At 43.2% G+C, this 121896-nt stretch overlaps 2 protein-coding genes across 2 annotated transcripts; one reads left to right on the top strand and one right to left on the bottom strand.

The window, feature by feature from the left end:
* The first annotated feature begins 23911 nt into the window (after positions 1-23911).
* LOC139914174 (nuclear factor of activated T-cells, cytoplasmic 1-like) lies at positions 23912-86009 on the top strand. The gene is made up of 10 exons (XM_071902414.2): positions 23912-24134; positions 27733-28840; positions 31059-31218; positions 41041-41243; positions 45271-45443; positions 46536-46676; positions 55711-55766; positions 57994-58126; positions 65437-66099; positions 84133-86009. Exons 1-10 carry the CDS (start codon positions 24014-24016, stop codon positions 84186-84188), a joined length of 2814 nt encoding a protein of 937 aa, XP_071758515.1. The 5' UTR covers positions 23912-24013; the 3' UTR covers positions 84189-86009.
* A 7057-nt stretch (positions 86010-93066) lies between these two features.
* Positions 93067-99292, bottom strand: LOC139914179 (riboflavin transporter 2). Its single transcript, XM_071902421.2, has 4 exons — positions 99111-99292; positions 96342-97425; positions 95638-95761; positions 93067-93852 (listed from the first exon to the last, which is right to left on the bottom strand). The coding sequence occupies exons 2-4, from the start codon at positions 97376-97378 to the stop codon at positions 93640-93642; spliced, it is 1374 nt and encodes a 457-aa protein (XP_071758522.2). The 5' UTR covers positions 97379-97425; positions 99111-99292; the 3' UTR covers positions 93067-93639.
* Positions 99293-121896: the final 22604 nt, after the last annotated feature.

Here is a 121896-nt window from a genome sequence, read left to right on the forward strand (position 1 = left end):
TCGATCGGCGAGGAAGATCCCCTGTCATAATTTGTTTAAGGACCTATATCCAATAGCTGTTTTGGGGATTGTCGATGGCCATTGAGTGTGTGTGTGTGTGTGTGTGTGTGTGTGTGTGTGTGTGGGGGGGGGGGGGGTGTAATGCAAACAGTTCATTATTCAGTGAAGTGAAATGGGCTTCTGTGCAGATCAGTCACAGCCACAGGAGCTCCCAGTATAACTGCCATATAAACTGGGATAAAAAAATATTCACTGGGAGCACCTCTGCTGTGATGATTGGTATTGTGTATAGTGTACTCCATTAGTACATGACTTACTGTAAGTAGTGAGTACCAGGAATGTAGTGGAGGGCCTGATGTAAATCTTTATAACGTAAATTCATAGTATACATCATAGTAAGTAGCATCAAACTGATTACATACGAATGAGGACAGGGGAAAAGCATAAATTAACACATGTGGTGGATGTTTACCTTATGATCGCTGACTGGAGGTCAGGGTTTACACACTTTTTTTATTTACCACTACATCACCATGAGTCCACTCCTTACTTTTCACACTGGGATTGTATTTCAGAAGTGGCACATTGTATTAATTGACAAATATAATACTGGCACAATTAATCAATACTTCCTTCACACCAGAACCACCAGCATCTACAAAGAATATGAAGAAAGTGACTTATGTGTGATAGGATTACTTTTTCTGTCATTTGTGATTTTTGGCCAATGAAAACTTTTCCCCTGTTTTTTTGTTTTACTGATATCAGATACTGTCAACACAATAATAACTATTCCCATCCATATCTTATATATTAGAGTTTGATGTTGTGTATTTCATTTGTAATGCATTTGTTGTGATATAGGATAATGTTCCTGGGCAGAAGTAATGACTGAAGCCGCATGGTTATTAAAGCCTGTTGTTTACGCCCTGCTTCCTGGGGGAGAAAGGCAGCTCTGATGCTTGCAGGAGATGCATATCCCTCATCAGGAGAGCTATAGAAATGTACGCCTTGTTAATTATTTAAAAGGCCGCGCAGGCTCAGAAGCTTTACCGATAAAATGGATGGGAGATGAGGGGTTGTTTGCTCACTGTCAGGCCAGAAATGCGATAAAGAGACCCTGGCCTTGTGTCTGCCAGCCTTTAGACTTTCTCAGCCAAACCTTCTCTCCGTTCAGGGTGTGGCTGATGGATGGTCCCGCATTTCCCAAGCTTGAGAGTCGCCCTCCACCTCTACCCCCGACCCCTCCCTGCCGCACCTCTCCCAACCCCCCACCTCCCCGCTCCCTGGACAGGTGGTACAAGTGTATATTTATTTATTTCCTTTAATACTCTTCTTTATCTCCCTCGTTGTTAGCAGGGCTGTGAGATTGATCAATATTTAATTTTCTGGGAGAGGGAGTGGGGAGGAATCGGGGCTGCAGTGACAGTCAGGAAACCTCTCTCCATAGAGCGGCTTCCTCATCCTTCCCTCCCTCATTTCTTGTCTCTTCCCGCTCCTCTATCTCCCCGACAACCTCTTTTTCACACCAGCTTCCTCTGTTAACCATTTTTTCCTCCTATGTTGAACTAAAGTACCCGTTAGTTTCGTCTGTTCCTCCCCCTAATAGAAAAAAAGGGCTGATGCTAACCTCTAATGTAATGAAGGATCATAAAGGGAGTTGCTGTGCCCTCCTGCAGGCCGGCCTTGCTGTGAACAGGGCCCTTTGATGACCTTTGACCCCATATGGTCGCAGCCCAGCGCTTGGATATGGCCTTTAATGACTGAGGAGTCTCATGAATGGATCATTTTTCACTCCGGAGACTGGGAGGTCTAGCCATTGGTATAAGCAGAGGAGAAGAGCACAGTAATGTATACAAGGGAGGAGGAAGGAAGACGGAGGAAAAAGAAAACAGTTTATGCGTCATTGTGTTTGTCTGTGTGTGTGTCTGTCTGCCGGCAGTCTTGGAGGATGCTGACACCTCCAAGTGCTAAAGCCACTCTGCACAACCCTAAAGTCGAAGTTGCATCGGTCAAAATAAAGGATGGGTGGAAGTGGAGCAAAAATACTGCATTGCTGTGGATGAAAATGAGCAAGGTGAGGCCTGGCTTTGCCGATAAAGCCCTGAGACAACTGCTTAGTCAGGTCCAACTAATCATGTCCCTTTGTCAATGTATTTGAAACGAGCGAATTGTTGTCAATGACATAAGCCATTACTGTCTTGACCCTAGAGCCCTCCTCAGGATAAATAACCCATAGATTTCATTTAAAACTGACAAGCATTTATATGTCAAATTCCCCGCTTTCCCTTTCTTTCTTTTTTTTTTTTTTCCCACAGAGAAGTTACACACTGGAAAGACTTGAAACCACACGCTATGTTTTATGTCAAATGGTTTTAAATGTTTTGATACAATCAGATTTGAAGCTCACTTTAGGCATCAAACGAGGCAAACACGTGTTGTGGAAAAGGAGGGCATTTTTTCCTCTCAGATGCCATTTTATTGAGGAATGTTAAATGGCTCTCCGCGGACTGAACACGCTCTCGCAGTTACTTAAAAAAAGATGAAGCATCCCCATTTTGCTTCTAGCTTTATCGGTGGCGTTGTACAGTAGATGATCATGAAAGGGAGCTGATAGTTTTGACTGCAGGCCATCCAGTCTCTCTCTCTCTCTCTCTCTCTCTCTCTCTCTCTCTAGATAGAGGGCAGTGCCACCACAGCTCTCATTATACCCCCCTTCCTGATAATCGCCACCAGAAGGAGCAGGAATTTCTCTCCACATGCTGGTGGTTTCTGGCTCGTTTCAACCTCTGCTTCCCATTGAGGGCAGAGGAATTTAAATTTTCATACACAGCGACGAGAAATTACTCTCACAAAGTTGTTCCTGTCTCAGAACGTCTGGCTCGCTTTGAAATATCCCCTCTAAAGACTTTGAAATCGCAGTGATAAAATGTTATCGGGAGAGCAAAAAAAAAAGAGAGAGCTATTCTTTTATAGGTCTCTCACTCTCTCTCTCTGTGAAGTGGCAGCAGCCAGTTTTAGCTCTTTCTATCTGTGATCCACATAGCTGACTAATAGTGTTGTGCAGCATGTGGTCTCTGGGGCTTCAGGCCAGGTGTTGGTGTTAATGCGGGAGCCCTCACAGCACCTGTTAGGGCCAGCCTCAGTCTAACAGCATCCACATAGACGTCTGGTCTGCTTGCCCTGCTTAACCAACATAAGTCACTCTAACTGAGGTAAAAATTTGCCGATTGTTACAGGAGAAGTTGCCGTTTGAAAACATTTTTTATTGAATCTGGTGGGAAGGTATTGACATTCTGTCATAATTACCATCACATGGTTTAATTTCCTCTCACAACATGAGCAACTAATTTAATTTCTCTCCGCCTGGAACAAAGTCAAGCGCTATGATATTCGGTGATATTATCATAGGCAGCAGGAAGGCCTAGTGGTTAGGGAGGTTGTGGTTCGATCCCCTATGCTGCCATACCTGCTGAAGTGTCCTTGAGCAAGACACTTACCTGCTGAAACATGGCTGCCCTAACCCGACCAGAGCGAACAAAGAGAATTTCCCCCTTGAGAGACAAATAAAGTATATCAAATAAAATCCAACTCAAGGCTTGACAACTTTCCCTCCGTCTCCTCTCTCAGGTGTCATTATGTAACCGTCAGCAGCCGCCACACACAGCTTTATAAGATGTTATGACCTCTTATTAAACAGTGGCACTTTAAAGTAGCCCTCTCCTCCTCGCCCCCTCACTCAGTGGTCCACAGAGGCCACGTTCTTGCCAGAGATTATCAAAGTTAACAGGATTTTAATGGGTCCAGGGAGACTGGTAAAGACCCTACCAGGGCCAGGTAATGCCGTTCCCCTGCTACCCCACTCGCTCCCTAATGCAGACAGGCTGCATATCCAAGCACCAGCTAAATAATAAACAGATGGCCGCTACCAAATATAGCCAGCTCCAGTCCGAACTACAAAGGGACCCCAAAATGAAATGATAGGGTATTAAAGGGGAGATACAATTTGCAGGTCAAAATGTAATGGTAACCTTTCGCTGTGCAAATTGAAAATTAACCTTTGGGGGTACTGAATCATTCACAGCTGATGTCGTACACGCACGGCAGGCGTCTCGCCGTGGCAGAAAAAGCTGTAGGGGGAAAGGGGAAAATCGGCGGTGATGAAGCCGGATCATATTTATGACTCTGGGGTTTTTCTCTCATTTGTCTCCCCTCTTCAAGACCTATCGCAGCCAAGAAAATCAGGCATGAGACGGAGCGCTGAGAGAGCGGAGAGCGTACACTGCCTCCGACTTCTCCGTCTGTCTCGTTCTCACATTTTATTTCCACCACATATTATTCTGGAGCAGTCGCTTTTCTGCCCCCTGACCGTAAATCAAGTCCCCTCTGTGTGGGCATCATATATGAACTAAATTTCCAGATGATTGTGTTTGCAAAAGGGTGTTTCAAAGAAAAACAAAATGCCACTCATTTTTCATAGAATTATGATTTCTGAAAAAAATGAGCCAAGGTCCACTGTATTTTTCCCCTGGATGAATGCATTTATACAAATAGGCTGGCCTCTTTTCAGTGTTCCTGGGGAATTAATCCACGCTCTAAACCCCCTCTGCAAGAAAAGGCTTATAATGCTAACCTTGTCATATTCAGCAGCTGTCAGCGAAATGGCCACTGTACCGGGCCAAGCTGGTAAAGTGGCCTATTCATTATCCTAATCTCATTAGTTAAGATCTGTTAAGTAGAGACCGGTTTTAATGCATGCTTTTCCCTTTTAATTATTGACCATAAATACATTGGAGTGCATTAGGGTCCTGGGGCGAAGAGCAGAGCGGCTCCTAATAGATTTGGGGACAAACACATTATCTAAATGTACATATCTACTAATCATGCATCAGCCATAGCCATGTGAGCGTCGTGACATCAATTGCAGTTTGACATTTGACCCCGGCTGTGGCCTCTCAGAGGTCCAGGCACACAGGGGTCTCAAATGCTGGCTGAAACAGAAAGGAAAAAAAAAAAACCTGACGTCATGATTGCAGTAAACCCAGGAACCCCCCTCCCCATTCCCTTCCCATAATGATTAAGACCGTATTGTTATTTCTGAATGCTAACAGATTATTTCTAAATTGCTCCACGGTTAATCATGTTACAGATTAAATCATTTGGGGATTAGTATTGAATACATGAATAAGCACTGTATGTCAGCCAGCATGCTGGTGATCTCATGTCGAGGAGAAACTGGTTCAGGGAAATGAGGGGAGAGAGAGAGAGAGAGAGAGAGAGAGAGAGAGAGAGAGAGAGAGAGAGAAAGGGGGGGGCTCTCACTCTCCTCTTTCTCTTTTTTGCTGTTTCTCTCTTGTTTTTACTTTTGCTTTTTCCTCTGTCTTGCACAAGCATCTCTCTCTCTCTCTCTCTCTCTCTCTCTCTCTCTCTCTCTCTCTCTCTCTCTAACACACACACAGACACACACACACTCATTCTCTCAGTGATGAGGGATAGAAGTGTGCTGTTTGCCACATAGAAGGGCTCTTTTACCGTTGTGAGAGGCTATTGTGTTAAACAAGAGCGAGGGCATGCCCCATGGAAGTATCATCCTGCCTGAGGCTCATCATAGCTTTGTGTTTGTGTGTGTGTGTGTGTGTGTGTGTGTGTGTGTGTGCATGTGTGTGTATGTTCACTTCAAATGTTGCAAACTGGCCTGATTGGAAGGATTTTAGAAATATAAATATTATAGAAATATAAATGCAATAACTGAAAATGTAACCACTCAAATATAATAACAATTTAGCAATGTCTTCATAAAACATATTTGATCATATATGTATATAAATAGAGGGATATTTGAATCCAATAATAGGGCCCCTTTAACTTCCAATCTTCAGGTGGTTGTGTGTTGAGTGTATCCCACCTACACTTGCCTGGTTAACCCTTTACCAACCGTTTTTTACAGTTTACACTTTAGACTGACATAAAACGTAAGGACATAAAGTCCTAGTATACTTCATAGTAAGTAGTATCCAACTGGTGTGCATTATGTGAGGATAGAGTATTTTAAGGAGAAAAAAAATAGCATAAATTGATGCTTTTCTGAAAATATAATTGAATTTTGTCCATATTGGTGGTTGTTACTGGAGATCAGAGTTTACCCACCTTTTTATTCACCACTACACCACTGCAGCATCAGGCTATACAGCAGCTGTTGAACCCCACAGGACAAGCCTCCTCTGTCTCCATATCCTGTTAGAGAAACACAGAATAAGGACTATTGTCTTGCCCAACAACTATCCACAATAGCACACAGTGTGTTTGTGTGTGAAATAAGAGCCTCAGGGTTACTTAGCATAAACGACTGGCTATGGCAAAGTCACCAGCAGAGTGAGAGCTTGTGTGTGTGTGTGTGTGTGTGTGTGTGTGTGTGTGTGTGTAGTAGTAGTAGTGCACGTGTACAATGCATGCAATGTGTATTTCTGTGCGTGCGTAATTGTAGGTCCATATCAGTATTATTCTCCATATGAGGTATATTTGCATGTTTGTTTGCAAGCATTGACAATGACATTGTAATATTCATGTATAATTAACTGAGGCAGAAACTGTCATAACATCTACTTGCCTTAATGGGAGCCGATCGTAACAGCCATCATAGCTCTGTGACAGCTTCTCCAACATGCCACTGGTGTTGGGTGAAACACTTGTATCTCCAAAATGTCAACATTTTAGTAACTAAGAAAGCAGCCTTGTTTTTAGCTTGATGATCATTGCTGTTTTTTAGTTTATCTAATGGTTTATGAAGGGGTTCAATAAGCCCAAGGCATGACAAATTTTCTCAACCCGTAGAAAAGCTTGTATTCCTTCAGTTGAAGTTAAAACATGAAAATCGCCAAAATTGGAAGTTACAGTACAAGGCGTTCACGTGTCAACAGCAATATGCTTCTGCAGTCTGGTTTAATAACACACTTCCAGTATATGTGTCTGTGTTTGATAAGCTGCTAAAAGGATTATGAGTTTTCAACATCATTGTACATGGAGGTCTCTCATTGAAATTACGCACTGTGCATGCAAAAATAATTACCACCTTTGTCTGGAGCTAAATACAGGTGATGCATTCGCAGGTTTTACTTTTAATCTGCTTAATTACTGTATTACAATGTGTGTGTGTGTGTGTGTGTGTGTGTGATGTGTCTAATTCCCTTCTTCTCCAGTCTAACAACCTACAGTGTCTCCCTGCTTCATCATTATCAGGCCGCTCCATACATTAGGGTCTAATTCAGCTCAGGCAATTATTGCAGGGCTAACATGTATGAGAGGCAGGTCATAACAGTCATACTGTATCGGCCATATTAGTGAGTCAATAAGAGCCCAGGGCAAGTTTATTTAATTACAGGAGTAGCCTGATTAGACTGCTTTCCCTGGAGTAAATATGGGCTAGATGTCATAATCATAACAATGGTGTTAATGATGAACAGGTCAAGGTAATATCCTCTGCTCTGTGTGTATGTGTGTGTGTGTGTGTGTGTGTGTGTATTGCAGCTTGTCAATGTTAATTACTGTGCTGAATTATTGTGTTTTGATGTGTGTTCATGCTCTGTGCCAGAGGTGTTGATTTCAGTAGTGCAAAGTGCAAAAGAAATTGTTTTTTGTAAGCAGTAAAAACAACTGCGGTGTACTCTAAATTTGTGGATAGGATAACACAGTTGTTTTTGAATGGAAAATATGTGTCAGTTATGTTGCGGTTGACAGGTGACAGTAGACACACGCATGGTTAAATAGCGGCCTGGAGCTCAGATATTCATATCTCCAGAAAGCATGCTGGGAAAAAAAAATGAAATGACTTGTCCTCTGTCATGTCCATAGACTTAATGAACTAACACAATCAAAGCAAACTTGACATTTAGTCATTTTCTTAAAATAAATAAATTAAAAAAAGGTTAATGTTTGTGTTGTCTTTTTTTAAATTAAGGAATACACCCCAAACCTAGCATCTATCTCAAAGGAAGATAATTAATTTGGACATGTTATTTAGATATAATTTACATATAAATGTGTTTTGTGTTAAAAATAAATAAATAACACAAATACACCATGGTGATAAATGACACCCTCAAGACTACAATTTACAATTAAAATGTTAAAGGTACTGATTATATTCAAGAACAATTTCTTCTTGACCTTTTTAGCTCAGAGAGCATTTTGACAACGCTTGCCTCCGCTGGCTGCTGCTCTGACTTTGTCATAGTTCACATGCACCTACAGTACAATTTACTAGACTTTTAGGTAACACTTCACTTGAAGCGGAGTTCAAAAGGCCACATAAGGCATCATAAGCACATTATAAGCACATTGTGAGTGATAATTATAATAATTAGAGCATGGTATAATAAACACAATGTGCAAAAAATGTAGGGAATTGAACATTTTATGAGGCAATTGCATAGTTAATGACATGCTGTTAAACTGAATGTAATTTTCTTATGTTTGTCTGATGATTGTATTGTAACAAAGGTTTATCTATGCTTCTAATGGGAATATAATCACAAGGCACTTCAAGTAATATGTTTGCAACTTCCTTGTTTTTATATTAAATCATCCCATGTGTATACTGTAAAACCAAAGGACTAATTCCAGCATGAATGTTCTTTTTAATGATTTTCCACATTATATATAAGCCAAACTCCTATATAACTCACTTTGGTCGGTCCAAGCATGAGTTGCCTGCACATGCGAGTGTGGATATGGACTGCTGCCATCATGATCCTGTTGCAAACACACTGTAGCTTAGAGAGGAAGATATGTCATCCCTTATCCACATGGTGGCAGCAAAGTGATAGACGTGTGTGAGTCTGCATGTGCTCACATACTCTGTGAGTGTGTGTGTGTGTGTGTGTGTACGTGTGCATGCACATGTGTATGCCATCACATGTTTGACAGCGTTGATCTGACCCGTGCTAATGAACGCCGCCGACGTCGCTGACACAGACTGACACCAGGACAAGAAAAAGACCCTCTTCTCTCCAACGCCTCCATTTATGGGCCTTTAAATAGCCCCACGTAGCCTGCTGCATGTTTATTAGTCATGTATCAGACCAGCGGCTGATGGACACGGATGCTCATTACCAGTTAGTGTTGCTTCAGAAGAGACCAATCTGCGCCCTGTGAGGGTCGTCACTCAGGAGCAAACAGGCCTGATAAAGATGGAACATGAACTTGAATAGGAAATGTTGCACCGTATAGGGAACTAAAAGAAAAGGGAGCTTTCAGTGAAAAAAAAAAAAAATCCCCAAATGTTCCTCATCAGATCATTCTGCATGCAGCATAATAGGTATATTGTGCTAACAGTACAGAATGTTCCCTTGAGAGTTTTGACTGTCAAATAATAATGTCCCTGTCCTTTCTTTTACCCTCTTCTCCAGGTATTTTCTCAGTAGGTTGGGTTACCTTACATCTGCATAAGTACCACACATCTTTTTTTTTTTTTTTTTTCATATATTGAGTTATCTGATATTTTGGCAATTGCGCAACGTGACACACGCAGGCCTGAGAGGCAGACCTGCACCCCCTCTTCCCTTCCATGCATGACATCACCATGTCTGCTTTTAATTAAAAGACACGAAATGGCAGTACGGGAAATATGAGCAAAATATTTGAATTTCAATCACTATCACGTTTCCCTTATTTCACACAGACTGCATCCGTGGAATGTGCCATACTCCCGCATACCCAACGATGGGATCAGTCACTGAGCATTAGGAGCAGGAGCAGAGGGGAGAGGAGAGGGCTGTGGAGTTAATGCAGGGACTGAGGAAATACAGTACGGTCTTTCTATACCAGGTGCTTTTTATATAGGAGGGTTTGGTGCGGAGTAATGGTGACGCTTTCACTTGACGGACCTCATGAGCCTCTACGGCGTCTGTATCATCCGCAGTACATCAGTAAAGCTTTGAGGTGAAGAGTGGAAATACAGGCACAGAGAAAGAAAGTGACATAGAGACAGAGCAAATCCTGCAGAAACTAAATATGTACAGCTAAAAGTCAATACACTGAAAAATAATTGTGGCTCAGTAAATGCTTCTTCAAAATAAACTCGCTCACTCAACAGATAATGTTGTGTGCTGTCCACCAGATGGTGCAAGTCTCCATAACTAAAATTCACTGCTTCTTTTTGTACTTGTTGTCATCCTTGGGCACAAATTGGGTCATTCCTTTCTATGTGACTGGTATGCAACATATATTTATGAGACTAACCAAGTAAAGTTAGATCAAAGTCACCTTTATTCACCTTTCAGCCCTAACAAGAAATCACTTCAATACTGCTATAATACTCCTATAGGGACTTAAAATGTGTTTGTAGTACTCAATAGTAAGTTAATTGTCATCTTGTCATATTTTATGGTATTTTTGTATCTCTGATATTCCTATAATATTCCTATTGGGAATTTCTATATGTATAGTTTTGCTGTGATGTAACACATCCATCTAAATTAATCATTGGATTAGTTCTTTTTCCATAAGGGAATGCTTTACATATTTATAGGAAATAGAATTATGAGAGGTTTTTTATTGGGTTTATTTCACTAGTCTGGTTACTTTGCTCACAGTAGTGCAGTAACGTCTGTGTGTAGAAAGTTTTAGTAGTAGTCAGTCTTCATGCAATACATTATTGGACCAGCAGATGGCAGCAATGACACGTGAACCAGGGACACCATTTCATATTTTCAAGATAGGAGTTTTCTAATTCACTATCAATCATGAGTAATTTTTTCTTGGTGTTAAAACTTACCACAAGAGGATATTGTTCATCCAGGAAAAAAAAATGTGTCTGTCTATAAAGGTCATTTTGTCAGATTTGGCAAGCGGGAGCAAGCCAGGCACACTGCCTCACTGCATTTCTTCCTTTCTCAAGTTGTCTGCTGTTTGGAGTGTCAATGACTCGTGGTCCATGTGTTTTGCAGCTGAAGAGAGACATTATGCTCCCCTAATACCCCCATCCAGTCCCTGCACCCCCTTCTGTAAAGCAGAGGCCAGGGTGGGTTATATCAACCAGTGCCCCGAACTGACTGAGGGAACTTTAATTAGCCTTGTTTGATTTCAGTCAGCCATCCAGACTCCCAGTACTTTCCATCTGCTCACATCTGACCTGCTTTTCTTTACAGCTCTCTTCTGGTTGCTTCACACTCTCCTAACCATGCCAGGATGGTGTATTGTCACGTTGCTTCCTCAGATTAAAAGTCTGAGACCACGGCATCTGTAAAGTGATACCCTTGACTCGCAGATATAATAGCACATCTTGAGTCTTATCATCTGCTATTTCTAGAGTTTATCACCTTGGTCCAGACTATAGGCCTATAGATAGCTCCTTTGACTTTGCAAACATACCATTTTCAATTTGTCATAATACTCTATGACAGTCTGGTCAATGGGAAAATATGATGATTTTCAATGGCAGAGGAACTGATGAATGTAGAAGCCATTCATTGTCTATGAGAAGTGAGTAACAGCGTGCACACAGAATGGCGGGATCGGTGGCGATGCGAACCAGGCCTGTGATGCGACGAGCAAAAGTTAAAAAGGATAATATTATGCAAATGAACATGATGGTCGTTGTGTAAGAGCCAATCACATATGGGCAAAAATCATCTCAAATTCTCCCGGTCGTAAAATTTTTGTTCCTTTACATAGCCCATCTCTGTCAGCTTAAAAAGATCTTGACAAACGCAGTAATGGTGCGTAACATTATTGGAAGTAGCATAACACATTTTAGCTGCTAACTGTAGCTCCGGTACGCTAAACAAGTAATATTAGCTTGCTAGCTAACTAGTTTACACCCACAAGCAACAACATTTGATAGAGCAAAGCAACGCAAAGCGAAGTGGTCACGCTTTGTCTGCATATACAGGTGGGACAAGGAGGAACTCTCTGTCTAACATGGGACTATAGGAGCCAGCTCCCTCTGAAACCACATCATGGAGCCATATCCAGTATAATAACCTATTTGCTGAGGGAGTTTCATAGCTGTCTGGACACTCTGAAAAAGCCACCATGGCAGTCAGTCTGCCCTCGGTACCTAATATGAGGCTAGGACACAGATCTGGTTCATGTGATGATATGTAAATACTTTCAGGGATATTTTTCCACCTTAAGGGTCTTGGGGCCCTGAAAAGCACACAAGGAGGCACACACACACACACACACACCGACACACGCAGACACAGTACTAATGTGTTCCGACGAGAGACCGATCTAGAGCCCGACTAATGCGAAAGTGGGAAATCTCATTCGTCTGGAGGTCTCCTCCTCACTCATGGCCTGGCATGGCTTTCTGGGAAGTGTGGAAAGCCGAAGCATTGAGTCACTGTAGACGCTGGGTCAGGGTGGTTTGAGACTGTTGGAGGAGAATTATGTCGGAGGGGCCAGTATGGAGCGTGTGTCTATTCTCAGTCTGGCTATCAGGGATTCCCTCTGACAAGACCTGAGCCTTATTTTCTTATGGTGGGGGGGATGCACGGGGAGGAAAGCGGCGTGCGTGAAGGTGACGATGTGTGGAATTATATTGTCCAGACGTATTTACACATACAACCACAATTGCATGAGTAGAGAGCACCATAAAAGTTGGCAAGAAACCCTTTCTCGACATGTGTGTGCTGTGCACGCGTTTTCGGGTGCACACGTGTGTATTTCTCGGCATGCCTGTGTATTTTTCTTTGGCAGCGTTGCGGCTCCTGATCTCCCTTTACTGGAGGATGATTATGGGCCCAGGCGGTTTCCCAGAAGCCCTCGCAGTTACGTAGGTAGTGGCAAGGTTGTGACACATGGGAGCTGCTGAGTAACACTGCCTCCTGCTGCCAGGACTGACAAGCTAACAAACCATGAAGGCATGCAGACTTTCACAACCTCTTACCCAACCTGATTTTTCACTGGGGGGAGATGTGTCATAATCCCAAATGCATGCATGTAGGTCGAGTATACAGTATGGCATTGTAACACCAGATGCTCCTGTAAAAATGATACCATATGTGACGTCAGCACTGTTAGTTAATGTTGAGTAATCCACCATACTGCACATGTGCGGAGATGGTGAATAGAGTGGTGTTATTTCAGATTAAACTAAACTTTGTATTGGTTTAGGGATGTTATGAATGTATCAAGTAACGCAATGCTTTGGCTAAATCAAACAAGTGTCATACTGTATAGCGCTATTATTAATCTTTGTGTACACACAAATGGCTTCAATTTCAGCCAAGCCCTGTTGGGAAACACCACAGGATGCTTTGTGTTACCAGCACTAAAACACACAACTTCTGGATGTCATGTCAATAAAAACGCCCAGTGCCAAGCAGATGGGCACGCAATTCCTCCCTGCCCATTGAAGGCCAGTGCGGCTGGGGCTAATCCTTGATACACTCGCTTGCTTGTACAGGAGAGAAGGGGAGTATCCTGTTTATTCTCTGAATACACAGATATGTGTGTGCTATGCTTCACCGCAGCTCTTTCCTGGCCGTTTCTGCAGCACAATCCACATCAGACTCTTGATTTTCAGACATTGTTCAGTGTTTACTTATTGGAGAAGAACTGGAGTTCATGAATCATCACATTTGGAGTCACTCTGCAAGAAAATATGACAATGTTTTACTGAAAATGCTGATTTGCACTGCGGGTAGCAAATATGACTGTAACATTGGCAGTCTCATTCAACTTAGAAAAACCCAAAAATGAATCCCAGAGCCCAACAGTCGTTCGCTGTTGAATACTAAATGGTAATTTGTAAATTGAGACTATTACTTATTGAATTTGTGCTATTACAATATGCCATGCTCACTAAGAGACGCAGGCTAAGAGAGTTGCTGCTAACTTATCAGCAGGGGCAGCAGCCAATTTTCCTACTTCAGTATGTTTCCTGGAGAGGGGTCCCTCATTACACGATTATACTATTTGGTTTCAGTGTAGTGGGTCCAAACTGCAGCATCAGGGTATTCCTCCTGATTGGGATCACTGTCTGAGGTCGGGAACACCGCTGTCGGATTCTAGTGAAAAACACACTAACAGATCAGGTTTCCAGAGGCTGGGTAGAAGCTCCTGGCTGCAGGGTGGAAGGGAAAGACTTCAGATGGATCCACAGCCGGGCAGGACGCTCTCTCCCTGTGGACGGATATCTTTCAGCAGCACTTGATTATGTCTGGTTGGATCTCACAGTGTTTTAATCGCATAGGTTGGACTGAGAGAAAAGGAACACGGTTTTTCTTGATTCAATGTTAAACTCTGTGTGTGTGTGTGTGTGTGTGTGTGTGTGTGTGTGTGTGTGTGTGTGTGCGAAAATATAATACACACATGTTTGTGAGTCTGAGTTAATGGAATTCAGCAACCTGTGAGTCACACTGACCTGGTGAGAAGCTCATCCGGACACAGACATCTCAGTGTGTGTACATATATGTGGAATTATACTTTGTGTGTGTGTGTGTGTGTTTGCGCACATCTGTGTCTCCTGTACTTATAACCTTACATGTGTTTTAAATATGTGTGTGTGGCTGCTGTTAAATCTTGTAGAGGCCTTAAAAAGCAGAACACAACTTGATGTAAACCTGACATTGGTGCTATCAGTAATGTGAAGGAGACCAGGTCAAGCCTCGGTCTCAGCAGAGCTGTCCAACACTTGAGGATCACACTATGCGGCTTATGCCTCATGTGATACATGCTCGCCCTAGTCGTATCAGAGCCAGATGGGGGGGGCTGACTAACAACACAGTGTGAATCAGAGTGCGTTTTGCCATCGTTTTCATGAGTTGGCCAACAGAGCTTCAACCAAACCATGTTAATAATACAAATAATAGTCATGACTTTATTTATATAGCGCTTTTTAGGACAACTTGTTTCACAAATCAAGACAAACCAAAGGTTATGGTGAGGGCAATATGGGCAATGATGTAGTGGTAAATAAAAAGGTGGGTAAAGCAGACAGTGATCATCATAAGGAAGGCAACCACATATATGAACTGATTAAAAATGTATTCTATTTTCACAAATTCCTTAAAAGACCATATCCTCTTTTGACTTGCACCAGTTTGACACAATGTCGATTTGTTTACATTCATAATTTCCCTTGTACAGACATAGAGCATGTTGTTAGGCCCTAATGACTATGTTGAATAAATGTATTACTTTCAAAGACATTCAGAAAATCATTTCATTTGATTGACGGCTTAAATTGCAGGCCATTCAGGTAACCACCAGCTACTTCACCCATCAGCACATCATTTACTAGAATTTCCAGCTCAATATAAAAAACATAGCTAGACTAGCTAGCAAGCTAATGTACCAGTTGAGTAAGAAGAATGCTACATCCGCATTGGTGCAAAATTCCCTCCCTCTCCAGACAATATTGTGTAGTATGTCACCTCTGTGCTCGTGGCGTGCTCGTACGTCCTTGTGCGTGTGCTTGAAAACCATGTGATGTGTTTATGTTGTTGTACGGGGATCTACTTTGCTCACTAGCGCCAATAGTGGCCAAAAACTCTGCTGTTCATCTTTAAGGAGAGGAGGTGGTTAAACTGAGTTAATCGGTTGTACCCTGGGCTTGTCCCTGGGATAAGATTATACCAACAAGTCAATATAGTGGAACAATAATAATATTTTTATTTGTGTAGCATGTTTCTAAGACACAGTTCACAAAATGATTCAGTTTCATGGCACTAATCACTTTTCTCTATCATCTAAGCTTAGAGGGGGCATTACTTTTGCCCACACGTCAAAAACATGTACTGCAAACATGAAAGCATAAAGCATCCCACCCATATGCTGACCCGGTAACCTTGCAACCCCCCGAGTCACACCAGTAAAAAAAAAAAAATCCCTCCCTACTGGACGGCTGCCATGGTTTCCAAGCAACTCACACAAACAGCAGGAAACAGATGAGGGGATCCCGTCACAGGGGCCGTGAAAAAGGAAGGCATTGACTAGAGACAGGAAAACGAGAGAAAAAAAAAAAAAGAAGAAGAAGGAGGGGGTCGGTCCTCCAATTCACCAGGCTTGCCCCCTCCTTCCCTCACCACCCCTTCCTCCACATAAATGTCTAGCCTGTGCTGCTTCTCTTTAAAATATTTTCTCATCCAGATCGACTCTATCTTAAACCACTGTGTGACTTGCTGTTGTACTGTAAAGCCAGGATCAAGCTATTTTTAATCGTTTTATGACATGCCAATACCAACACAAGGGCAGGTCATGGAATCACAACACCAACAGTGGAAGTGACCTGCCTGACGTTCGCTCTGCGTCTGTCAATGAAAGGCCCGGTAAATTATACCATTGCAGCAGCAGTGAAGGGCGCTAACTTGAATTGACATCTTCCTCCCCGTCTGTCAGTTGTCACACTTGTAGATTCCACGAAGGATATACTTATATTGCTTATGTTGGACTTGAACTATAGCCGTAAAGAATGCAACACAATAACTTGACAGATGGGATCCTGTTTCAACTTGTCCCTGAAAATATTGTGCTGTACGAGTGCCCTACTTTGCCTCCTGCTCGTCTACTCTGTCTGCTATATGACAAAGTTACAGAGGGTGCAAACACAAGCTGCCCCTATGATATTTGAAACAACACATTGGCATTTTTAGGGGATCTAAAACTGATCAGACAGATGCATCATTTTGTGGGACAGTGCATCCAATCTCTAGTTCAGCATTGGAGACAACCCAGCCAGGAAATTTCAGGATGAAACAAGGCAACAGTGAACATGTCGTACCCCATGAATGATGCAGTCTGCAGTCCCCCTCTGGGCCAATCAGGAACAAATATGTCACCTTGTGGAACAGGAATAATTGAAATGGAGCTGTCACTCAGAGGACTGGACCACTATGTATTTATTCATGCAATCATTCACAGATTACAAGAAAATACAAAAGAATTTGATACTACACGTTTCTACAAGTGTTCTGGGAAAACTAAGGAAATGCAGGATAGCTTATCGTGTGGTTTACATCTGTCTTCAAATAAATCAGATTTATCAAATCTGCAAGATAACCAAAAAAAAAGCCCTCAGGGAAAAAGTTTTTCAGGAAAGTCAAAATTGGAAAATCCAATATGGTGTACGATGATGTCCTGGATTATGTCCTGGAATATGTCTTGGAGACATATTTGTAGAGCAAGGACGGCTGGATATGTGCACCAAATATCATGTCATTCCAACTTTCAGACAGGGAGATATGACTGGTCATTAAAGTGTTTTATTTTGACCTGCAATTGTAGCGCCACCCTTGGACTAATCAGTGTAATTTTTGAAAAAGGCAAAACGCAGCGGTGAGATGCATCATTTCTGCAAGTTTCATCAAAATACAATCAGCAGTGTCTGAGATATTGCACATGTTAAACAGATGACAGAATGAATGAATGAATGAATGACTGAATGAACAAATGAATGAATGAATGATGTAGCGCCCCCCTTGTGCCGATCAGAGTCATTTTAAAAAAGCTGTAATGCAGTAGTGAGATGCATCATTCCCCCAAGATTTCATTGTGGATGACAATCATGGCTCGATATTAGAGACCATAATCTCTGTGCATTTAGGATTTAGGCTAAATGTCTTGTGTTATTTTGGTAAAATACAATACAATATAAAAATAAAATACAATACAAATAGCCTACAATACAATACAAATCTCCTTTCCTGTCATCTCCCAGTTAGAGAAAATAGCTATGGAAACCTGGCTGCATGTGACAAATGGAGCCGAGTGTCAAAGAGGAAAATCATCTTTCAATATTTAGTCTCCAATATGCTTCAAGACACAGAGAGATTGAGCTTGGATTTGTGAGTGACCCTTTCACATCCGCATAACCAGGACCCTGGCTGTGCTGGACCATATAAAGGCGTTTTAATGTACTGCAGCCAAGCTGGAGAGCCCTGCAGTAAAAATGGCCTTGGCATATATGCCTGGGTTTAAATCATTGTAATGGACCTGGATGTGACAGTCATAGGCTAGAAAAATGAAACCATCCACCCTTATAATCCCATAACCATTACTGGGATTTGCAACAAAACTGAACGAATACACATTTCAGTAGAGGAGAAAAAACAGCGCTTATATAATATCGCTTTGTCTGAAACTGACATTATGGTCTTCCTCGGATATCTCGCCTGAATAATTGTCTGTGTTAGAAGTGATGTTGGAAAATTGTCTCATAGGCCATATGTCTTTGACCTTAAAGACTGTTATTGGCCACAAGTTTTGGATTAGATACACATGTGGATAAGATACAGCACCCATGTTGGAGCTCTTATCACAACTTTAGTGCGCACTGTCAGCAAAACCAGTTGCAGAGAAAACAATAATGCCAGAGTGTAGCAAAAGGCCATTAGGAGAAAATCATAATGTGCAAATGATTTAACCCCGTGGAGTTGCACTTATTGTATATGATAATAAACAACCTACTATCATATTTTTTATGAATATTGTTTCCCTCATACATCCATAGAAACAAATGAAAAATCTCTTTGTTGATAAGTTGACATGTTGACATTATTCTGGGTGGTATTTTTAATAGCTTTCTGTGAATTTCTAAGTGAGTTTTGTCTTTTTTTTATCTTTAGGGCTTCTGAGCACCTATTCAGTCACTTTATAAGATACACTTGTAGCTGAGTTTGTACTGAACAAAAAGGTATCAGCATTAAGGGGTTAGCAATAGTTTTTACGTGTTAAAGTGCCAGTATGTACACCTAAATCACATTTTAGCCCATTTAGGACTAATCTTGTATAACAATAATTTCTATCTCTAGCATATCATGTAAACAACTGTGACAATGTACCAGCCCATCCAGTGTTTCTTCCCTATTTTATAACAGCGCTGCAGAGTCAATCTTAGTCAATGGCCGTGTGACGATGACAACCCCGCTCCTTCAGTTTACGAGCCAGACGTGCACATTACTTCCTATTCATAAGAGGAATCTCTGAAAAAAGCCAGTAGCTAAACATACAGCAGTGTCCAGACATGCCTAAGATAGCTCCAAGCAGTTCTCCATTGCGAGCGGTGAAGTATAGTATGCACCTCCGTGGGCCTACATACTAACACGGGAAAAGGAGAAGTGGGGAAATGTGTACAATCCTGGTCGTGCGTGAGCGCCACAGTCATGTTGACGGACGGAACTGGCCGCAGCCATTCACAACTTAATTGTATTAACCACAGACTTCTCCATTTAGCACCGTCACCAGTCATTTCAGACACAAATCCAGAGAGAGGGCTGGCAGTCGGCGCTGCAGCTGCAGTAACTGCTGCTGATGCCGCAGGGTTAAACACACGGTGTAGCTGAGTAATAAACTTCTACTTGTATCAACAGCATGCACGCAGATGAGTGTTTACAGCTATTAAAAGTTGTCTGATTCAAGCTACGGTGCACAGCAAGTCTACTATAAGTCTTCGGAGAAAATAGATAATAATAGTGCAGGGAGTGCAGGGTGCCACTGTATACGTTTCCCCGGATATGTCAAACACGAATTATATGTTGTAAAAGGAGAGGATTAACTGTGCAGCTTTGAGGGGAGAGCTTGGGTTTGCAGCCTTGAATTTTATGTATCGCACTGATTCACCCAGAGTTAGTTACCCTTCTCTGGGTGTACATGTCTTGTTAGAGTCCCTGTCCATTTTAATATCTGCCTCAAGCAATTTTTCCCCTATTGGTAGCATTCCTGATGTCTAGACAAACAAATATGACAGGACTAAGCCCACTGCTCTCTCAGTTGGGCAACCTTAGATGTGATTATTTATACCTGTCAACTTTTAGTCCATGTTTTATGCGCAGATTTTTTATGGAGAGTTCTAAGAAACGGTCTCTCCCCATGCCAAGACGTAGCCCGACTCCCGGGCCAAACCACTGGTAGTAAACATGATAGAAACTGTGGCAGTACTCATACTGCAATACCCACTCTTATCATTTATACATATCGTCAGCACCCTTGGCAAAGATTTCCAATTCTTTGACAGTGATGCACCACAGTAAAGTTGTGTACTAAGAGCAGAAAAACTCTTAGTTTCATAAAACCGGAGTGTTGAAATCTGCACCAGACACTCCTGATGTAGAAGTTGACACTTATTGATGTGTGTGTGTGTGTGTGTGTGTGTGTGTGTGTGTGTGTGTGTGTGTGTGTGTGTGTGTGCCTATCAGCATTCAAAATGAATAGCCTTGCTTTCAGGAATGACCAAATAAAGAGATAGAGCAAAAGAAGCCGCAGCAGCATCAATCCCGTCCCCGTAAATGTTGAAGCAGCGAGCGTCTGTTTACAAGACACAAGCAATAATCGTTTTCTATGAAACACACAAGCGAAGAGCAGGCCAATCGTAAATCTGAGCGCAAGACACACTGCGTCGCTAATGCTCTCCGCAGACGTGTTGTGGCTGCTCAGTGTGTGCGGTGTCATTGGGCCAGATGTAGTAGCGCCATAAATTACATCTTCTCTGGAAATGTATCATTATAGTGAAATGAAGCCGGCGACCTATGAATTGTGAATTGACTCTGTTTACACCCTGTTTAGAGCGTAAACTCTACTGAGGATATGAACATAATTACACAAAGTCAGAAAAACCCAAAGCCAGACATAAACATTGATGCTGAAATTAGATGCTGTAAAAGAAAATGATACAATGCCAAATGATGAGATGGCTTGTTACTACTAATAGCATGAGTACACTAAGACTAGTGTAAGTTAAAGCTGCAACTTTGCACATTAGCGGCTCCAATGGGCAGCGAGAGGTAACTGTTGGAAAACATTAAATACCCAGAAATCCTGTAAGGTGACATCAGTAAACTGCACACAGCATGCTCATGTTTATCTACCTGGCTGGTCTGTGACACTTTATACCAAACGTTCCCAAAGGGACAAGAGAGGCAAACATCTAATGTTGGTGAGTCCAGCTTTCTTTGGACGGAGCGCTGCTCACTGCTGTTTAGGAGAGTTTGTATTTTGCTCTTAAGTTGTAGGTGGAGAAGTGACCATGACGCAAATAGGACAAATATACAGGGTCTTTAGAGGGGGGCGCATGCTCTTCTCTGTTGCAGCCCAACTTTATGATTTAGGCTTTTAAGACAGCTGTATTTTTACGTAAAAAAATTGCCTAGCGCAGCTTTAAACGTGTCTGAGGATATGAACCTAATCACACTGCTGAACCAAGTCAGAAAGACCCCAAAGCCAGACACAAACATCAGTGCTGAAAGTGAATGCCGTAAAGAAAAATGATACAATGCCCACTGATGAGAGATGGTATGGTTACTAAATGCATGAGTACATTATGAGTAGCATAAGTTAACACCATCAGGTTTTGAGATTCGGCAGATCTTCTCTCGTGAAGCACGGACTGCTTAATGACCTGACGGCTATAATGTCAGTCGCTGTAGAGAGTTGGTATGAAATGCTCTGACTATTGTTGACAGACACTGACCTAATGGTACTTTACTCAATAACACAGAATCCATCAAGATAAGCCTTCAGACTCCCATTGAACAAGACCATGCCACACCGCAGGGTTTTAAGTTGTTCACAAGTAGTGAGGGCCCATCCCATTGAGACTGCCAATCAGTTATGCAGCTACTTTTTTCCTACCACTGGTTTGTACCATAATTCATCTTCTAAAGTATGTGATGCTGCTTTTTCATCTCTGAGCTCACAGACGTACATCAGCCAAGCCGCAGCCGACGCCAGAGAGCTACTGTAGGCAAAGAAAACACAGCGTACTATTACTTTCCCCCATGCAGTCTGCTTACGCTTGCCCCACTGCCTGCCCCCGAAAAGGCAGTCTGCTTCTGATTATGTGTGATCATCCTCGATGCTTAGACTTGCCAGCTACATTTCAGACTCACGGGAGCACTTTTTTTTGCTTGAAATCTGGCCCTCATTCAAAAGGAATTACACTGTAGATTATCTAAACTGTCACTAATTGTGCTCTCCATGGGAGCCACCAGCATACAGCAATATTTCTGCTTTCCCAAAATACTGGCTATATTGAAATTTTCACTCATCTCTTTCATTTCCATACTATATATAACCCCCCATGATTGTATTTTCAGTACACTGCATGTGCCATAAAATATACAAATATTCAAAGTTTACCTCTACTGCTCATAGAACCCTGTTAAATTTAAAAGCACCATCAAATGCCTTAATGACAGATATCCAAATGCAAATTAGAACTTATAATATATCAATGTAATAGTTTCTATTATTGCACCAATTGCTTCAATGCTCCTATTCGGCAGTTATTTTGATAATTGGAAGCGAATTGCTGGATAAGTTATGAGCAATGAGCATGAGCAATGCAGTTTGGGTAATATATCAACGCTATAACAAGTGTCAGCTGCTGTTTTTCAACTGTAAACTGCTCAGCTAGAAACACTCCACTGGTTTTTACCTCTCTGTGTCAGTATATGACACTAAAATATAACAACAAAGTCATGCAATGGGAACTAGCGTGGATAAATGATAATAGAAGTGCAATTAAGGAAATCAGCTAAAAAGTGAACCTCAGTATTTTCCTTTAACGTAGGCAAAGCATAAGGCATAGTGCCCACAGATTCATTGGGGATTGAGTTTATACAAAACAGTGGAAAGCAAAGATGAGGAACATGGTCTGTTGGTGCTGTCAGTGGTTCAGGGTAGTTATTTTGGGCGAAGCTGTGAAACCATATTTCCCTCAAACATGAGGAAAACACATTTGGAAATGAAATTTAATAGCATTTGAGCTTTGATTTTAATCATGGGGATAGGCTGAATGTTTTGAATAATGTTGATGATCAAATAATAGTATGATTGCCAACATTGAGAAGATTTACCAGTATAGCAATATAGATATACTGTAAAGTGATACTTTGTTGATCCCTGCAGAGAGTAAACTCTGACCTCTAGGCAGTGATCGTGATAAGGCAAACAACCACCAATATAAACAAACAATCAATTATGTTTTCAGAAGATCATTAAATTAATTTATTTTCTTAAAAAGACCCTATTCTCGTATAAGTTACATCAGTTTGATACTACTATGGATTTACGTCATAAAAATGTAAAGGTGGATAAAATCAGTTTAGAGGTTTACCTTCCAGTAGGCTATACTGTTAGATTAGCAATCACCTGACTTGTTTCAAGAATTTTCAAGAGATTTGGGATTTTGAAGATTTTCAAGACTTTGTGGATTTAGCTACAATCCAATATCAATATCAATATCTTGAAACAAGGCAAAGATCACTCCACCAGTATCAAGAAAGTGACTTTTGATTCAAGAGAAGACAAGTTGATTTGCATTGGAAACAATCATCTCACCCTATTGGCAGATTTTAAGACTGCATATGAGACTAAAAGCCATTTTTAAGAGCACTAAGGCTGTATACTATGAATTTATGCCATTGAGATTTATGTTAGGTGAACACGGTGGATAAACTCTAACTCTATTAAAAGGTGGGTTTTCTGAGGTAAAACTACATTTTTGGTGGGATTTATCCTCCACTATATCCTTGGTAACATCCAGACCGGGGACTGGGGATTACCTTACCCCCCCTCAACCCCCCTACCAGCCCCCTCCCACCTCCTCCGATGGGATCCCAGGGTGGAAGACATCATCAGGCTGTCCAGGAGGCTGCATGAGCCGGCAGCGTCATCCCTGAATGGGCGGCGCACTGACGGAGGACGGAGGGTGTTTTCCAGCTTTAAAAGCGCCGGAGCCGGCCCCTCTGACAAACCGCGCTGCGTCACCGACCTGGGGAGCCTCTTGGAAACCTTAATTAGGCTAGAGAGAGCCAAACTCACCTTAACCACCATCCACTTCCCAGCCCCGTCTACTCCGCTCCCCAAATCCAGATTCTTTTTCAGAGCAAGCTTATTCATTCGGTGCGCATACTCCATCGCGCATGGGTGCCAAGTGATACACTCGCCTTGGTTTAATTGCATTGCGAATTATGCTTTTCTTTAACGGTGTATGAAGTGAACTAGCACTTGCATACTGTCCTCGGTTAAAATATTATTATTATCTCATAGAGAGTTGCGCGCCGCTTGTTGAATGCAGGATACCTTCTGCCTGAGTGTCGATTCCAAGTTCAGCTTTGGAGCAGCAGCGGGGAAGGACCGGGGACTCCAGTTTCTCACCTCTCTCGCCGCCGATATGAAGTCTGCAGAAGAAGGTATAACGCATGTATACTGTTTTTTTGCTTGTTTTTTTTCATGTGCCATCAAACGTTAACCTATGAAGTTGCGCTCTTCGCCGCAGCCGCCTGTTTTTAAAATGTGTTGACATCACCTATGGTTGCAACTTATGGAAAATGATTGAAGGTTGAAGTTGAAATTACTATTAGGCAGGAGGACGAACCTGAGCAAAGTGACAAAGTGGAGCAATGACTGACAACATATTATTATTTTGTCAATGTGATAAATTATTAGACGTCCTGTAGGTCAACATTGTTGTCCTGAATGCTTCTCTGATGTGATTTTTTTTTGTATATAGGCTATGGCTCCAAAAAAAAAAAAAAAAATTCTGGCAATTCTTGTTTTGCCCTGCATTCTAATGATAAAAACTACAAGATCAATATGCACTCACCCAGGCTGAGGTATGGTGCCCATACTTTGCAATAGACCCATTTTATGTCCATTAGGTGTCTCTAAGTGTCTTTGCAGGAGCTGCTCAACAGCATGTGCAATGAACCATGAGGGGGTTAGTGTTGCTCTCACCTGCATGGCATATTTGAGCACTTTGATAGGAGAAGGCGAACTGAATAGTTTTGAATATTAAGCGCAGACCCACTTCAGATAATAATAATGCTAATGATAATAGGGAAAGTCCTCTTTTCTCTCCCCCCCCTCTCTACAGTGAGGGCAGAGGTCAGGCTCAGCTACAGAGCAGCATCACTGGAGCTGGCAGGGGTTCAGTGTCTTGCTCAAGGACACTTCAGCAGGGCAGATGCTTTCCCCAGGTTGATAGGCAGTCTCTTTAAAAACTGAGCAATCATACTCCATACATATAACAGTACGATTTTTTGTTTTTGTTTTTGTTCTGATCCTAACCTTAACCGTTTATTTTAGCTCATTCTTGATACGACTCTATGATTTACCATGTGTGGATACAAACTTTGGTCCATCAAGTCTCATTGATGCTCTGTCTCACTTAATTCATAAAGTCTTCCAGTGCTGATGTCATTGACTTTTTGTGGATTTGGGATTTTCATTTTGTCTTTGAGGTTTCAGAAGGACGGGTGCGGGCAGTATTATTATTCATTTCAGTCCTTCACTCCTAAGCCTCATAATTGGTAACAGACATGTGCGAGAGAGAGTGAGAGAGAGAGAGGGAGAGAGAGAGAGGGAGAGGGAGCTGTGATCTGTGTGTTCAGGGACGCTGGGTAGCTTGCTTGACAAGGAGATGCGCTTAACCACACTCAGCTTCAACAGTCTGCCGGTGGCTGCTTTACTATCACACACATACATAAACACACACGCACACACACACACACTGTACTGGTGACTTTGCCATAGCCCATAGGCAGCCATCTGCGATAAGTGGCCTTGGGGCTCTTAGTTCCAGAGGCTGCAGATGACTTCTATGTGCGACCACCTAGCTCTCCCTGAGGTCCCGTCTGTCTGAGCCCAGCCTAGACCACAATCCCCATGGATAAACCCATCCAATCTTTAGTCACGCTGGTTTGGTTGTGGGGAGAGAGTGTTTTGATCGTGATAGAATAATTGAGAAAAATTGTGGAGGAGAGAGAGAGCGCACTATAATCTGTGTGATAGTCAATGTTTTCAAACGCACTCTGCTTACACCACATTTTGAATGCGCTGCACTGCTCGGAAAACCGTTGCAGGAGCAGTGACACTGAGAGCATGAGTGAGTCATTTTATTTTTCTTTCATTTGTTTCACGCCACAATTTGCAATCCGGTATTTTTGTTAGTTCAGCAGACAAGATGCGTGTGACCCGGAAAAAGCGAAGTTCAAGATCATGCAGTGCAAGAGAGTGAAAGCCCCAGTGTGTTGGAGTGGGTGTTAGAAAGAAGCTAAGGATGTTGCAGCATAGTCCGCTGAACACACACACACATAGAAATACTCAAAGGGGGGGAAAAAAAAACAGCTGCATCTCAGTAAAGTCAGTCAGGCCTGTAGTCAGGAGGTGTGTCACACCGAGTGGAGTGGGCAGGAGATTATCATCTGTTCAGCAGTAGAAGAGGGAAAACCAGAAGAGAGGAGCGTCAGAGGAGACAGCATACTAGTGTTTTTGTTGAAAGTTGCTCTAATCGCTAAGGCAGAGATGAGTTTCCAGCATGAAGAGCAAGAGTTTGATTTCAACTATCTGTTTGAGTACAGCCAAGGTGTGCAGCCCAGGACTGAGAGAGGTGGGTGTTGAAGGGCTACGGACGATTTCTTTCCCATACTGTTACTGTATGTATATTGTATAGTGCACAGGCACTGGTGTATTCTGGGATCATGATGAACATTTTCTAATGTGTATATGTATATGTGTGTGTGTGTATGTGTGTGTGTGTGTGTGTGTGTGTGCATGTGAACTTGCGCAGGAGCTGTGATAATGGGGAATAGGGTTTGACAGATAGCCTAACTGTGAATGTCTCATTTTGTTCTGATTTTATAATTATTTTCTTTATATTGTCACTTTGTAAATTATATGCTTCATGTTCAAAAGAGGAGATGAGATAATTTTGATGGTGTAAAAAAGAGCATGGAACATTTTCAGGCTGGATTTGCTATGATATGCTAGGATGTCAGGCTTTGTGATTGGTCACTGTCTGCTTTTCTGTTAGACAGCAAACTGGCTTCATCGGACTAGTTGCACATTGAACTATTTGCCCAATGCACATAGCATAATCACCTCTGAAAATAGACTGTCATACACTAATTTTAGCCAGCCAACCCACGTATTCTGTGGTGCGTGACAGATTCATCATTTCATGTGATGCAGAGCATTGTGGTTAACAAATATAGCACACTGCATTGAGGGGAATGCCCCTAACTGCTTTGTAGAGTGTGAATTTTGTGACTTTTATCCTCATTGAAATTATCAAGGAATGGATGTTTACAGTTATTGGCAGAGCAGCCAGCCACAAAGCAAAACAAAGAAGCTCACCTGCTACAGTATGTGTTTTTTTCCATTAAAGTAGAGTTTTTGTATTATTGTGTTAGTTCGTCTGTGATTTCGTTGTGTGCATGCATGTGCGTGCTTTTGTGTGTGTGTGTGTGTGTGTGTGTGTGTGTGTGTGTGTGTGTGTATCATGGTGCATCTGTGTGTAATGCTTCAGCAAACTCTCTTTGACTTAATCACAAGCTCAGAGCGATGCGAGAGTGCTGTCAGTTTTCCACAGGGGAGGGCCTAATTCACTCTGTGAGTGATGCAATCAATCAAATAAAGCATCCATCAGCGCTGTTGGAGGAGCTCCTGTAGAGTACACATGACAGTAGAGACTGCCAAATAGAGCTTCAGATGAACTGATCAAACAAACAGCATGGCTGTGCAACTTGTGACAACACATCAACTATGTATAGCAACTGTGCTTTGATATGACTGCTAAGCTTCTCCAGACGTTTTTAACATTAAAGAAGGGAGGCAGTTGCTACAACTGTGGGATTTTTGTAGGATTTGTGTAGGGATGTGGTTTAAAATGTAATCACAATTTAAGTTGTTATAATTGTAATGGAATGGGTCTGAAGGCTTTGTGGAGCCACAGTCTTACTGTATAGTTCCATCCATTTAAAATATACTTCTTCCTCTGTGTTTTTTCAGATGCATACAGCTACACACCAAATGTCAGCCTGTCCCTTCCACTGGGCATGGGAAACCCCTGTCTGGCCACCCAGTACCACACCTTACAGTCCAGCCCTATCATCTCAGTATCCTCTTGCCACCAGGCAGGCTACGGCCTCCAAAACGACAACCACGTAGCGTCAGGCTATTACCTGCCCCAAGGCCTGAGACCCAACGGGGCTCCAGCCCTGGAGAGCCCCCGCATCGAGATCACTGCCTACAGCCAGTTTCCCGAGGAGGAGGTGGAAGAGAGCAGCAGCGTGGACCATATTATCAAACGAGGGGTTAACTCCATCGTGACGCTGACGCTACCCAACGCGGACGGCTACCGCGATCCCAGCTGCCTCAGCCCGGCGAGCAGCATCTCCTCCCGCAGCTGTAACTCCGAGGCCTCCTCCTACGAGTCCAGCTTCTACAACTACGACAACTCCCCCCAGAACTCCCCCTGGCAGTCTCCCTGCGTCTCTCCCAAAGGCTCGTCCTCGCTCCTGTCCTGCCCGCACGCCGGCGGCCCGGCCGCTTCCCCCCGCCACTCGCCCTCCACCTCCCCCCAGATTGGGGCGGTGGCCGAAGAAGGCTGGCCCGCTCAGCCTCGTGGCTCCAGGCCTAACTCCCCTTCCTGCAGTGGAGGTGGAGTTGGAGTTGGAGGCGGCGGCGGCGGCATGGGGAAGAGGAAGTACAGTTTCAACGGCGCCCCCTACCGCCAGACATCCTGCTCGCCCAACCAGTCTCCCACCCCCTCGCCACACGGCTCCCCCAGGGTCAGCGTCACAGACGATAGCTGGCTGGTCAACACCAACCAGTACACCAACTCCGCCATTGTGGCCGCCATCAACGCCCTGACCACCGACGGAGTGGTAGACATGGGGGAGGGAATCCCGGTCAAGGCCCGTAAGACCATGCTGGACCACTCCCCCACCATGAGCCTGAAGGTGGAGCCCGGCGGTGAGGAGCTGGGTCCCGAGGGCGAGCTCTGCCACGAGGACTACGCTTCCCGCCTGGCCTTCAAGAAGGAGAACTACTGCGGAGGTTTCCTGGATGTGCCCCAGCACCCCTACTCCTGGTCTAAGCCCAAGCCTTACCTCAGGTAGGTGGAGCCCCTCTAGCTGCTGCTGTGTTAGAAACTGAACTGTGTACTGTGCAAAAGTTAAACACAAGAATCCGCAAGTTGAAACAGTGTGACTTCAAAGTTGATTGAACCAGTCACTCTGAAAGCAACCCCGTAGTCTTGCCTCTAAATTGCCTGGAGAAGACAATGAAGCACATCAAGGTGTTTACTTATTTAGACAGATTTATGGTCTCTAGCATACAGCCCAAGGACTAGTTCTAAGTTTTCCAGACGGTACAAAAGGAAAACAATTCTTCCAATAGCGCCACTACCTTACCCCGCTGTTGTCTTTTCTATTCCAAATTTAGTGTTGTATATTTATTGCAAGGACAACATTGTTTTAGTTTTTAATCTTCAAAGGCCATATCAAAAGGCAGAAATCCAAAAGTTGTATGCTCTTCACATCCAAAAGGGCTTCTCTTTGAAGATCAAAAATATTTCATAAATCATATTGCACAGGGAGGAGTTGCCCGGCATGTGTGTATGTGCCCCTGTTGCCATACCAACCCCCACACAAACATAGACACACACGCACACACACACACACACTCAGCTGTATCATTGATTTCTGACTTTTGAGCGAGGTAAGCTTTTACAATTCGGTGTGTCCCTCGTGGCACTTTTTTTTTCCACGCCAATAACAGACTTTCCTGTCGGAAATCAAGTGTTTGATTAAGATAGTGAGCAGCAGGAAGTAATGGTGACAGGCCTGGCTGAGGGGGAAGCAGTCTGTGGGTTAATCAGCCGGCCTGCCGCTCTGCTCTGTCGCGCCGCCAGCCCATCTCCTTCTCTGCTGCTAACGTGATGTCATGCTCTGACTGGGCAGATAAAGCCCTGCGGGGGGAAATCAGTTCGTTTTGGGTCAACAAACAGCCTGCAAGTTCCAAGAAGATGCCAGAGATTGGTTTCAGGCGACCCCCCCTTCAGGTCAGGGGTTCTGTGCTTAACAGGCATCCGGCATAGAGAAATATTGTCTTGCACATGTTTGTTTTGGTTTAGATATCTCCACGGTCTTCACATGGGAAGCCCTGGCTCTCTGGCCCAGAACAATGATGTTAAGGGAGGCCAGCTGTGGCTCTGAGAAAGAGATACCACGCTCCAAGGCAGGGCGTGCTGCTGACCCCGTTCCATTGTAACTCCATTGTTTTAAATACTTATGTGGCTGCGCTTTATGATTCTACAATTATCTTTCTTTGGAATGGATAGTTTGAGTTGAACGGATCTTATCGAAGCCCAGGCTCATCTTTAACGCCCATGTGTGTGAGATTTGTTATTGTGCCCCAGAACTGTCTTTCCTCCCACTGTCTATCACTTTCTTCACTCCCCGCGTCTGTCACCACCTGTCGCACCATAATACAAAACATACTGCACTCTAACCAGGACACATTCGTCTCTCATTTATTTTTCATAAAAAGGGCCACTAATTATTACCCAGGCCTAAGGAATTACCCACGTCAGAGAATGACTTCAATTGATTAGATTATAGGCCATGATGAAATGGAGAAGGATCAAGCCAGTTGGATTACACTTAAGTGTCCTAATTTGAGACTGATTTAAAGCAAGTTTAGACCTTTTTGATTTAGATTTCCTTGGCAAGGATGCACCCATGGAAAAAAATGCGACCTCAAAGCTCCTAGTTTCGCAAATCAAATGCACCTTCAGCTTTGACTGAAAGAATAGACTAGAATAGAATAGAATAGAATAGAATAGAAAAAAAACAAAATAAAAAATAAGAGAAGACACAAAAAGATATTGATTTTAGCAACATCTTTGGTGCTAAGCGCTCATTGCTGTGGTGTTTCTGAACTGCACTTCCAACAGATGACCTGGCAATCAACTGTCCAGAACTGTGACGTCTTTTTCCTTGGATTTTCTGTTGGTGAAGTTTGAGTTTCTGTAGGTGGCGCTCTTTTATTTGTCTGTTCAGCCATGGTGGCTATCACTGCTCATGCTAACTACCCAGTTCTTCTTCTATTTATCCCAAACAAACTGGCAATATAAAACACATCACTTCCTGTGTACCAGAGGATTTTTCCCAGGAAAAACCTACCAGACACCAAGTGTTTTAAAAGCTTTCATGAACTAGGTTGAATCACTGTTGTGCTATATCAATCAGTGATAGAGAGTAAAGAAAATTATATGAAAATATCGAGGTTTATTACTTTAACCTAATACAACCATTGTCTTGTTATTGCAGCCCGTCTTTGCCAGCTCTCGACTGGCAGCTTCCATCCTGCTCTGGCCCATACAGCCTGCAGATCGAGGTGCAGCCGAAGTCCCACCACAGGGCCCACTATGAGACCGAGGGCAGCCGAGGGGCGGTGAAGGCTTTGTCTGGAGGCCACCCTGTAGTACAGGTATGTCCCTAACACTGTGTTCAGACAGCAGGCAGATCCAGCTTGTTTTTCAAATCTGATCTTTAAGGCAGACTGTCAACAAGGTAATTTACAAGTGACCAGATATGATTTGTATGTTTAGACAGTATAATCATTTGCTGTCACTATAACATTGGTTGTCATAGTAACAATGCAGATGTGCACATGGTGATTAAGGACACATTTTCAAAGTTTGGCCGTTACTTATTCTGAAGTTTTATGACGGCAACTTCTAGTGACAGTGCATGGTGAGAGGAGCCACAAAACCTCTACATTTGTCACCGCTGTTCTCTGGCTGGCTCTTCTCCATGCTTGCTGTTCTCTGCTCTTGTTGTCAAAACGTGACGTCAAATATGTCAAAAAACACTTGAAATACCATCTGAGTGGAGAGATTGAGATGCACTCTGAGGGATGTGATTTTAACCTAATTTCAAACCACGTACGAATATGGACTAAATCTCATTTGAAAAGATCAGATTCCATGTGTAAATATATCAGACAGAAAAAAAAGATTTCACCCTGTCAGGGATTGCACCAAAAAGATTGGACTGCACATAGGTACTGTTATTGCAATGTAATTACAAGTTAATTACTTTAACTTGATTAAAAGGCAATGCCGTGTTAACATGATCATTAGAGAATTGTCTAGTTTACTGAAACAAAAAACATTGAGCTGTCTCCTAACTCCCTGCAGCAGGTGTGTGTATATGCACCACAGTCTGTGTGCATGTGTGTGTGTGTGTGTGCATGTGTGTGTGTTATGTTATTAATGGCCCCTGAAGCCGGGAGTCAATCTACTGCAGCAAAAGGTCGCTCTGACCAGCAGCAGTGCATATTGACTCAATTAGTATGGAGCAGGACCATCACCTCTCAGTATTGTGCTTGGCGAACGCATAAAGAGCATACGTCAGTCTCGCCAGCAGCACAGCACAGAGCTCCTTTCTCTGCTGCGCTGTCATCACGCTACGATGACATCTTGGTTTACTCAAGGCGGGGAACTAGCAGTCTGTGTGTGTGTGTGTGTGTGTGTGTGTGTGCGTGTGCGTGTGTGTCTCCAATGTTGGGAGTCAATTCACTATAAATTCACTCAATTCAAAATGTAAATGAAACTGCATTTAACATCATAATGATATAGCATTTTATAGTTTGCAGACAATGTTCAGTTCCTAATTTGATTCAATTTAAAGTGCATTGATCACAACCTTGGTGCATATTTGCACGTGTGTGTGCATACAGTGACAACAAACCCCTGAACAACCATTTATCATGCAAAGCAGCAGGCAAAGCAAACACTGAATCTGGAGCAAAAAAATGTTTGGACCAATGCAGTGTAAAGCTGGTGGTCCATCCCTCCCACACACTTAGCATCAGGCGTCGTTAGCACCACAGCTGTTTTGTAAATAGATGTTGTCAGCACATCCTGGGCCTGCTCAATGTCAAACCCCCTCGACAGCTGTTGGCTAACAAGGTGTTATAAACACACGCCTGTCAGCCTTCAGGTTCTCTCTGTAAATACAGGTAATTATTCCCCTTCATTACGAACCTTTGTATATCAACATGCTGGTGAGCTAACATTTTAAGCTCACGCCTCCCCATGCTATAGTTAGAGACTTTTACCAGCGTGAGCCTGCTATGCACTGGCAGGTGAGACTGGTCTTGATTTAGTTCACACCACTGTTACTCATACTGGGGGCCAGAGGAAAGACTAATGACTAAGCATCCTGTGTGTCTACATATTTACAATGTTTCCCAGATTTAAGATGAGTTGGCTTGTTTATGTCCTGCTACACAGGCGCCATGGTGAATTGATGTAGTTATTAACATCTGTAATCAAATAAAATGTATTGCCAACTTTGAGAGGATGTTTTCAAGTCTTACTGTGTATGTCAATCATGATTACAAAGTAACAGTCATATAGAAAATATGATGACAGCTGCTTTACTGACGCACAGTCACCTCCCCCACTCACATAGCGCACATTTTACTCTTATTTTTTATTGAGGAATGATTTCATGCGCCTGATATCACATGTGCAATGGATTGGCATAACTTGGGGGTTTCGTAAGACTGTGGAAGCCACTGGAAGCATGGCTGCTGGCAGAAAGATAAATCTGTGGAGATTAGGCAATAACCTGTACACAGTAGAAGTATATATAGTATATACAGAAGTGAAAGTTTAGAATTTATAATGTAGCCTATCTTCAGGGAATTTTTGCATCATTGGGGCTACAAAATCTCTTACTCAGTCTCTCTCTCTCTCTCTCTCTCTCTCTCTCTCTCTCTCTCTCTCTCTCTCTCAATGTTTCTCTCTCTTTCTCTTCATTGCTCTGTTCATCCTCTAATCTCAGAGGATAGGGCATGTTGTAGTCCCCAGTGCCCTGTGGTAATGAGTGGCAGGCGCTGGATGGGTGAGGTGCAGTCAAGGAGAATGAGTCAATAATGACACGGGGGCATGGGTGTAGGAAGCAGCTAAGGAAGTGTGTGTGTGTGTGTGTGTGTGTGTGTGTCGGTGTGTCGGTGTGTCTTTGTGCTTGAGACGAGAGAGAGAGAGTTAGAGAGAGAGAGAAGGCAGAGGGAGTCACCAGGCAGCTGGGGCTTGGCTTGGCTGCCCCTGGAGATGCTCTGCTTCCTGCTGATTAGGGCCTGGGTGGCCCTGAGGTTGGCTGAGGATGGGGAGGGTGGGGGGCGGAGACAAGTCAGAATCCCAGAGCCCGTCGGATGCCACCTCCCCTCCCCGTGCACCACTACCTCCCTCCCACCCCAGGGGGCCTCCGCTTCACTGAGGATGTCGCTCCATGTGAATCGCTCATCCTTCAACCATCTCCCAAACCCACACCAGCAGGCCTCCCTCCTTTAAACCCAGTCACCCACAGCCACGTTGTTTTTTTAGCTCATGGATGGGCAGACACACGCCTTATGAGTGATGGTGACATGTGTGTTGGAAAGCAACAATGGATGAAAAACACAAGCAAGGTGAAAAACATGAAGGGACACAGTGTCGACAGCCTGCGATGCGCCACATGACTCCCAGAGGGGCAGCGACTGACAAATAGTCAGCACATCAGAAAACCAAAAACCATCTTACCTTCCTCTGCTCCTGGTTTGTTTCATATACGCTCAGCTGCTTATTTGCTGTAGCAGAAGTCATAATGAGCGGAGGTGTTTTCTCATCTGCTGACAAATACACAGGCTGCTCTTTGTTTAGGAAAGTTCAACGTCTGTTAGGGCTGACATCATGCTGAGCTGCAGTAGGTCGTCCACACCGCATTCACATCACTACCATCCTCCCCGCAGGCTGGAGATGTACTGATGGTGGTGGTGGTCGGTGGGTGGGTGGGTGGGGGGGTCTACGCTCCAGCGGCACACTGATGGAAACCTCTAGATTATGGGTTACCTCGACTCATTACCCCTCTGCTGCCTGCACCGGCCCTCTGCGCTCCCCGTTCCCAATCTCCATCATTTATTCTGGACTCCTTCTCCTCCTCCTTCTCCTCCTCTTCCTCCTCCGCAGCCTCTTAACCTCCCCCCTTGCGATTGGTCCACGTCGTGACCCCCGCGGCTGCTTTTCCACTTTATTTACTGCAGCAGACCACAGCACCATTAAGGGGATCTAGGCTACTCCACTGGCTCCTCTCTCACTGTTCACTGAGGCTCCCCTCTCTTACCACAGTTATGTCAAACGTCTACAGGATGGTTTTCAAAGCCGTGCTCAGGAAAAACCAACAACCTGGTCTACCTTCACACAGAATACCGCCGTGACGGTGATTGATGGGTTTTTCCTTAGGAGAAACGATAGGCAGAGTTGAAAAACAAAGTGGAATTACGCAGAAAATTATTTTCATTCAGAGTAGAGACCAAGGACGTGACCCTGCTCTGATCTACTTTGTGGTTCAGCTGAAGACGTTGCAAAGGTTTATAGGTTTAAATCCAGTCCGGGAACATAGATCTCCGCTGGGCCCTTAGTAACAGCAGAAAACAACACCTGTGGAGTATTAGACCTATCGCACACAGCACAGTCATGCACATGGCTTGTGCATATAGGATAATGACTGGCCTATAGGACTTTCTCTCTTTCTCTCCCTCTCTCTCTCTCTCTCTCTCTCTCATTAAGTCTAAAGCAGCAACAGACATGGTGTAATTTCAGCAGGATGTGGCCATCATCCCTATTAAAGTGTGCGTGACTTAATACCCATCTCCCTTCCCCTGCAACTGCATGAAATGCACATCAAATTTGCTGTATGTTTCCACCACTACAACATGAAAGACCTTGGCAAACATGTGCTTGGTTCTTTACATGTGCGGTTTCACCTTGGGATCGGGCGCTCGCCGGTTGTGTAATGTCTCCAAGAAAACCCCTGATCTACAGCAACCTATACTGTAGCTGCTAATTTGTTGCTCATTAAATGTACTGCCACCTCTTGTTTGACATTCAAAAGGCTCCGTGTGCCCTGCAGTGCTGTTAGAGTTTAGTCAGGGCTGTTATTCTTTGCCCAGAGGGGTATTTATGCCACTCTTTAATTCTGTGGTTCTCCATCTGCGGGGCTTCCCTTACACTGGTATTGGGCTACCACTAATTACCAATGAATAACAACTGGAAAAAATGGAACTAACTGGGCATCATTTTCACTGGTTTGAGGTGATGACCAGGGAGCCCACAGATTTATGAGGCAAGACACTGGTGGGTAGTCATGCTATCACAGGGCACAGCAGTCCTCCCTACATCACCCTGCCCAGATTCTCTGTAGGTTAGGGAGGGTTTTTCTTATGGCAGGCTGTGCTGGTAACAAAGCCATTCTTTTTATACGGAATTTGGACCCTCGCTGGTCTAGACATGGGCTAGCGTTTGAAACGTTGCCCTCAATGACATAACACCGCAGTATTCAGTTCAACACAAACTTTGAGGGATATGGCTGTTTAGTTGCTTATAAAATGGAGTACCGCTTGGAACTATGGAAAACTGACACATTAAAGGATTGCATATGTTTTCTTATGCATTCAGTATGAGGCGCTGGAGACATTGGGAGAGGGGGAGGATGATGGAGTAAAGTCTGGAAGGAGAGACAACTTGGATGAGTGTAGATTTAATTGGGTACAGCAAAGGCTGGCTGTGTGACTGTCAGCACTCGAGAGAGAGAGAGAGAGAGAGAGAGAGAGAGAGAGAGAGAGAGAGAGAGAGGGAGGGAGAGAGAGAGAGAGAGAGAGAGAGAGAGAGAGAGAGAGGAGGGAGAGAGAGAGAGAGAGAGAGAGGGAGGGAGCGCGATAATGGGAAAAAGCCTGGATCTGCTGTTGCAGTTCTCCTCCCCTGCCTCAGTGTCTCCCCTCCTCTCCTGCTTCCAGTCGTCCTCTCCTTCTCTCCCCATTTCTCTGCGCCACGTGGACTTCTACGAGTCATGACATTTCTCCAGGCAGTGATGAAATCACTGTGGAGAGATAGAAGGCAGCCCAGTGCAGGCTTGTACAGTACATTCACACTCACTTTCTAGCCAGGCCAGACACATCTACTTTACCAGCAAGTCATCATTAAACATTACATGTTCTATCCTTTAACTTTTGGATCCAGGTGTAAGCAGTGTTGAGTGTGTCACTATCACTAAAGAAATTGAGGGATACAGTATGCAATGAAAATGCTGAAAAAGTATTGTTAATTAGATGAAAAAAACATCCTCATTATTCTATCACATATGATTTTCATTGAGTGAAGCGAAGGAGCAAACAAAAAAAGCCTTTTGGAAAATGACTTCAGACGATTTCAAAGACGGGGCTGTATCCCGGGGGCTGAAACTTGCAGTAGTTATGATGGATCTGCGATGGTCCAAAGGCGACTGGGAGATGAATGGTGGAAAGTGGACGGGTTGCGCTCTGCTCTCGCTTTTTAGCTCGACACCCCTCCACATCATCACAAGTGACCCAGACAACACAGCTGCATACAATTACACAATTAATGCATCAGCTGCCATATCCACAATGTTTTATTTGAGCCTGAGCTATCGAGAATGGCACGTGCAACGGTGGCTTGTGGTAGGAGGTGTAAATGGATATAGCTGACACAGTGGCAGAAGTTGGCACGCTCAAACAGCTGCAAATCAAGCCTTGATTCAAATTTGGTTTAGATTATCGCAAAGATAAATATACGTGCGCCAGATAGACTGTAGTTACAGCTAGGAAAGCTCATCTGGTCAAAATTAGGCACTCCCTCGTCCAACCTCACAGGCAGCAAGAGACACAAATACGAAGCTGAGGTCACAGGTGTGAGTGAAGCCTCTGTCATCGGCCCACACTTAAAGTTTATGACAGTATCTCAGCTTTTTTTCCCCATCTTATTACCCCTATGAGGATAAAATGAAGAAGTAAGTTTTGCGCTCTGCTTGTGGTGCGCACTTGAGTAAGCGTCACAGGGGTTCAGTAGGAGAGAAGGGGGGGTGCGTAGGGAGAGGGTCAGGGGAGCACATATGGTAAAGGGATCGGGGGAGGTCGCCCAGGGGGGACTAGACCGCCTTCCTTTGCTGCTGGGAAGGCCAGCGTCACCGAGAGGACTGCCTGACCTCATTAATCACTTCCTCTCCTCCATGAGGTCACCGCGGCTCTGAGTGAGGACGCCACCGTCGGTGCGCGGCTACCGCAAGACGAGTGAAGGGATAAAGACCACCCTTCCCGCCTGTCTCTCTTGTGGCCCTCCACTCGGCCACGTGGAGGCTGAGGTAATGGTTGGAGGTCACAGAGAGATTCAAAGAAGAAGTCTGCGGAGGCAAATGTGCAAAAGCGACAGACGACACGGCTTTGTAACGCGACTGCCTGCCGTTTTATTAAATCACAAAGGAATGTTGTGCAATTTTTTGCAGATTTGTACCTCATGCTCTGCCGTAGCACACTCACTGGTCTATACGTAAGTAACTGGTAGCATGTGCGGCTATGGATAATTACCTCTGGTGACACCATAAGTAAAATATAACAAGCAGAGCGGGGTCTGCCGGTGAGATCACCACATGGATGAAGTGGTCCCCTGGGATGCCAAGACTTCAAGAAGCTCCTGACCCCGGCCTAACTCACTGATGACTAGCATGTGTGACTAGCTCACTGGTCAAGACAGCTGCTAGAGACACTATGCGGAGTTGAAGAGAAAAATAGGACCGTTGGAACTGGAGATGTATGACAGCCCGGCTTTACCACTCCCCATGCACTGCCTTGATATCTGAATCAAAGAGTAAGGGAGATCTTGTCATTACATCCGAGCCAGATAACCACTGGTATTTAGATTATTGAGACATATGGATATATGCTGTACCTCAATGAACAGTCATATCTTCCCTTTATTCAAGGTAATTAATATTGAAAAAGGTATAACTGGGGAAAAGAACCACCATCCTCTCCCTTATTCCGTTATCCAAAGGTTATTTCGTCAAATATAGGCCAAGGATAGTTAAGCTCCACTGTTTGTTATCAGGCCAGAAAAGTTTTAATACAGTATCCAGACAAATTTGTTTTCAAACCAAAGACATTAGGTGTCCGTGACACTGCAGCACTAATTTCCACAGACCTTCAATGACGTAGTTCCCCAGTCCTCCACCAACCTTCCTCTTCCTCACACCCCCATCCCTGACCCCCCTCGCAAAGGTAATTATAAACCCATTAATCAGATTATGTCATAGGTTACATGTGGTCTGCATTTTGTTATATGACTCAATCTGTTAGATAAACAACAGGGGTCTTTTATTCCATTCGACGGATCCACTGTTTTCTCTCGGACGGGGCTCAAAGAAAATTGGTCTGAAACGATGCGCTCGTGTGTGCTGAGATAATTGACCAATTTGTGGGATTTTTCAGATGGCCATGGTTTGGTGAGACCTGTCTTGAGTAAGTGATCTCTTGCGGTAAATCTCCCATGTGGTCAAGCACCTAGTTGGGTGGATCCACGGAGGTCCAGCACCTCTCAACGAGAGGTTAGCCCTCTCTTGTTTCTGTGTACCAAATTGATTCTCCAGTTTTCTGAAAGTTTCTAGGTTGGAGAGACTTCCAAGCCCACACTGACATGCCCACGTCCTCAAACACTCATGTGGATTTTTTTAACTGAAAAGAGCAAGCATATCCTGGGAGGTCTGCAGTGCAAGACTTGGTTTCACCCGAAATGATCCACATTTGGTTGGCAAATTATTTTGGTCAGAAATCACACACACAAAGTATCGGTTGTCCTTTACCACACTGTGGAATCTGCAACCCTGCCTGTGTGTTCATATTTTTGACCCATTAAATCATCCATTTATGTTACTTTAGACACTATTAGAAAACGATCCAGGGATGCTAAATGTAAAGAAAATTGCCACTTACAGGTCACATTTGAAGTGCTGTTGACCCCAAAGTCAACAGTACTTTTCAAACTATGCACAGCTATGCAGGTTTTTTCTTTTTCTTTTTTTAAGATTTGATCTTTTTATTGGTGAGCAGTGGCAGCTAATAGAGGCCTGCTAGAGGAAGTGGTACTTGTTTGAAGTGGTGGTTCTGATACAGGAGTCTCTTTCATCACAGTGGGACACCGTCTCTGAGCTTTAATGAAAATCATAATGCATGTTCATAACTGCCCAGAAGCAAAGGGGCTGGATCCTGTCTGCATGCTAAGCACCATGAAGTCTTTTGGCCTTCTTAACTACCACATTTGGGTGTCGCGTTTGCTGAAGTTGACCTTGTTTGACAGTTAATGTAAACTTTTTTGCTTTAATATAATTTGTGTAGTAACTAGTTGCTGAGGTAACAACATTGTAATAACACACTTTACAGTGGTAACTGCCATGTAGTCATTACCTTCTGACTCAAGTTAAATGACTGGTGATACAAAAGTGAATGAATGATTTGACGAACAACTATTTATAAATGTGCATATTGCATATTGCTCAAATGTGCATATTGCTCATAGAAATACACAAAGATAGGACAAATTGTAAGTTCTTTTTTTCATTGTTCATGTATTATTGAAATGTATTCAATGCACTGTGTGTGAGTCACATTTGACCAGAAGATTGGAATTTGGACACTGTGTGTACCAGCAGTTTATTGAACACGTGCATGCAATGATGTCAATGCTATTGTGTTAAGATATATATTCAGGAGCACAGTATTAAGAAAATCTAGAAATTATTTAAGATATTCCAGCTTATTGACAGTAACGGCAGAGTAGAATTTTAAGGTGAGGTTTACCAATATCCCACTTTTGATTTAATCCGAGATGCAACTTTATAACTTTATATGCGGAAATAGGTGTTAGCCCAATCAACAGTTACGTAAAGCTCATAAACCGTGAGCATCACCCCTTGAGGCAGACCTGAGATTGTCCTGGTTTCTTATTTTGTCCCTGAAAGGGTCACTTTCCATTGAGTCACTGTCGACTGCTTGCCTCTCCGTAGGCACTTTTTTTTATAGCAGCAGTGAGATTTTAATGAACAGTGAAGTGATGGGAAGCCAACCTCTCCATCAGCCTCGACGTCTCTCTACCCAGGAGATCTCTACCCCAGACAGTCTGAGAGACATCAAAAACTTTTTTTTTTTTACCCTCCCCTAAAGGGACCTACGACTAACTCAAAAAAGGAAAAAAAAAAAGACTCTGAAAAAGGGGTCTCCAACCCAACCAGAAAACAAACACAAAGAAAAGGGGCTTATTTTCGCAACCCCTCCACCATGTCAGAGCTATCATTAAAGGTCCCTTTAACTATCAGTAGCTGTTGTGCATTCAATGTCTATTTCCCAAACGAGGGGTTGTATGAGATGTCTTAAAACCTGATGTTGGCTCTCACCTGGCTCTCTTTGTTCTCCCGCCAGCTTTACGGCTACATGGAAAGCGAGCCGCTCACCCTGCAGCTGTTCATAGGGACCGCAGACGACCGCCTCCTGCGACCGCATGCCTTCTATCAGGTTCACCGCATCACCGGCAAGACCGTCTCCACTGCCAGCCATGAGGTCATGCAATCCAACACCAAGGTTTTGGAGATTCCCCTGCTGCCCGAAAACAACATGAGAGCCATGTGAGTGCTCTTAGACCTCCACAAGTCCACTATCCATCTCTTTTTCCTCGTTTCCCCTTCTTTCCTATGCACACACAAAAACACACACTTTTCTCTCTTTCGGCACCTTTGTCTTTGCGTTAGCTCTACAAACATAATACCTGATGACAGGTACTATACAGCACAGGCTTCTAAATAGCCTTGGAACTTGAGGCCTTTCTACACCAAGAGAGAAGCATGATTTCTAAGGAAGTGCAGTAAGTACCTTTACCCTGCGTTGACACTGCAAGCAACTAGTTTGATGAGTTACTCTATTCTTACCAATTGTGGCCAGTGTGAGAGGCTCCAACAGAGGCTTTGTAGTTGTGTCACAAATCTCATAGTAACCACGGCTAAAGCTATCATCGAGGATTGGAGAACTGGCTGTATGCAAATAATGGCTAATAATCAGGGTAGAAAAAGACTGAACTGTGGTGGTGTGAGTGTGTCATAAGTAAAAGTGAATAGTCTGATAAGGTAGATTTATTTCCAAATGAATATTTATTTCCAAATCTTCAGCTCACTTAACCCAAACAAGCAGCTGCTTTTCAGTATTGTTAGCTAGCCAACTAGCCAGCAGGCTAATTTAGCAAAGCAATGTTAAAGTCGAGATGCAATGAAAAATGCCTTTTTAACCCTTTTAGATCACATCCCCGGTCATATTGTGCACCTATATACCAATATATGCCAAAAAAAATACAAAAAATCAATTTCTTTGTATTCTTATATCAAAATTCAATCATGTTTTCTTCCTGTAAAACAAAATATGCCGTGTGCTTACGTAAGCATGCCCATAACCAATTTCAACCAATAATATCATGACATCCACCCATCAATCAATCTTCAACTTTTAGCGCACAGAGCTAAGATTCATTAGTTAGCTAGCTAGCAACAGCATGGTACTTCGGTGTGTCTTCGGGTGTTATGACACGCCCACTTTTCAATGTTCAAATCAAATTCCTCCCAACGTTATGTCCCACCTGTCTTTCCTGTTTCACTCGGAAATACGTCACGATACGGAAGTTAGATACTCTCGAAATGCCGTTTCATCTCGACTTTAACATGCTACAACTAGCCACTGAAATTTGCTACTAGCTAGCGTACAAATCAGATATGTTTACAAAAAGACAATGATGCTAGCTAACAAGCTGAGATTACTTAAACACAAATGTGGAAATGACAAGTTAATTTAACCAAGTCTTCCCAGTCCTTTTAAGCAGGCCAGGTTGCAGAAAAAATGCAACCAGCTGTTCACATTGTTGTTCAAAAACTGAGAACCAGATTAATACAGATTGAGTGTTCATGAAACTAGTGTTCATGAAACAAAATGTGTGACCGCGGGGTTAGCCAGTATCACATAATCTTCTAAATATACTCTCGGCTTACCTTTGCAAACATTAGCATTATTAGCTCCCCTACTTCTGTAAACGGTCTTGTCCTCTGCCACACTCCCTCCAGACTTGCAGTAGGCTAATCCAAGGGGCTGTGCTCTGCAGTGTGTCCAGGCAGTAGCTGCTGTCCTGGGGCTCCATTCAGACTACAGAGGGCCTTCTGGATTGGGGCCCAGAACTCTGTGTTATGGATAAAGACACTATCTGAACCCAGGTTACATAAGGCCGTTACCTCTCGCTGCACCTCAGGTTTATTCTCCACCGTTTCAAATTGTGAAATATATACTTCTTTGTAAAGAATCGATAAAGATTTAATGGGTCTGTGTTATGTTAGGAAGTATTTTAATGTTTGTTTAAATATTGTGGGAGGTTATGAAGATATTTAGCCAAAGTTATGGGACATAAGAGCCTCTTGACTTGGAACTGGCCTTTTCTGGTTGGGCATGGATGATTTTAACATGCATACTGCCTCAAAGTACCTTTTCCAACAATACCACTATATTCCTCATATTGTATCATATTTAGTGGCGCCCCTCACCCATTTGACTTTATATGTCACAGGGGATAAATCTGATATAAAAAAATATTCAAGAGGAAGTTTCTTTTCCCCTTTGTCATCAGCCTCCATGCTAAAGGAAGAGGAGTGAAAGTCCTCCGTCTCTCTTTCCTGACTAGCTGAAAGGTCAGAGTCGAAGGAAAGCCTTTGACTGTCTCTTTCCACTGAGCTGTTAAACAGTCGTCTTGATAACACAGCATCCATCTCTCTGCTCTCGTGCCAGCACTCATTTGCTCACTGTGTGGGATGCAGACAGTCGAGGGCTGCAGTCAAACTACAGACGGTTCCAATCTGTCTTTCTCTCCTCTTTTCTAGGAAAGTTTATCCCATACACATAAGGTAGCTTAATTTCCACTTTAGTAGTACATCCGCTTCTGCACGTACTATTAAGTAAAATATTTGTCATAAATAAATGTCCAATCAGCAAGGCTTCCTCTAAAATACATTTTTAACTGTTATCGCTACAGTTACTATGCAAGAGTTGTTGTTTTTCTTAACTCACATTACTTCACATGCCTTATTTCTTTGCTGTCACAGAACACTATCATTTTCATCTAATCTAAACATCTCCTTGCTGAAGATTTAACTGTCCCACATCTCATACTATATAGGCCGTGAAGACTGACTGTAAAATAATGCATGACAATGTCCATCATCCTGTGTTTGTTTTAAAACTATAACTGTGTGACAGAACACTTACATCATGCATGGCTGGAGGAGCTTGTAGTAAGCGTTGTGTGTGTTATTTTTCTTATTTATTCAAATTCTGCAAACCAAAGTCAAGGGGAAAAATAGATTTGTATAAAACCTGACATTTACCATGTTCCAGGAATACTGCCCAAAAAGCTACAATGTAAAATAATTGAAATGCCAAACCATATCCCATATGTATTCCCTCACTTTTTTACCAGCCACTATTTGGTTTTATTTCATTTCATGAAAGGCCAGTCTGAAAATTAATGTTTTTTTTCCGCTAAGAAAAGGGGGAAGAAAATCCACCCCCTTACCCCCCAAATTATGAAATGAAATAAAATAAATAAAGACAGACACCTTGAAAAAAAAAAAATGGCTCTACTGTTAGCAATGTGGCATTGGTTAGTGGAGGTTTAAACCCTAAATGTTTGAAATGTTAAAAGTGTGAGGCTCGGGTGGTGTGAAGGGAGCGGACAGGCTTGGTGCAGTCAGACAGCAATAAAGTGACTGTGAGAATGCTGACTGCAGCCAGTGGGTTTTTGCCACTGGAAAGAGCTTCTCGAAAGTGTCTGGGAGGTGGTAATGAGGGTGGTAGTAGGACGTCTACTCAGTCCTGAGGATTCCTCCAGAGAACCACTAATTCTTGGACTACCAGGACCTTTTAAAACTGTGATGTGTAGTAATTAATGTCCAAATCTGTCTTTGAAGAAGCCCTGGATTAGGGATGACGCAGTTGTGCACCATTGGACTTCCGATGCGGAGACTTCGCTGCTGGCCACGTTGTGTAGAAACTCTGCTCAGTGTCTCAGTTTAAACAGCCAGCCAGTCAAGGAATCGACCCGCTCCCACCTCAGCCTTTCTCCGCTCTGTAGAGAATAACCTGTGCTCTGCAATGTGAGAGATCAGTTCAGAGCAGAGACGAAGTTCAGGCAAAACCCACCCAAACCCAGTCTACCCAACTTTTTAGACCGACATACAATCTTTTTGATAGTTTGATCATGGTATATATCCTAATAAGTAGTATCAAAGTGATGTAAGTTAAGTGAGGATAGGGTCTTTTATGGCAGAAAAAACGTAGATTGATGCTTTTCTGAAGCTATAATTGATTTTTGATTATATTGGTGGTGGTTTGCCGACTGGATGTCATAGTTTACCCTCCTCTTCATTTACCACTACTGCACTGGTGAAGAGGAATAGATGCGTTCTTCATATGCTCATAATCTTACATTAGACTTTTCACTTGAAAATAGGACAAAAAAAAAAAGACTAAACTTCCCCTTTCCATTATCTTGTGTGTCACCATCGATTCTTCATGTCTCCCTTCAAACCAAGTATTAAATCTTGCCCTTTGCATGCTTCTGTGTGTCAGAATTGACTGCGCAGGGATCCTCAAGCTGCGCAACTCGGACATTGAGCTTCGCAAAGGGGAAACGGACATCGGGCGTAAGAACACACGCGTGAGGATGGTGTTCCGCGTGCACATCAACCAGCCCAACGGCAGGACGGTGTCCCTACAGGCTTCCTCCAACCCCATCGAGTGCTGTAAGTCAGTATGAATAGGCACCAAGCATGCACACACACAGAGAGAGACACACACACATGCACACATAAATAAACACACAAGCTGGCATGCCTCTCTCTCTGGGCTTCGCACATAAGCACGAGGTGGCATCTATTGTTGTAATCCAATAAACTGAGCTACTATTTTATTACCTGCTGGACCAGATTCAGTGCCTCTGCACCTAATAAGGTTTATATGATCAAAGCAATTTGCCAAGGCAATAGATGCATTGTACATGATGCCAGACACATGTGTTATCTATCTCAATACGCACTTTATGACTGCATGCATAAGTTATTGTGGTAAGACTACCCCATTAGCACAGGTTCTGCAAAGGTCATTTGCCAGCCCCAGTTTTGGCACGGTTGACAGACTGCATTGAAAGAAACCTCTGTTTCTTTGTCATTCATTTGTGTATATAGGTGTGATGTTATGTGCACCCGAGGAAGCCAATTAAGGTTAGATGGTAAGAAGGAGCTGGCACTGTAGTTTATGATCCAGAGTGGATCATGTGAAGCTGAGCTGGTTCATCATTACAGAGACGTTTTATTTAACAAACTTAAGATTTCCTCAAGGTTTGAGCACCACATTTTAGCTGTTATGATATTATGCAATCTCAGAGAATAGGGGATTACAGACAAATGCATAGCAATGTGATAATTACTGTATAGTGTGTCTCTGTCTGTCAATCTGGACAGAGGCCAGAGATGACTAGCTAGCCACAATTATAAAAAGCAGAGACAGGTGGTTACCCATAGCCTTCTTTATGGAAAATAATGACTCTAAATCTCAGCCACCATAGAAATATTGTTTTGATCAATTGTCCTCTTTTTATATTTTATTCAAATAGCAGCTGTTGGCTGAAAACCTCTTAGCTAGAAGTCATGAAATCGTCATTATAAAGTTGATAATCCTGTTTTTCTAACCAAGAACTGCTGTTTTATTGGCTGTGTGCTGTGCGTGTGCTACCCGGAGGTAGCGCTGGAGGTCTTGGGGTGGATGGGGATCAGGCAGCGACTTTATGTGGGCTCACAAATCCGTCTTGAAATGTGTCTGTGTGTCCCGTTCAACAGCCCAGCGCTCGGCGCAGGAGCTTCCCTTGGTGGAGAAGCAGAGTCTGGACAGCTACCCCGCCACCGGAGGCAAAAAGATGCTCCTCAGCGGTCTCAACTTCCTCCCTGACTCCAAGGTGGTGTTCGTGGAGAAGGCCCAGGGTAAGCTGCAGTCACTAGACCACGTTTACTGCCTCTCATTTTCCCTCTTAATATCTCTTTCAAATGTCTCTCTCTCTCTCTCTCTCTCTCTCTCTCTCCCTCCGTTGCGTTTCCTCAGTCTCTCCTCCCGTCAAAATAGAGCAGGCCTTGCCAGCGAGCCACATGTGGTGTGCATTAAGGAACTATATTTTTAACCAAAGCGTATTTACATTTGCTGAAGTTTCCATTGCCTGTTCACTGACGCTCGCCACAAGTTAAGGAATGAATCACAACCAGGGCATGTGCAATGTCTCTCTCTCACTCACTCTCTCTCCTTCACTGTCTCTCGCTCCCTGTCTCTCTCTCTTCTGACACTTAACCCTTGCTCACTTTCACTAGCTCCCTTTTCCATCCATTCTACCACTTTCCTCCCTTTTCTTTCTCTTTCTAGTTGAGCCTCTCGCACACGGAGACGCTCATACTGGCTCTCTATCATTGAATCATGGTTATTATTCCTTTTTTCAGATTTCGGCCATGCATTTCCTCCCTGCGTGGGAGGGAGCAATGCTGAAAACACTGCTGATCAAGTTTGCACGTTAACGGCCATTTCCTTGATTGCACCCACTAAATCAAAGCAAAGGTCAAAGGGAACGGTACCTCTGAAGTCTTAGCTATGTAAAAACATAATGATGCTGCTGCTGCTGGTGATGATGAGCAAGAATAAAGGAGGTATGAGGAAGAAAGGGAAAGGATTTTTTTCACATCTCTGACAAGACAGGGAATATCCACCAGTTAATGAATCATAGATAAATGCTGTGTGTTTTCTTTAGGCTTTCCAGCAGAGATCAGTCAAATTCAGCACTGCTCTGATAAACATGCGAGTAGGTTTCAAGATTTCAGCATAATTATAAGGCTGCAGTGTGTGCTTCATCCAGTGTTACTCTTGATTTTGGAAAACAGGTGTTTCGCAATACCTGGTGTTGGTCTTAGTCTCAGCAGTAAATCTTTGCAGAAACCCCCTGCTATTGAATCACCCCCCACCCACCCTTTCCCTTTTTTTCCTCCCTCTACAACTCCGGGCAAAAATGTCCTTGAAAGTTCATAATATTCTGGGGAAATTAAATTACGGGGGGAAAATGCCCCCAGTAATAGGATAATAGTACCCTTTTTTGCATGTCACCCTGTTCACATTTTATGCGTTGGGTTGTCAACTATTCACGCATGAATGTGACTACTGTCCCCCGCGGGCCACTGTAGGTTATTTGTGGGAGTATATGACCGAGGGATTCTTTCTGTGAGTGGGAAAAATGGAGCAGTTCTTGATCAGAAAACAACCTGAAGCAGCCTGAAGCAGTAGAAAATGTTGGCACCACACAGCCAGCAGTGGAAGAAAACGCCGACCAACACAAACCACTGCAACAACAAAAACTAAAACAACCAATATAAAAAAACATCCTCTTCTGTATGGCCTGCCGCCAGTTTCCAACAGTGGGAAAGAAGTAAAAACAAATCTTAGTGGTACAAATTGAATGTCTATTTGCCAATATGCAATAGAAATGTCGTATTTCATAGTTCAATAAAATTGCCCCTGAAAAGGGCCAAAATGCTCCTAAAAATCACATCAAGGAGGCAAAAAAATGCCCCCTGAAACTAAAAAAGTGAATTTCTTGCCCTGCTGTACACCCGTGTCACCCTACCCTACCTCTCCCTCACCGCGAAACAGCACCCCTCAGCCCCTTAGAGCCCGCCGGGGTCAAGGGTGAGGCAGGGAAGCGGGTGAGGAGGGGTGAGTGTACTTGTTAATGTGCGATGGGGTCTCCCTCTTCCTGGCTTTACTTAGTCATGGAGGGGGATCCCCCCGGAGAGGAAAGCCCATACATGCAACACACCTTCGCCGCTCCACCCCTCCCTGCTTCTTGCCTTCCCCTTGACCCCTACTGGGTTGTATTTCCTCTCTCTCTCTCTCTCTCTCTCTTTCTTTCCATTTACCTCCGGCACTCTGCTTCCTTCCCATTCTCTCTCTTTGCTCTCCCAAGCCTCTGCCTCATCCTCCGCTCTTCTCACCTCTCTCCTCGATACCCGTTAAAGACATTAGCCGGTGTGGAGCTGTGCGCTAGTGGGATCCCCACACTCGTGCCTGCCATCGACATTTCAGTGGTTTGTTTTTCGTCTCTGTGGTGTCGAGAGAGCGAAAGAGAGACCCTGAGAGAGAGAGATATAGAATGAGAGAAAGAGAGAGAGAGCGAGGTTGTCTGTCTACTATTTTGTCTGCTCTTATGTAAACTTTAATGACCCACCACTTCCAGGGTCTCCTAAGTCAAAAGCCCATTACAGACAGACCTACACACTCTACACACAGATGCACACACACACACACACACACACACACACACACAAGCATGCACGTACACACACACCATCCACTAATGGTCACTAACTATGAGCAAATACGAGTGTGGAAAAGTACTTATGTCCTAAATATACTGCAGAATATTGTCTTTTGGCATTTTAATCAGAGAATCCTGCTGTTTCACGAAGGTTTTCAGCCTCAGAATTTCTCTGATTGTTGATTTAGAAGGACGGAACTGGGATACAGAAAAAAGGAACCAATAAAATTATAATTATATTACAGATTCATTCTATAACTTTGGTTTTATTTTCCCTCGGAAAAGTTCATGACTAAATGCACCCATGAAATACGGAGCACCGCAGCGCAATAATTACCACTCACAGACACGTGCTCGCATACACACACACACACACACACACACACACATACTGGGACACACACATGCACATACACAACTTGACTCTACAACACAACACCAATCACTGCTTTTGCTACAGTGGTGACAGCCATTACTGTTGCTGCCATCAAAGGTCAGGACGGCTGCTCACTTTCCAACATTGACTCCAATAAACACCTTCCAGAAAATTCCACAAATCCTAAGGAGCAACAGACGGGTTTTGAGCATCCGAATCCAACTTATGTGAATAATTATACACAGTCGAAATCATCCAAGTCGGACGGAGATCACAGACAGTACAAAAGCCTATTAGCACAAATGAGGCAGTCATAAATCATAAATATATGTATTTCTCTAACTGTTGCCTTCACACATTGGAGGGCATAGCTAAGTTTTGAGCACAAATATATATGGTTATTGCATGCTTTCAAAATAAAATGAGTGATGATAATGATTCATCAGCTGAACCAAGTTTTTGGGAGATTGGCCTGTCGGCCGTTTTCATTTACGAGGTAGAAATGTTAAATCAGACTTTTCCCCCAGCTGTCTTTCACTGCCACTTTACTCTCCCTCTCCTCTGTCCCTCTGTGTTGTTTTGCTTGCCTCTATCCCCCCTGAGACGGCCCCAGTATCAAATGAGCAGAGCTCATAGATGATGCCACTGCGGGAGACCTTAATGCGCCTTGAAAAATAATTACTTCTACTTTTCAAATGCCACGGCCATCCCCACTGCTCCACACCGGCACCTGCAGGATAACTGATGCAAACTCTGGGCCTTTAGTACATGTGTGTGTGTGTGTGGGGGGGGGGGGGGGGGGGTTTGTGTATGTGTGTGTGTGTGTGTGTGCCTACTGTAGTTCTTATCCCGCGGGCCTGTTTTCGTGTTCAGTAGGAAGTGTTTTCAGTGAGTCATTGGTGAGGGATTCCCTGTAGAGGGGTGAAACGGAAAAGACAAGACCCTCAGAGGCTGGATAGAGAGACGAGGAAGAGGAGAGGAAGAGGAGATAGAGAGTTTCTATGGAAACCCTGCCTGTGACCACTTTTACTATTTCTGAGACATCAGAGCATAAAAATGATCATATCCAACCCTGACATCGCGTCTTGCTTAGTGAATGAATGCCAAGCATAGCGTTAAAAAGGTTTTATATATTCATGTACCTTCCATAGATCTCTTTCTTTATTCCATCAATGGATTGATCAGTATGTTGTTGCTCCTAGGTCGTTCCAGACCACACATAGCAGGGAAAGTAAGGTAATCAGGCTGTAGCAAGATAATGATAGACTGTTACAGCTCTCAACTCTGCATTTTTTGTTTTTGCTGCAGTATAAACAGTCTTTGTAACAGTAATTATTGTTTGACACGCTTTTAAGTAATTATTTTTTCTCTGGGCATTTATGAGACTTTCCAGCTTCTTTTGCGTTGTTGTGCTTGGTTTGATTTTCTGTTATTTTTTTGTGGTGTGTGTGTGTGCGTGTGTGTGTGTGTGTGTGCATGTGCTCATGTCAGTTTGTGGGGTTATGTGTGTGTATGTGAGTGTTTTGGTTTGCCTAAACCGCTCTTTTGGCACTGGAGAAGGAAGGCATACCTGACGCACCTATTGCAGTGTGTGTTCTGGCTTGCCTTGCTTTCCGTGGATGGAAGGAGTGCTGGAGGCAGGGTGAAAATAGAGAGAGAGAGAGAGAGAGAGAGAGACAGAGAGAGCTGGGGAAAGCCTACGCTCTGACTCAGAGGGGAGGTGAGGGAATTCCCTGGTGAGCTGGATAGTTTTTACATCTGGTCGGATTGGAGCGTTGCCTGGAGCTCGGCAGCACCACACAGCCGGGGCAGCAGCAGGGAGAAGTCTAGTCCTCTCCACCTCTGCTTCAGGCTATTCTAGCACACAGCCAGGGAAGAGAGAAGGCTGAGCTACAGTACTCTGTAACATTAGGACAGCATAGTCCACAACAAGACCCTCAGGCTCATTAAAACATGTTACTCTTGTCGTGTGGAAATCTGTCAGCAATGGGCCAGTGAACTATTTTGGGTCTTCATAGCCTCATAGTTTAAGAAACCAAAGTCTACAGACTTGGATCTGCGCTGCTAGAGTTCATAGACAGTCTGTTTATACTTCATTGTACGCCTCTGCCTTGGGCAAGTCTAAACATCATACGAATCAGTCGATGTATTGTAGCAGTAAGATGTCTAGACTGTCCTCCAGCTCTAGGCTAGGATAGCCCAAATAATCTATAGCACTGTAGCAGTGTGAGGTCAACCTCCACCTCTGCTTCAGGCTAGTCTAGCGCACAGCCAGGGATTAGAAAAGCCTGAGCTACTATCCCATAAAAGTTTGCCTGTCACCATCAGACCCTCAAGCTCATTAAAATGCATTATTCTTGTCATGTGGAGACTCGTCAGCAACAGCAACAACACTATTTTCAGTCCTCATAGCGTCATAGTTTAAGAACCCGAGGTGAACAGTGATCTACCAAGCTCATAGAAGTGTGGTTATACTTCAATCTACACCTCTGCTGTGGGCAAGTCTACACATCATAGGAATTGCTTGATGTATTATAACAGTAAGATGTCTAGACTGTCCTCTAGCCTCAACCCCTTCTTCAGGCTAGTCTGCACAGCACATAGCCAGATAAGGGATGCAAATCAGTGTTTCTTTCTATGGCATTTCTTCAGATAGGGGCCGCCCACCTGGTAAGAGTAGTGATATGTCTTAATAAGGCTCTGACCCAAGGCAGGGGACTCTGTTTCCCATTTGGATCCCTCGCTGAAAACAGTTTGAGTTGAGGCTTTACAGCACCACTTCCATAAAGAGGTCTACCTCCACTCCTGCTCCACCGTACAGTCATAGTAGGGGTCTGCATCAAGGAATCCTCATTTACCTAGGCTAAAATATACACTGTGCAACACACCATGGAGAGCATCTTCTTCGATCTGCACCCACAAGTCAAGTCTGCTTATGCTTTCCCTCTTACACACCAAGACTAACCAAGACCATAAAGCCCTCACAAATCTACTGTCAGGCCATCATTTCCAGTAAAGCCTCTCAATTTGGAGCAGACCTACATTTGTCAGATTTTGTCAGTCCTCAGATTGGCAGAAGCCAGGTGTTTCAGAGAGAAAAGCAGCTTTACCCCTGGGCCGGGTCATGGGGGAACCCCTTTGGCCTTTTTGGCTTTGCTCTTCCCTGGACCCCAAATTAACTGCCTTGAAAATATGTGTGTAAAAGTAGTGCAGTATTTTTAATCCAGGCACTGTAGCAACAGCAAAGCTGGCACTGAAATGGAAATTAAGCACAATGTACATAAACAGGACGGAGAAAAAAAAAAAAACTCAATGAAAATCATCTCTGGAAAAGAGACAAAGCTGCAAAATAAGGCTGGATTGTTTCACGAGAGAACCTCCACAATTAAGCCCGTGAATCATATTTTCCATTCCCAGAACCACTAAAGTGCACATTCTTTGGCCAGTGGAAGTTGTTGTGCTGTAAGAAATGCACAACACTTTTTGTAGAGGGAGAAAGCTCATCTGGCTGTTGGTGTAAAAAAACAACAAAAAATGCAAGGTTACTGTAAGGACAAGGATGTCTCACATTGGGCTGTGAGCAGGGATGTAGTGGAGGGTGAACCCAACTCAGTTCTTCTGTCATAAATCTTTATGATGTAAATTCATAGTCTACATCATCTAAGTAGTAAGAAACTAATCCAAGTTATATGTGGGTGCTTTTCTAAAATAGAATTGATTTTGTTTATAGTGGTAAATGTTTGCCTTATGATGATCACCAACTTGCGGCAGTCATAGTTTACCCTCCTTTCTATTTACCACTTGGCTTTGAGGTTCTACTGTATGTTTCCACACTAACCAAAGTTCCATCAATCAGTGAAATTAAGACGAGAGGATGTGTTTGTGTGATATTTATTTGGAGAGCAACACTGTTGCTGTGATATCACTACATACACAACATTATTTGTTGTCACAAAATGGAATAATATTCGGTCTTGGGGAGTGTATCTAATTGTGGTTAAATTGTAGAAGCCTCACCCTGCATGCTGTCTAATTGGCAGATGAATGAGTGTGTTGTCCTGGTTGTCTTTGTTGGTGTTAGACTTTGTGGATTTCTTTGCACAAGTGAGTCATGTACAGCAATAGACAGATGGTTGGTTTGCCCTAGAGCACATAGCCTCAAACAATGGATACGTGTGTGTGTTTGTGTGTGTGTGTGTATGTGTCTTTCCGTCTGTCTGACTGTCTGTCGGTCTGTGTGCATGCATGCCTGGTGCATTCACACATGCATGTATTGATGCATGTGTGTGTGTCACTGATTGTATTATATGGGGAGTTCCCTGCACACGGCTCCTACTCCACCTTTTGTTTTGCGATTTCACCTCTTTATCAGTCAAACTGAAGACCAAAACAAAGATAGAGGATACTGTGCCTGTTGTGTGTGTGCATGTGTCTGCATCTGTGTGTGTGTGCATTATGCGTGGGCGGAGGCTGCGTGAAGGAGGAGGTGTTGTCGGGAACAGAAGCATTTTGCAGATGTTGCAGGGAAGGAGTGAATGGAAAGTTCTGTGGTTATCAGTCCTACAGCACTCTCTGACTCGCAAAGGTATGCCACATGTGGCACCGTCCCAGCTCAGCCTGAAGTTTAGTTTTGCTAAATCTGACAGAGCAATCATCGAACGTTTGGAGAAACAGAGCGATTGAGAGGGATAGAAGGCGAGAGAAAAGATTAAGAGGACGGTAAGAGAGAGGAAAAGAGAAAGAAAAGCTTGAAAAACATGTTTACTAGTGGAGGGTTGCTGTCGTAGTCTTAGGTTTCCCTCTTGGAGTGTCTCCCAGAGCGGAGGCGGGTGAGATTCCCTTCCGATTCCCCTAGACGTAACATGAGGAACGCTCATCTCTTTCTCTCTCTCTCTCTCTCTCTCTCTCTTTCTGACCTTCTCACTTTCTTTGCTCGCTCTAATTGCCCTTCCATACTCTCTGTCACCTCCCTGCTTCATGTGTACCTCATTGCTTTGGTACATCCCTGTCACCTGCCCCATACATACAGTATCATGGCTGTGGCCCATGGCGGCCCTATGGGCAAATCGCCCTACTGCGATTTCCCAGTCATCCACATTCTCTCCACCATAGCAATGCACATTTCTCCATATGCACAGATCCTTTCCCTGGGTTCAAATAGAAAGCCCTTATCTGATCTTTTTTCCCCCGTCTGTTTTTCTCTTTCCCTGTGTTTTAATATGGCCATTTTGGAAAGAGATATCTGCTGATGTTCACTCTCTGAATAATAAAGCTGACCACCCGCCCCCACTCACTAACACAGCTCACCAGTAATAGGCCATCCGTGACTGGGATCCTTTATTCTTTCACGTGCTGCGTGATGTGAAAAACATAATGCGATGGAAAAAAAAAAACATGGGTTTAACATCTTCCAGAGCTCCGGACTTTGCTATCAGTTCTTTGGATACCGACTCTTATTATCTTATCTGATGGCTTCCTGTCCCTCAAGCACAGTGCAATGTGTTGCAGCGATTGTATTGCTGTATCCATAAAGGCACAGCTGCTGCGTACCCTGTCGGCGTAGCAGTGCCGCGATGCCCATGCCATCACTTCGCAAACTTACCCAGCCATAGTGTGCCACCGACACAAAGGCTGTTCTGTGTCACTTCTATTTCTGACAGCCCTAATGAGTCATTGGCCCCGAAAAAAAAAATGGCACTGTGGTTGGTGCTGATTGCCCTAGCAGAGCCCAGAGCGTCTGTTCGCTAAGGTGTGGCATGAAATCACAGAGAAACCCAAAGAATGTGAGCTGAGCTTCTACAGGCTCCCAACAGCTGCAGTAGCTCACAGGCCTTTTATTGCATGGGAGCAAGGGAAGCCTGCTCACCACAACAAGCTCGGGATGAGAAAAAAAGAGAGAACAAATGAAATCTGCTTTTTTTTTTAAGTTAAGAATAGAAACGAGAGGAAAAAATAGGAAAAAATGTTAACTTAAAGAGGATTTAAAGAAGGGACAAAAATAGGGCAGAACTTAATTGAAAGAAAGAGAGGGGGCAGTCCCCAGTTATGTTAGAGATAAAACAGATCCAAAGCAAAGCAAGTGTCACCGTCACTGAATGGAAAGATAAACCCCCTAACACCTTAACCCAAATACACACCTTCTCATCCAGCAGCTATAACACCCTATAACAATATTATGGGTGTCAGTTGCAAACGTGTGCCACACTCCATCTGAGGTCCATCTTATTCTTATAATGATGCAGCTGATAATGAGCCATAATAATTGTTGTATTTTACCCTGTTGTCAATATAGATGGGCATCACCTGTGGGAGACAGAGGCCAAAGTTGACAAGGACTCCGTCAAATCTGTAAGTACACCTCAGTAACATGACACTTTGGAAATGCTATTGCTCTCTCCAATCCCACCCTCCCCCCACTCCCTCCTTACCTCTCTCCATCTCCTCTCTCACCTGTCCCTTGTAATGATGTAACCTTTGCTAAGCTATTACAAGTGCCGACATAGACGATGATGATTAGCCCATGCAATCCTGAATGGAATTTTCACAAAATCTCTCTACCCACAAGGAGTAAACACTGATTGCCATATTGTTTTTCCCACTAATACGCACAAACACACGCAAAGCATAAGAAAATGCAAGCGTGCGCACACACAAAAACACACCGAGACACTTAGACGAACACACACACACACACACACACACACACACGCCATAGCCCTCCCAGCATAGCCAGACGTTTAGTTCACAGTGAAGTGTTGTGGTGTGTGCTGAATTTGGACTGAAACACCTCGTCTGAGCCGTGCGCTGCGCACATGCATCAGCCAAGAGTGGATTAGGGCCTCAGCTTTTTACCTGCTGTTTTCATGAGAGCCGTAATGAGAAAATAAACCAGTGCACCCATTTCACTGACGCCCAGTCACACATTTAGATTGTGTTAATAAAAAAAAGGGGGGGGGGGGAGGCGAAAGGGAATCGTCAAGAGAGGAACGGCGAATGTTGTTCTACGTGTCACAGAAAGCTGCTTGTGCTCTGGAGTTAATTAACATTTCATGGAGGTTCGTTAGGTCTGCTTTCAATGTGGAGCTACTACAGTGCATTTGTCAAGTACAGGGATCTGTGACAACTTGTTTGCTTGTGTGTGTGTGTGTGTGTGTGTGTGTATGTGTGTGAGTGTGATGACAGTATGTTTTGAATTGCTGATGCCTTTCATCAGCGCCGTCTCATCCTCTTTCCACCTCCCCTTTTTTGTGTAATCTGACTGAGGCAATTTACACTTGCATGAGGTCTAAAATAAACCGCACGTGTCTAAATGCTGCAATGTAAAGGTGTTTTTTCTCCTTGTTGTTGCTGTTATTTCACTCAGGTGAATGACTTTGTTGCATCAGGAGGGCTAAATGTGGACTCTCTGATGCTTAATTGGCCTGTAGGGCTGGCTGATGCACTATGGCTGGAGTCCCAGATGCTGGAAAATTAGTGGGGGTGCAGGGCTCGGCCGGGGGTGGCGGTGCGGGGAGGTGGGGTCGATGAAAGACAAATAGTACAGTGTGCTTATGTGGAGCTCCGGCAAACAAGCGGAGAGAGACATCAAGAGAGCACTGGCCTTTTTCTCCTGCCAGCCGCCACCAGGTCACCTTACACTACTCCGGCCCGCCTGCCTGCCTGTGTTTTTATTGCTGCTCAGAGCGTGCTAACTTTCCCTGGGCGGAGATGGAGAGAGAAAGGGAGAGTCAAGCCATGTGCACACTCTCTTACACACACACACCTGCGTGTTTTCTTTGCCGTCATCTGGAGGACAGACCGGGTCTATGGACGCAGACCCCCTCACCCGCCCACCCACCCACCTTTCTCCACGTGTAGCGCCGACCGACAAAAACCTGCTTCCTGTCACAGTGCCCCGTTCTGGCCTGTTCCGACCCCCGACAGAGAGACAGCCATCCCAGGAATTAGGCGTTCAGACAGACACAAACGCTCAGACAAATCCTCTTCGTGTCCTGTTGGCCCCTCGTCAGAAAGAAAGCAGTTTAAAGTTCACGTCCGTCCAGACTTGCCGAGGTCTGGCCCCGGGGAGGGCGGGGGGTGCCGGGCGAGCCTCTCCACAGGGAGACATGGCTGTGCAAACAAATAAGCCGGCTACCTCTCTCGCCTCTGTAGTCCGTGCTGTACGGGGACCGAGGCTAAACCCCTGGGGTTTTCCTCCGAGACAAACAGGGGCACTGGACCAACCTCATGGGCTCTACTGCTGCGTATACACAGTCCAGACGAGCTAATTTAGACCAGTTCACTCAACTGCTTTAAGTCCAGCCTCTGGGAAACAGTGCCATGAATGCAGGCCAACTGCAAAATAAACATAGCTGTTGATTAATGGGCTCACACATGCTGTAGTAAGTCTGCTCTGATTTACATTTAGAGGATCTTTGTGAAAGGCTTTGTAAACCAGACACGATGACATGAAATCAGATGAGTAAACACTACTGAAGGATTTAGAGCTTATTATATGATGGTATCAGCAGCTGGCATGTCCTTATCTCATAGAGGTAAATAGTCTTCCATCTTGTGGGTTTGTTTTCCTCTTCAGAGTACAGTTGTTGTGGAGATCCCTCCCTACCGGAACCAGCGAATATCCAACCCGGTGCAGGTCAACTTCTACGTCTGCAACGGCAAGAGGAAGAGGAGCCAATACCAGCGCTTCACCTACCTGCCTCCTAATGGTAATCATCATAAATATCTCTTATTATTTTGTGACACTGAAATACTATTATGATTTTCTCAAACCACACACAGTACATTCATCATATACAGTATATCGCCAGATCACTGACACTGTAGTTTACTGCAGCCATCAAGATTCCATGTGAAATTTGTGGACGTTATTTTTTTTTTTTTTTGAAGTTATGCTTGGCAACACTTGGCTTTGGCCTGTGAGTGAGAGCAGAAGATGTGAGGTGTGTTTATTCTGTCGTGGGGCTGCGTTCCCCAGCGATGAGGTGTACCTGCTGACTGACAGAGCCTCCGGGCAGTGTTGATGTTGAGAAGTCAATCCCCCGTCGACCTGACTTTCACACCCCACCTCACACAGCACCTCCCGCTCACCAGCACACCTACATTATGCGTGAATGCACATGCATGCACATATACACACGTTTGCACACATGCACACACATGCACATACACACAGGACACACGCCAGGCAACGCTTTGCCCTGTCATTCATGTAGCAACCTGAAAACCTCTCTCTGTGCTCATCATGTGTCCCTGGCCTCTATGTTTATATATGGCTTTTCACATTGGAATTTGAAGAATGTATTGGTGAGAATTAGGAGAGCTGCTTCATAGTGGGTTTCTACCTCACATTTACACTGAGAACTGTTGACTAGGCTTTCACAATAGGCACAGGTGAAGCATAAGCTTTGATAATCAATTGCAAACATCAGGGTAAAATATTATTTTATTTTGTCTTTATTTATCCAGGGAAAGTTGACCAAGTATGTTTGCTCTTTTTCAGCAACATCCTGCTTCACATTCATACAGTTTCACACTTTCACACCAGGGAGTTGCCCAGTACACCCACAGTCTGCTACTGTTGGCCGCTGAGCAGCTCCACTGAAGCAGTCAGGGGTTCAGGGCCTTGCTCAAAGGCACCTCAGCAGTAGTTGTTGAAGTAGGGGAGAGCGTTACTCGTACTTTTTCCCCACCCACATTTTCCCAGTTGGTCTGGGAATTCAAACCAGTGACCATCCAGTCACAAGCCTGCTTCTCAAACCTCTAGGCTACCACTACCCCCTGCTCTTGATAACCAGTGAAATCCATTAGATCAAAACAATGGTATCTTGTTTTCATTGATCAGTGTCTAATGGGCCTAATGCTGCTGGAATAGCATGCTTTGTGTTTTAAGTCTATAGCTGCTAATAAGATGTGACATTTAGATTATCGCCAGATGTATTTATGGCCAGAGGAGATAAGCAGTGATTCAGTCTTTGGACGAGGCTCTGAGAGAAAGTAGAGCAGGGCCCTATTTGGAGATGCCTGATTACTGTGATGAAGTGCATTGTGGGTAACTGGACCAGTCCAGGGCCAACAAACTGTGGCCATATATAGCATATCCATTCCATATACGATCCTGATACAGAGAGAGGGAGGGAGATAGAGACAGAGAGTCTTATCAGCCTGCATTGTGCATCTCTAAGTCATTTCCCTGAGCATAAACATGACTCTAACTAAAAGATGACTTGTTGTGGTCTCTGTTTTGCTGCCAAGTAAATCACAAGTACAGCATGGACCACACAAGCAGGGCCAATGTCTTCATGAAGGAGCATAATTAACTAACTAGTGTCACAGCCAGACCATGACTCACAAACTATTGAGTGCTATGTTGAGATTTACCACCCTTGTAATTGTGTTTATATACACACATATTACAGTACAGAACATAGCATCTGTCCACAAACAAAGATATTTAAATTGGAGATAGCTAAGAAAGGCAACCTGGATAACAGCAGATTGTAGTTGAGGCAGAGCTGCACTGGAGGCAGAGTTATCTTGGTTAGCTAGTTAGCCTAGCTGAACATCCAAGTTCAAACTAGCCATACTAGCCTATAGCTATATCTAGGTAAGCTAGCTAGCTAGCCTGCTGACCTTCTAAGATCATGAATGCCATGAGTCAAGTTTGAATAGCTCTGAGAAACCGATTCATCGGCTCCACCCATTGAGGTTTAACTCAACCAATGAGATTATTTCTGCCTCCAGAGCAGCTTTGCTTCCAAAAATGTTTGTAGAACTGAATCTCTAATCTGCTGGATAATATCAAGGGTTTTGGATAATATAAGGGTTGTCATCAGAGTAAACAGACCCTAAATGATGACTGTGATAGTCTCATGGTTTGAATACAATAACAAAGAAGGAGGAAAGCCCAGTGTAGCTGTTTGTTTTGGAGGGTTTCAGTGTGAGTGTTTAAACACAGACAGTCAACACTGTGGCCAGGTATGGAGGGGTGGGAAGGGGCTAGAGAGGAGCAGTGCCCCCACACACACACTGTTGTCATCACTTTCTTGCCTGCCTATATGAAAGGGGTTCTTCCGGCCCACTGTCCCACTTCAAGTACAGTTGTGGTTGCTGACGTTGTTTAGAAAGAACATTTCTTTCACACTCTGGTGTCTGCTCATCTATAAAAAGGCAAAACCGACACTTAAAATAGCCTGACTTGTTTGAAAAAGCGGAAGGACGAAGCAAACACTCTCTGGGACACAGATGCTAGTGAAAACCACCTTTATTTTCCATTCTGGTCATGTGACCGTCTTGTTATTCATTGCTGTTAATGCATATAAGAGTGTGCAACTGTCTGTTGAGCTGTAAATGTGGTTGACACCTGCCTGAACACTGCTGGTACTGAAACCTGCATTTAGAGAACTAAACACCCAAGGGCAAAAAGAACAATTTCATTGTGTTTTGTCCACAGTTTAAATAGAACAGGCACATTTCCAGGGAGACTGTATTGTTTTAGCCATGTAAACCAGATTTGTATCTTCCCTCAGCCTCGCCACACCTCAAACTTGAATTATAACATATTATTATCAGATGCAATCTGTATTGGAAACATGGCTGCTCTCAGTCTTACTAGTTGACAGACAGAGATAAGCTTGAGTGACACGGTACTGGTGTACTGTAGGCTTGTTGAAACATTGCCATAATAATGCATTGTGAATACAATTAAAACAGGATTTCGGTCATTCAGAAACATCGCCTTAGAGGTTAGTCATTAGCACTGTACAGTCAGTGAACAGTGGGGGATTGGACAGTGACTGGAATACAAACAGATACTGTAGGTCAACCATTGTCTCCTTTCTGGAAAAACTATCCTGAACAAAAGGAGTTAACCTTTAGCTTTCCGGTAACATCAATTATAAATTCATGATGTTGGAATTATAAGGTTCTTTATGGGCTTTTGTTTTTTTTTATCAAAATTGAGTTATCTAAATATTCATGATTTTTGAATGTTATTGTTGTGTGGTGTTATGTATTTTTAAAGAACCTTTTGGGGTTAAATATTTTAAAAGATATAAAGTAGATAACAATTTTTGCCAGAGTTGATGTCAAATTTTTGATACTCAATATCTCAGAACTGCACTCCACCCAGATAGAAGCTTATAACTCCAAGCTCACAAGTTGTTCCATGTGGAGTAAAAATGGATTCAGCCTATGGATCTCTCTGAGATATACCATCAGCAGCAGTTGTGGTTTGGTACGTGGAGCCTAAGTGCTTGTCTGTGATGTTGAGATGTACATACAAGTGTCCTTGTCTGGCTCCCGGAATGAGCCTCGCTTTTCCAAGATCCCTTCCAATCATTCTTGCATGCGCAGAGACGTGACGTGTTGCTCTTCAAATAAGAAACAGTTTTCACCAACCACATTAAACAACAAACGCCAAAAAGTGCTGGCAATGACCGGAGCCCGAGCGAAGAACTTCTCGGAACCCCTTTATTTTTACAGGCCGTTTGGAGATTCCTCTGTAATATCAAGTTCTATTCTTAACGCAAACGGGTGCCGACTCCCCCTCTCTCCATTGGTTTGTGGTTGGGGAGGTTGGAGCGGGAGAGGGGAGAGTGAGAAACATGTTCTGTGACACATACAGGAAAAGTTAATGAACCACACATTGTTCTTTTTTTTTGTAAACATTTGCACAGTCATGTTTCCCAAATTGGACAAAGACCGAACTGTTTCTGTCATGTCTACAGTTTTGGGCATTGTCCGACTCACCTACGGTACACTAAGGCCCACAGTATGCTGGGCGACCAGATTGCCTACACAGTGGGACACGGTGCACTAGCAACCTGTGAGTTAATGAACTACCACCTGTTCCATGTTAAATGTCACTGCAGATTCATGCCGCAGGAAAAAGATGACTTCAGCGTAGGATTTTCTTTTTCTGCAGCACAGCAACACCTGAATTTTGTGCTGTGGAACCACCAGGTCGTGTCCCAACTCGGCAAGCATCCCATCGGAAATGAGAATCAGAACCCGCTGTATCCCAGAGTCCTCCTTGCCTGTGGCTGCAAGTAATGAGGGTCTCCTTCAAAAGACAATCTACAAGGCTACATAAGCCCTGTTTGCTCGCCCTTCCTAATCAAATACACTGATACAGGCACAGACACACAAAGGCACACGCACGCACACACACACACATCTATGTCCCTATACTGCCATTCCCTTCAGAGGAAACGAGAGCTCAATAAATACCCAGATCAGGCCTGATCAGTTTAATACGAGCAGACAGAGGGAAACTGCCAGAGATGGAGAGAAAACCATGTGCAGAGCCTCAACTGTCTGTGGGCCATAACCCACAGGTTGGGAGGAAATAGAAGCCAGCTGAAGTTGGGACTCACAGGGTGAATCTGCTTTCTCTGCTCGCAGACGCAGTGGAAGGGAGATGCACAGATGGATCGATTTGGAGGGAGACCTCTCTTTTTATCTGTAGCAGAGGAGAGAGCTGAGATCAAGACAATTTGTGAATCTAGGAAAAAGATTTTAGACTTTGAAGAAAGGCAAACGTGATTTGATTTCCGATTTTCTAGTCTTCACAGGCATAGAGGCAGACCCCTAGTTTGTCACTTTACTGAAAATGAATACTTAGACAAGATGTTCATGTAAAAATACACCCGTTCTAAATCACAAAGTGGGTCTGCAACAGGGAAGAGCCTCCCATCCCCACTAATTGAGACGCTGTAGACTCGCTCTATTTGCCCAAATGAAATCCTGGTGTCGGGTTTGGTCACTGGCAGGAAATCTTGTGTCATTTACGTCAGATTTGTTCATCCTCAAAACTTAAGAGAGACATACAAAGCAGTCTCCTAAATAGCAGCCGTCCAGGGAAAGCTGCACTCACCAACGTTAGATGTTTTGCCTCGCTCGTCCCTTTGGCATAAAGCATCACGGACCGGCCAGGCTGGTAAACATGAGCGTGTTGTGTGCAGTTTACTGGCGTCAGGTTACATGGTTGGTGGGTGTTGAAGTTCAAACAGTTTCCAGTCAGTTACCTCTCGCTGCCATTCGGATCTGCCAAGGTGCAAAGTTGCCTAGTGCAGCTTTAACGCTAAAACTACATTATTGCATACTCATATCTGCATTGTGTCAGCTTTTCAGGATCTAAGAAGAATGACCTTGTTTTTTGCTTGATGATCATTGCATTTTTGAGTTTGTTTAATATGGTTTTGAAAGCGTTCCATAAGCCAAAGGGTTGTAGAATTTTCTCAACCCATAAAGGACAATGCAATCCTTGAATTGAAGATAAAAGGTGAATCACCAAAGCTGGAGCTATGAGATTTTCACAACAGCATATTGCTTAAATCCTTGTACAATTGCTCATAATGATGTCGTGCTCTGTGGCACCATGGCACCGTGCCATCCATTCACCGTACAGAGAATAGAAAGAGAGAGAGACAAAAAAAAAGAAAGAGTGAGGGAAGTGACTGCGGATGTAGTGTGCACCATGTGACTTGCTTGTTATTCCCCAGGCTGAGGAGAGTAGGCCCCGCGCATCATGGGACCTGCCTTACGATGCTCCCCCAGATGCCGGGCCCGCTCCCTGGGCTCTGATAGCAGACAGGACTGACGTAAATGTGCTCCCTGCTGGGTAATCACAGCACCTCAGCTCAGGCCCCAGAGGCTAGAGGCGCGATAGTTAATGTCTCAGTCAGATCCGACTCCCACAAAAATAATAACAACACATCGAGAAGCAGGGTGTTGTTCATGTGACACTCCAGCGCTTCATACATTTTGTTTGCATCCCTCGCCTTTATTGTTCAAAGGTTCTATTGTGTACGAGTGCAAACACATGATTCAGACAAACATCTTATTCATATCGACATCTGTAGGCCTATGAGTAAATGTCAATTGGAGCAAATTTAGCCAAAAACACTTATGGTTGGCATCAAACACTCACCACACCCATTAACACGTTTTAACAATGTGCCGAAATAGAAACAGTGTGTCCATTGTGACTCAGAAGCCTTTGCTATCCATCTGGGTATCTTAACACTGCCCTATTAGCGGTGTCCTGGCACAGTCGGAGCATGTGTACTCATACAATAACTCGCCAGTGAGATTTTTTAAAGTGGATTTCTCTCCCTCTTTCCCCCCAGGCTTATACCCATGTCTGTGAACGCTAGGGATTGAGTGGTGAATACGTTTAAAATTTCAATTAATAGAAAATCTCCCTTGTTTTCAAAAACTGTTCTTGATGACGGACAGGAAGCACGTGATGACTGTCAATCCGAGCTAATCAGGAAACGGCGCAGACCACCTCTAAATGGACTGGGAGTTGGAAGACAGGAGGCAGGGTGATCAAGTGGGGTCATTGCACTCTCCTGCATTAGTTGAGGCCCGGAGCTCCTGAAACCACAGGCGTAGCTATACAGCCTCTTAAGGAGCTCAGGCGGCCTAATCAAAATCAAATCATCTCTTTTCTTTCTCTTTCTCTCTCTCTCGCTCTCTTTTGGTCCAGAGAGCAACAATTACTCTTAAAGTGCGGAGGAAGCCTAGGGGTCCCAGGCTCCTAGAGGAACAGCAGCAGCAACAGCAGCAGCAGCCCACTGCTTTAAAGTAGTCTTTTATGGGATATCAGAGCTGGAGGAGAGTCCAAAGAAAATAGGTCTTTTTCATTATTAGAGCCAGCTGTGGCTTTCCACACTGATGACTCATCCATTTTTCTTTCCCCCCTCTATTCTTTTGCTTTTTTTCATAGTGTGGTAAAAGAAGGGGGGGGGGGGTGGGGGGGGGGCTGCTGCTGTGTTGGAGGGCTCAGCCAAATTGACACTGAGCCCATATTCGCTGGTGGTTGTTTGTTTGGATTAAGGAGGGTATCCTAGCCACAATCGTGCCTGCTCACCAACTCCTTTACTCACCCTTGCTCACGTACTCATCGAGCCACGTGGATCTCCTGCACGTTTCTAATATCTCTTCCTTTCTCTCTACTTTTTTTTTTGTCTCTCTGTTTCTTTTTTTTTTTTTTCTTTTTTTTTTTCCCCAGTGCCGATAATAAAGACAGAGCCCAATGATGAGTATGACTCTCTGGGGACCCCTGGGCTGCCCATGCATTCTAAGCCCTACTACAGCCAGCCCAGGCTCACTCCCATCATGCCTGTAGGCGATCCTGATGCCTGCCTGGTCGGAGGCTACCCTCCCTGCCCGCCTCGCCACGCCGCCATGCCCGCCTCCTCCCCCAGCTCCAGCCCCACGCTGCATGACCTGTCCCCCGTGGCATATAGCAAGTGCCTCTCCAACAGCCCCACCCACGCGGCGCCGCCGGGCCCCATGGTGCCCACCATCCAGGAGACCCCCGGCCGCCCGAACCTCGCCCACCCGGCCTCCCCGGACCACGGCTCTTCCCTGGGGATGCTCCATTCCCAGGGCAGCCCCAACCATCTCAACAGCCCGGGACCCCACGGCTACCACTCCATCTATGCCAACAGCAGCCCCTCGTCCTCCCCGGTGTCCCACCCCTCCACTCCGGGCGGGGCGGCGGAGAGCCCGTTCGTCCAGGCCTACAGCCCCACTCAGGCTCAGGCGGCCGGCTCGGCCCAGGCCAGAGGGGGCTCCCCCAGCCTGCTGCCGGAGGACGCCAGCCCCCCCTCCATGGCCATCACCGTCAAACAGGAGCCCCAGGAACTGGACCAGATGTACCTGGATGATGGTGAGTCACCAGAAACAAGGCGTATCTGAACTGTCTGGACTTTTCCATTAGCTCATAATTTGAATAATCAGAAGCATGTTGTTTTTCTTTATGAAAACCTCTCTTTATGAGCTCTCTGTCCACGTCAAAATGTTCCGTTTACGCAGCACGTTGCATTTATTTAACACCTTTTGCTTATCTGCATGCCACCACACATAACCGCGCCCTGCTGCACCTCTCACTATTTCCTGATGAAATTCTGGCAGCAGATTTACGTCAGATTTGTTTAATTTTAGACCCCGGCAGATTTATTTGCTTTTGCTGTAACGTGCGGTCCGGCTTATGTTGTCCAAGTAGCAGCTTTACTTTAAAACTTGATGGGATTTTGAAACAATCTGTCAAAACATCAGAGCACTGAGGTCAGTCGGGGTGCAGCAGAACAAAAACAGTGGCACACGCGTACCGAACCAAACTGTTGACACAAGGACTAATGAAGGAAGCAAAACAATGGGTAGGGGTTTCCTGAACCAAGCCATTTTTTCCCCCATCTTTCTGGGAGGGATGCTGGGAGGCAGAAGGCAGAGGCTTTGTTTTCCCGTGTTTTCCCCGTGGAGCCTCCACCATGCGGCTGTCGTCATCAGGGGAGACTGGGGGGTCACCGGCCCCCCTCTGGAAATGAGTCCAGTCACACCCAAGGGAGCATAGGGTTGATGCACCCACACTTTATTGCCTCCCGTGTCCACCTCTCATCATAATTAGCGCTCTGTCTCGGGTCACTAACCTGTTATCACGGTGCCAACGGAGGCCTCACTTGTTGTTATGATGTGTATTCATGGAACGCATAAATGGCATCCTGCCAGTTTAAAGTGATAAAGTCCCCATGCATCCAAACAGGGGGAGGGAGGGGCGGATAACTCTACACTGAACTCAGGAATATCACTCTTCCTGTGCACCTTTTGTTCAGTAAACAGAAATAGTATGTGTGTGTGTGTGTGTATGTGTGTGTGTGTGCGTGTGTGTGTGTGTGTGTGTGTGTGTGTGTGTGTGCGCACTTAGCCTCACTCAACAGCTTAGGGAGTACAGGGGTGATAGGCATGAGGGGACCAGGGGAGTTTTGCTGTGGAGCTATAATTGAGTTGAAATGCAGTTGTCAGCATATCTGTCAGTCCTGATGAGCCCCATTAGTCCTCACCTCATAAACAGACAATACAGAGACAGGGGAGGATGTCTGTCTGTTATCAGCTTTATAAAATAATTTCCAACGTTTCTTTTCTTCTCTATTCCATTTTCTTTTCTGGTTGAGGTGCTACAGTGAAATAAGAGAATAGTGGCGTGGTGTCGTCTGGAAATGAGATTTGCAGCGGCATTGTCATGCGTATGTGTAATTCTTTCTCAAAGTTTTCAATAGTTATGGCAGGCAAAGGAGCCTTGAATTCAGCTTTAATTGAATTAGCCTGAAACTCAAGCTTTATTTTGCATTTTGTAATAGGGTTGTTAAAGGGTCCTTTTACACTGTAATATGGCACAGTATGAAGATATTCCAAATGTCCACAGCAGTGCTAAGGTGAAATCAAGTAACCTTGTTTCTCTTCCCCACTGCTCCATTCACTGTCACTTTAGCAGGGTCAATCGCTCTCCGGCGCGGTGGCCAAATGTATTCAGCCAGTGATTACAGTTGCATTAGGGACGCGCAGGAATGTGTATTGATTGACCAAGGACAGTGAGGCAGCCCCTCAATGTGCTGCCATTTTGCATCACCTAATGTCTGCGTAAGCATCTGTGGTGAGCTCCTGGACTCCTGGTAAGTGTGCGGTGGTAACAGCATACTCCAAAGGCATCTGCTGCTCCCGGGCCCGGCCCCATCCCGAACCCCTCAAATGAGCCCTAAGCTAAAATAAATAAGATCGGAAGGCAGCTCACAGGGCGTCCCGCTCCCCATCCACATGCATTACCACCGTATGTTAGCAAGCTGAGCGCTCCATTAGAGAGGGAAGACGAGCGGATGACCTCACCGCAGCAGCAGTGATTTAACGCCAGCCGTGTAGAGTAGCGTTCCTCCCCGGCAATCGGGGGCCGGTGATTTGGAGTCTGCGGGAGCACACTTGAGCTTCCCCCAGAGCGGAGCGCCTCCCACGCTCAAACGCTGAGGCCTCCGGCTCTCATCAGCCAGAGGAAATGTGTCTCTCTGGCCAGCCCCAGACTTTACGCAGCCCCTGAGAAATCACTCAACTTATCAACGGTGAGCTACTGTACCGCGAGGAGCTCCGTTAGCATGGAGGGAGTCCGGGATGCAAACCCCCCTGACTGCCTTACACAGTCTCCTTTGTAATCTGTAAAAAACTCCACTCTTCCCTCTGCTGTGATAGAAACTTTCTAACTACAGTAAGTGAGAGACATGAGGCGATGTTTCTGCGGTCGGCCCTGAAGCTACGTGGGAAAGACCCAGTAGCTGATTTAGTACTCCGATTGATGAATGATCATTTGGCCATGGTAGGGTCTGCAGTTAGATGTAGGCTCTGTGGCGAACCAGCCGTCTTCATGCAATGTCATGTTGGTTTGTTGGGAATGCAAGCAAGATGTACTATTGAAGAGGATAAAACACCCTACTCTGCTAGAAGACTCAGCATTGCCATTGTTTGACTCATGGTCATGAGCAGTGTGCGGTGCGGCTCACATAAAACAGAAGTTTCTCCAGACATTTTGTACTTACTCACAGCCCACTATCTCTAATCCAGCACGATTTACAAGGCACAAGGCTTTGAGCACAGTGCCAGTCAAATGACATCAATAAAAATAACAATAGAACTTATGAAAAACGAGGAGCTCGGGATTTACGTTTGCCTTGTTAGCCTTTCTAATTAACCCATAAAAACAACGCTGCAATGACGGCACTCTCTGTCACACGTCCTTAGGAGCAGTTGTGGTGACATCATACCCCCCCCCCCCCCCCCCCCCTTGTCTCGCACATACACTGACACGCATGTGTGCATGTGTGTGCATCTACATACACACCCACATACACATGTACATATGCTTTTGATCTGATACTTGGTCTTGTTTAAACAGACGATTTTGGAAAATTTGGCCCACATTTCTCGCTACAAGCCCTTCACTTGCACCACTATGCTGGGTGTTTATGGAGGTTTTTGTGTGGATGTGTGTGTGTGCGTATGGATGTAATGTGTGTGTATGTGTTTGTATGGAGCAGGAGCAATGTGCTGGCTGGGCTAGGCGTTTGGTCCTATGAGGCTGCTGCTGTGTGTCCTCTCTCATTAGCTGCTGCTGCGATGGGTGATATCATGAAGTGCAGCTGAACGCAGCGCACAGCGAAGGAACTAGCGCTAATCAGAGGGCCAGATTTCTACCAGCTGGCTCTCTGGAAAACAGAGGGCCCTTATTCACCAAAATAAGAAAAACACTGAGTGCCAAGCGGGCTCTGCCGATTTCTGACATTTGACATATGTACTCTGATTGCCTCACGTTACAGGGCAAGTTTTCCTCGTGATTGTTTCCTCCTCAACTCAAGGTTTGTGCATTTGAAACGCTAGCCGCCTTGTTTTCTCAAACTGAAAACAGAATTGTTGTCGCTCCTCCTTTCCTCCCCCCCCCCCCCCTCCTGCAACAAGAAGGCATTCTAACGTTTCTGAGGATCTCCGTCCACCATTGTTGCTTCTGAAGGCAACTCAAGGCTTTCCTCATGGAAACTTTTACACATCCTGGCAACATGCCCAGACCCCAGGACTCCGCAAAACCCCTAATGATGATTGAGAGCGCGTCCGCACCGCTCTGAAAACATGCTGAGTCGCTTACATTGGAGTGTGCCGCGAGGCTGGCTCTGGGGGGGGGGGGGGCAGAAGAGAGAGAGAGGAGCTGTTGGGGGAAGGGGAGGGGGGTCATTAAAGTGGAGGTTGAAGTGTCTAATGGGACTCACTAAAGCAGAGCAGCTCCTGTATGTTTGGACAGCATGTATGTGTATGCATGTGTCTCTGTTTTAGTTAGTAGAGGCAGTGAGATATGGAGGTACTATAAGACCCGCTGATGGTTCATAGTGTTGGAGCCTGTGCTTTCACAACACTCCACCTCTGACCCTCTGGCCTTTTGGGAGCGGGTCGAGCTTCGGCTAATAGTAGACAGAGGGAATGGCTGTCTTTTGGTTAAGTGCAATGCCAAGAACAGAGTCTCCTCCTAGATGTAGCGATATTGACAGGTACAAGAGGAAGGGTGATGGCTTTTTTATTATTAATGACTAAAAAGAGGATGTGGATTTTTTACTATTGTTGTTATTGCTGCCTTCTCATATTAGGAATCTTGTTTTCCTGGCAGTCCTTGAAATGGTGAGGTATAAAACAAAAACTTTGGCCTTTCTGGAGAAGTTTTATAGTCATAGGAAAAATTAATATGTAGCCATACGCTAAGATTGGCCTTGGAGAGTCATTGACAGCCTAGGCGATGGTTGGACAACTACACTTTTGGGATCACCAAGAGAAACACCAGTATTTTCAATTCAAATTCTTCTCATTGGGATCGAAAACCACTCTTTTCACTCTGTAATTTAAGCAGCTATGTCTCTCACTAGCTATTACCATCACAACCTCACCCAGCAGCTGTGTGAGTAGGTCAGTGATATATATGAACTTCTATACAAAGTAGTGGTATATGGTACTGTATGCTATTTATCCATTAATGTGATTATAAAATTAAATGGGAGGGTGCCAACTGACCTTAAAAAGTTTGTAAATTATAATAGTATAACAGTGGAAAAGAGTGGCATGGCCAAAATTGTCAACGTGAAGAAAATAGTTGTAGCCAGTAGAGGCACGCACTCCAAAAAAATGAGGTCACTATTGTACTGGGTCAGCAAAAAAAAAAAATATCAGTGCACTTCAAGTCAGTTTGTAACGAAAAGTATAGGAAGTAGATTTGACTGATATATGGAAGTTACAATGGAATTAATGGAACCCAGAGAGCCACATACCATGGCGTCTTCGCAATAGAAGAGGGATACCTTTGCAGTTGAGTGGAAGTCCTCTGGATTACCTTAGCACCCTCTGTTTCCTCTTACATCGCTTTTATCTCTGTCCCATTGGCCAGACATAAGAGCCTTTAGATTCCTGGTTGTGATCAGCTTTTTTCAACACATATTATGAAACCCACTCAATTATAGGCTGTATTGTCCAAGATTGCTCGCAGTTTAGCAAATAATTGGATCTAAGTGGATACATATGACAATGGCAATGGGGTCACAGTATTAACGCTTTGATTTTTAGCCCTTTGTAAAACCATTGGGAATATTATTAGTTTTGATAAGTGCAGCAAGATGAATCTGTAAGAATTCAATCCATTCATTACCACAGTATTCTGGCTTTCGTGCGTGCGTGTGTGTGTGTATGTGTGTGTGTGCGCGCGCGCGCACCCCGAAACCCTGGCAGCAGAGCCAGAGGACCTGGTCTGGTTTCAGTCGCTCCGTCATAATATCCACAGTCACTGAGAAAGAATGTGTCTGCTGCGAAACTGCAGCTAAATTATCTAAACAAATTGGGTTTCTTTTGTGTCTGAATTCTGATACACGCACGCATTTAGATGGGAGAGTTAGATTTCATTTTAAATGGGTTTTGTGTTTTTGAAAGGACGCTCAAATGTCAGAAATGCATGAAGCAGATTTGCTACTGTGAGAATGAATGTCTAATTTTCTCTGATTATTCCAAGCTGTGTATAAGGGTGAGTAGGTACAGTTGGCAATGATCTGCTTTATCAATAGCAGAAAGGTCTTCATAGTGAAGTATAGAAGAGTAAATCCATGGGGAATGTGTGCGCACACACACTTGCTTATCCTGATATATTTGAGTCCCTTCATGGAATTTATATTCCTCTGGTTCATCATGTGTCATGTATCCCATGTAGTTTTTCCTGACGCAGCCGTTTAAAGGCTCGGTTTCTGTGGCTCACATTCTGAGGTTTAGGAAACACGCGTTGAAAAGCCACCAAGCCACGCCGATCACAGCGGGTCAAGACCCAGAGAGGGCCTGTGGCTTGGCCGGGATCCTCCTGTGTATCTGTGATCATGGAGCTACCACCTCGCTCCAGACACACTCATTACTGACTCCTAATGTGACTGATGTGAATGCGGTCGACTGCTCCGGCAGGATGATCACTGATGACTCCGCTCAGTTTGACTGAGTCTCATTCCCCCCAACGAGCCCTGAAGAGTTTATCTGTGTCCTGGCGAAGCTACAGCATATAACATATGATTTCAGCCTTCTCCGATCCATTCTCTTTACTTATTGGCATGAAAATTTGCTAACTGTACATCTGGGATATTTCCTGCCGGCATAAAAAGAACTGAGTACAAGGAAAACACGCAAGCACACACACAAGTTGTCCCATCTACAGTGAGGTCAGAGGTCAGGCTCAGCTACAGAACAGCACCTCTGGAGCTGGTAGGGTTTCAGCTTCAGGACACTTTGGCAGGGCGGAGGCTTTCTGTCACAGAGGTTTGAACCCGTTTGAAGGACTCTATCCTCCATGCAATGTAATAACCGCACTTACAGACTTCGCACACACTCCCCCAAAAGCAGTTGTAGTGCTTTTGGTCAGTGTTTAGGGGATGTAAATACCTGTGGCATCAGTAAACAGAAGCAGGTCTCCATCCCAGACCATTTAATAACAGCTCCCCATCTGAAATTTGTTAGCTCAGTGAAATAGTATCCTGTAGCGACGGATGTCAACAGAGAAGTCTGCTCCAGTCGGGAGGGATGGGGAAAGCCGTGGGGTTTGCAACTCTTGGCAGTCTCCTCCATGCGCAGATAGCTCAGGAGGGAGAGGTGTGTGTGGGTTGGGTGCGGGTGGGGGGACTAAAGAGAGAGAGGAGGGGGCATAAAGACAGAGAGTATAAGAGAGAGTGAAATATGGATATAGAGTTCCAAATAGTGAGAGTCGCAGTAGCATCTGTCACAAGACTATAAACCAAATGCACATTGTCCCCTGTTTCAATGCGGCAGCCCTTTACACAAATCATTCTCCACACAGACATTTAAACATAAAGAGCAGTTGTAAAAATGATAAACATGCCATTCTCAATCAATCCCTCTATATTTTTCCCTAATCATGTGGATTTAATTTAACTGGGATCTGAGATTCAATTAGTTCTTTATTCTTTATTTTAGAGTAGTAGCTATTTTGTTAGGCTATAGGCCAGCTAGAAGGCATGAGATGAATTAGGAAGAGATTTTGGGGTCAGGAGATTCCCAACATGTCCTTAGATCCAGGAATATTCACCGAGCATGAGAAGAAGCAGGTCAACCATAGAAATAAAGGAAAGGCAGACACAGACAGACAGACTAAGAGAAAGAGGGGAAAATCTGAGGTGGAAGAAAGTAGCGTGCAATCTTTGGTGATTTTCCCTGGCAGTTTCTCCCAGTGCCCCTGTTCTTCACACACAGACACTACGTGCTTCTTTCTGAGCTAAAGCTGTTAAAACCAAAACACTAAAAGTCAAAGAAAGGAAAACACTGTGAAAGTTAAAGATCAAGTTTTTTTCCTCTCCCCCGAGTGATCGCTCGCAGTGCAGAGACTTACCGAGCAGTGGGTGAATGGTTTTCCTTTCAGGGGAGTGAATGATCATAACCACTGAACTGTAAGTGTCCTACTGCTGGCATATGACCCATGGTGGCTATAAATTTCAACTGGTCCCCCCGACTCTCCAGATTGTACTCTTAAAAACAGCTCAACTCTCAAACAGGGAAATCCTTTCACCCTCAGCATCGCAGCAAGCCATTGGCATTGAGAAATGAAATGATGAAAGGCTAAAATGATGCACAATCCCCAAAATGCAATTCTTTAGCACTGGAAAGGCCAAGCTGCCATCAATTGACTGGTGTTTTGAATTGTATCATGGAACTATCTCACCTTTCAAAATGACCCACTTTCTGTTGTTTTTTCAAAATCATGCAAGGGAATAGCATTTATAATTATATTTATGCCCTTCATTTGACAACTTGTTGGCCTGCTCTTAGACCCCTAAAGTCCATCGGTCTTTCTAGTGCTAGTAGGCAAGACAATTCAGAGGTTTCTTTCTGCTTATACAGTAAATCACCCATGTCGAATCTGCCAGCGCATACCTTGAGTTTGAACGCTCAGGTCATAAACGCTCTGTGTGAATGAAAATGTCACGTACATTTTAATTTGATCAGTGAGATTTACTGCATCGTAGAGTAAAAAAGCAGGCTCCTGTTTCTGTTAAGGTATTCAAGTTCCCCCCCAAGCCCCAGCTACTATTAAATCTGCAAGAGATGAAACAGGGTGGACAAAAGCAGGTGAAAGTATGATTCTATGATTTACAGTTGACAGCAAAGGTCTCTCTCTCTCTCTGCTTCTCTGTCTCTGGAAGAGTAGCCATGTCTTCCCTTTAGATTTGGAGATAGTCTGGGTTTCTGGATGGATACGTTACAGCCTCCAGATGGATGAAAGTTTGTCTGTATTCTATGAAAATCAAAGAGGGGTCGACGGGTGTTGGAGAGGAGGGAAGTGGAGGATTTGCCAAGATAGCCTCCCTCCTGCCTCCAGGCTCGTCCAGGTGAATAAGTCCACGATGTGCCCTCAGGTGACCTCCTCCTCGGTGTCTGTGAATCCCCACTGGCATTGATGATTTAAAGTTGTAGGGCGGCTCTCGGGGTCAGCAGACTGAGTGTTAATCAGATCACACTCGGCTTTAGTACAAAGTCGTAGCTGCTCTCAGATCGCTAGAGCTCAGCAGGAATGTTGGAAGACAGAGGCCGAGTTTTTCTGCACAGCAGGAGCTTTTTAAGATTTAGTTACCTTCAGAATAGTATTCAGCGCCATTGCTGTGACTTTACGATGAAGCCTGCAAGAGCTTTCTGTCCAAGAGGCTGATCCTGTACGGTAGGCCGCTCCCCCTGCTCATCGAGATGCTGGATCAGTCGAAGACTTACAGTCTACTGTAATGTTTGGACTATCAGACCGTGCTATCAGAGCATGCTATCCAAAGCAGTAAAACAGCCTATGAGAGAATAACGTCGTTGGCATTTGGAGCACTCGAGCAAGAGGATTGTATTGCAAAGTTCAAGGTAGTTCTGCTACTTTGTCATGCTTTAAGTTGAAAAAAAAATGGCAGAGAACAATGAGCAGAGCTAATACCTTTTTATGGTTGGGAAAACAGACAGTTTAACCAAAGGCCATGATGTGCAGATACACACACACACACACACACACACACAAGCAGACATGCACACACACTTAGAACAGCAAGGTGCCTCTCTAAGCCGTCTGTCTGTGATGGATAGTGACCAATAAAACTCGCACTGAGGTAAGCCTTTTTGGACAAGGAGAACACAGTTTCTCTATATATAAATATATTTAAAAAAATAAGATTCTGAAATCCCACATTACGACTGACAGGGAACAGGTGATTTAAAGAAGCAGAATACAAATGCTGATGTTATAAATCGTATTATATGCAGGTGCACAGCCAAATTCTCACTCAGACGGCCATAATCTACTGAAGTATGATTGTTTCAATATGCTCATATTTTTTGCTGTGTGCCATTTTCAAACCCAGCGAAATCTCTAGCCGTCTGCATCAGCCTCTGTCGGAGCATACGTTTCTAATTCTGAATCAATCACAGCGAGTTTATCAGATGGCTGAGTTATTTTACCATAAACCCACTGGTAATGAGGCATACAAAGAGTTTTAATCTGTCTCCTTTCATATCTCAATCACACAGACGTGTGTGTGTTTCAGTCAGTTTGGTGCATTTTCAGGCTTTGCTGTTTGCTTTGACTTGGTTATGCCTCACTAGTTGTTGTTTGAAACTGAGCTCTTGATTTCTCACAATCTGGAGTCATCTATACGCACTTTATGACAGAAGATCTTCAGCTCCATACTTTAATGTTTACTTTTGATAAACGGTGTGATTGTTGGGCTTATTACATGAGAAAAGACAGTTTATACTCTTGGTTAAAGTTGTAATCCGCGAGATTTCTTGTGTATTTTTTTTTTGGTGACATCTTTGGTGCTAAGCGCTCACTGCTGTGGTGTTTTCGCTCTGCACTTCCCAGAGATCGTTGAATTTCTGTTGATGAAGTTTGAGTTTCTGTAGGTGGCGATTTTTTCTTTGTCTGTTCAGCCATGGTGGCTATCACTGCTCATGCTAACTACCCAGTTCTTCTTCTATTTATTCTAAACAAACTAGAAACATAAAACGCATCACTTCCTTTGTACCAGAGGATTTTTCCCAGGAAAGACCTTCCAGGCACCGGGTGTTCAGAACAGCAAATGGAAAAGCTTTCATGAACGATAGGTTGAATCACTATTGTGTTATATCAGTTGGCAATAGAGTAGCAAAACAGACATTTATTCATCTAAGAATTCTTACCACTCTATTACTTATTTTTACTTTAAATCTTTCTCAAAGGTAATTTAATCTGTTGCAGAGTGAGAGGGCTGTACAGTGAAAAGTGACTTCATTTCAGAGAAATGGGCGATGAGGGCACGGGAGAGCAGCCCTAACCATGTAAACACCTCCCCCTCATCCTCCCTGGAGACCGGCCTCGAGCGATCACACCCGCGGCCTCCTGGGCCCGGGAGGAAATGAGAGGAGGAGGAGGTGGCGGGCTCACAAAGAGAGAGAGAGGCGAGATAGGGAGAGGCGCAGCACACCATGCAAGATCAAAGAGAAAGGTTATGTACTGCTGGGGCCAAAATAAGCACATCAGTGGCGGGGCTTTCACTAAAAGCTGTTGTCTTTAGATTTGCTGTTCTAATTTGGGGGGCTGCTGTTTAAATTTTTTTTTTTTCTCAAGGCTGGATCAGTGAGTTTCTATGAAGCTTTTCGGCTTTGACTCTGACTCCGGCTAAGTGATTTTAATCTGGCCTGGGTAGACGCTTAAAATCTCCTGGGTCAGGTCGTTTAGTTTGGCAACCAGTCGGATTCATCTGGCTACAGAGAGCAATAAAGTAGCTCCACTGAAAGGTGAGGCACATCAGAGACTCACAGGTGGAGATTAGAGAAGAGCTCCACTTTATCTCACTGACTCCGCTTTACTCCACATGGAGCGCGAGGGATATGTCACTGTCGTTTCTCAAGGCCGCTCCAGCTCTTCTCTCCAAATGAGCGAGGGGCTCCGGTCTAGAAGCAGCAGCATTGTCTGGAAACTTCCCTTGAAGATTCGAAGACTCCCTCCTTGATGTCATCGGAGCTCAAGCGCTTAACTGTTAACCCTCCCTTCTTCACTTCTCCACATCTTTTGTCTTTATCTGTCTCTCTCCAGAAAAGAGGGACCACATCACTCCTCTCTTGGCGTCCCTTCACTGGCTCCCTGTCAAGCTACTGAATCGGCTTTACAATGCTCTGCATGGTCTTGCGCCTCCAGTTTCCCTCTTAATGAGTCATTTAGTGTCATATTCAGCCTTCAAATCTTGTTTTTCTTAAACCAAGAGAAAAATTCTGCCAGTGAGGTGAGACAACTGCACTTGTTTCCAATGTATTTTCTAGAAATGAGTGTCAATATCTTGAAACAAGTCAGAATAAAGCAGATCACTGCACTACTATCAAGAAAATGACACTTGATTCTGCAAAATTCTGGAAACAAATTGATTTGCATTGGAAACAAGTGAAATAATCTAACACCATTGGCAGATTTTTTCACTGATGTTACGAAAATTACGATTTTATGACTCAATAATAGACTAAATGACTTGTTAAGATAGATATTTTTTGCAGTGTATTTCTGAACTTTGGTGCATTTACAACACATGTCCCTTAGGGCGCTCTTGGCTGTTCTATACAATAACCTTCCCAAAAACATTACGTTAGCAGAATTGCCATTCAAGAAGAGTTTTCCTTACTCCATGGCCTTTGAGTGTGATTCTCTCTCCTCTCCATATCTCTTTTCTCTTGCCTCCTCTATCCTACCTTTCTCAATTTCCTCTTCCGCCCTTCATTTTCTTTCTCATCTCCTATTTCTCATATTATGCTCTGTTTCCATGACTCTAGTTCTAATCTTATGGCATTTCATGGTGTTATTGTTCACCTTGGCGGTGTGGGGAGCTGTTTGGCCACGGCCCATGGCACAGGAGTGTCTACACAGTGCCACAGCTGCTGCAGGAGAGTTGTAAAACCTGAGCTTCGACCCTCACCGTAAACTCAGCTTCGTTTTAAAACAAACCCTCGCTCTCCGGCCCTATCTCTTTCACTTTTTTTTTTTCCTCCATCTCCACTGTCAGTCGTCGAGACTGAGTGGTTCCACATGGGAAAGCCCGGGGCTTCACACATCAGCGTAGCCGTGGGGATGAAATATGCTGTCTGTACATATCATCACATCATTAGGCCCAAAGGGAGCCCTGGGATGGATTAGATGCTGTCTACCTGCAAGGCTCAGATGAATTTATGAAGCACTTTATCACGATGAAGCATTAGTGGAACACTTTGTCTCTTTCCATTTGTGTTTATCTATGGGAATAATGATTGCATACTTGTTGGTATCTCTCCATCTCTTTCGGTCTCTTTCAGTCTTTCTATCTGTCTTTTTTTTTTCTTTCTCTCTCTCTGTCATGTGTATGTGTGTGTTCTGACCTTTGACCCTTCCTTACTCTTGACACCGCTGGTTATCAGCAGAAGATGAGTGACGTCGCTCAAGCCTCTCCGTCCAGCCGTTTCGGGCTTTGCGTGGGAGGCAGCAAATTGTCCATTAAGTGTTTCTGCTGAGGCCGAGAGAAGATTTGATATAGTGGGGAAACAAAAGTAATATGTACCAGGAAATTCAATTGTCTCTCTCCAGCAACTTCGAGCTTTAGTTTGGCTTCCCCACCAAATCAATTTCACATGCATGCAGAGTTCAAACGAGGTTTAACGTTTAAAGTGAACTTGTGTGTGTGTCTTTCGGCTCTTCTTTTACAGTGTGTGAGTTCCTCCACGGATTCAATGCCAGTGTTTATCTGTGTTTATATGAACGAGCCCTCATGACTCAGACCTATTTCCTCATAGGCTGCTGAGAGCCTGAGTGCCACAATGGGAGGAAACTACCTCCTCTTTCTCACAAACCTGATGTGGTACTATAGGAGTTACAAGTGTAAGCATAGGAAACATCCCCCTTTGCTACAGTGTGAAGGTCCTTGACCCTAACACGGCTACGGTTTATTCATGTAGTGAAAGTGTCAGTGGTTCAGGAAGGTGCTGTTCTCTCCCTCGGTATCGAGAGACTTCTAGTGAGAACAGAAGTCCCTTGCAGGAAGCCTCAGTTGCAACCCGGAGGTCAGAGGTCGTGTTTTGGAGAGTCAGCTGAGGGAAGCCGAGGGAAGGTGAAGTCACCCTCTGCCAGGTCATTGCCAGTCAGTCCTGATTTGGCCGAGATCGGGTTACGACAGCAGGAACCTCCAAACGGCTCCCGGGCCCCGGGGCTCTGCGTCTCCCCAGACCACAGGGCATCCTCTGTTCTCTGAGGAAGGCTGGCTGTTATCGAACCCCTACGCACAACGCTCCCCACTAACCATGCTAACTAAATCCCCAGTGCAGGTCAGGTTCAGGCTGAACTCATGCAGTCAGAGTGGCCAAATGAAGTCATAACGCCCAAGCCTGGCTAACTGAATAACAAGGAGGCCAAATTGCAGCACAATGACTGTGATGGACTTCTCTTTTCTCTCCTATTCATCTTTATCAGAGTCAAGGATGACAAGCTCTTTAAAGCTGCATTATGCAAGATTTCTATGGAAAAATAACCTTTTATCAGCCTAAATCACAATCTGGGGCTGTCACTAATTGAGATGCGGCAGATTTGTCCTATTTGCCCAAATGAAATTCTGGTGTCTGGTATGGATACTGGCAGAACATTTTCTCCACTCACAACAAGTGGCAGATTGAAACTTAAGAGCGAAATACAAACTGTCTCCTAAACAGCAGTGAGCAGCGCTCCGTCCAGAGAAAGCTGATTTCACCTTCGTTAAATCTTTTTCCTCTCTTTCCTCCTCTTTGGTTTTGTTGTGGTATAAAGCATCACAGACCGGCCAGATTGGTAAACATGAGCATGCTGTGTGCAGTTTACTGATTTCACCTTACAGGATTTCTGGGTATGGAAGTCCTCCGAATTCAAACTGTTACCTATCCTTGCCATCTGGGGCCACAGTTGCAATTACCTGCAATGCTCAGAGGCGACATGTACTGTGCCATAGAGGCAGCATGCACACTGGAGGCTCTTCACCGCCCCTCCTTGCTGGATGCAGCGAGTCATTTTTCATCACTGTTTATGCAGACAGATTACCTTGGAGAGGTCAGCATTCATTCAGCCAGCAGTCACACCCGATGGAGACTGGGCTTCAGTTATGAGCCGCTCGCCCTTCCAAGGAACATTGGTAGGTCTCCACAAAGGAGCTGAACTGTCCATTGAGCTGTTCAACACGGCTGGCATCGTATTAAAGTGCAGACATGTTGTTGTGTCACTCTCACACCTGCCTGAAATAGAGCGCCCAGCACCCCCGGTCCCTGTGTATAAGTCCTGACAGTTCCCGACCGCGGTTTACCGATCACACCGGCACTTCAGCTAATAAACAATGTCACTTTGTTCGGGTGAAGGTTGCAGGGAACGGTTTGCAGTAGGGGAATATGTTCAGTTCAATTTTCCGCTGTTTTTGTTTATTCATGAGCGGGTATCCTCCCAGTTACAGCTTTCCATTATTAAAATGGGGAATCAAAAAAAAAAGTTTCCAGTCGTGTTGGGAAGGTTGTCAGGCCATCGGGAGTTCATTTAGGTATATATCTGAAAAGAAGCATATTCATTTATATCCATAATATGCAATTGCACAAGACAAACATGCTCTCTAAACTAATAGGATTATAAATATAGGTTTTTAGATTTGTTTTCCAGCTGCATATAGAGATCATGCAAACAGAAAATAACTCCCTGGCACACATTTTAAAACATTACAACGAGCTTTACAAGGCCTGGTTTATGGAAGAGAGATTGTATAATGCCCATGCCCATCCATGTTATGCAATGGGTTGAATTTTTGTGGGTAAATTCCGCTCTGAACAAAATGTTCCCTAGTATAGCTAACTTCCTCACCTTCTGCTGTATGTATTTGTGGTTGTCTAGTCATTTCTGGGGAGGTCAGTTAGACACAGGGAGAGAGTCATCTAGGACAGCGTGTTTTCCCTACAGAAAAGGAAATGACCGAAAATGCTGTGGCACCTGACCTTCTTTCATCAGTGCTGAGGAATTAGGTGATCATAATTAAATTGCAGACTAAATTGATGCATGGAAAATGTTTTAGCAAATTAAATTAAATCAAACTAGAAATAAACTAAAACCGATGCCCCAAAACTAACTGACATAAAATGTAAATGAAACTGAATTCATTTAAGTTCATGAGCAGGTCAATTTAGCAAACCCTTTCTAAAATTTAAATGTGGCTAGATTGGATCAGTGGAATTTTAATTGAAAATAAAACCAAAATAAAAACGGATGGAAATCCCTATTATTCATACTAACCCTGAAACAGGAGGGTGACCCTGACATTTAAGGTAAATTATAATAAATGTACTGAAAATGGCATAAAACCAATCCATGTGAATATACTGCAAGCAAATATTCATATGGTTATTATTTTTTTGTCATCAATTATGCAGTTATTTATTTATTATGCCCATAATAAATGGGCATAATACCATATATTTATGAGTCAGTCAGTTTTCATCAACTGCTCTTTAAGTTTGGTTTTTCCCAGAAGATAGTGGCACTAAATAGTGACACCAACAACCCCATTAAACATCTATAAATAGCAGCTTGGTGTTGTGTTGTGGTGTAACAGTCGGCCACATCCTGCTTCTGAGGCTCTCACAACGTCAACAAGGTACATAGATGAAAAAGCAGGGGCCAGTCTTCTACCTTTACATCTCTCTCTTTTCTTTATTGCTTGTTTCTGCAGAATGGAAAATCATTGGGCATGACAGTGGAAAATATTAGTTGATAAAGCACAGCAGAATAACACTGCAGTTATTGTGTGGGCGTAGGAGACGTCACTATTTTTACCCTGAAAAGAAGAAAGGAAGCGGCAGCTTTTCCTCTGAGACAAATAGAGGGTATGTTTGTGGCTTTTTGCAGACAAGCTGTTGGGTTTTCCCTGCGCCCGCAACGTTACCTGGAGCTGTTTTCTTACCTCGGCTATAGAGAGGAGCAGCGACATTAAAGTTTGATCATTTAATTGTTACATGTGCTCGCACCTCCCTTATGTCCTGCAAAGGCAGAACCAAAAATAACCTCAGCGTGTAAATGCCTGTTTAGCCCAGAGCGGAATCGAGTCGAAAACAGCCAGCAGTGTTGGCTCAGGTTGAATTTTTCCAATGGGAGTTCCTCCTGTTTAGGGAGGTGAGCCCCAGCTAACCTGTGGTGTGTGTGTGTGTGTGTGGGTGTGTGGGTGTATGTATGTGGGTGGGTGAGTGTGTATGTAAAGTGGAGCATACTATTATATGTGTGTGGCCCATTTCTTTAAAGTGGTAATCTGCAAGATCTGCTTTTTTTGTTGTTTTCTTGTTTTGTTTTTTTGGGGTTTTTTTTTTGCTTTTTTGTCTCCATCTTTGGTGCACTTTCTGGAGATCAATCGTCAATCAAACAGTGCGGGGTGGTACTGTGACGTCTTCTGAGTTTGAGTTTCTGTGGGTGGCGCTCTTTTCTTTGTCTGTGCAGCCCTGGTGGCTGCTTATGCTAGCTAGCCAGTTCTTCTTCTATTTATTCCAAACAAACCGCAAACATAAAAGACACCGGGTGTTCAGAACAGCAAATGTAAAAGCTTTCATGAACTGGCTGTAGGTTGAATCACTATTGTGTTATATCAATCAGTAATAGAAAATAATGAAACAGAAATGCATTTCTATGAAAATGTTGCTGATTATTACTTTAATCAGCATCATATTCATCAGTTCAATACAGCAGCATATTGTTATCTATTTACAACATAGAAATGCTGCAGGTCATATAAGGACTCAAGCATTTTATTCTGTCTGAACTGATGACATTGTGATGCTTATTTATCTGACTCATTGTTATGGATTAGATGTATTTGTGTTGATCAGTGCTGATGATCAACTGTTGACCTAAACAGTATCTAGTGATAAGGAACTGCAGGCCCAGACTGACTTGGACACAAATCAGCGGGCCTTTGGGTGGGTGGACTTCCTGTCTCAGTGATTTTACTAGACTGAGTGTCTCTCTCTCTCTCTCTCTCTCTCTCTCTCTCTCTCTCTCTCTTTATCATGGGGTGCCCTGAGCTGAGGAGCCTCTTGTTTGTGTTGAACCGCTGGGTTTGGGGTCCTCGCCATCTTACAGTCACTTCCCTCCGTTGTGCCAAAGAACACAGAGCAGATAAAGGCCGGGAACTGATCTCTGTCTGCCCGACTGTGGGAAAGGCGCAGGCACAGGAACTAGTACAGGAAAGACAAGAAGATGACTTAAAAAAGAGATGTGTGTATGGGACCGATACGAGGATATTTTAAAGGCCAATATCGATACTGATATATTTGGATTGAAGCTGCCAGTAGCTGATATTCACTATCTGTCAGTTTGACCCATTTCATGCCAAAACAATTCCAAAAACTACAAGGATTCAGTGTTTCCCCAAGACTTTTACTCTTGTCAGGGTGGAAAAGCCCCTGAAACAGCACTTAGACCATCATGGGACACTAAAACTCTCCACTGAAACATATATCAGTCTAACCCTAGTGTGTACAGTACTGTATGTAGTGTGTGTATGCATGCATGTGTGTGTGTGTGTGTGTATGTGAAAATCCACTACGAAGCCAAGGCACAAAGAAAAACATTCTTTATTGCTCATTGGAGGGAAAGTGGACTGAGCATGCATGCTTCACCACCATGCTTCACATTCACACACCTTCAGGTCATGAGCTTGCTTCTGTAACGTCTAGACTACCGCTGCCCCCATTAAATCTAACATAAACATCTTTCAATTTACCTCTGATGTGCTTATGATCTCTATTGTCATTTGATGAGATTTTTGAATAATGACCCCCCACCTCTCTTTTGTTTCCGCAGTTAACGAGATCATCAGAAACGACCTCTCCAGCATCTCTGTGCACACTCACGCATAGACGTCCAGAAGTCTTCTGCAGCAGCACACACACACGCATACACACACAAACACACACACACACACACAGAGAGGGGCAATATCAACAACAAGGAGATGACGATAACCCTCGAGATCCAGATGATGAAGAATAAATTATTGACCAGGATCTTCCTCATGACCGTCGCTGCCATCAACTCCTCCTCCTCCTCTTTGCATTTCACTCAAAGGCTCGCTGCAGAGCCACACTGACAATCACTGACAAGAGACTGCATAGCTACATTTGAATAAATAAAAAAAATGAATGTTATATTTACAAAAGGGAAGTGATATGGGGAGCAAAGTATACGACTACACTTGCCTTAATTCACAGCAAAAGCTCTTCAGTGGACCAAACAGCTCAATGAGACTGAATACTCTTCTATCGTCGACAAATGACAATCTCCATTTTGAGTGTGATCTGTGTTGTACGTTAATGCATGGACAGGCTAATGGGACAATGAGTGTCATACGTCACCATTTTGGTTCATTTGTCTGTGCGGTTAATCCATAACAACCCAAGTGGTGCCTTACAACAACAACAACAACAACAACAACAGTGACAAAACACCACCTACAGCAACAGTCACTCAAATGCAAATGTTTATGGCTCATTGTAACCCAAAGCGGTTGTTTTTATATGACATTTTGTCATTTCAATGATTTGTTTACAGGGAAACAGAAAAAAAAAAAGGCTGGAAAAATATGTAGGGAATATGTGAATAGATTAGAATTGTATTTTTTTTTCCTTGCTTTCTTATTATCTCATTGTTCATTTATACTGAATGTTATGTATGATATTCTTTTTTGTATAAACATGTATTTGAAAATCTACTTATGTATGCCTTATGCTTATATTATGCAGTTTGCTGTTTAGCTCTCAGTTCTCCATTTGTCTTCCCCCTGATATGATTATGTGTTTGTACCACTTCTACTACCTTGCATTATTCCTTTCACCTTAGTGCCTATTTCTATCATCCTGCCCCCAGTCTTCCACTCCTCCGCCATTATACCTACCTAAGAAAACCACACAGAGATGCTCAGACAATCAGAGAAAATATACATATCCAATGACAACAATTGCTGACCGGCAGGGGCTTATACAGGCAGGTATCAGCTTTCTCTTCTCCCCCAGCTAGAGGTTAGTTAAACAACGGTATGCTTACCTGCTGAATTTCGACGAGAATACCCCCGGACGATATACACTTGTCCGCACTTCTTGCACTTGCAGGTTTGCGTGTAAATAGGCAGCACAGATAATACAAGTATGCGACAATCTCAGTTTTCCCCTTCATCTGTGTGATAAAACTGAGGAGCTGGCAGGACTGACACTTAAGCCTGGCAATAATCGATCGACTTATATCAAAGGATTTTATCTTTGGTGAAATTATTGTCCAAGTTTTCCTTTTTTCTCTTAATGTTGGAGACCTTAGCGTAGAACGGTTCCCCCGTACAAAACCTAACATTATGCACTTTACCGTAGAAACAGAGCAGGTTTTCTTGCTTCCAGACCAAATATTGTAGATTGATTTCCATCGTAGTGTGATAAACAGACGAACTGACCCACTCCGCCTCTTCTTTCAAAGAGCTGCAGTCTTTTCCATGTTAAACATCTTTTTCGAGCATGCACACCATATTAATGTTGGGGATAATTTAGCAGACAGTAGCTTTCAATATAGCTTCCTAATACATTTTAGACATATATAATAGCATGACTAAACTGTATGTATAAGGTTTCTATTTTGTGCCTTATTCTCTTTCTTGGCTACAAGATCATTGCAACTCTATAATGCTTTTTCTATGTAGGCACAAGGTGAAACATATTTCTCTTTAATATGAAATATTTATGAAAAATGAAATGGTGTTTTAAGTGCATTTAATGTGTTCTCAACAATGAATTAATAAATGACATAATGATGACCATACTTAACTGTAGTTCTGAATTATTTTGGCCTTATTTTTAACTCTGAGCGAGCTGTATACAGTATTTCAGTGTTTTTGTGAGCTGTTTGATATTACTGTCTGTCCTATAGTTTATTCCCTTGATAAAAGTTTGCCTCTACAAAAAGGGCTTTAATTTTAGCTTTGTAAAGATCAGAACTCCCACAAGATTTTTTATGTCTCTGGCTGTTGGGAATGATATAATGTTTTCAGATACTCCATTTGCTCTTTATATCTAAAATAATAAATTTTGCATCACAAAATACTGAATCAATTACTAAGCTCCTCTGTCTTTTTTCTTTTTCTTCCTCGGTGCATATTGAAAGCATTCTCGGACTATTACACGCATGGCCCATATGGTGGTGCTTTACTTTTAAGGCTTTCTCTGTAACTTGGGGCTGTGTGATATTCTTGTGTTATACTGCTTGACCTTAGTAAACCTTGGACTGTTCCAACCTGTCCCTATATTCCTAATAAAACGTCAGATGGAGACAGTTGGACATTGACAAGTGAAGGAAAAAATATTGCAGTGTCTGTTTTTTCAGGCACAACACAATGGCATTTTCAAAAATTGATCTATTTATTCATCTATCAATTTACTCATGTATTTACTTCACTTAAAAGTGCAACAAAATAATCAATAGATTAATGCACTTTACCAGCTGCTTCACATCATACAAATCTTTCTCCTTTGTTGCCAACAAAGAGCTTCTTGTTTCAAGCAGCGGGCCATGTTTGTTCTTGTTTTCCCATTTTGTTTCAAACTTAAATGCAACCCTATACTTCAGCTTATACAATGCAACAAGCTGCTGATATGCCAGGTACAAGCAGAGGCCTGTGTGTTTTCCGGTGAGTATTGTTAGTAGTGGGTGGTTGGGAGTGAAACAGCTCCTCGCCATGGGAGCTGTGCCACGCTCCTGTGTACCACCTGCCAGTCCTCCAGACTTTTTCCATCCAGCAAAGTTACGAATCGCCCATCCCCATAGTGACAGAAGGCAGGCCTAGGCGGTGCTCCCCTGTACAACCGTGGCAAGCCCAAAATAGCCCCACTATTTACAGATGCAGTCACGCCCCTTTTTCCTGGCACCCTCTTCTTACCTAAGTCTTCCTCTGACAGAGCCGTAGCCTTTGACACAGTGGAGAAATGACTCCGGGCCATGGTTTCCATGGCCGATGCAACAGACAGGTGGAGGGACTGACTAAAGCAATGGAATATTCATGATGCGAAAACAAGCGGAGTTGCAAAATTTATTGACATCTGTTGAAAGGCCCGTGTGATTTTTTGTGATGTTCACAAAGATTAACAAGTACAGAACTTGTACAGGCCCACGGCAGCTTCCATAATCCTTTTTGTGTTTTGAGATGTAGCCGTTTTACACCATTGCTACGTCAGGAAATTATTTATGAGTGAAACACTGAATTATGCATGTTTAGATTGAAATTACAATGAATTACAATGAATGCTGTAAAAACACATGCACTTTAACATTTTTTCTGGCCATTTTGTGGTTGTGTTGAGAGTTTGAGAACTACATGGGTAGGCTTGATAAATTATTCTGTTCTCACAAAATTGTTTGGAGTTTGATTTGTGTTGTAATGAGTTGAGCTGGTCTGGTTGTGAGAGTGCTGCAGAAACATCTTTTCTGCATCTTGTTGGAAGAAAGTTGGTTCCACTGTATCACACATCTGACCGTGTATGTTTGTTGTAACTCTACAGTATTGTTTGTATCGCAGTGTGTCAGGAAATGTATTTATTGCACCCATTACCCTTTACTAACTAGCAATTTTAGGAAAAATAAAAGAATCATGTTGGCTTGTATTTGTGATATCACACATTCGCAACTAGCTAGTCACCAAATAACATCATGTGTTAATTTGCATATGAATTTGTTAAATCAATCAAGAGTAAAGAGAGAAAGAGCTTGTTGACGGGTCCTCTCTGTTCTCCCATTGGCTCCCCCCGGCCCCAGTTAACTGACCAGTAGCTGTCCAGTGAGCTGGAAGCCCATGTGTTCACAATATAGAGACCGCTACGCTGTGATCAGACCTCTTTGGATAAGACAGTCAAGTAGTGCAAATGTGCGTGCACTGGCATAGCCAAAGTGAGAAATAAAGTTGCCAGTCAGGTCTGAACACTAGCGACAAAGTTGCCAAGAGTGACGCCATGCCCTGCAGGAGTTGGACTGATTTCTTGTCAGAAGTTAAGTGTCTGCTGACTGACTGTCTGACTGGCCAACTGACCGGCCACCTGACCGGCTGACTGACTGACCGACTGGTTCACTGACTGACTTAGTAGCCGACTGCCCAGCTGAAACAGACAGATTTTATGGTGTGACAGCATCGCCGCTGCGTGCAAAAAACAGCAAAGACAAGCAAAAAGCCGATCCCTGATCATAATGATTGCAGCGCGTGCCATTTTCTCCCCGGGGTCCGCGCGCACCCTCCACCTGGCACAGGGCACGGCTTAGAAGTTTCACTGTGTGGATTTATAGCGTCTTTATGGCTCCGCTTCCTCCCCCATTGTATTCCCACAGAGCCCTTGATTTGGGCTTTTTATAAAGTGAGTGCATAGGCACAGTGGTGGAGCTCCTGCCCTCTTCTCTCATCGGCCATCTGCAGGCAGTAAATCCTCAATATACCTCTGTTATGAAGGGCACGTTGAGAAAACCATGGGGGTGGCTTTAAGAGATGCTTTAAGAGATAATTGCTTGACCATACACAGGGACCTTTGATAGTTTTGTCCCATAAGCGGGCTCCGCATTTGATCTTTTTTGGTCCCTTGAGTCTGTTTTTGTGATTTTTTTTCTACCGAGCTTGATATTTAGCGCAAGTCTTCAGAAACTCACGGTACGTCAAGGATATAAACAGATCATCTTTTCAGTGACCTTTTTGATGATATGGAAGGAAGATGAGAACCATGTGTGTGTGGATTTGTGCTTGTGTTTACATGTGTTTTTTTTATATGTGTGTGTGTGTGTTGGGAGGTTTAGAGGTGGAGTGGTTGGACTCCACAGGTGTACAGGGACCCTTTCATGGGACCACAGGACCAGCAGACGACCTGCTGACATGCTGACATGGTCACATCATTGCGCACCCACAGACAAATCACCTTTTTAAAAGACACTTTAAGAGACGCTCAAAAAGACAACCAGATGGGGCCTGGAAAATCTTGTGCCGTCTTTTATTCTCCATCTGCAATCATTCAGCTTGATTCACTATTTCTTTCTTTTGCGATGCGTGAAATGTTGTGCAAGGATTTATAAAATTTAGCGGGCGGACATGTGTTTGAGCTTAAGAAATCTGAAAAGTGAGAATTATCTGAAAGTGTCTGTTTATATGATCACAACATGTGAGTTCTCTATTCTCCACATCAAAGCCGACGTATTGTAATATCCCTTTGTAGTTCACTCTGAGAGCTCAGTTTCTTTGCTGGAAAAACTCGGAGACATCCCGGGCAATCATTCTTCCATTGTTTGCTGTAAATGTTTCGGTACATATGCACAATGTTTATGTTGAAGTAGGTTGTAGCACACATTAGGGATGCTCTTAATGGGCTACAGTAAAAGCCCTTGCTAGTCAGAGTTCAGGCAGGTGCAGACTCTTACAGTAGATAAAGGAGCCTGGCACTGGAGATGAGTTCACGACAATCACTGTGAGGCTTTTAGACGCCTTCTCCAAGCTCAATCTTCATTTCCCCTGACACTGATTTTGCAATAAGGATCCGGAGAAAAGGGGAATGTCCATCTATTCATTTTAATGATCCCTCATTATTGACTGCTGGCAGGGAGGGGGCGGGCGAAGGTAATGATTCTTTGTCTTTGCTGGCCAATCACTCCTCTTAAAGGAATAATACTCTAAATAAGGCCGCTAATGGATGCCCAGTGTGACCTAAAGCTGACCCCACACACAACCCATGTGAATTGACTTCCCGACATGAAGGACTGAAAGTTTGCCCCTCTTTTTTTTCTATTTCTCTAACAGTTTCTCGCCACTGAGTTGTTATAATCCTATCCCATAATCCTAATCCATTGGAATTGGACCCCATCGCATTTGCTATAAACGCATGTCACTGGAGATACAGTCACTGTTTGGGTGCGCTTTTTCACTGAAATTATCAAAGCCTTTTGTCACCAGCCCTAATTTTCTGTTCCAGCATGATCCCTTGACCTGAACCTTTCCAAATCCAGATATTTTCTCTGCGCATGAAGCGTTTTGCGACCCGTCCCTAATCGGTTTTGAATGCCCCGGCTTCTCGGCCTTTGGCAGACGACTTGTAGAGGACTTGCGAGGAAATGCCCTTGAGACTTTAGACCTCCAGTAAACATGGAGGTATTTCCCTCTCTCACCGCAGCACGGATATTGTGCTTTATATATGTATACATACTGTGTTTTTAGTGCAGTGAGTAGCCTTAGTTTAGTGTGTGTGCATCTTGCCTCTATGGTCTGCCGGTCATAGCTGTCATCGGTCTGTCAAGGTAATGAACCCTACTTTACTGCAACCTCCAACAGCTCTTTAAGGCATACTTCACACCGCTGAAGAAATACACTCAGGTATAAGCTGTTCTGCCTGGATGGTCCAGTGGTGGGCGGGGATGTTATTAGGGGCATTCATCTACAAGGCTCCCCAAGCCATACTACACTGAAGCTAACCGCAAGACAACCCTATCATCTGCAAAGATTACCTGTCTCCTGCACAGTATATGAATGTTTTATCATAAAAGCTTTTCTTTTTTGCTAAGTGCCTCCTTGAGTGTTTGCTTTTAACTTTTGATTACTTTATGTCTTCTTGCAGAAGAGAAAAAAAAAAGACAAGGGCCATTTGAATATAATGGGCTTAACGGGAAAGGTGAAGTCTGTCTTGTTTCTTTTGAAGGAAATAGCGCAGTGGAGTTATCCAGCACGGTGGTGGGTGTGAAAAAGTTTGGACAAAGTGGTAATTTCAGTGCCTCGGAGTAAGCAGACCTTTCATCCTGAGACTGTCAAATTGGGCCAAGCAGGTGGAGAGAGTCAAGGGGGGAAACAGACATGACACAATCATATAAATAAAACAGTATGGCGGGGTTCGTATAGGATCCATATGTTTCCGTCTGTCAGGAAATATAGGATGTCAAGCATCACAGTGTAAAAAGATTCATTTACCAGCATTAAAAGCAGTCCAATTCAGCATCTTTGCGTTTGATGTGGTGGATCACATCTCATTTGGCTCAACGTGATAGTTCAGCTGCTCTTTTTATACATGATAGCTGGGTTTTTCTTTTATATAGTCTTGAGTCATTTAGAAGAAAAAATATTTTTCTCTCTTCTGGTCCAGACGTTGAGGTTTCCAGCCCTCAGCCCCCCTCCTGCAGCTTTTACCAGACGTCGCGTTGTGAGAGGGGAATGGTCGATTGCATAACGGCAGGCGAGACTTGATCGTTCCTGGCCTTCTCACAAAATTCAATCATTCTCTGCATACTCCAATCCCATGACGGCCCATTAAAGAGCAGCACAGGCTAGGATTTCCCCTCATATGTTTTAAATTGAAATTACGATCACAAAGTCTGCCATATGCATGAAGCTAGGGAGACAAGGAGCTTGGGGAGAAGGAGATAGTTTGATATCGAAACAGTTGGGCTGAAAGAGAGAGAGAGGTAGGCAGGATGACAAAGACAGAAAACATTGTACTCTCTCTCATTATGTCACTGACACTGCTTGTATCATCCTGCCACCCACATGCATATTGGCCAGACAGTCCACCTGTCTGATTCTCAGTGCATTTTGCAATGGCTACTGTCATAACACTTAAAGGGGCCATACTACTACTTATATAATTAATACGTTCCTATATTTATATATATATGATCAAATACATTTAATGTAGGCATTGTAAAAATTTGATTTAGTTTGAGTGCTCAAATTTAAGGTTATTGCATTTTCAAAAAACAATATTTTTTCCAGGCAATTTCAGACTAACTCCAGTAAATGCACCACAACTGGACTCTGGTCTTGGCTCCACTCACTAAACTATTGCTAAAGTTCTTCCAATCAGGTTGGCAGCATTGGAACTGACCCCCCCTCCACCCCCGCATAAGATTAGTTGATTCTCAGAACACATGAGTCATTAAAGCAACAAGGAGATATGAGGAGGATAGGTAAGGTATGAGCCACCAGGAGATGATGACCCCAGATGTTCATTGAGGAACCACTGGGATCTGAATCAGAGTATGACTGGCCACGAGTTCCTCATTCCTATTTGTCCCCGTGGACTGGAGGAATGATAAACACACACACACACACGTCATGCACGCACGCACACACACACGCGCACACACAAACACACACGCACACCTGCATGGATAAACCACTCTCACTGATTTAGTGTGAGGGGGAAGTGATCCAGACGTGACTCCACTGACCTGGGCAAACACCGCAGAGAGATGCCTTACTCCTCCACCTAAACTAAGGCTGAGTAATATCTCTACACTTTGGAGAAAACACAGACAGTTTTAAGACACAGATTAGAAAAGAAAAGTTTCTGTTCATTGTTTGGGTAGAATTGGTTGTAAAGTCCTATATATTTACAAGGACAAGATTTTAGATTAAACACTGGGAATTGAAGCCTATCTAACTCCCAAGTGTCTTATTGAGTAAATGAGGCTCAAAAAACTAATTTATATGTTTACCTTTACATATATAAAGAATATAGTGTTTATTCTTTGAAACTGCTGATCAAAACTGTAGTAGCATTTGAATCTCGATGCTAGACTGCAGCTTGGCTGTAGACTGCTTCACACAGTCATGGTCATCTTATATTCATACAGTGACATCTAGTGTTGGCTTTGAGGAATTGCAGTCCACTATTCATACCATCATTCATACCATATTCAAGCAGCAATAACACAAAAAAAATACTGTAACAAGTATATTTTATTTTAAACAGTGCATTATTTTGCCACTCAAGTAACATACGAAGGTCAAAATATGTAAACTAAACTAAGAACAAGTCTTTTACAGTCTCAAATTAAGGCACATTTTAAAGCCAACAGTGCCAAACCTCCTTATAAAAGCAAAATCAATGAATTAAACTACTACAAATACATGATTACTGTTCAAGTAAAAATGGCTTGGATCTCTCAGTTGAGAAGGAATTGTAACAAGCTCAGCAACAAAATACTGTTCTTCATGGTCTTTGGGACTGTTAAGGTCTGGTCTTTTGCTGTCTGACACATTGACATTGTAGGGTGCCATCTCAGTCACCCATAGTGCTCACTCCATAAGTCAATAAATACACATATCTGTATAAAAACACAGATCAATCTTCTGATTCAGCAAATCTCTCAGCAGGCAAAACCAGGGAGTAAGATTGTAGCGGATAAACACCCAAGACCTCACAGCTCTGTCAAAACAAGTTTAAATATGGGAGACTCATGTCTACAACATGAGTCTAGTGTTACTAAAATCAGTGCCATTTATGTTTCTGTTTTGTGCAGTGACCAGTTAAATGTATTCATTCACTACATTGGACACTTAGTGTTGCAGGGATCACCTGACTTGAAAAGTCCATAGACACTGACCAGGGGAAACATGGATACAGCGCCGAGCATGGAGCCCAGCTGCACTACCGCTCCACACCACACGAGGGCACTGTGGCCTTCATCCCGCAGAATCACACCAATGATGACCTTCACATAGGACAGGGTCAGGACAAACAGGATCCAGGCTATCACCTGCAGCAGAGGAGAGGCAAATATTGTGCAAGGTTTGTTACAATTAGACTGACAATAAAAACAGATATCCAGACCCTGTTATGGAGATACCACTGAGTGCAACGGGTTCTCAAGAAACCTTGTTTGACTTCAACATTTTGGCTAGCCCAGTGGTTTTCCATCATGTGTCATCATGATCCAAGAGCGTGGAAGTTTTCATTGCAACCAAACACCACACTGCAGCTGATTTAAATGAATAGTTCCTCCTCTCTGGTTGAGGTTGTGCCAATCAGTAAAATAAATTGCTGCAGGGGTTTGTTGCAATGAAAACCTGCAGACGCTTGGGTCATGATGGCACGATTGAAAACCACAGGGCTATACCATACATCCTTTTGTGTGCGATCAAAACTTCTTATTGCTTCTTATTGCAAAGCAGAAGACATAAAACACAGGACAACAGACAAACAGTTAAACATTCATAAGAGAGATATCAGATTGGTTAGGTCACAAGCATGTGGACTTGCTGCACTAGGCAAGATCTTTATGTAAAAATACATGCATCTTGGAATTGAATGACATGATGACAACGATGATGAAATTCTGGTGTCAGGTATAGACATTGGAAGTGTTTAATCAACAATTAAAAGTGAAATACAGAAGTGTCTCCTCTAAACAGCAGTGAGCAAGCGGAGTCCAGTCAAAGCTGGACTCCCCAACGTTAGATCTTTTTCCTCATCAGACCAGCCAGGTTGATAAACATGATTTTGCTGTGTGCAGTTTACTGACATATAGACATTCCCACAGTGACCATTTTGAATATATGTCACACATTAGAAGAGCAAGTACAGCCCATGTGCTGTTGTGTACGATGCACATCATGCAAAACATTTATAATTTCACAGATTCCCCACTGAAAAACTCTTTAGAAACAAATGTATTTCAAGAATTCTGAGCGATATAGGTAGCCTACACATTTTAAGGTAATATATTTGGCCTAGTATAGCTACCGTAATCTAGCCACGGTAGCTAGCTAGTAGCTAAGCTAGTTGGCTAACTTCTCTGCTAAATTCAAGCAATCGTTGTAGTTGTTGCTGAGATTGCTTGCTAATTTCATAACTGTTAGGTCTATCTGAAGTCCTCACTCATATGTTGAAGCAATGCTACTTTTATATATACACCAATCTTCCAGGCAGTTAGGTTTAGGGTTAGGGTTAGACACAAGTGTTAATTTCAAAATAGCCACTGTGGGAAGCAGGTCAACTGAAATTCAAGTTTTCAAACAGTTACCTGCTGCCAGCGTGCAAAGTTGACTAGTGCAGCTTTAAATCTGATGACAGAGATTCCCAAGCTTCAACAGTACAAGATTTAACCTTGGTAAATCTTTCAGAGATGCATTCAAGATTAACAATTGTCAATAAACTATATATACAAAATTATTTCATGCAAATGTTTAGGGTTATCCAATTCTGCAAAATTGCTTTCTTAGTAAGTAAACCCAGAAACCTTTTTTTTTTTTTTGTTATAACCTCAGGGAAAGATCGGAGTCATGATTAATAATGCACAAACATGGATTGGCAGCATAACAGATCCTAATCAAGTTAGACAGGACTAAATTGACATGATCACTCCCAGAACATATGAGGAAATGTTCCAGGAGAGGTTAAGTGGGTTGTACTTTCAATTGAAATCTTTTATAAGGTGTAGCATGAGTCCTACGGATAACTTTAAATGGGCCAACCATACAAATACAACTTTTACAATCTAAACAACACAATCTATATTTCTAAATAGGAGAAAGAGTCTTACTATGACTACAGTTCCAGAAGTACTGTGGACCAGCAGAGGACAGGGACTCAAAGCAGCCATGGCCATGATGTAAGCACCAAATGCCGTCCCAGTCATGGTCAAAAGACCCATGAAGATGAGAGACCTGCAGATAAAATGCATAAGGTAAAACTGAGAGGGTCATGGTGGTCATTAAGAGGTGTAATAGTTGAAATAGTTGTGGTTAAGTAGTGTATGAAACACTGCATTCATATGAAACTATGGCGGTACTGTGATATACATAATAGATTCTGGGACTGCATTTTTACATTTTGTGTTATGTTGCACTGCATGGTTGCTTGAATAAAACACTCCAACACAATGATTTAAAATAATTCAGTCCTCATGATGTTTCATTAGACATTAAACGGGCATTAAGTAATCTATGAGCTTTATCGGCCTCTATCAGTGACCAGTAGGAATTGCAACAACATTGATTGAACTTATCTCCTCTACACTAATAATAAAGCTCTATAATAAACTCCTCTCAAAGGGGACATTGAGAGGAGTAATCAAGCTGATTAATCAGTGATTTCATCATTGGTATTGAACAGCAACCCTATCAACCCCCCACAGATTTATTATGGTCATATTGTGGTATGGGGCAGAATAATCATACTTATTGTCCCTTTAATAAGAGTATAACAGCAAAATTCAAGTGAGTTGTGACCAGCGACTGTGCTTACCTTATTGGTACAAACATGGCGATGAAGCAGGCCACGGGATTAGCAACAGCTGCCATGGTGGCAGCCAGATGGTAGGCCTGGTTCCCATAAGGCAGACAGGAGTAGGACTGCACCGAGGGCAGCACCGCGTTGGTCAGGGCATTGACCCAGGCCAGCACAATGAAGATGAACACCACCTCTGCGCTGCTGTACGTCCCCGTCCCAAAAGAGCTCCGCCGCTCCCTCCTGCCGCCCTCCAAGGGACTGATCATAGGCTTCTGCTCTGCCGTCTTGGTGTGCAGAGACAGATCTTGTTCTCTCTTCCCCGGGGCCAGATCGCCACTGAAGTACAGGTCGCTCTTTCTCTCCCGAGCCACAGCTGGGTGGTGGTTGAGCAGGACGAAGGCCACCAGGCACACCACCATCATGGCACTGAGGAAGAGGAAGAAGACCTGGGCGGAGAAGTTAGCCGGCTGGTAGATGGCCTGTAGCTCTCCGCCCCCGCCCATAGTCAAGTTATCAACTGTTTGGTTGGCTACAACGGCCACAGTGGCATTTTGACAGTGGACCACCCCGACGCCTTGAATCAGAGCCACCAATGCAGGCACCAGGCCGCTGAGCCCTTCCCCTGCAAAGTATGTGGTGAGGTACTGGGGCCGCAGCCTCATCATGAAGGGCAGGAAGGTGACGGAGGAGGTGCAGTCCACCACAGACAGCAGGAAGCTTAGCACCAGGAGGGGCACACTATGCAAACTGCCCGCTAGTGTCACCGTGTGCTTCCAGAAGAAGGCCAGCAGGAACGTGGCAATGATCCCCAATACCACGATGCAGTAGATGACCGGGCGCTCATCCAGCACCCCTGGGCGAAAGCGATGCATGAGGGTGATGAAGAGAGGACCTATGTTGGCCATCTGGATGAGGACTGTGAGGTAGGAGGGCAGGTACCAGTACTCCGGGATCTCCGGTACGACCAGGGGAAGCTCCACCCACATCCCATTGATGGCCACCCATGAGCCCATGCCAAACAGGCACGCCAGCACATGGGTCAGCAGCGACATGATGAAGGTATGAATGAGGAATACCAGGAAATGTGGATTAACACAATCTGAAATACATAAACAACATAACCCAATCTGATTAGCAGCGTGTGAAACTAGAAGGATCCCTACCACAATGTAAAAGAGATTTGAGATAGTAAAAAATTCACATAAAGTTCATTTTGAAGTAGCGTCAACAATATCGATATATCAGGCTTGGATATGGACCAGTCAGTGTCATTCACCTCTGATATGATGGATATGATGCAGTTTGTTTGATTACATATTTAATGTAGAATTGATCAATACTACACTGGTTGTCTAACCTGAATTGGCTGCAATGATTTTGATTGGATTCCACATAAGTATATATTATTATTATTATTATTATTAGTAGTAGTAGTAGTAGTAGTAGTAGTAGTAGTAGTAGCAGTAGTAGTACTAGTAGTGGTAGTACTAGTAGTGGTAGTAATAGTAGTAGTTGTAGTAGTAGTAGTACTAGTAGTGGTAGTAGTAGTAGTAGTTGTAGTAGTAGTAGTACTAGTAGTGGTAGTAGTAGTTGTAGTAGTACTAGTAGTGGTAGTAGTAGTAGTAGCAGTAGTAGTAGTAGTAGTAGCACTAGTAGTGGTAGTAGTAGTAGTATTCTGCGTTTCAGTGGAGAGTTTTAGTGTTGCCGTTTCAGAGGCTTTTCTACCCTGTCAAGAATAAAATTCTGTGCAAACTAATAATCCAATAACATTAATAATAGCACAGGTATCAAAATCAAATAATGTATAAACAAATTAGCATGGCATAGTTGACTGTCATGTGTTGTCATTGACTTCAAAAGCATGCCTGTTCACTATGTGTCCATGTGGCTGGGAATGACCTTCCCACTCTATCCCACTCTTTGTCCCTCTGTTATTCCCTCCCAACTACTCCCTCCCAGCACTTTGAGTTACATTTGTATGCCTATTTGCATGCCCTATCTGGCAATGGATACCAGACCTTTCACACACTAACACACTACTCCCAAAAAAGCCTCATGTGGCTGTGGATTACACACATAAACACATTCATATAGAGAAAGAGAACACACAAACATGCTCATCATCGAGGATTTGCTCCCATCAAAAAATATATTTAATAATTTAGACACTTAGCTAATCAATGACATCAGCAGGGTAATTGAGGCAAATATTTATTTTTTGATATTATTTGAAATTTATTTGGATTTTATTGGGACTGTGTTACCTGTGACAAAAATGTTCAATGAGCATAAAGAATGAATAGAATGAAAAGAATGAACAACTCATGATGCTCACTTTACTGAAAAAAAAAAAAATCTCCCAAATTTACTTGAAGTTTAGAATAATATACCAAAACAATTAGGTAAGATTAATAATAAAATAAGCATTAAAGTAGTCTAAATAGTATTAAACTCTTAAAAAATGAACATGGATGTGTATCAGCTATATTAGGAAGTGCAAGGAAGAATCGCTAACTGTGACTTGAAGATTAAACTTCCTGGTCCCTGTCTAAATTGCAGAATCATGCTGAGTTCCTACTTTCCTCTTGTATACATTGTAGGTTAATTCACTAACTCCTTTTACATTTTACTATTCCTTTACACTGTACTGCCTAATTAACAGACACACAGGAAGCAGATGGAGCTGAAAAGCCTTGCTGCTGTAGGACAACCCGGCAATCCAATAACCTCTCCTTTCTCCATACATCCTCCACAGTCCCAAGGGGATAGAATTCATCATCTTACCTCGTTCACAACAGAGTCAGAAAGAGACTGCCTTGCTCTTCCCCCTTTCTCTTAAAAACCTTTCACTCCATTGTGATCAGAGCTGTTTCTATTACATCAGCCACAAGTGCGTGAGTATCCATTCCCTCCCCCTCTTCTCCTACACACGCACATACAGACACACACACGCTATGCTCAGGCTCACATTCTGCTTCCGTGTCTCTAATGCACCTGACAGGGGAGGGACTACGCAGGCGCACACTTCCAACAACAGCATGTCATCTGGTCTGCTGCTATTGGAGGCTGCTTTCAAAATCAGGCAGCCATGTGCTCTCCCTGTGCCTCGGAGCACAGCGGCTGTAGCAGCAGGGGAGGAAGAGGGGGAGGTTTCAGCCAGAGAGAGCTCCTCCTTTTTCCTCTCCCTCCTCCAACCAGCACATACGACCTTGGGGTGTGCCCTCCTTTAAACAGACAGACTATGGTGTGACTGAGAAGGGGGCAGCTGCTCACTATAGCTGCATATGCAACACACTCTATGGAGTTATGTGTACTGGAACTGGATACAGTTCTGGATTACTGTACAGTTTGCCAATATAAAACCTGAGATTAAATTTTATTTTCTTTGCACATTTTATTTATGCATTTAATTCTTATGCCAGAATTTGGGTGAGGTGGGTCACCCTGCCTTAAAAAGCTGCAAACATTAAAAGAATTTCATTAGTCTGGGTTTCAATGGAGAGTTTTAGTGTCACATGATGGTCTAAATGTTTCAGAGGCTTTTCCACCCTGACAAGGGGAAACATTGAATACTTGTCATTTTTGGCATTAAAATGTAAAACATATTTAATATCAGCATAAAGTGTCGGCAACTTCAGTCTAAGAATATATCGGCCTTCCACAACCATATTGGTCGAACCCTAGTAGAAACAGTTCTGACTACTGTTAAAGATGGTTAATGTTGGGTTTTATGTGACTGTATCCTGATGCATTATGCAGATTTTTCAGAATATATAAAGTTGCCGTGGGCTAGGCTTTCCACAAGCATTTAAGTGCTGATCAAATGAAGAAATGCTGGTGGTAAACCTTGCCTGATTATTAAGCATATTTACACTGCACCTGCCTTCAAAAGTGGACATTTTATTTTCTATTTCTAGTACATCCTACATTTCTGTCTAATGCTACCCAGGCACCATGACATTGATTGTGAAATGTAGCATGAAATATCACACCAAGTTCCCTGCTCTTCCACTTCCCTGCTCTGTTTCTGCTTCAGTTTTGCTGTGCATTATCTCTCATGGCCGCAGGGCCTTGGCTAGTCTCTCACAAACGAGACCTGATAGAGATTGAGCTTGAGCATCTTTGTGGCTGTAAGGATCTGATCCACTGCCAGATTGGGAGATGCAGTCATCATCATTGCTCATGCAACATAAGAAAGTTAGTTTGAGGCTTATGAGGGTTGAACTTCTCAATGTACCAGCAATTCTTTTGCATATCTGGCTTTTTGCATGTGGGTGTGGTGACTGTCTCTCTAGCCTCATAATAGTCTTAGGTGTAGAGAACATTTCTGAACTCAGGAGACTGGTCGATCAAGTTCAACTTCAGCAACACCAACACATATAAAGCAGTTTAGATTTCATATTCAAATGCTGCTCAAAGGAAAAATCCACCCTAAACCACTGTTAAAAAACAGCTATTAGCAATCTACCTTGCATCTCTGGGCCCATTTTGTTGTTTGGTGCTGTATTTTTCTCACTTCTGCAGATAACTGGCCAAATGTAGACAATGTTTTCAGTGCCGCTACAATGGAGTTAGTCATACAGGGAGAAATCATATAAGCCTACAGTAGCCTCAATAGACCAGAAGGCCACGCAGCCACAAGACATGTTACGTTCTGAGTAAAGGGCGTGGGTCATTCTTGGGAAATCGCTAACTGAAGTAGAAGTAGATGAGGCAGGTTGAGGGAAAGTGGGTATACCAGAAAGACTTCATCACAAAATAACTCCTGGAATGCATTGAACATCACAGATTGATGATGTGATAGATGAAGTGTAAGTGTGAGTATATGAACCCTCACACACTCTTACACTGTCATCATATCAATATCAGTAGTAGCGCTTAGTAAAGCATTGTCTTTTACATTATTAACTGAGCCCTACTATACAGTGTATATATATTTATTATGAAATTGCATATCATCCATGTTCTTGTTTTATGAGTTCCTTACAGCCCATTCATGTTTTCTACATTGTTTTTTTCCCCACTTGCCAATCCCCATCCCTGTTGTAAGCAATACCACCCCTCTCCATAGCATCAAAATGTTGCTTGTGTGTCTGGGCCATACATTTTTGGATACAAAAGTAAACTCTTTGGATAACATGAATGGCAATGTACCTGCCAACAGCTGAAGTGAGACTTAAAGCAAAATATACCAGAGCATTTATCTAGGCAACAAGAAGTTACCATATAAATCAAGCATGAGAGTGTGTAACCATCTACTGAGGCAACATTGAGCAAAATGTTGCTTAAAGTGTTGACCAAAATGTTGCATAATGTATCACTGTCCTAAGGGTGGAGTCACATTGACAGTTTTTTGGCCAGTGTACCTGCATGACACTCCCAACAACAAGTAACACAGGATCAAAAAACTACTTCACTGATTGCTTGCAAAAAGATTTTCCTGTGTGATTAAATCAACAATATTATGGCAACATCTTGAGCAATCTTGTCCATAATAGTTGCCCAGACATTTTCCCTGGTCATCTCCGGAACCAAACAGAATCATCAAGGTATGTGAGCATTGTTTATTGAAGTTAAATTGTAAAGATTTTGAGCTGTAATTAAAATATACCATAAGAGGCTTTTGAGTGACATTGTTTCATTTCCTTCAAAGGCATTGTTCCATGTGCCAATATACGAACAGACTGTGCAGCTCTGCTGGGAGAGGAAGTATTATCTGTCCCAAGTAAGAACCACTTTTGTTTCAGGCACACACAAAATAAAACACCTGATAAATTCTGGTAAAGTGTCTCTTATGCTTACGAACATCTGATGTTTTCCATTTTCTTGTAGAAAAAATTGATGGTGCAGTTGCTGAGGCTTCAGCAACAAAAGCAGGTCCCATCTGAGCTCACAGCTGAGGACATGACTGACTGGCTGGTGGAGCGGGGCAAGAAATCTCTCAGGGAGCGGTGAGACTTACTGAGACATACAGACAGTCCACCACTCAATCTATCATCAACTCTGCTCGTGTTAAGCTAGTCTGTTACTAAAACAGAGCAACAGTTAAGATGACCCTTCTGTTTTCTTTCTATTTGAAGATTGTGGAGGTTTGAACTGGAGGGTTTGGATGAAAGTGTCCAGCCTCTTCTCTCGCTGGTAAGACCATGATCATGAAACGACTCAGTTTAGAGTAAATGATCATTGATCCTGTAAATATGTCAAATCTGAACGGTGCATCCCATTTCTTGTTTCAGATGTGGGAGGTGAACATCAGCATGGAAAGGAGAGATATTGAGTTTGAAGCCTGAACGGTGCTCAACTCACCAGACGTCAACAGTCCTTGTTTCCAGTAAGTCACATTTGTCAGTAACAAGTTGTCGCTTAAACTACACAGTGATAGCGTGTGGTGAAGTCCGAGTGATATACTGAAGTGAATTTCAACTAATTTTGAGCATTTCTCATCGACAGAGACCCTCAGATCATCCGTCTGGCTGAGGAAGCCATCAGGTCCAGCCTCCTCGGCCCCCAGGAGGTGGCGATGTTGGTTGTGCCCAAAGTGCTGCAGGGCTTCTGGATTCATCCGGCGAGCCTCTTGTGTGTCATGCCCTCGCTGGGGCTCAGCGACCTGGCTGTCGGACTCAAGAAGGCCATTCAGGATAAGATCTCCGCCTCTCTGACCTCCACGGACCGTCAGGCCGCCTTCTCCCACTCCATCCGGGATGAGAAGGTGCTTTCTATCCAGGACAAGGTCAGAGAGAGGTACACTCCAGACCTGCTGGAGGACCTGAACCGCTTTGGGCCAGAGCTGCTGACCAGGATCGTTGACGTCACAGTGGGAGAAATCTGTGTGATGTTCGAGCCCAGAAATGGACTCTGCTGTTGCTTCAGCTCCTCTGGTATCTCTGACCCTCCCTGTTGAAGCTCCTCTGGTTCCTCTGAGCCTCCCTTCTGAAGCTCCTGCCATTACTGCAGTCCAGGAAGGCTTGAGCAGCAGCCTGGTCGGCACTGAGGAGAAGGAGGAGGCGGAACAATCCTCTGACACCACATCAGGTAGGAGTTCTTCATCAGGTCCGTTTACACTGTAGCTAATGGCTGCTTCCATCAAGATGATCTGAGGCACTGACTGTCCTCTTTTACTTTTCAGAGGTCAAAAAGACCAAGAAGAAGAGAGTCCGTCGCTTCTTCCGCCGGTTGTTTGAAACACCAAGGACACAGAGGTGGACTAAATCTCTTTTTTAAATGAATAAATTTAGTGTTGCATCACAGTCAGTTGCTGTATGTGTTTTATATGTAGTATTTTTTAGATATAGTTGGTAAACAAAGTGTACACAACATGGTGATGGAAGACAGAATTTGAGTTCTCACGATATATTATTCATTGGCTTCCTCAATATTTTCATGAAAGGTTTTCATATACAGTTGAATTATATTTCTGAGGCACATTTGAAATTGCTGTCAAGGGTGTACTTTACATTAGTGTCCTGAATATTTTTGTGTCAGACACCATCTACTTGGTGTAGACCCACAGATACAGAGGAACTATTACTCAAAAGGAAAAAAATGTTTCTCATAAGTGCACAATATCTGCCTAAATCTTTGAAAACAAACTGGCTCTGATGGATGGTAAGAGAGAGACGGCCAACAAGTCCTGATGAGTTTTGATTATATGCATTATATGCTATACAAATAAATTTGAATTGAATTGAATGTAGAAAAATCTGTTTGCCTTCTCAAACCTCTGAATAGCATGAGCAAGTATTTGGCAATCACATTAAACTGCATTCACTTAAAGATCTAGCAGAAATCCAAATCTTGTTCCCACCAAAAGTCTAAAATACAGCAGGATGCCCTTGTACAAGCTGACGTGAATCTGTGATAACGTTGTCCAGACAGTCAAAATACTATCTTTTTTCAAGTTGTTAACTTTTAAAGATAGGAGGACTAAGAGTCTGCCTGGACAAGGTTTAGAATTTAGCAACCATGCTGTGTAGCAGACTGCCAAAGAGACAAAAGGTCTATTAGTAACATCAAAAGATTGCTTTCTTGAATTTATATTATATGTTGACCCCATATAGACAGTTCCACAGTTTAACTGTGTTTTAGGTTTCAGCAGTTCTTACCTTTCTGATACAAAGTGAAGTCTCTCTTAAATGCAAACTTCCCCCTTATGCCAGAGGCCTGATATAGTCAATAGTGAAGTAAGTGTGTTTTTGGCAAACAAAAATAGTACAAAGTATTGTCAAAAAGCAGCCTCATTTCTCTACCATTCTTTAGATATAGCTGAATCTGAAATGTTTAACCCATTGTGCACAGCTTTACTTTGCAAAAGAACACAGAAAGCACAGAGTTGTACCTTTTACAGCTTGTTGATTCATATTGTGACTGTTGTGTGAGTGAAATAGAGACAACATTGTCTCAATTTTCTTATGATGTGATTACACATTTAATTATATTAAGTATAATTAAAAAAAATACTCATTAAGTTACAGTGGTGTGATAACAAAAAGAGATTGTTAAAGTTTATGTCTTTTTTGTGTTTTGCCTGATGATTTTTGATTCATGCTTGAAAACTACATTCAAAGCCATAAACATTTGAAAAGTTTGGACTGATAAGTAAGTGTATTGAGGGTATCTGAATTTATATTATAATCATTTTCCTATGTCCCAACACTGTGCCAAAACTATATTTCTCCTGCGTAATAAGGACTGGAATGTAATGATTGAAAATGAATGTGTTAAAGTCATCCCAAAACAGCAGAAATACATATTGTACAATAGCAGTCATTAGGTGGATGTTTGATATAATACAAACAGACATATAAATCTCATAAGGTATTTCATATTAGGTAACATAAAGTCAGACAGTTGGACAGTTGCCAAAGATAGGCTAAAACATACAGTACAGTGCAGTGGGAAACTTGTCAGAACTTAAAGTGGTTATTAAAACATATAATTCTATCCTTTTCTGTTTTTTTCTCTTTTTTTTGAGTTTTCAAAACTCTAAACCACAACACTTTTCATGCAATATAAACTGATAGCTGCAGTCACCAAACTTCCTTATAGTCATGTAACAGTATAAGATTTACACGACTCAACATAAACCTCTATGAGCTGGCTTTAATGCTTTACATTTTAAATTACTTCCATCAATCATTCTAAATTGCACAAGATGCCTCCTACCTGCTTCCCTTTCAGCTGAAGCACCGCTGGATGCAGGACTGGATGAGAACCTGCAGAGTCAGTGGATCACTGTGGAGAGAGGTTATACAAGTGCAAAGAAAACTATGCAGAGGGTTTCTACTCTCACATGTAGACACTACATAACAGGACAACGACCTTCTGATGTGTCTAGCTGCGGAATAACCATGCACAGAGTGTACTCAGTGCTTTGTGCTATAGTCTGGACCGTTGTCATGTGACCACAGAGGGCTGAGCCAGGGGTCCAGCTAAAATCCTGGGCAGCGGGGGTGGGAGGGGCTGGTAAGGGAACAAGGAAAGAAGGGAGAGGGGAAGGATGGAGGAAGGAAGGTGGAGCCTACAAAATGGTTGTAGGGAATGTACTGTAGGAGAAGGGAGCCAGTGGTCTTTGCAGGATGGATGAGCTCCCCGCTTGGTTAGAGGGCGAGTGTGTGCAGCTTAGCCAACCATAAGATGACTTTGGACAGCGGCTTGTGGTTTCTGAGTGGGTGGTTGGTGGAGGTCAGTGTTGCTTTTGTTCAGCGCAAATTCCAGGTCAAATAAATGACCCCCGTTGAGCGGTGGCTTTACTGGATGGTATTTGATTTGAGTGCCACTGCACCCACCTCTCTGCAATGTTCCCTTCCTCAACATTTTCAACAGACTTCTTTTCAAGCTCATAATACATTGTTATTGGTGCTAAAATTGTGGTAATTTTCTTTATTTAAAGTTTTAACATGCACTACAGTATGCGGTCAACACACTGAACTGTACCATTTAACGACGTATCTTCATACAAACTCTAAATATCAAACCTTGTTGATACAGTATATCAAAAATATTTTTCCTGACTGTGGGATTAAGGTGGACGTTGCGTGACTAACACATTTAAGCTGTGCATCTTCCTCACTGCCAAATTCCAATTAAAATCTCTGCTCTTTCCTGTCCCAGGGAAATGTCCAGGTCAACTTGGCAAATTGCAACAAGAAAAAATTGCTGTCATGCTGTTTGCAAAACAACTGGCCTTATAAAGTTTTAAAGGAATTCACCAAGTTTTGGGGAGACTGGCTCATTCAGTGATGAGAACATAAAATCACCCATGTGTCCCCAGTAGATCATTCTCTCTGGCACTCCATGCACTAATGCTTTAGCATACACTGTCTTGAGTGATAGTGGGCTACTAACATTATCCAAGGCTGATGTTTTAGTTATAAACATCATTAACTCAATTGAGCTGATGTAGCACAAAACTGACAGACTTACCATCTAAAATTACTTAGTTGGCCAACGGGCCAATTTCCCCAAAGCTTGCTGTATTCCTTTAAGCATAATTAAACTCACTGATAGAGTGAGTTTAAAAGTGAGTTTCAGCACTATTGTGTGGGTTCAGCATATCGTTAAATGATACAATGACGAATATTTTAATTATTTAGCACAGGGTGCGTATTGAGTCTGGTTAGGTTGACCATAAAATCACCTTACACCACATTACAACAAGCCTGGTGAGATTGTTAGTGCTGCATTTTCTGGTATTGGTCATGAATATTCTTGTGAGATATTCGATAAAGTTACTGATACTAGAGTCAAGGTCACTCAGGAGGTAAATATAATTATATATTATATTACACACAAATGCACCTAATGTTCTTTAATGAGTGGTTATTTTTTATTATTTACTTATTTACATTCAGTCTGCAGCACACCACATGTCAGGCCACCCAGACATGGATGAAATATGTCCCAGGGTGAGGAGACACAAAACATCATAGACATGTCTGCTGTTTACTTCTACCATCAGCAGTGTTTCAGATGAGATCAAAAAGGAATGACCTCTTTGCTCTCCTGAAGTCAAAAATATCATTTGTGTGTGCGCGTGTGTGTGTACTGCATCCATGTGAACCAAACACAGCCGCCGATGTCCAGTCACAGGACAGTATTGTGATTAGACCTCAGGATTCTACAGGTCACTCTTATGACCTGTGATCCTGTTGGATATTTGTGTAAAAAAAATACAATGGGTTGCTTTCTTCCCCCAAACTGCTTGGCTTTGTATCTTAAATACAAAACAAATATTTCTGTGTTTTGGTACATTCACTGTAACTGAGTCTGAAGGATTCATTTGTCAGACATCAACAGGAGGGCAACTAGAGCTGGGGAATCTGAGACGATCTCAAACAAAGTTCTGTCATTCAGAACTTATTATAGAAATAAGATAGCCAACACAAGACAAAGTACACCTAACCTTTCTCCTCATTATGGTGTTATGGTGTGCCCTTTCTTCTTAGCAATATGTGGATACTCATTTATTTAAGCCTTTATCAGAATATGTACCATAATAGTAACATGTCATTTAAAAACACACTTTAAGTGGACTTATTCAAGTTATCTTCCATATTAAAAACAGATGTCAGACACATGAAGCATGAAGTCTGAAACACAGATCACATGTTGTGGATTTTGTAAAGATCAGGTTCCTCCACCACAAATTGGATTGACAATCACATGAATTGGACACAGCATTTTCTCCTGAAGGTTGGCAAATGGTTAAGTTTAGGCACGTAAAATGAGGTTAGAGTTAAGGTTATGGTTAAGGTTAGGTAACTAAAACAACTTGGTTAAGATTAGGGAAAGGCTTTGGCCATGGTTAAATAAGAAAAACTTGCTAAAACTTGACTCATGGTAGAAAACTTTAGTTATTTGTACAAGCTGGGAATAGAGCCTGGGTTGTTGGCATTGAAGGTAAATGCATACACCCATCCACCACCCTGAACTCAACACCCTTACTTTCCACTGCACTTCAATGTCAGACTACTTCCTGTTCCTCCTTCAGGTTCCCTTTCGTGCTGGGAATACATAATTCTCTCACTTTTCATGCACAGAACAGGTATTTGCATTTTAAGACTTTGTGCTTATTTCCAGACATTTCAGGAGATCATGATGTCCCATCACACGTGAACGCACAATAAAACCCAATCTGCCACTTTTCATCATCTCCACTGCATAGCCATGTTTTTAATGAGGCAATCATCTTGGCAAATGTTTTCAGTTTCATTACAAAAAGGTTTATTTTTTACAAGTAGACATAACATTATTAGTGACATTCATCTACAGTTTCCCTAAATTAGACATCAGAACGAGTGCTGGGTATAGAAACATGTACAGTACAGAAAGATTAGGGTGCATAGCAATAGAAGAGAAATCTGGCTGTTGTAATTATACAGTACAATAAATTGTCAACCTTACCCAACATCATCACATTGAGGCTAAGATGAAAAGGTACTTCATCATGTAAAAACATTTAGATAGACTTAAAAAATCATATTTTCAGAACTGCATAGAGCCAAATGCAATTGTTGAGTACACAAGCTACTGTCCGCAATCTCAGGTAGATCTAGTACAAACTTACACATACAAATACAGTACCTTTATACTCTTGATAACATATTGTAAAGTATTACTGGCCATTCATAAAACCACAGAATAAAAGCCAGGCACAGTACAACATTGAACAGCCTGTGCAGTGTAGATAGACTGATGGTCGACCTCTGGTTACTTCACTCTCAGGAAAAAAAATATGTTTTCTATACTGGGCAGCACCCAATATAGGCATGTCCCTTATATATTTTCAGCTAAAAAGGTACCGATTTGTACCTTTTCTGTTAAAAAGGTGCATATTAATATCTTAAGGACCATGTGTCCACCTCGGAGGAAACTCTGTCATTTGTACCTTTCTGAACCGAAATGTACCTCTAAGATTCACATTTTGTTTCTGGGAGTGTTTTGTGTTTCTGTGGTTTTGTGGTTTCTGTTGATGCTTAAAAGACTTTAACAGGAATATCTTACATGATTTCATTGAGTTAATGGTTTTGAAAGGATTGTATTATAATGAAAACTCTTTGGCTCCTGGTTACGGACCTCTGGTAACATTGAAATCTGTAGAGGAGCTGTGATGATTACTGAATGGAATCGAGATCAGAGAAATCCAACATCAAAGGCAGAAATGAGAGAAAAAATACAAAGAATATAATGCTTTGGATAAAAGTGACTGAGCAAAAGAAGTAAGGAAAATTAAAAGACAGATCTCATTGAGAACTACATGTGTGTGGCTGGACAATATCATATCCAGTCCATTCTAATGAAACACAACTGAAGTTAAATTTTAAGTATCCATTTTATAAGACTGCTAAAATAATTATTTGTTTTATTATTATTGATATTTGATGCTCCTACCCATGAAAATTGCCAAATTTCAATTTTCAAAAGCAACTAAATAATGCACTTACTCTACAGTAGTTGAACACAGAAAAGTGCATTTTTATGGAGAGAAATTGTGCTAAACAAAAATTCCCTAGGGTATCCAGTAAGTATTATCAGGAAATCAACAACACATCTACATTCTCACAGTAATGTTCCACAGAAATACACACATCGAAAGGCAAAACCAAACCTGAGAAAATAATCTCTACAAATCAACAATGACCCATCTTAATTCAGTGCATTGTTCATTACACAATCTGCAGCATTTAAAACAATACTTACAGAACATTTAAAATACATCATAAATCGATACCATGGTGCCAAAAAAGATAAAAGACACAATAACGTGGCCCTGCCAACAATGTCTTCCTCATGGAATGAAATAAAAACAAATATTACAAAGGTAAAGGACAGCGTACCCTTCACGTACTTATGGTTTTGGTATCCTCCTCTTTTGGACGGTCAGTGGTGCAATCAAAGACAGTAGAACATCTCAATATGATTCTATGACTTTCTAAAATCACACCACGTAACAGTCCATGTCAGAGCATTGGGCATACTGTTGGGTTGGATCACCCAGATAGTGAGTAAAGGTGATGTTGGTTTGGATTTGCAGTTGATCTGATTTGGCAGTCGTGTCTGGCACAGCTCATCCTCATAACCACAAAAGAATGACAGGCTGCAAAAAATAATATCTGATTTGAGCTATACCGTGGGTACCATGCAATAAGTGTCCATGCAGATCTTCTCAGCTCCTACTCTCTATGCAATCAGATACTACTGTATGAAACGCATTAGGGGACAAAAAATGTCCGTATTGCATCTGGACTGAACTCACAATGTCCGCACGCAGGAGACATTATCTTCAAGCAGACGTCTCAAAGCTAATGGCCCTTCAGCGTCATCTCTGGATGACCTTTGCAGTAGTTTACCTTCAGTGTCTGTTTTTGAGATGTGACTGAGGCATTGTTTTTTGACCCCTCCGTCACTTTTCTTCTGTTTATCTCTCTGTTTCGGGACCCCGAGGCTGTGTTGGGGTCGGCCACTGTAGCGTACACATGGTGCTCGCAGGCAGAGGTGATCATGTGGGCAACCTCTCTGCTTCTTCTAAAAGATGCAAAAGATAGGGTCATTTCAACATCTCCAAGGCTAATAACAAATTATTGAATTTGTGGACAGTTCATATTCACTTGTGTATAACCACTGAAGTCTTTTCATAGTCTAAATGAATTGAAGTGTGATGTGGTTCTGCAGCTTGCATGGGCTTGACAAACCCAATCGCTTTAAGAAAAAGAAAAAATAACTGAGGTGATTGGCTGACCTGATGGTGAGGGAGAGTTGTCATCTCCTGCAGTGGTAAACTGTAGATCGGATCCCAAAGCAGCTATGGAGCTCCTGGGACGGATGCAGCGGTCACCTGAGAAACTCCTGCGGAGCAATGCCTGAAACAAAAATCAGTATCAGACATCTCCATGGTAACATATTTGTACTGTTGCATTTTCATTCATTCATTTTCCATAGCCGCTTATTCCTATTCCTATTCACGGGGTGCTGGAGCCTATCCTAGCATACACTGGGCAGAAGGCAGGGAAACCATAGAGATGTAACAGTTATATAGTTTATATAACTGTTTTATCTCTATGAGGGAAACACCCTCTCACCAGTCCACTGCAGGGTTAACACATAAACAAACACTCTCATGCTCACATTCACACCATCCCTGTTTTGTGCCGTAAAGCAATCTCCCTTTGGCCGTAAAGCAATCCAGCAGATTTCCTGCCAAATCTGATCCAGTGGCACACAATTTGGCAGTAGGAGCTGCCAATCTGCTTAACAATGGTCTTGTTTGTCTACAGTAATTATACTAATGTGTCCAGGAATCCAAATAAAAAGGCAGTGGAAAAATCGGTTCCCAATGGGTCAGGGAACATAAAATAGAAAAGGTGGGAAATCGTGTAGGCTAATGAAGCTACTCAGCTACTCTGAGTGGCTGCTAAACCAAGCCTATATTTGTGTTAATTTATTGCTTTGAAGTGCTTGTATCTTTTCAGCACTATTTATGGCAAATAAACTATTTGTTTTGTGCATTATACGGTTTCCCACCTTTTCTATTTTATGTTCAAAATGAATGTGGTAATGATTTATTGATGTTAAAATGCTACACATAGCACCTTAAAGTGCTCTGAGATAAGCAAATAGAGAGGCAAGATGTAAATTGTAAAAGGATACAGCATATAGAGCTTACCTTGCGTGTCATTGGGCTGGTGGGGGCTGAGGCACTGCTGTACAGGCTGAGGCTGGAGTTGGACCTGCTGACAGTCAAACCCTTAGAGGAGCTTCCAGGTGATAGGTACTTCTCCTTGATCTTCAGATTGGTCCGACCCTTTACTGTTGGTGACATACAACACGGGAATTGAATAATGGAATTGATTCAATAGGCCTTAATTGGCTCAACACCATAAAACTACTAATAAATAGCGGCAAGATCAGGCAGTATTCTGTGTATGAATAAATAAAGCAGTAAGGTCCGCAGTAAAAGTCGTGTAAAACAAACATGGCAGAATTACCAGAAAGGTGTCTAATATATAATATTTGTAAGCTATAAATTAATGATTATATTATTTGAGCATCATAATTCTATACAAAAAACCCCCCAATAAATTCTATCATGTTTAGACATACCAGTTACTGTTGACCTGCCAAAAGAAATAATGGCTTGTCTCTAATAAAGGCCTGGTGCTCTCTTTTGTTCAGGTAAATAAAGTCCCCAGCAATTATTGGAGGTTGGAAGTTTTATGGTAGTTTTCTTAACTGACCTCTACAGGGGTCATTCTTGACCAGAAACTCGTCCAGAGCAGTCCAGCCTCCTCCGACCCTCACCATCAGGGTGCTGCGCAGGATCCGAACCATCCGCAACTGTTGGGAATCCCCAAACTGCAGCACATAAAACAACACAGACATTACTGGTTATCATATCACCTAGTATGCTAGTATCAAACAGTGTGTCCAGTACTGTGGCATCGTTTTCCTTTGATTTTGTTTGAGTTTCTGTAGGTGGCTCTCTTTTCTTTGTCTGATCAGCCGTTGTGGCTATCACTGCTCATGATTAACTACCCAGTTCTTCTTCTATTTATTCCCAACAAACCAGAAACATAAGACGCATCACTTCCTTTGCACCAGAGGATTTTTCCCAGGAAAGAGCTACCAGACACCGGGTGTTTAGAACAGCAAATGTAAAATATTTCATGTATTTGGCTATAGGTTGACTCACTATTGTGTTGCATCAGTCAGATAGAGAGCAGGAAAATGTTGTGCATTATTACTTGTATGAAAATCACTCACCCTGTATCTGTTGGCACTTATTTGCTCCACCTGGAATCTCTTGGGACAGTTACACTGGGACACCTGTCGACTCACCTGCAGGAGGCATGAGCATGAGGCAGTTTCTCCACAAGATGAATAAATCAAACTGCACCTATGTGTCGTTATGCACACATTTTACATATGGTTCATACCTCTTCATTGATTTGATCTGCATCCAGTGTTTTCCTGTAGGGGTCTCTGCTGGGGTGCAGTGCACTCACAAACTCATAGTAGTCAATGAAGCCATCGCCGTTCATGTCAAATATGTTCGCCACTGCATTCATCTCCAGAGAGTTGGTGGGGAATTCTACAATAGAGATGTACAGAAGCCCAACACAATTGTTGGTGACTCAAGATATTGCAATTTCTTGAAAATGTGTTAATAAATTGACCACTTATATGCCATTTTAATACAATGAAATGCTCAAAAGCAGCTCTGTTGGCCATAATGCAATTTGTCGTCATTTCATCATGAGCCTACTTTGCTTTGAGAAGTAGACATGGGAAACAATGAAAATATGGTGATAAACACATTTTGGCGACATCAAATAAAACAAACTAGAAATTAGTCCATATATTTGAACCATACTTTATTTTAAAATTATTAATTTCATTGGCCTTTATAGTGTTAGATGAAAATGTCGGCATGCTAATTTAGTAAATTCAGCTGCTGTCCTATGAAATTCATGGTAACCCGCAATGGGTGATACATGGGTTGTAATACTGAAATGATTAAAGTAAATCTTACTAGAAGCGAGAACATTATCGATGAACTCCTTCTGGCTGATGCGTCCGTCCTGGTCCCGGTCGATGCTGCGGAACACGTCTAAGATCCGAGACTTCAAATGACTGATCCACTGCATGTAACGCTTACGCCAAACATTGAAGTCGAAGTTTGCAAACTCTTCCATCTGTCCAGAAACAGAGAATATCAAAACATCACATACAGCAGTTATTACCCCGTATTAACGTTTCATCTAAATTGCTAACAAAATATGTTGGAGAAATAGGATTCTAAGGACTTTGGCATTGTTTTGAGCTGCTCTATTGGCACCGTAACCCATTCACATTTTACAGTGATATTTTAAAAGGCACAATAACCTCTTTGAGTGTTTGCTGGTATTGCTCCAGACGGGTTTGTCTCGCCAAGGCCAGGAGCCAAAGTTTCTGCCAGTGGCTGACCAGCTGACTGAGCTGTGGGGTCTGGGGGTCAAGGTGCTCCAGGGGAACGGGTGCAGCAGGCTGGAGCTTCAGAGTGCTCCTTCTCTCTGGATGGAGAAACAAGGACATACGTATATGAATCAGCTCAGTGAACTAATTTCTACCATCTTACAAGATTTACACATCGTTATTACATGGCTTTGTTGAATACTGAATTCTGATTGGCCAATGAAGGCATTCTGACATCTGTTACTCCTGAATAACAGACCGCTGTTTCACATCTAATCATATCACTGCCCAGTCAAGAGGTCTGGCTGACTTTGTTGACTTCTAATCAAATGAACATAAAAGCAATACCTGACTTTAGCTTGTAATGAAATCATTTAAAATCAATATTTTATGATGAATGATCAATGGTCATTATTATCATTATAGTCAAATGTAAGTCCATGTTGACTTACTTGTGAGTGGCCTTTTGCTGGGGGAAACTTGCTGTTTCGAGATGCTCTTGTGTTTGCAGGATTTTGTAGCATGTTCCACCTCTGGCAGCTTTTTGTTCAACTCCTCCATGAATACCTGTGGAGAGGAATGTACAGTAATGTCCCTTCTGTATCTTCTGTAAGTGGTAAATCATGCTATTATAGTATATTCTCTATTCCCACCTTGGCTCATAGAGCAGTGGAAACAAAAGTGTACATTTTCTGTTCATGTATTTCATACCATGTGCTGCTCAATCAGTTCCAGGTTCTGGGCAGTGCTCTCAGCCAGCGGCTCTTGGTCCCTGAGGTTGAGGGCCTCCTCTGCTGAGGAGATCCAGTCCAGAAGCCTCTGGACCTCCTCTTTCTCTGCCTCCAGTGCTGCCAAGCCGGCCTGGATCCTCTGGCCCTGCTGCTGGGCCCACGTCTGAACCTGACGGGGGGAAACACACCAGTCACGTCTGGATGCTCTCAAATCTTGACATTACAGTTCCATTGTTATATAAATTGCTCAAGGTACTGCAGTTTCTCTCTCTCAGTCCTTTCATCAGTTTCCTCTAAAAGACAACTCATATTTCTACTCATAAAAATGTTATTGTTTGTTGTGCAAGCATGAGAGCACTTACCTCCTCATAGCGGGTCTTGGTGACGCTGATCCAAGATTTGAGGGTGATAATGGAGTCTGGGTGACAGGAGGACAGGATCTCCTCACCCAGACACCTGATGGTCTCTAGCTCCACCTCCCGGGCCTGCAAGGCACTCATCGACTCCTACACAGAGGGACAGAGAAATTATAATTATAATAATAATAATAATAACTTTATTTATAAAGCGCTTTTCAAAACAGAGTCACAAAGTGCTTTACAGAAGAAATGATAAAACAGGTACAATTAAGAAGGAAAGTAAAAGAAAATAGATAAAATAGACATTCATAAAAGCATACAAACAGAGAAGAATAATAGACAGCAGTAATAAAAACATCTAAATAATTAAGAAAAGGCACAGAAAAAGTGTGTCTTTAAAAGTGCTTTAAATGAGGACACTGAGGTAGCAGATCGGATTTCCAGTTTGGACTATGACAACTAGCAGACCCCCGTCTGATGACCTGAGGCAGCGGTTTGGCTTGTAGGGAATTAAAAGGTCTGAGATATAGCTCGGTGCTAATCCAGTGAGTGCCTTGAAGGTGATCAGTAAAATTTTAAAATCTATTCTAAATTTCATGGGAAGCCAGTGCAGTGAGGCCAGGATAGGGGTGATGTGGTCACTCTGCCTGTTTAAAGATTACAAAGATTATACAGCCTGTCCTTCAACCTGGTGGTGGGTTCAACCCCTGTGTCAACAAGTATCCACCCGAAACCAGAATAATAAGTGTCCTTGAGCCAGATACTGAATCCTTATCAGCTCCAATGTTATTCTGTAGCTCACCCTGATCTCTGGCCTCCATTATGGGGGGCAAGAGGAAAAAGAAAAAAGAGTAAAGATAAAGTAATGCGCTATACTGACCTCATGTTGTCTGCGGAAGGCACGCAAGCCTTCCTCCTCCTCGGGTATGACCCCGTATTTCAGCACCCTCTCTGCCTCCGTCAGGCGCTCCATAAAGGAGTGGACGAGACGGTCGAACTTTTCAGCCTGGAGAGCGCAAAGATTGAGATTAATGAGAATTAGGGTTGGATTTATACATCGACTTTTATTAATAATCAGATATCCAGCAGTCAATCTCATCCACTGCCGATATCTTTGAGGTTTCTCCCTGACCACAGCTGGTCCAAGTCCATGTATCAGTCTAACAGTGCTAATAATGTGGCAGTTTGAATATGTTTTTATTTCATGTGGGTAACCAGAGAAATCATTCCAGTGTGGTATGGGAATATTTTACTCAACAGCTTCAGATGGCAGTATGCAGGAGCTGCCAACCCATCTAAAAACATTTCATTAGTATGGGTGTCAATGGAGAGTGTCCCATGATATAAATGCTGTTTCAGAGGCTTTTCCACCCTGACAAGAATTAAATTCTTGAATAAATTTTTTCGGCATGAAAATGGTCAAATTCAAAGCTGTTTGATTTCAGCACAAAATATTGCCTATTGACAACTTCAATACAAAAATACCGGTATCAGCCCTCAAAAACTCAAATCAGTCTAACCCTAATAATAATGGAAATTTCAATTTACACCTATAGTTCATAACATGTAAATGCCACTTGCAGATGAAAAATGAAATGAAAAATTTGTTTTGTCAAGATTTTTAAGTCCAATAGGTGTGAGAAGTACCTGCTGAAGCGCAGCCTCCAGCCGGTCCTGCTTGGTGACTGACAGTTTACACACAGCCTCCCAGCGACCCTCCAGCTCATCCATCTGCTCCTGCAGCCAGTGGGCATCAGCTGTGCTGCTCCTGGTCAGATCCCTTACCGAGCGCTTCAGCGTCCTAATGCACCCGGCTCGCTTCCCCAACTCCTTTTGGAAAGCCTGAGAGAAAGAGAATATACTGAGAACAGTCTTCCATTTTCCTACAGTGAAGACCATTATGAAGAAATACTTTCTATAAAAAACTATACTAAACAAATTGTGCTACATGTAGCATTTTAACATCGAACCCTAATGCTAATCATTACCACATTAATTTTAGACATTAGTATAACTACCATAAACAAATTAGACCTTTGGTGAGAAGCCTAGCATTTGACTTTGTGTGCCACTGAGTTGGACTGGAAATTGCAAATTGCAAATGGAGCTAAAGCTTTCAGAGTTTCTTGCAATGGCAGATGGTGTAAGGAGTGAAAGGCTGGTGGAAAAAATCACTTCCAACATGTTTCTCCTCTTCAGTAAAGACAAAGACAAAACAAATGCACACTAGAGCAACACTAGGAAGGGGGAAGCGGAACAAGTAGCAACATCCTGATTGTGACTGAAAGAGTTTATAGGAAATGTGGTCTCGAGTTTTGAGAAACACTATCACTAACAATACCACTGGTGTGAGATACAGGCTACCAATTGTCTCGATCATGGTCTCATATGTTTACAGAAATAATATCAAGGTATGACAGTTAACTTGCTAATGATATAGTGATGTTTAAAAATGCTAAGTCTAATAGTAGCATAGATCCTACATTTTCATATAGATGTTAACTGTAAAAAAAATTCATTTTTTTTTAGAAATTGTGAATTATCAGCGAAACACATGCAAATTCATAATGGGTGGTGCACCTTGTGTTTGTCTATCAGATTGTTGACCATATCTTTGTCCCCACCGACAGGAACGTCCTCAGCTAGCTGGGGCTCTGCTCTGTACAACCAGTCATTCAATGCCTGGAGAGCATCGGTGAATCTGCCTGAAAACAGCAGTGCCTCCTCCAGTTTATGTTGCCTGAGAGAAGAAAATCAGATTGGTTAAATTGGCTACATTACTTTGGCAAACAATATCATGAGTTTTGCTTTTGGATGTCCACCTACTGTAATGGATTTCCATACCTTTCCATAGACTTCCCACTGATGGTATCCCATGCGTCTTTGAGCTCAGCCAGCAGGTTTTCCAGGTGCTGTCTGTCTTGGCTGGTTTGAGCTCTCTCATGGAGGTTGCGGCCATTCTTCAGTGTGGCCTCGTACATGGGCCTCTTTGACCTCAGGAGTTTCTGGAACTCCTAAATACAAAATAAGTGACTAATCAATTTAGGCACTCTCATAGATATACAGCATATAACCAAGGGCGATCCATTTTAATGTCTACTGCACCTTCTGTTCAGTCAGTTGCTGTTTGATTTCCTCATGGGACACAGCGATCTCTTTGTGTGTGTCTAAGGTTTGTTCTACCTCAGTCATCCAGTCCACTAGTAGGCGCCAAGATTCACTGAACTGAAATATGAGAAAATAAGACCTAATTTTACACAGAAGTTCCTCTGATGGTCACAGTGAAACTACAGATATTGTTTTAGAGTCTGAGCATGATGCTGAAGGACATACATTTAGACCAGAGAAGCTTTCAATTTGCTAAAAAATTTAAAATAGTCGTATCCATACCTGTCTGGCATTCTTCTTGACCTCCTCCAGTGTCCTGCCTCTCTCTGCAGCGCGCTGCTGTAGCTTCTTGTAGCGGTCCTGGACGGTCATGATTAGGTTCTGAATCACATCGCAGTCTTCCTTCCTGCTCAGTTCTGTCAGCCTGGAGCCCGTATTCTCCACTGTGGTCTTCTTCTCACTATAGCAGTTCACCTCATTCACCAGCGTCTGTGCAAATGAAAGTATTTCATATACCAAAAAGTCCAAATGTGTATGCAAATCTTGATCTGAGGCAAACAGACAGAAAGACAGAGTGCATGTGTGCAGGCTGGACAAAGACCTACCCTGTGATCCTGCAGCTGAGCACAAACTGTATCCAGAACAAAGCTGGGAGCAGGAAGAAGCCCAGTGGACTCTTCACACTTGCCCATCTTAGTAAGAAGTTCCTGGACGTTACTGTGGAACTCCTTGGCCAGACTCAATCCTTCTGTAAGCTTTGCCTGTGGGGACAGAAAGACTTCTAAGCATGGCACCTTGATATGATGTAGTCCTGATAAAGTTGCACGTTGGTACCGACAACAAAGGTAACAGAGGTAATACATGACGACATTGAAGAGTTCAACTACCTTGCGCTCCTGGACTTTGCTGTAAACAGACGCCCATTTCTGTTCGAGAATGCACAGGCTGTGTTCGGTGCTGGATCCCCGAGCAACATTGCTGCTCTCCAGCATCCTGTGGATGGCATTCTTCACATCTGTGTAGGTATGAAGCTTTGACTCCATCTCATTACATAATTCCTGTCATGGGGGCGGGGAAGAACAATCAGGTTTACGCTTTATTAGGGGAGAAATGATAGCTTTGGTGGGGAAACTATTTTTATGTTTATAAGAGTGTCTCAGGTACTGTGTTGCTGGTAAATGAAGTTTGAAAACAGACACTAAAGATACCAATCTATGTCCCTAAAAAAACTCTATTGTCTGTCTTTTTGATTTATAGTGTTTAAGGGCCAGTTGGTCTCACCAGGTGTGCATTGAGCCTCTCATTGGCAGAGTCAGGCATCCCCCACATGGTCTTGGAGGAGGACAGTCTCATGTCTGTGTTCTCCAGCCACTGCAGAAGATCCTGAATCTCCATCGTAACATCTTGCACCTGTGGTAAAAATAAGGCATCAGACTAAAGAACTAACATAACTAAATATAATGAAAAATCTGCTATGTTGACAGGGGCATCAGTTCACTAAAACCTAGGCTATGGCAAAAGTCCTTGCATCTAACATCACTTTTCGCCAAAACTTGTATTATCTAAATTTCTAGGGACAGGTGATGCAATGACTGATGACTGACAAGATATTATTATTTGGTCAATGTGATACATTTTTAGATGTAGGTCAACAAACTATCAACTTAGAGGTAATATTAGTGCTGAATGCTCCCCTTCCATTTTGATATTGCTTCCAAATAAATTATTGACAATTTTTGCTCAATCTTTGCCCTCCATTATAGTGATAAAAACTACAAGATCAAATTTGGACTCGCTTTTCACCCTTGTATGTTGATGTTTCCCAACAAATTTTGTTTTCTTTGGTTCCCATTCAGACAATGACCACAAGAGGGCACCATGGCACACTGATAATGAGACCTAACATGAAATATTACAATATTATAGTAAATGTAGCATTGTAATATACTGTATAACAATATATGACTAGTGATTTATACTACTGTGTCACTTATATACACTGTAATGTAAGGATGGACTGTCCATATTTCTCTTTTCACCTGACTGAGGTTGTTCTCCAGCTCCAGCTGCCTGCGTTCGGTCTCGCAGCGGACAAACTCCCAGCGCTCGTTGAGTTGCTCCAGCCGAGGCTGCAGGCCATGGGGGCTGTCCCCGGACCCGACCTCCAGCAAGCCCCTGCCAGCCAGGTTCAGAGACTCCACTGTACGCACATGTGACATGACGTCATTACGTAAGACCTTTGGGGTGGAGAGCACAGCAGAGATTCATTGTGGCATCAGCATCAATTAGATTCAAGTATTTGATTCAGTGCTGCTTGAAGGGGTGAGGAATGGAGTGTCTTTTCTGTTCTTTTTGTGTCTCAGTCAGGACAAGGTCACTCACTGTTGTCAGATGTTCTTACTATTCTCAGCACTACACACAAGCTGTACTGATGCATCATGAATTATGTTATCCAGAGAACAGCAACATTTACCATCCTCTTGTGTCAGAAGAGAGACATATAGCTATACACCTGTTTTTATCCATATCTGCATCCTGACTTAGTGAACAATAGGCTTTATAGAGTTAAAACTGTTTGCCTCCGTAATCTATGACCCTCTTCGGTAAGTCAGCATTAGTCAGATTCATTATATATTCCAGGCAAACTCAGTAAATTGTCTTTCACTTTGGAGATTCATACGTGTACACATGATAAAACTCTCCCATCGAGCTGCTGTCTGTCTCGCTCTGAGGCCTTCAGGGTCACACCTAAGAGCCTACTTCTGATTCTACAGCCTTATATTAATAATGGAATGTTTTGCAAGCAGGGGTGAAGTGTCAATTGTTGTATGCTAATGCAATTAGCCCACCGCTAACCTTGTGTTTGGCCAGCTCTATCTCACAGGCCTGCAGGTCGATGCTGATTGGCTGGCTGCCCTGCAGTTGTTCAGCGGTCCGGGAAAGCCATGTGTGTAGCTCATCCAGCGTGTTTTGGAACTGACCCAGACCCAGCAGAGCACACTCCAGTTGATGCTGCAAAAATAATGTGTAAATTAGTTAATAGAGGGCTTTCAGGTGATGTAACATGCCCTGTGGCGGCCATATTGGAGGTCCTCATCTCTCGGCAAAAACGTCTGAGACAGCTGATTGTATTTCTACACTTGTAGAACATGTCTCAACAGTATCAAGTTGACATGGTTAATTTTTGTGCTGGTGTTACCTAGAAACAGTGTTTAGCAGCTTGTTAGTTAGCTATAGTATCTGGTGAGCTAATTATGACTGTCTTGGTTAACACATCTGAGTTGCAATAGCATTGCATCATGTGTAATAGTGGGTAGTAGTTGCATGTTAGTTGCTTTGCTAGATTAGCTTGCTGGTTAGTTAGCTAACAAAGACAAGACATCCCGCTCCATACTCTCACCTGTCTGCTGACGGTCTCTGACT

The sequence above is a fragment of the Centroberyx gerrardi genome, chromosome 12 (genome assembly GCF_048128805.1).
Source record: "Centroberyx gerrardi isolate f3 chromosome 12, fCenGer3.hap1.cur.20231027, whole genome shotgun sequence".
Classification (NCBI taxonomy): domain Eukaryota; kingdom Metazoa; phylum Chordata; class Actinopteri; order Beryciformes; family Berycidae; genus Centroberyx; species Centroberyx gerrardi.

Coding starts and splice junctions, on each gene's coding strand:
- LOC139914174 (XM_071902414.2), top strand. CDS start 24,014: ATGCAGGATACCTTCTGCCTGAGTGTCGATTCCAAGTTCAGCTTTGGA. Junction 24,135..27,732: donor TATGAAGTCTGCAGAAGAAG/GTATAACGCATG, acceptor GTGTTTTTTCAG/ATGCATACAGCTACACACCA. Junction 66,100..84,132: donor CCAGATGTACCTGGATGATG/GTGAGTCACCAG, acceptor TTGTTTCCGCAG/TTAACGAGATCATCAGAAAC.
- LOC139914179 (XM_071902421.2), bottom strand. CDS start 97,378: ATGTCGCTGCTGACCCATGTGCTGGCGTGCCTGTTTGGCATGGGCTCA. Junction 95,762..96,341: donor GCCATGTTTGTACCAATAAG/GTAAGCACAGTC, acceptor TTTTATCTGCAG/GTCTCTCATCTTCATGGGTC. Junction 93,853..95,637: donor CTTCTGGAACTGTAGTCATA/GTAAGACTCTTT, acceptor CCTCTGCTGCAG/GTGATAGCCTGGATCCTGTT.